This window comes from Lycium barbarum, chromosome 2 (genome assembly GCF_019175385.1).
Source record: "Lycium barbarum isolate Lr01 chromosome 2, ASM1917538v2, whole genome shotgun sequence".
Lineage (NCBI taxonomy): Eukaryota > Viridiplantae > Streptophyta > Magnoliopsida > Solanales > Solanaceae > Lycium > Lycium barbarum.
In genome coordinates, this window is record NC_083338.1 from 10,906,995 (window position 1) to 11,051,173 (window position 144,179).

Below are 144,179 nucleotides of genomic sequence, written 5' to 3' on the forward strand. Positions count from 1 at the left end.
TTTTCGTTGTATTGTTCGATATCGAGTCAAAATCCATATCGCTGTGTTCTGTTCTTCCCTTGACATCTGTTTGGGTTCAGGGGTGTATAAAATTCGGGATTTTAGTATTTCGAAGTATATTTGAAGTGTTCGAGGCTAGATCGAAACCTTCGCCACACTTCGCTGCCCCTGAAGAAGGTCGGTAAATCTTCCTTTAGTTGTTTCTCCTCCTATTTTAGTCTTAATTGCTAATTTCTGTCATGCCGTAGTTGTTGTATGTTTGGTTGCTTGTTTGATTTAATTTCCATTTAGTATTGGTTTAAGCATAATTAATGAGCATTAGTTGCTATTTCTAGTCATCTTCTGTTAACAATGATTTAAGTACGATTAACAGACATTAGCTATTGTTATTAATAGACTTACGAATGTTAGTAGTTCAGCATGAGTAGTTATTTTTAGCTACTGGTTTTTTTTTGGGGGGGGGGGGGGGTTAGTTACTTGTTGATATTAATATCGTCCAGTTTGATATGCTGTTCATATAATGCCTAGCCTATTCCCTGTTACAGCCTGTTATATTAAGTGTAGGATTGGTTGTTGGTCCAGGCCTGTGTTTAGAGATTCATTTCCCTAGGAAGATAATAAATGTGTTATCACAATAGTGATGTTTGGTCTAAGTTGTGTGTGAAGGTTTGTTTTTTTTCTTGAAACTGAAACTGGGATTGTCCAGCTTATTCTTTTCTGAATCAGTGTGTATGTATCAACTTTTCCCTCTTTTCTCAATCATGACTGTAAAACACCTGTGTTTCCTGGGAATCTGAATCTGTATGACCCTGTATGGAACTCTGCATGCTTGCTCTCATCAATTGTATGTTTGCTTGCTTCTGTTTGTTGTCTGTTAAACTAGAAGTTGATAATAAAAGCATGGCACCTATGAACTCACTGGGTAACCTGTGAAACTTGTTGAAATCTCTGATCATCTTTGTCCTTTAATGTCCATGGTTTGATGAATAGCTTAAGCACACTGCACTCAAGTATGTTACGTTTATGGTAAAGGTTAGATTTGTTTTGGAAAGTATGTGATTAAGAAGTCTACACGCCTTGCCCAAATCCCATTGTGATGGTGTAGTCTTGCCATGAATCTTGTTTAAGCTTAAAGTCCAGTCTACTTTAAAGGGTTATTCATGACTTGAAGCCTGAAGCATGCTAGACTTAGTGGATGTACCTCTGTATAAACAACCTGCAAATAAATGAAGTACTTGAATGTGTTAAAAGCTCACCAGAATCCTGTATGTATTCTCATGAAGTGGTCTGTGCCAAGATAAGTTTTAAACTTGATAGTTGCTAATACTCCATGTCCTCTGATAATCTCATATATGTTTGAATGTGCCATCTTTGGCTGAATATTTGTTTAGATGGTGTTTCTTTACACTTGACCATGTCTTTCCCTTTCTATGAATATTGGTGTTTCATCTTGATTGTCCCATGTGGATTGGAAGTGCATTGTTTCCTTTTTGAAATCTGATCTAAACCCATAAAATGTTAGTATCCTATTAGTCTGTTAGCCCCCTTTATGTGGAAAATTCATGCTTATTTTGATTCCTCGTAGTCATAATAAAACTGCAAATAAGTAACAGAATATCTAGTATGCATGCTCACCTGATCAAACACCATGTCTGATGTCTGCATATTATCCTCATGTTCGTAATGCTGTGCCTACTGGTTGTAACACCACATGCTACTGCCCTCTCTATGTGTCTGTTAAGTTTGAGACTGGGATAAATATTGAGTCATATATGCGGTATAAAATTCAGTGTATGAAGCCTAAGCATTGAGTATTTAGCTCACCTAGGCCCTGTTTTTGTCTTGTCGAGCTTTAAATTAGGTACTGAATTGCCTAGAACCCCCTTTGAGTATTAACATGTAAACAGAGATCTGGTATATCATGCATGCAGTTTGGTTTTTGCCTTTGTATGCTGCCCTTCCCTTTACTGCAGTTTGATCGAATCCAAGTGGAAATATAAGTGATAGAGGCTTCTAAATGCTTCTTTTTAGTCTGTTTGAATTGTGGGATTGGTTTAAATCTACACTTGCCGATATATCTGATATGTTCAGCTATTAGTGTTTGTCCTCTTCGGATTTTTCTTCCTAGCTTTATTTTATCTAGAATTAGGATGAACTAGTTTGGTTTTATAAGTTGTGCTCTGAGTCTAGTGGGGAAGGAAAGTATAGGTATCTGCAGTGTCTCCTTCATGCACTCTTATCTGTTTAGATGGCCTAGTTTGATTAAAGTTGCTCATGTAAGATTCTGGACTATTAATTTCTTTATAGAAGATTTATGGTTGCTCCTTCTTTGAAACTATTTTAGAATATGTTTAAGGTGATGTAAAGTGATCAAAATCAGTAGGTCAAGAATGTTGTATGTTTCCTATGCTGATGTGATTCGTCGTGTTGGAGTATGAATTTTATTCGTTTAAAGCATGTCGCATTTTGTTTCCTTTAAACTCTTCTTACTTTGTAACTTTGTCGAGGAAAATCTGGTATGGATAAAGGATTCGTCGAAAGTGATTTAGGTTGTTATCGAAAGAGCTGATTGTTTGGCCTCCCGTTTTCTCACTGTTTTAACTAAAATCAAGAATGAGCATTAATGTAGTTTCAATCTGAAAATATCAATTTGTTGCAAAAATAAGTAATTAAAACTCTCTCTATGCATTCAAATCTTCTATGTCTTAAGTCTGCGTATCAAAACTTCATCTATTACGTGTCATTTTTGGCTAAAGTACTGTTGCGAAGTTATCTAACCAGTCCAAATGATCTCCTAAAAAATATTATTCTTTTTTTTCTAGTTTGCCTTTAAAATTATACTTAGAATACGCATAATCCGCTGATTTGTTTCGAGTCTATATTTCATACGTTTAACATTATTCGTTGAATCGTGTACTAATCCATTTTCTTTCGTTTTATGCATGACCATCGCATACGAGTCCTTCGGACTGGTCTTCTTCCGCATTTGGTGTTGGGCTAAAGGCCCAACACAATCTGCCCGAGTCATCTTCCATGTTCAGCCCAATCCGCAGTCAAAATAAAAAATTCTGCTGGGCCGAGGCCCAATAGACAGTAGCAGTGGCAGTCCAAACTGGGCCCAAGCCCAATCTTGTGCACAGTTCCAGCAGTTGTGCCTTAAAATGGGCCAGATCCATTTCATCTTTTTTTTCTTCTCCCTCTTCCTTATTTTATTGTTGTGTATTTTTATTTTGCCTTGTACGACTAACCTTATCTTATTTTATTAACTTAGATGAATCCTAATGAATTAGTAGATTTAGTTTTAGTAATGGGTAGTTAGTTTAAGAGAGACAAACAATCAATTCCATAAATTCCATGTTTCTTCTTTTTATATCAAAGTTATTTATAGTATCCATAATACTTACTTCTAGAATAATTGATAGTATAAAATTCATATTTTTTTCGAATTAAAGGAGTCACATTCTTATTGTCTTAATTTCAAAGCATCATTAATATGCAAACATAAATTCAAACACTTTTAAATAATTCTTCAAGTTTTGAGTCAATCACGCATATTCTTAATTAAGCATAGTTGATAAAGATAATAAAATGAATAGAGGAAATCTATTAGCTATTTTACATTTTATCCACACTTCTAAACTCAAAATTCAATTAATACCTCATTGCTTAGTTCGTCAAATATTTATTAAAACATTGCATAAATTCGCATCTTCTTCTACTTATATGTAAATTATCATATTTTGTAAACTTCATTTTTATTATGCTACTTCTTTTAAATCTATTAGCAACTATTATAAATTTTATTCAAATAGTATTTTAAGATTTTCTTTTATACAAAGTATTAGTCCTTATTTTAATAACTTTTTTATTTAAAGCCTTAGCATATTTTTAAATCTTATTTTAAATAGCATAATTATGTTTTCCTTTAAAACCTCAATAGTATTTATAACTTTTTTTTTTTTTTTTTTTTTTTTTTCTTAAGAGTTAAGCATTATATTTAATCTCAATTAATTAACCTAAGTTTGGTCGGATAACCGTAAGTTAACGGATTCTAAAGGATGCCTAACCCCTTCCCTTTAGGATAATATAGAGCCCTTACCTAGAATCACATTGGTTAAGCAGACTATTAACGGAGGTTTAGTTTTTAACTTTACCTTAGTTAACCTCTAGGTGTCCTAATTCACCGTTAAATTAATTAGGTGGCGACTCCTTAAAACAAACAAACAGGAATCACCAATATGTCATACTCCCTAAATTGACCCGGTTAAAACGGGGTGTGACAATCTTTAAATTCATTCACAAATGAATATAAAAGGCAGCATCAGTTCTTTCAAAAAAAAAATAGTTACTATATTTTAATATGTACTATTGGTGCCAAAATACTGCAAATATATATAATGTAAAAAGTGTATCTGACTCTGCCATCTTAATAAGTTGCAGATGTATTTGAAATATGCTGATGTTTATGGGTTTGGCGAATTCAAATACATATAACCCATATAGCAAGATATACACATTCATATAAATTGAAAAAACAAAATCACACAATGGTCACTGTATATTAGAATGTGGGCAGATTTACACATTCATCCAAAAAAAAGGTCACCGTATATTAAAATGTAGTATTGATTACAACATACATCAAAAACTTGTAATTTAAACAGTGTATCTGAAAAAGTTGCAGATGTATTTGAAATATGTTAATGTTTATGGGTTTGGCGATTTCAAATACATATAACCCCCTCGTTTCAATATCTTAATACGCATACGTATTTATAGTGTACCTCACTTAGTCGCATCCAAGATATAGGTAGATATACACATCCATCTAAATTCACAAAATAAAATCACACAACTTTGATAAATTAGAATAAGCTTAAATGTTCCAGTTAAAACTTAAGTAAAATGATAACATAGTCTTAAACTAACTCAATCTAAAATATTTTCTATCAAAATAGCCATAGTCTGAAATTACAATTAAATATTCCTACATCAATCCTAAGTAATATCAATTCTGTCAGCTTTGGCGTAATCCACTGCTTGCCTAACTGGTTTTGGTGGCGCCTCAATGTCGCTCATAGCATGTTCATCGATCTTCCGTGCAGCATAGTCCCAAAGGAGTGCGCCATACCTATTGCGGAGCATTGTTGCATCGATTTGTGCTGGGATACCTTCACCAGTGCTTAGATATTCAGCGAACGCTGCTACGTATACACCACAATCCCTGGAAAGGTATAAAAGAAGTAGAATTATTAGAATGAACCCCGTATATGAAAAATTGCAATACATTAAAATATACATACATGCTGGTAGTGTCTTGCTGCGGCAGATTTTCTACATACTCCACTTGAAGGTTCTCATTCTGTGTCATGTCCGTATTAGCTGGGTGATTCTGCCAATTTATGCCATTTTTTTTAGTGTAGAATCCACTTATGTGTAGATAATGTGGAAGGAGGGCAACAAGCTTTTGCACTTCCTTTCTAACAACCGCATTATGGCCTGCGCTGCCTCGGTATGAGTTGTACATATAAAGTCGCCTGTCGTACCGAATAGAAACACATGACAGATTAAAAACTGTGTTGTATTTGAAAAAAAAGGCAACCATAAACATGGAATGTAAATTCCAAAAATATCAATAACTTGAACCAAATACACTGGATAGTTTTACAGATACATAAAGTACACTCTGAATGCCAACAATGATTATCCGAAAAAGAGTATACATAAATATATGATTCATTAAAACACCGTCGAAACTGACAAATACTTAACTAATAAAAGATATATACATAAAATACCTGTCATTGAATGAGAGTACGACCAAAATCCAATGATTGTCCTCTTTGATGTTGACAGGTATAAAAATATTGTCAACTGAATGTCATGGGACATTTGCATGCAATCTGTAGCCCTTAACATATTGACATATATCGTCTTCTTCGTTGGCTACATTGGGTCCAGTTTCCGGGTTATTGTATGCAAGATATGTTTGATCAACCTTTCGCATGAAGAGACAGTCAACTGTTGTGTATTTGAAAGTGCTCCTTCTGTCATACTTTCCTTTCTTTCGCAAGTAGTAGAAAATCACGTCAATGTGCTGAAAATTGAAACACATAAACATTAAAAACATCAAAAAGATAAATCTTAAAAAGATGGAATATTGTATTTTATGTATGATCTTTATTGAACCTCATCATTCCACGGCTGGCCAATTGATAACTGGTAGAACCAGTTTTTGTTCTCTACTACTGTGATGCCAAAATTATAAGTATAATCTGCATCATTCTCCAAAGCTGCCATCTTCTTTCTGTAACGGTCTTCATTGTTCTTTCTACAAAAGAATTATGCAAAATACATACAGTTAGTTGATATGAAACTAAAATGGCTGATATTTATATTAAACAGTAAATGTATCTACAAAAATTACATCAAGAACATACTTATTTTCATGCCGGACAAGCAGTCCCTTGCGAATCCACTCCTAGTATTTATCAAAAAGCTCTGTGTCGATTGGGCTAGTGATAGGATCTTCCGCGAATGGATGCTTCTTCTTAAAAATGCGGACAGTAATGTGTTTTGAACCAGCTGAAAATATTCAAAATACATATGATCAATATAAAATGCTTTGCAATACAAAAAATTAAATGCATTAATGCTTTTTTATATATACTTTCCTGAAGTAGACTCGTAATTCTCCATGAAAGGGGAACCTTGGTATTTACTAGGACGCCTGTTCCGGGCTACCGATGGATGCAAAACCATTCTTCTTTCGGGAGTTTGGCTTGGAAACAGCTCGTCAGGCAAAAGAAACTGAGATAAGGGAATCACATTCTCACCAACATTGGGCTCTTTCTCGCAAATAGGACGATCTTCCTGCAATACAACACTCTTGTCATGAGAGGGACCTGAAGACCAGCCTGTGCGAGAAATATCAGCTAGGACCTCTGCTATGTCAGCAGAGTTTGTCGATACGACTGGCGATTTGACAGATACGGTGTCGTCGGGAAACTCAACTATGTATTCTTATTCAAGAAATGGAAATACATTAAGTACACAATATATATTATGAAACAGTCAGATGTATTTGATCTATGCATATCGTCGATTCTTTTTGTTCTCCAGAATTATCACCACCTTGCTGAAGTTCTTCAGTAGATGCCTTTAATGTTTCCTCACTTTTGTTGCGGTGATCCATTCCAATATCAGGCACATCAAACTGTTGCATGCCAACTCCCTTTGAAAAAAATAGCGAAATTAAATAAATAAATAAGGCAAATACATCAATAAAATTAAAGTATTTTCAATGTACATCCATGTACATGAAATCGTAATTCAAGATACCCAATAAACACATGACACAGTGAAAACTTTGGTGTATTTGAAAAAAAGGCAACCAGATACATGGAATGTAAATTCAAAATATGTCAGAAGAAACTTGAACCAAATACACTGGATAGTTTTACAGATATATAAAATACACTCAGATGTACAACAAAGTATTTTGATGAAAAACAAATACATTCAAAACACACCTCAACATTAAAAAAAAATCCAATTATGTCAATCAGAAAATACATGTACAGTTTCAATACATCGAATTCACCAACAAATTACCTCTGTTGACGCTACATGACCCGTGTCGGTTTGCATTTGTACTCCAGCTTCCCGTGGAATGTATTAGTCGGCTGGCTGAACCGGGGCCGCACTGTCAGCACCCTATAAAAACATTTTTATTGATAACTTTTATTTATCCATTGTATTTCAAAATTTCAAATAATTGTATATGTATGGATCTTTAATACCTTTTCACTAGTTTGATTCACTTTCATGTATTCAAAAATCTTGGAAAAGTTTTCGTTCATGGCTTTGTGAAGATCCTTGAATTCGGCGTAAACCTAAAATTTCAAACAATATAAACATAAAACTGCATACCTTAATAAACAGTAATATAATACAAACACAAAAATATTATAAAGAAGAAATAATAAGTCTTACTTTATACTTAAACTCATTGAGTTCCTCCCTCAGACTAGAGATATCCTCGGATTTGCTGGTGGATGGGACGTCAACAGGAACAGCAGACCGGGGGGGGGGGGGGGGTGGGTATTGGAGCTGATTCCTTTTCCACTGCTGGAGCATGCCCAGTTGATGCAAACCCATGACGTTTGGTCAATCGTCCACCACTCGGATGACTACCAACACGTGTAATTGGAGATGCGGTCTTCTTCAATGGCGATGGTACCATTGGCATCTGTCTAGGCTTCTTGTGAGGTGGAGATTGTGATACTCCTTTATTTTGAGGCTGCTTGGCCGCAGAAACATATGGTGGTGTCGAACTAAAATCATCATAGTCATCCGCCACCTGTTGTTGACCTGTCGAGGCAGAATTACCGGAGAGATATGGACGCAATCCAAGTTCCTCAATCTCACTGATGGTCGACACAATATTCCTATAAGTAAGACGGTCCTGTAAAAATATCGTACTTAAATAAGTCAGATACAAAATACCAAATATTGCAGAATTTTTTTCATGTATTTGAACTTATGTTTATTTTAATATACATAGGCTGAAAATACATAATTATGTTCAGATACATGTGGTTATACATTTGTAAATGACAAGTAATCTGATTGACATAGGTTCAGATACATGTATCTGATTGACATATGTTCAGATACATATGGATATACACTTATTTTCATGTATATTGAGTCTATGAATAATTTCATATACATAGGCTCAAATACATAATTTCATATACATAGTTCAAATACATAATTATGCTCCAGATACATGTGGATATACATTTGAAAAAAAACTCACAATCTGATTGACAGTTCAATGTTTTTTATCAAAATAGATAATTATGATCCAAATACATGTTGAAAAGTACGTTGTCTTAATTTGAACATCCATGTAATTTTTCATTAAAAATAATGAGTGCAAATTACCTCTGACTCGGCGTCATTGAACATGCCAGTCATGAGATCTTTAAAGTGTGGAGTCTCGTCTATAGTTTTCCAGTTGAACATTCTAGGAATACGATCTCCATTTTTTACTGCCAATTTTGGTCCCAAGTTGGAGCAGCACTCGTATAGCCATGCTTGCATAGCAAACGGAAAACCACGAAGGCAATAATACTGTTTTGTCTTATCCATCTTATGGTGAATACTTCTGACCAAATCATCAAACGCTTCCTTTCCCCATGTATAGTCTCCGTACCGCCCACTCTCTACCAAGTCAAAATAGAGCCTTGGAATCACTACATTGTTTTTCTCACCGGATAGGATGTATGTATGGATAAAATACAGTAATGCAATCTTTACAGCATCTCCGTCTGCATCATCGTCAACGCCCCAATTCTGATCCTCAAAGCATTCAAGCAATTCAGCCTTTTTCACACCTTTGTTGGAACCTCCGAAATATGTATCCAACAATCTGTTTTTCTTAGAGTTAAGAACAATTTCCTCCCTAAAACACTTCAACCCAGTCATTAATGCAAAATCGAAAAGCTGGAACGTCAATTCGAAACCATTAACATCAATAACAAAGGCAGTAGGGGTACTCTTTTTCAGCTCTCTAACCATAAAACACCTGAACATCTGTGGTTGAACTTCACAATGCTGCATGTCGAGGTATTTCCCAAATATAGTCTCGGAAAAGAGTTCAAACTGTCTATCCGTAAGCTTGTCCTTCAATTCTTTTTTAACATTCGGGTTCATGTAAGAAGCATATCGTATTGCATGATTGGGAGGATATTGGACAAAGAATTTAACATCCTGTATAAATACAAGTAGTTAGTTAAAATGAAGACACAAAAAATATATGTATACGAATATCATATGAAACTGATGAAGAAAATTAGAGTGAACCATACATAACTACAACAAATATGTACACAAATGATTAAATAACCATGTATACATTCAAAAATATATGATTCTCAGTTCATCACCCTTTTCAGATACACATTAAATTTGCTTAAGTATGTGGTTCTCAATTCATCAATTTTCTAAAATACATCACATACATTGAAAATGGTTCCAGGTTCTTCAATTTTCCAAATTCAAATACATGATTCTCAGTTCACCAACCTTTTCAAATACTCAGCAAATTTCCAAATATGTGATTCCCAGTTCATCAATTTTCCAATTTTACAAATACATAACATAAGATACACAGAACAAAATATGATTCTCAGTTCATCAATTTTCCAAATACATAACATACATTCAAAAAAACATGATTCTCAGTTCACCAACCTTTTCAAATACTCAGCAAATTTCCAAATATGTGATTCCGAGTGCATCAATTTTCCTATTTTCCAAATACATAACATAAGATACACAGAACAAAATATGATTCTTAGTTCATCAATTTTCCAAATACATAACATACATTCAAAAAAATACGATTCTAAGTTCATCAATTTTCCAAATACTCGGCAAATTTCCAAATATGTGATTCCCAGTTCATCAATTTTCCAATTTTCCAAAATACATAACATAAGATAAACAAAACAAAATATGATTCTCAGTTCATCAATTTTCTAAACACACAACATACATTCAAAAATACGAAAAAAACACTCTGCATCAATACATAACATATATCAAATACATTCATCAATACATAACATACACCATTACATATCATACATCAATACATAACATACATAAAAAATATTCCGAATTTCAAAAATACCTGCTTTATCGCTGGGTCAAACTCTTCCTCTTCTCCTGCTTCATGTTGTACGACTTTTTTCCTCTTCATCTCTTTTCCGGTATCTATTTTCTTTGTTGATTTTGTGACTACCGGTTTTTTATGCCTTTGCATGTGGGAAGGATCATTCTTATTTTTTGTCCTTCTTTCAGCAATGATTCTCTCAGCCGAACCTGCAACAACATCATGTTGTTGTTGAGAAATCCCCAAATCAAAAGAAGGATAACCAAAATTTTGAAGAGTAGAATTTATACCTCGAGTAACCATGTTTGATTTTGTTCAGGCTACCATTAATGTATAAGCATTTAACTTGCAATTGCTTGAAACCCTAGCAATTTAATACTTCAATTGACTTGAATTTGGTGGAAAGAAAAAGACTAAAATATGAAAATACACTATTAGAGCAAGAAAAAATCTAAAGAAATATACATTCCCCAAAAATCACGGAAGATTCTTTTGATAATGTTGATCGTGAAGGAGGTAATAGAGAAAAAAACGGTGAAAATTAATGAAGAATGAGAGAGAAATCAAGTTGAATAATGATGTATCCGTTAAACTTGGGATATGGGATTATGGTAGCGTCTAATACGGTTAGTTACTGATGTATTTTACTGTGTATATTTACCAATAACTGTAATTTACTGATGTAGTTATAGATGGTAAATAAAAAAAGCAAATTAGTTACTAAATATAAATAAATAAAATGGTAGTTATTATCATTAAATATGTCTTATAAGAAGCTATAACCAGTAAAAATTCCTTCAAAAAAATACGATTCTAAGTTCATCAATTTTCCAAATACTCAGCAAATTTCCAAATATGTGATTCCCAGTTCATCAATTTTCCAATTTTCCAAAATACATAACATAAGATACACAGAACAAAATATGATTCTCAGTTCATCAATTTTCTAAATACATAACATACATTCAAAAATACGAAAAACAAACACTCTGCATCAATACATAGCATATATCAAATACATTCATCAATACATAACATACACCATTACATATCATACATCAATACATAACATACATAAAAAATATTCCGAAGTTCAAAAATAACTGCTTCATCGCTGGGTCAAACTCTTCCTCTTCTCCTGCTTCATGTTGTACGACTTTTTTCCTCTTCATCTCTTTTCCGGTATCTATTTTCTTTGTTGATTTTGTGACTACTGATTTTTTATGCCTTTGCATGTGGGAAGGATCATGCTTATTTTTTGTCCTTCTTTCAGCAATGATTCTCTCAGCTGAACCTGCAATAACATCATGTTGTTGTTGAGAAATCCCCAAATCAAAAGAAGGATAACCAAAATTTTGAAGAGTAGAATTTATACCTCGAGTAACCATGTTTGATTTTGTTCAGGCTACCATTAATGTATAAGCATTTAACTTGCAATTGCTTGAAACCCTAGCAATTTAATACTTCAATTGACTTGAATTTGGTGGAAAGAAAAAGACTAAAATATGAAAATACACTATTAGAGCAAGAAAAAATCTAAAGAAATATACATTCCCCAAAAATCACGGAAGATTCTTTTGATAATGTTGATCGTGAAGGAGGTAATAGAGAAAAAAACGGTGAAAATTAATGAAGAATGAGAGAGAAATCAAGTTGAATAATGATGTATCCGTTAAACTTGGGATATGGGATTATGGTAGCGTCTAATACGGTTAGTTACTGATGTATTTTACTGTGTATATTTACCAATAACTGTAATTTACTGATGTAGTTATAGATGGTAAATAAAAGAAGTAAATTAGTTACTAAATATAAATAAATAAAATGATAGTTATTATCATTAAATATGTCTTATAAGAAGCTATAACCAGTAAAAATTCCATCAAGTTTCTTCCATCTGCAGTCCGCTCTGCTGATGTGGGGACATCAATGATATGTATCCTTTCTCAGCATTAAACTAATCAATTTACAATCTTGCCAACAAGAAACAAAAAATCCCTATTTTCCCCACTAATTTTCCACTAAAAAAGGTTTAGTGATTATTTCCTCGCTGAATGTCGGTGGAAAAAACCTAAATAGCAATATTTTTACATGAAAAAAATAGGAAGCGTTTCAATGGGAACCTGTTTTTCACCATGCGTTTTTCCAGTGAGCTGGTTCAGTGGTAATGAGGTGAGAAAATCATTGTTTTATAACACAAATTTTTCACTGAATGTTGGGAAAAAACAATTCTCCAGCAAGTGAAAAGGGGAAAGAGTTCACCACTTTTTTTTTTTCCAGCTAGCTGCTTGTCAGTTCTAAAATTGAATTTAAAGACATGCAAGTGGGTCGGGTAGGACCTGTAATGGGAGAGAATAGTGGGTAAATATCCAACACCTTCTATCAAATATTTAGTCACTATTTTCAAAAGAGTTAATGGTTTTTAAAAAAAAATCTAAACTATCACTTTTTTTTTTCCGTGAGTTTCACACTCCAAACCTATTTTCGTGCAAACCCTAAAAACTTAAAATCTCAAACTTGAACCATGGTCATTGGCCAGTCCACCATGGGGGTTGGTCAGCATCACAACATGAAGGGGAAAACGCCCAACCAGCCTCGAACAAGATGAATTATGCCAATATTTTAAATCTTGCAAACATGAATGGGGTCACTAAAGTGAAAAATATAGAGCCTATTCCAATCAAACCAATATCGATGCTACATGGTGTACACTATGTTAAATGGACAGAAGCATAGGTGAAAAGAATGGATATTTTGGAAAATCTACAACATGCAGTAATAGGGAAATTCTCATATGGTTGACCCGATATTGATCAATTGAGAAAAATGATTCCAAATCAATGTGGAGTCAAAGGAGAATGTGCAGTTGGTTTTTTCAAGAGTCGACATGTTCTAATTAGAATATCCCTAATGGAAGATTTTGTGAGTTTGACTTCTAAGTCAGCCTACTAGTTAAATGACAAGGATGGATATTCATATCAAATGAGACCCCTTATATATGACTCGAAGTTTAAGATTGATAAAGAAACTTCTATGGTAATGGCATGGATTTCCTTCCCAAACTTATTACCTACATATTAAGTTAAGGAATCCCTGTTCACGTTAGCTTCGACAGTTGGTAAACCTCTTCAATTGGATATGGAAACAATTAATAAAACTAGACCTAGTTGTGCTAGGGTCAAAGTTTTAGTAGATCTATCGTCAGATTTGCCAAAAACAGTAAGGATGGATATAGAGGATGAAAATACAGGTGCAATAAGAACTGTGAATGTGAAGATTTATGATGATTATTTGCCAAAATATTGTAAAGAATGTAGACTCCAATGTCATAATGAATATGATTGTAGAGTGATCAATCCTGAATTGGCAAAGGTGGAGACTAATGACGATGATTCAACAAAGGAAATGGACCCCCACAATAGTAAAGGTTACTGTTCAAGGTAATGAGGATACAAATGGGAAGACTTTAACAAAGGAACATCAGAGGCAGATAAAGGAAAAGGTTGATCAACCTACTGCAGCATTGAAACAAGGGAATCATAAGGGGAAGGGCAAAGAGAGGGATAAAGGGATAGTACAGAATCACTACAAAGGATACCATAATCCTTTAAAAATATCTGCTAGAATGTTACCCAGCGGAAAAATAGTTGGCAATCAAGGAAACTGGAATCCCAAGAAAAGCAGTAACAACATTACACCAGGGATAGAAACACATACCCAAAGCAAGCAGGTAAATATATCACAACAGGCAGGAAATACAAGTAATGAGGTTCAGATAAGCAATCAATATGCAGCCTTAGCAGAACTTAAGAAGTCAACAGAGGAGAAATCAATCAAGGAGGTGCAGCAGGATGAAGTGGAGGAAGAGCTAGTTTAGGAGCCCACTCATGAAAATGAAAAGAATAGTAAGGAGGAACAGTCAAGTACTAATGCTATAATTAATAGCATGCCACTAACTGAAGTTATTGCAACACAAGGAGGACATACTAAACCTGATCATGTAGTGTCAAATCATAAAGAAAAGGAAGGGAATAAGATAAAGGCACAAGATGGAAACATTATGCAGATCCTTTCACAAATAGAAGAACTTAGGGGAGAGAGTGGAAGTAGTAGAAGAAGTTCAAGATGAAGGAGAGACTAGCCAATATTCTTTGAATTAGAGAGATAATACATATGATTCTACTAAGATTCATAATGATGAGACTTCCTTAGAGTCCACGGAATCAGATAAAGCTAAGCAGATGGAAGAAGTTAGTTCAAAAGGTTCAAATCAAGATACTAATGATGGAAACCATAGGGATAGTGAAGTGGATGTCAAACATAATCTACCTGATGACCAAGTGAGTAAAGAAGCACAGTTGGAAGAAGAGGAAACAGAAGAAGTAATTGCAGAAAACATACGTCAAATAGCAGATAGCACAAAATCTGTTAATGCATCAGAGGCAGGGACCAAGCATATCTCAGAGATTGGTGAGAAATCTTCTGCAAATGCTAAACTGCAGGACATTGTGTCACACAAAGTATCAAAAAAGGAAGTTACAAGTGCATTGCAGGAATTGCAACAACAAGATAAAGATCAAGGGTATGAACATAATGCAAATATCATTCAAAAGGTTTCCAAAGAAGCAGACATTGATCCAAAAGTTTTAGTAAAAAGTGGGAAGAAGAGCAAGAATCAGGAGAAAATAAAGAATCAGGAGAATACATTACCCAAAAGGGTGATACCAAAGAGGGTTGCAACATCAAAACAAAATGATGATTAAATCCCTAATATGGAATATAAGGTCTGTTAACACTCAACAAGCTTTTGAAAGATTGATCATGTTACAAAGACAGTACAAGTGTTTTATTATGGCACTCATGGAACCATTTCAGAACTATAGGCATCTAGACAAATACAAGAGAAAACTGGGCATGAAAGCTGCTATTGCTAATATAAATGGCAAGATTTGGGTGTTTGTAGATTCAACAGTTCAGTGGGAAATCTTGATGTATACAGAACAACAAATCACATTAAAGATATGTTATCAGGACTGTTATACCCCATTTAAATGGGTTAAAGTAGAGTACAACATATTGGTGATTCCTATTTGTTTTATTTTAAGGAGTCGCCACCTAATTAATTTATTGGTGAATTAGGACACTTAAATATTAACTAAGGTAAAGTTACACTAAACCTCTGTTAATGGTATGCTCAATTAGTGTGATTCTAGGTAAGAGTTCTAGATTATCCTAAAGGGAAGGGGTTAGGCATCCTTTAGAATCCATTAATTATGGTTACCGTCCAAACTTAGGTTAATTAAGGCTAAAGATGCAAAATATAGCTTGTAAATATTGCTAAGGTTTTAAAGGAGAATATAATAATGTTATTCAAAATAATACTTAAAAATGTTGTTAAAGCTTTAAATAGAAATACAATAATGCTATATAAAATAAGATTTGTAAAGGTATAATGATTTGCATAAAAGAAGACTTTAAGTGCTATTTAAAATAAGATTTATAAACGTTGCTAAGGCGTTTAATGAAAAAATAATGCTTATTTAAAATAAAACTTGTAGAAAATATAATAGTTTGCATATAAATAATAGCTTTTAAGAGAAGACTTAGCAAATTTGAACTTTGAATAAAATTATGTTATATGAATATGGCAATGTAGAAAAATCTAGACTTATTTTATAAATAGGATGCAAAAGGAAGTGAGTTTTCTTTCTCTTTTTATTAACTCTTTATTAACTATATTCGATTAAAAATATGCATAGTTGGATAAATCTTAAAAAACAATGTTTATAAAATATACTTGAGTTCATATTTGCATATTAGTGACGTTTTTAATTTTTCTAAGATAGTAATAATAAATCATGATTCCTTTAACTCAAAATATGTAGTCATGCTCTTTTGAAAATCAATTGTTCTAACAAAACAAATATTATAGATATTATAAATAATTTTAACATAAAAAGAAGAAAATGAATCTTATGGAATTAATTATTAGTTTCCTTAGATTAACTACCCATCATTCTAAAACTATCCACACTAATTCCCTATAATTCATCTAAGCTAAGAAAACAAACAAAGTAAAGGGTTAGTCGAATAATACAAATTAAATGCACAAAAACAAAGTAGAGGCGTAAATAAAATTAAATGGGCTAGCCCATTTTTAAGGCTGCTGCGATCAGTGACGCTGTTGGGAATGGGCTCAGCCCATTTTTTAAGACTGCTGAGAACTGTTCATGCTATTGGGCTTTGGCCCAGAATGTTTTGTCTTCTATTTTTTGCTGCGGACAGGACTGATGGGGGAATTACTCGAGAAGATTTCGTTGGGCTTTTAGCCCAACACCGAATGCGGAAGAAGAACGAGTCCCTCGCACTCGTATGCGATGGTTATGCAGAAAATGAAAGGAAAAGGATTAGCATCTAATCAATGAATAAGGTTAAACATGTAAAATATAAATTCAAAACAGATCAGTAGACTATGTATATACTATGTATATTTAAGTATACCTCATATATACACACTCATAAGGATGTATAGAAGGTTAATATCGGAAAGCTTTTTCCCCCGTCTTCCCGATGTTGCACAAGTTCCAAGGGATTTCATGAATCTCAGGCATGGCTAAGACCAGGGAGGGTTCAAGCTTGATCCATAATGACCAATCTAACCTCCCTATTAACGTATTTTCATGAATATACTACAAGAATACATAGATATACAACCTCACTGCCTTAACAAAATTGAAACACTTATAAGTATGTTGAGGATATTCCAAACAATCGACTATACAACAGCCAATGAGAAGCACAGAATCAACTCACGTTTTGAAATATTTCAACTAACTATGCTAACATTCGCGAGATTCCCTACAGGACTTCATTCTCAAGATCATGAATAGCAATTTCAACATGCATTGTTTATAAGATAAAAATTATTCCATTCGACATATAAACGAGGTGGAGACTGTTTCCAGATTTCTTCTCTTAAGCAAAACAACTGAATCTGATAATACTTAAATAACTCCCGAAAAGAAGACATCAAACTACGGAATCCCTTAATATAGACAGGTTTGAAGTATCTAAATATGTTTGAATGCATAAAGAGAGACGACCAAACAACAACCAAACAGACTCTCAACAAGCGAAACATAAGCCGAGCTCGAACAAGATATCACAATAAAACTGAATTAGAATTGAAAAGAGGATAAAACAGGTTTGGTTCAACAGGCTCTTTAATATTCATGTCAATCCACTTCCAAGAGTTCAAATACCCAATTTGGAGCACAATAATGACCTAAAAGGACCTAGATAAAGTCATAAACAGAAAAGAAAAATACTCAACCACATTTAATTCATAGAAAAGGGGTTCATGCCATCCTTAGATCTTTCAAGCAAGTATTCAAACAGCAAATTCATTTTTTTTTAAATAGGATGAGGCAAGCATATGAACTAGGATTTACCAGATTTCAAATAAACATGAGAAGATAGAATGCTCATTAAAGAACTAGGATTTATTAACTCAATATGAGACAAATTCTATGCAATGTCTATGTTTGAACTAGGTAAAGAGAGGTATGTTGAAATCCCAAATAGATTTTTACAAGTTCATTTCTTGCATACAAAGATCCCCTTAGACTAGTTTTAAATAAAACCTATTTTAGCGTTTTGTTAAATCCAAAGCCATTATGAACTGCTTAAGAGATGAGAATAGTTTGAACATTCAAGTAAAACAAGGATTAAATATATTTCGAACATGCTAATGATAATATTAAATACAATAACTCATATGAACACTCCTAAATTGCAGTACTAAAACCTTTTAAACGGTCAAGTAAGAATTTCGATTCAAACTCCTATATGCATATCTAAACCCCCAATTTAAGTTAAACGACATCATATAATTAAGCGAGGCAGGCCCTTATTACCAGATTAAACCAAACACTATTAATATAGTCATCCAAATATCATCATACAGACGCTGCTGAAACTAACCTCAATCTAAACTGGGACATGCATATACCAGCATTATCGACTATTAAAACCGCAACCAACTAGACCCAAACATACACCCATACTATTAAGCTGTTAACTGAAGTTATATTAACTGAAACTATAGAACATGCATGAACACACTAAACTGACTGAAACAACACACAAAAAAAAAATACATCGACACACGAAAGAAAAGAACATGCGAGCGAAGTAAAAAGGATAGGATGACTTCGGACCTTTTTCGGGTGCAGCAAAGTGGGGTTCGAGCCTCCGATATACCCTCGAACACTTCAAATCTCCGAGTTTGCGTAGACTCGGATGCGAAACAGTAACAGAAGAAAAAAATGAGAATGAAATAAATGATTCGACGCTTCGGATATCAAGAAAGTAGTGAGTTCATATTTTTAGAGGAAATTGAGGCGGCTAAAAGAATCCAATATTTTCAAGGGATTCCACGCGGCTAAAGACTTATAATTCAGAAGATTCAAGGAGGCTAAAAAGGACTCTTTTTTTTTCTTAGGGGGATTTTGTGCGGCTGACCAGATTTTTTTTTTTTAGGGGTATTCACGGCGGCTCAAAAGACCTCCCTTAATCACTCTAGAAACAATTATTTATAGGGGCTTTTCTCTAAGATTCAAATTTTTGGGCGGGATTCTTGGTCAACGACGCTCCACCCCCCCCCCCCCCCCCCCCGTAAATCAAACGTTCAGATTTCAAATACCCGATCAGAAAAAAGAAGAAAATGGACAAAACCCATTAAAATTTCGTACCCGAAAATAAAAAGGAACTGATAAAAACCGATTTGAAATCACAAGTAGACAAAACTCATCAAAGTTGCTTCAGATCGAAAGCAGAAGAAAACAAAACTTCACCCTCTTCAACGGTTGGAAAACTGACGGGGGGTACAAAGCATTAATCTCCATTCCGAATTTGACCATGCAAGGTTTGTGACCATGAAAGGAGACCTGCGAATTTACTGTTTGCGTCGGTCAGAGAGAGAGAGAGAGAGGGAGGAGAGAGAGAGAAGAGAGAGGGAGGCGGATGAAGGGAAAAGAAAGGGAAACCCTAGTGGTTTCATTATTTGAAACACGCGGGTCGGGTCGGGTCAGACGATGGGTAGCGGGCTAGGCTAATTAAAAACATGGGCCGGCTGGGTTGCTGATTAAAAATATGGGTTGGTCATTAATGGACTGGTCCAAAAAGGTTTGTGGGTTAATTGGACCCGGATTTGGGCTTCTAAATTTAAATAAAAGGCCCATTTTAATAACTATATACTAACGTGTGCTAAATTATCACTTAATAATTATTAGTGCCCAGATAAAAAATAAATTATACGCCGTTGTAATAGTCGTGCGATAATATCGGTAAATAAATGTTATTATTTAATTGCGCGAAAATAAATGCGATGCGTGTGCATAAGGTGGTAAAAAATGCTGAAATGATTATAATGCAAATTATAATAATACTGGTAATAATAATAATAATGAAAAAATGATAATAACAACAATAATAATAATAATAGTAATAATAAGGATAAGGATAATAGTGGTGGTAGTAATAAAAAATAATGACAGCTAGTGACTGCAATGGAATAATGAATCGCCAGTAAAAAGCTAATAATTATAGTAAAGTATAAATAATTATTTTTAAAGTTGCCCAAAAAAAATACTAGAAGCGTAAATAGATATTTTGGAGGAAAGGCGGGACAAAATTGGGTGTCAATAACTTGTCCCTCTTTCACCGGTAATGATGAAAGAATTTTCGAGCAAAGACGTTGACTCAATAGCCTATTTTGTCCCGGCTAAAGGATTTTGGAGGACTAAGGATAAAGAAAATTTGAGAGGATTATGGCCGAACTCCGGTCTCCGAGTTGCCTACATATCTTGGGTTGCATGAGAATCAGGTCGTGTGTAGTTCTGGGATACCTTATAAATAACGAATCCCGATTGGTGCGAAACTTTGCAAAAATATTGTCCCAGTGTCGAATTATGATGACACTGGGTATTATGATAGAACTCGAGAATTCTGAAAATTGAATGTGCTGGAATGCAAGCGGAATATTTGGGGTTGGAGGCGAGTGTTCGAGGTAGATCCTTGACCCTTGTCGAGAAGTCTGGTTATCCTTCCAACAAATTGCCCCAGTTCGCTGCTTAAGATTATGATCCATGAGTTGATATGCAAAGCCATTTTAACCTTGCCATTTTCAAAAAACCACAAGCTAAAAACAATAGTTAGCAATAAAGAAATATATATGTAAATAAGACAGGGTTAAGGAAGTTTATACTTATAACCCATGTTTCGGAAGTTGAATCCACATCGTACTTTGGAGATGTATTGAATTTATGGCTTCCACTTCAAGAAGAAATTAAGTCGACATCCACATTTACATTAACGAAAGCTAAATCCACATCCACGTCTATTTTTTTGAGGAAAGCTAAAACCATGATGACACCACATTTTTAAGGGGAGCTAATTTATGACCATATTCAAGCCCTTATGTACAAAATTCACTGTGCATAAATATAAATCCACGTCCTTATCCACGAAATCCATGCCCGCGTCATAAAACTCATGATGTAGAAAAATGAATTCATGTCCTCATACACAAAAATCCACTATGCACAAATATAAATCCACGTCCACGTCCACGTCCACATTCCACGGTACAAAAATATAAATCCACATCCACTTCCACAAACTTTAAGTGCGAAGAGATAATTCTACTTCCACATCCACAGATCTATAATGTAAAAAATAAATCCACGTCCACGAAATTCACTGTGCTGAAATTTAAATCCACGTCTATGCCCCAAAATCCACAATGCAAAACATAAATCCACGTCCACTTCCACGAACTTTATAATGTAGAAATATAAATCCACATCCACATCCACATCCACATCCACGAAGTCATTAGAGCGAAAATGTAAATCCACGTCTACTTTCACAAAGTTTATAATGCAAGAAAGATAAATACACGTCCACGTCCACAGTGCTCATAATGCAAAAAGATATATCTACGACCACGTCCACAATATCCACAATGTAGAAAATAAATCCACATCCACACAATCCACGATATTGAAATATAAATCCACGTCCATTCTCACAATTTGTAATGTAGAAATGTATATCCACGTTTATGTCCACATCCACAAAACCATTCGTGAAGAGATATAATTCCACATCCTAATCCATGTCCCGTTGTGATGGAAGTTAAATCTACAATTGTCCCCACGATTTGACATATGATGCAAGATTTCGATACTGTCATCTCATTAAATACCACATTCTAAAAAGAACTTGTTAGAAACTTGAAATAACAGGCGACCATGTTCGTATCCACTTCGAAGAAGGTTAAATCCACGATTATGTGCCCTTGATCCATCGAGAAATGCCACGAGTTAAAACAATTGTTAGTGGTAAGAATATGTAAATAGTTGGGTTTGAAAGAATTACGCTCACCGCCCTTGGTTGAGAAGATAAATTCATGTCCACTGTTGTGATCAAAATTTCATGAAGAGTGGAACAACGTCCACCGTTTAGGGCAAGCTAAATTTACATCCACATTGAACAATATTTTCCTTTTGAAGAAAGCTAACTCTTTGATCACGTCCATAATTAAAATTTGAAGAAGAGTCAAATATGCGCCACATCCATGTTAATTGAAACCTGTCTCATCAAAGAAAAATTATGAGTTTAAAAGAAAATTGGTTGACTTGTGCATATCGGGGAACTTGGTCCTTGAATTTATTCTTGTCTCGATCGCCTCCACATTCTTCGATGCCCCACCACATATTTTGCTTTGCCAAGAAGTTTCAGTAATAAGTAATAAAGAACGTCTTCTGAAATTAAGAGTAATGAGATTTGGATGACTTCGAAAGGGGATACTTAGTGGCTCTAATAGATAAAATGATTATGAAGACTCGAATTCAAACTTATCAACATTTTAGAAAGACATGGATGAACTTTATTTAAAGTTGTTGAACATTTAAGACCACTTTCGTGCTACTTCTAAAAAAATTGCCCCAGTTTCCAGTCCTGGAGGCGCTTGGTTCTAAACAATTGAAATGTGAGAAGTTATAATGAAAGTTTTTGGAAGCGATTTGACCGATTTCAAAAATTTGTCCCAGTTTCAAGATACTAGGACACATGAATTTAAACAATGGGAAGACCAAAAATTTATACAAAATCCTTATATATCTTATAGGGACTAAAATGGTTGGACAAACCAAAGACTTTGAAATTTTAAAATAGAAGGGCCGAACCCGCCTTGGGTTGCCTACGTATCCCAAAGGAATCAGGCCAGACGTAGTTCGTGAATAAAAATAAGAACTTTTGAGATTTTTTTTTTTAAAAGGAGGGTTGAACCCGATGTGGGTTTCCTACGTATCCAAAAGGAAATCAGGCCACACGTAGTTCAAACCTACAAAACAAAGACACTGAAATATTTTGAAAAGAGTGGCCAAACCCGATATGGGCTGCCTACGTATCCAAAAGGAAGTCAGGCCAAACGTAGTTCATTACAACAAATGACAAAGTCCTAATTTAGAAAGGCCGTAACAAAACATAGAGGCGACATGACAAAAAAAAACAAAAGGTTCTAGATTATGGCTCCGGCCTATTACAAAAGGAAATTTAAACTTAAATTACTGAAACCCCCAGCGAACCGGGGCTAAGATGCAAATCCAATTCTTCAACTCAGGTCCTGGTTCGGCGGCCCATAAGGCAGGTGTTTCAGCAATGTCTTCAATTACTACAGCATGATCATCTTCATCTTCCATGAACAAGTTCTTGACTCCTTCCACAATATCATCATAGGCAACTTCAACAGTCAAATCTGAAGTTTTGGAGATGGCAGGTCTTGAGAAAGTTTGATCAATGGTAGGAATGGGTTTTGGCAAGAAAATCTCCTTTCCTTTATTCTTTCATGCTTCCTTCACTTCTTCTTCAGTTGGTTCATATCCCAAACCAAATGTAAACTATTGTGCAGGGAGGACTACAGGCTCAACCTGCCCATTTAATGTCTTCCCTAATCCAAATCCAGGTTGGTACCCATTTTTCAGCATTTCCTTTGAAACCATGATTGCGGCGCATGACATTTTTGATTCTTGAGTTTGACTCCCTTCACCCACTCTAGTAACATTCACAACCTCCCAAGCATGGTAAGTTGTTCCATCAAACCCTCCTGTTGCCTCAATGAACGGGATAGATTGCTCTCGATAGATGGACACGTCACATTCTCCTTGTATGCATATTTGTTGTTGATCCCACTCAAATTTGACAGTCTGATGCAAAGTAGATGGCATAGCTCCAGCCAGATGGATCCACGGTCTTCCTAACAACATGTTGTATGTCGTGGAGATATCAAGTACTTGAAAATCCATAATGAACTCAACAGGTCCAATCAGCACGTTTAACTCTATTTCTCCAATAGGACGCCTTTGAGCCCCATCAAATGCTCGAATATTCATATCACTTGTCTTAAGCTCGCTAATATTATATCCGATCTTCCTCAGACTTGTTAGTGGACAAATGTTAAGTCCAGAGCCTCCATCAATCAACACTTTAGACACAAACATGTTACGACACTTGACAATTATATGGAGTGCTTTGTTGTGACTACATCCCTCCGGTGGCAGTTCTTCATTGTCGAAGCTGATTCGATGACTGTCAAACACGCGCCCTGTCACGACCCAACTAGGGGCCGCGACGGGTACCCGGGGCTAACCACCGAGCACCACTTGCTCTATGTCTCATCATACTCATTTCATGCTCTTTTATTACTTTTATACTCAAATCGTAGGAAAATCATATTCCATATAAAAAATAAATACTTATATATATGCCCTTTTGGCCATCAAAATAACATTTATACTAAATAGCATCTCGTGAGACCATCTAACCCACACTGCGCATCTACGAGCCTCTACTGGAGTGCTAGACATATGGACGGGACAAGACCCCGTCATGCCCAAAATACATATACATATATATATATACACAAAAGTATAACCCGACTAGCACCTCCGGAATAATGGAGTGCTCCTGAAAATCTGCTGATAGCTCCTAGAGGTCTGCGCCGTCTCCCTGTCTACCTGTGGGCATGAACACAGCGTCCAAAGAAAACGGACGTCAGTACGAATATTGTACTGAGTATGTAAGGCATAACAATGAAAATACGTCAATGAGATAAAGGAAACATCAATAAGGAGCAACTGTATATGACTGTCACGTATAGAAGAAATAGCACATGCTGACTTACTTCATATCATATATTGCTGCGGAACGTGCAGCCCGATCCATATATCATCATATATAAATATATTGCCGCGGAACAAACAGCCCGATCCATATGTCATCATACATTAATATATTGCCGTGGAACGTACGACCCGATCCATATATAGTATAGTATGTTAGTGCCGAGGAACGTACGGCCCGATCCATCACCCATATATCCCGCGTCCGGGATGAAATCATGATATGCCAGCTGTACAAGTGGCTATGCGTCTATAGCGCCTCACCTTTCCCCACTTCCCCTGAAAACATTTTCATATCATATACATATACATACATAATATACGTAGCATGCATGAAGGCTCAAGGAAAGTTATGTTCCTGCCGGAGTGACGTAAGGTCGAACACCTCCGATTATATTATGGATTAATCATGATCGTCATGTCTCGCCTTGAAGGGACAATCATCATAAGGCGAGAATATCAACGAAAGCTAATATAAAGAGAACAGAGAGTAGGGTCATAATCTTGTAAGAAGTCATTCTATATACTTTTGGAAATATTAAAGGAAATATAGTAGTCATCCATGAATAAAATTGAGAAGTCAAGAAATAGCTCCATATTCTTACATCGTCATTGAAATCATAACTTGGAACCTTTAAACATGAAATCGTCTCATCGTAGTCATCATAGGAAAATATTCTCATCTTTGGCATCATTGTAATCATGATAAAAAAATATGTCCATTATTAACCTCATAAGAGCTTACAAACTCGTAAACCTTCGTTTTGGAACGATGTAGGCATTTGGAAAATATTTACGGGTTATCAAGGAAGGAATCATGCTTTGGAATCATAAACTTCTAACTTTTGAACTTAAGGAAGTCATGGAAGCATTTATGAATTCACAACTTAGGAATCATGCCTTTGAAAGAAAGGGACAAGCCTTAACATACCTTTGTCGTTAACTATGCTATCGTTCGCTTGATTTCCCTTGACGTAACGTCTCTACCTTCAAGAGATAATTCGCACCATCGTGTTAGTCAATCGACGAGAAAAACGCGCTACTATTTCTAGGGAAAATTGGGCAGCGTTTCCTTTGTTTCTACTACTTTTCCCATGTCATATTTCAACTCCCAACACTCACAATATCACAATCCACAATCGTCTTTTATGTACATTTAGTAAAATCCACTATTTTCTTCCAATTAACTCACATTTATGGTTTATGGCCCATCATCATAATTTCGCATAATTCACACCCATGTCTTGGTCTACACGTCATTTATAACGTATTCCTAATTACAACGTTCCAACATTTATGATTCAATTCCGTTATCATTCAATTACGTCACTATTCACTCAATAATGACCCACTTTTTATGTTCTTCTACATTTCAAGTATCTAAGCCCTCTAATACCTCAAACAACATGAAATGGTCATAAAACTTACCTTGGATGATGTTTGAACAAGCCTTGAGTGGAGTTTTCCCTTCTAGCACCAAAACCCTACTTTCTCTCTTTGGATTTCCTTGAGGAAGATGAACTTTACTTGGGTTTCATACACTTTGATTCATGGATTTGATGTTGTAAATCTTGGTTTCCTTTGATTTTTCTTGTGGATGAAATGTTGAGAGGGTTCTAGAAGATTTTCGGACCACAAATGGTGAAAACATGGGTTAAAAACGAAGTTGGGTCTATATATAATGGTCCAGAAGATTCTGGACTGGCACCACATGCGACACCATATGCGAGTCGCATGTCGAACATGCGAGTCGCATGTTGTGTCGCAGGTCTTGCCAGTCGATCGGTTCTCACTGGCACAACATGCGACACCAAGTGCGAGTCGCATGTCGAACATGCGACACCAAGTGCGAATCGCATGTCATGCCAGAACGTGATGAACTGTCTGTCGTAAAATGGCCATAACTTTTGATACCGATATGCTGTGAGGGCCCACGACCTATGGTTAGAAAACGCTTTCAATTATCTACAACTTTAATCCTTTGGTAGTCTTCCCAAATTCCGACTTAAAAATGGAGTTTTGGCCCCTCCAAACCAGATCCTCCGAAAGTGTTTCCTTAACTCGCCCTTTTTGGATGGCTTATGCCCATATTTGGCTTATAGGTCCTTCTTGAAACTTACTTGGCACTTCATTACCAACGTAAGGGGGAATTATAATTCTTCTCCAATAATTCATTAAGACACCATTAATTCGATACTCGTAACTGTCCTTCGCTAGTCAATTCACTGTACACGAACGAAAATTTTCCGAGGTGTAACATTCTTCCCCCCTTTTGGAACATTCGTCCTCGAATGTTAAACACTCGGGAATTATACGAAAATTTCGCCGGAGTTTCCCCTGTAATATGGCACTACTAACCTGTCACAACAACCCATAATACTTAATGCCTCACAGGGCCATAACAATGACAACAATAAGGGCCACACACGACCGCAACATCAGAAATATAAAGCATCACAAACCTCAAAATGTTGATATCTCATGTTGGATTTCTCCCGGGGATTAAAATAAAAGCGGGTACATGGATTTCATTTTCTCTTCTTCTTCCCATGTCATTCCTTCCCAGTGGTCGTCTTGCCACAAGGTCTTGACTGAGGCTGCTTCTTTATGCATTCGTAGGTTGTCACATCCCACGTCACTGTAATCAGCGTATAACATGCACTTATGTCATATTCGAAGTAATTATCCTATTTATCCCTAACACTAACCCCAACTCCACATTTCAACTAATTTTACCATATATTTCCCCTCAACTGTCCCGGGGGTAGCATGACCACGCTATTCTTGTTTACCTCTTTCTAAGCAGCCACTTGGTTTCATGGGCGACGTATAATTACTTGCAAGTTACATAATTGTTCTTGCATGATTTATGTACATACTCATCTATACGTGTACATGTGTCCGTACCTACATCCGTATTCATAATCGTACTCATTTACATATCGTATCCATAGTCATATTCATATTCACATTACTTACATAGCATGTCCGACTACGAAGGTCCGGTGCTTCACGTACCCGACTATGACTAGGCTCGGTGATTATTCGAACTATAAAATCTTTTGTCTATCCGTAGCAACTTACCGCGTCGTGCTCTCTTCTTTCCTTTATTCATCTTATTCAATTTGATTTGATTGATTTTTGATTTTGAATTTTTTTTTCTCTTACACCCTACTATAGAAAACCTTAAGTCCCTTTTATCAATTGTCGCTTATAAATCACAATATCATTACAACGACTCTATCATTAGTGCATTTGTCTCCATTCTAGTATCACATCGCCATCCTTTACAATGTCCCTTGAGTTGTTTGCTCCCAATGTCACGGGGTTCAAGGTCTTCGCGGATGATTTCCAATGTAGCCTCAGATGCCTGCTCAATCCGTATTCGTTTGTTTACCAGTCGTTAAACTTATTTCCGTACAACTCTCACTCTTAGTTCCAAAATTTATATCTATCACATCTTAGGGTCCATCATTCCAATTTCTATACTTGTATTCTTTTTACTCGCTTCCCCTCTTTAAGGGTTTTACTTGTACCATTCTTAATTCCGTTACCTCACCTTCAAATCTTTAATTCACATATCCCTTACTATACTATATCTCATTTGTGTTGTTCCCCATAATTTATAACTATGATAATTCGTGTGGGAGGTCTTAACACACTCACTTTGCAACTTTGTAATCGAGTGATACAATTGGCATAGCAGTCCGAACAATAATGTATTTTACTTAGCTCCTTCGGTAGTTATCACTCAATGTCTAAATTCGCTCCAATTACAAATTTCGTCCCATAGGGGTGCTCACAACAATAGTAGGTCTAGTCATCCACACTATCCATATAATATCACTTGCCCTCTTTTTCAGTGGTCAAAGTTCGCTTGTAATGTCATCTTTGTTCTCGAGGGTCTAAGTCTCATGCGTAACTAATACCCCTTATGTATTATGCTCTTTTACTCTTGACTATACCATTCACAAAATACTACGACTTGCCATATCCCCCTTTTTTTGTCAAGTTGACTTCTTTTTTTTTTTTTTTCCTTGCTTGATATCATTTCTTGTCATTGAAGAACCTCCATGCTAGACTTTCCTTTAACAAGGTTTTATAAGCTTCCTCATCTACTGCCCCATGGTTCGCTTGTTGGCTTCATACTTGCATTCACCCCTTGTTCATATGGAGCATGTCACATCTTTAGTCGTTTCCTTGCTATACCTTACTTACTGTGCATCCCAGTTACCGCTATGTCCTCATTATATCCTGATCATAATCAACTCCATAGAGTGACACTTCCTGGTATCATTTGCAAATCTTGCTCATAAAATAGATTAAACTTTGCAAAGTGAGCATACTTAAACTGTTACTCTTTCTGATTATCCCTATTTCACTTATCACATAAGTCACTTCACAAATGTATTCACATTCATTATAGCCCTTCATATCTGTATCTCTGTCTCCGTGATGCCGTTACTTTATTTTGCTAATAAACTTATCGTATCTTCCTCGTGCTTAATAACATGCTTTAGTACTACCTTATAACTACTGTTACCATCCATCCAATAGTATTTAACCCACCTCGTGTAGTTATTAATGATACTCCTAACTTAATCTCGTCCTGCCGTTACCTTGTCGCGCAACATCTCTTCTCGCTGGAACATGTCACAAGCTTATATTTTATCTCCTTTAGATTCTAGGAAAATTTCGGCAGAGTTTCGCTTGTAGACACAACAATCTCGAACCTGCACATAGCCCAGAAACACGTCCGATTTCTCAATGGGACATATATCGTAACACCTAATACGTAAGCGAACAACACAAGATCACTTACCATTAAAGGGAATAAATAATAGTGCTTGTCTCACAAGTTGTGCCTGCACCCTCGGTTTATGATTCCAACATCCACATACATACACATATTATTTATATTCACTCGCTGCTAATCAACTTACTCGTAAATCATGATTCTGGCAATCACTGGTTCACTAACAAACATAAACATCTCAATCTGCTTGGTTGGCCCAGTCTTTTACTCTAACACAGTCAATAATATCTGAAGTAATAGATGACGTCATAAGGCCCAAATCAATCGATGCATACATATCATAAAAGGATACTGACAATATGCCTGGAACAATGTCAGCGAAGGACTCAAGATCTTGTCGCTCAGTTAATGCATGGATATGACGCCGGGATCTACTCGGACTAAGCGTCCCTCTTTGGTCTCTACCAGCACCTACTAACACATATGGCCCTGGCCTTGGGAGGCGTACCGATGACGAAGAGCCAACTACCACTCTCGTAGTCCGAACCTTATCTTTACCACGTAGCGATGGGCAGTCGCGCTTTACGTGGCCTGGCCGGGCACAGGCATAACAAACATCCGAGCCAAAACGACAGGGTCCCCTATGTAACCTGCGACACTGAGTACATCGTGGTACTGAGAATCTCGTCTGACTAGAACCACTCCGAATTCTGGAATTGGAAATTCTGAGGCCCTGGGATGACCCAGAATAAGTATATCCATCAAACCTGGGTCTCGAGAACTGCGGAGGAGCACCACTTGTCGAATGAACTGAGTGCCTAGAGAATTGTCGCCTTGAATCACCCCTAAACTCATGATCAAACCTTGAAGAATTACCTTCCTTTCTCCAACCCCTGTTACCGTGGCCCATATCTTGCCGCTGGGCATGAGTGGCAACCAATTGAGTCAGTAAAAGAATAGCCTGTCTCATCTCTTGGCCAGAGGCATCTGGGGGAGGAACAGGGGATGCTGGAGCTAAAGTTGAGGCTCCCCTTTGATCCTCGAAAGTGGGTGAAGTATTGGAAAAATGAGGTGGGGCCTTATTCTGGGGTTCGCCCTCCTTCAAATATGTAGACGGCTCTCGATCGAGCCCTTCTTCAACCACCATCTTGCCCTTCTGGGCTGCTGTAGCTTTTCCCTTCATCAGCTTCGCTGAAATTATAACGCACCGTTAGGGAGGGGATAATCTTATAATACAGCTCTATCGCACGATTTCTTATGATGAAAGATGGTCATTTTTCCTAAATGCCCTGTAGCCTCCTGTTTATTAATGTGGCGCGCAATACACCATAAACAGGACTCTACCAGACACGGCTCGTAGACACTTCCTAAAACCGAACTGCTCTGATACCACTTTTGTCACGACCCAACTAGGGGCCGCGACGGGTACCCGGGGCTAACCACCGAGCACCACTCGCTCTATGTCTCATCATACTCATTTCATGCTCTTTTATTACTTTTATACTCAAATCGTAGGAAAATCATATTCCATATAAAACATAAATACTTATATATATGCCCTTTTGGCCATCAAAATAACATTTATACTAAATAGCATCTCGTGAGACCATCTAACCCACACTGCGCATCTACGAGCCTCTACTGGAGTGCTAGACATATGGACGGGACAAGACCCCGTCATGCCCAAAATACATATACATATATATATATACACAAAAGTATAACCCGACTAGCACCTCCGGAATAATGGAGTGCTCCTGAAAATCTGCTGATAGCTCCTAGAGGTCTGCGCCGTCTCCCTGTCTACCTGTGGGCATGAACACAGCGTCCAAAGAAAACGGACGTCAGTACGAATATTGTACTGAGTATGTAAGGCATAACAATGAAAATACGTCAATGAGATAAAGGAAACATCAATAAGGAGCAACTGTATATGACTGTCACGTATAGAAGAAATAGCACATGCTGACTTACTTCATATCATATATTGCTGCGGAACGTGTAGCTCGATCCATATATCATCATATATAAATATATTGTCGCGGAACAAACGGCCCGATCCATATGTCATCATACATTAATATATTGCCGTGGAACGTACGACCCGATCCATATATAGTATAGTATGTTAGTGCCGAGGAACGTACGGCCCGATCCATCACCCATATATCCCGCGTCAGGGCACCCCGCGTCCGGGATGAAATCATGATATGCCAGCTGTACAGGTGGCTATGCGTCTATAGCGCCTCACCTTTCCCCACTTCCCCTGAAAACATTTTCATATCATATACATATACATACATAATATACGTAGCATGCATGAGGGCTCAAGGAAAGTTATGTTCCTGCCGGAGTGACGTAAGGTCGAACACCTCCGATTATATTATGGATTAATCATGATCGTCATGTCTCGCCTTGAAGGGACAATCATCATAAGGCGAGAATATCAACGAAAGCTAATATAAAGAGAACAGAGAGTAGGGTCATAATCTTGTAAGAAGTCATTCTATATACTTTTGGAAATATTAAAGGAAATATAGTAGTCATCCATGAATAAAATTGAGAAGTCAAGAAATAGCTCCATATTCTTACATCGTCATTGAAATCATAACTTGGAACCTTTAAACATGAAATCGTCTCATCGTAGTCATCATAGGAAAATATTCTCATCTTTGGCATCATTGTAATCATGATAAAAAAATATGTCCATTATTGCCCTCATAAGAGCTTACAAACTCGTAAACCTTCGTTTTGGAACGATGTAGGCATTTGGAAAATATTTACGGGTTATCAAGGAAGGAATCATGCTTTGGAATCATAAACTTCTAACTTTTGAAATTAAGGAAGTCATGGAAGCATTTATGAATTCACAACTTAGGAATCATGCCTTTGAAAGAAAGGGACAAGCCTTAACATACCTTTGTCGTTAACTATGCTATCGTTCGCTTGATTTCCCTTGACGTAACGTCTCTACCTTCAAGAGATAATTCGCACCATCGTGTTAGTCAATCGACGAGAAAAACGCGCTACTATTTCTAGGGAAAATTGGGCAGCGTTTCCTTTGTTTCTACTACTTTTCCCATGTCATATTTCAACTCCCAACACTCACAATATCACAATCCACAATCGTCATTTATGTACATTTAGTAAAATCCACCATTTTCTTCCAATTAACTCACATTTATGGTTTATGGCCCATCATCATAATTTCGCATAATTCACACCCATGTCTTGGTCTACACGTCATTTATAACGTATTCCTAATTACAACGTTCCAACATTTATGATTCAATTCCGTTATCATTCAATTACGTCACTATTCACTCAATAATGACCCACTTTCTATGTTCTTCTACATTTCAAGTATCTAAGCCCTCTAATACCTCAAACAACATGAAATGGCCATAAAACTTACCTTGGATGATGGTTGAACAAGCCTTGAGTGGAGTTTTCCCTTCTAGCACCAAAACCCTACTCTCTCTCTTTGGATTTCCTTGAGGAAGATGAACTTTACTTGGGTTTCATACACTTTGATTCATGGATTTGATGTTGTAAATCTTGGTTTCCTTTGATTTTTCTTGTGGATGAAATGTTGAGAGGGTTCTAGAGGATTTTCGGACCAAAAATGGTGAAAAAATGGGTTAAAAACGAAGTTGGGTCTTTATATAATGGTCCAGAAGATTCTGGACTGGCACCACATGCGACACCATGTGCGAGTCGCATGTCGAACATGCGAGTCGCATGTTGTGTCGCAGGTCTTGCCAGTCGATCGGTTCTCACTGGCACAACATGCGACACCAAGTGCGAGTCGCATGTCGAACATGCGAGTCGCATGTCGAACATGCGACACCAAGTGCGAATCGCATGTCATGCCAGAACGTGATGAACTGTCTGTCGTAAAATGGCCATAACTTTTGATACCGATATGCTGTGAGGGCCCACGACCTATGGTTAGAAAGTTCTTTCAATTATCTACAATTTTAATCCTGATGGTTAGAAAGTTCTTTCAATTATCTACAACTTTAATCCTGTGGTATTTTTCCCAAATTCCGACTTAAAAATGGAGTTTTGGCCCCTCCAAACCAGATCCTCCGAAAGTGTTTCCTTAACTCGCCCTTTTTGGATGGCTTATGCCCATATTTGGCTTATGGGTCCTTCTTGAAACTTACTTGGCACTTCATTACCAACGTAAGGGGGAATTATAATTCTTCTCCAATAATTCATTAAGACACCATTAATTCGATACTCGTAACTGTCCTTCGCTAGTCAATTCACTGTACACGAACGAAAATTTTCCGAGGTGTAACACGCCCAACCATTCCAGCTAATGTCTCACTAGTTGTTTCGATTGGAAAATATGCTTCACTCAAAATCTTCAAGAGTGTATTTCTGTGTACATCCGAACTCAAAAGCAAAGAGAGGATAGGAATCTGGGCATTGGTCTTTTTCAACTGCTCTACAACTGAGTATTCGCTGGCCTTAATTTTTCTCAAAATTCTTCTGCCTCGGCTTCTGTCACAACAGTTTTGGGAAACACATTTCTTTCTTTAGTTTGCCTCAATCTAGCTAGCTCTTCTGGGGTATAGCCCCTTCCGGACCTTGTCATTCCTAACGTCTTAGTCTTGTCAGTGATCGTTTCCTTTCCTCGATATTCCATCACAGCTTGTTGATAATTCCATGGTAAGGCTTTGGTATCGAGTACTAGCAACTGATTTGGAGCTTGAACTACCTCCACAGGTGTTGATGAAGCTCCTAATATCTCGACAGGCACAAAACCTCTTACCATTATAGCCGGAGAAACAACGGCTATAAGACCATGATCTTTTACGCTATTCACAGGCACTATAAATTTGGCCGGATCGTCATCATTTTCATCTATTCCAATCATATTTATCGAGGCCCCATCATGGGTCGGGAGTGGATTGTTATCCACGTTTGATGTCGGTTGTTTGACCATGATCTGTTTTGCTTCAATAAGATCTTCAACCTTGTGTTTCAATGCGTAACAATGATCAGTGGAATGGCCTTTTACCCCCGAATGATATGCACACGTTTTAGTGGGATCAAAACTTCTAGGTAGTGGATCTGGAATTCTACCTTCCACAGGATATAATAAGCCTGAAGCTTGCAGTCTTTCAAAAACAACGCTCAATGGCTCTCCTAATGGTGTAAAATTGCGGAAAGGTCTATTTGGGCAAGGTGCGGATGCACTGTTTGGATGATGAGATTGTGATGGTGGAGCTAGGTATATTGGTAGTCCTAGAGCTCGGTATGTTGGCTGTGTGTTGTAGACGGGGCGGGAAATTTGTGGTGATTGAGGCTGGTAAGATGACAAAGCTTGGTTGTATGGATGTGACGAATATTGGAAATATTGTGAGTGGAGAGCGTTAGACTGGTACCGCGGAGGTTGTTGCTGGTGGTATGAGGTGCTTACCAGAGCCATTACCGCTGCCGCTTCCTTTTCTTTTTTCTTTCCATTTTCGGGAGCACGAGTTTGTATGGCCTTACTAGTAGACTGCAATGCCACTAGACTTGTTATTCTCCCTGTCTTAATGCCATCTTCGATCATGTCCCCAACTTTGATCACTTCTGCAAAAGTTTTTCCGCCCATTGTCACCAAACGTTCATAGTACTCCGGTTCTAGTGCCTGAATGAAGAAAGTAACCATTTCTATTTCCTCCATGGGCGGGTGTACCCTAGATGCTTCTTCCCTCCACCGTATAGCATATTCTCGGAATGATTCGGTTGACTTCTTCTTTAATTTTGTAATTGAGATTCTGTCAGGAGCGATCTCAACATGAAACTTGTAATGATCCACAAAAGCATTTGCCAAGTCATCCCAAGTACGCCATTTGGTTGTATCTTGCTTGGAATACCATTCCAAAGCTTTTCCACTCAAACTCTGATTAAATAGTTTGATTCTTATCCCTTCATTCTTCCCCACACCAATCAACTTTTCACAATAGACCTTCAAATGGAAGAAAAGGTTTCCCGACCCATCAAACTTCTCAAATTTTGGAATCTTGTAACCTGGTGGCAATTCTACCTCAGCAAATGCACATAATTCTTCATATCTCACGCTTTGGTTACTACCGAGTCCACGCAAACTTCTCATAGCATCTTCCAAACTTTTGAGCTTTCTATTTATCATTTCATCATTAACTGCCTTTGCCTCCTTTTCGACTTCTACATAATGATCAACATCTGTGTGACATAGTCCTTGGGTTTGTGTCATGGGTGGAGCTGTGGTATAAGTATATACCGACGGAACTTGATGCGCATTGGTAACATCATGTGCCGGCGGTATGTACTGAGCCTTTGAAGAAGCGGCTGTAAACAAAAGAGGAGCATTTTGAGTAACTAGATGGGCGAGGGGTTCGGAATGAACTAGTTGAGAAGTGGTAAAATAGTTTGCTTGGTTAAGTTCATCCAAGTTTGGGAATGGAGGTTGCATGGGCAAAGTCGGACGAACCCCATGAGATGGAGTCATGTGTGGCGGAGTTTGAGAAAATGACCGATTTTGAAGTACCATGCGACTTAGTTCAGAATCTCGTTGCTCCAGACGAGCAATGATCTCCAAATGTATTTCTGGTTCATTAGAGGATGTAGGATCACTCGTGATCGGTAAACTAAGAGATGGCTCAGATGAAGTGGTTGCATTGATCAAACTTTGCTCCATTTTAGAACGAGTCTTTTTAGTTAACCAGGTGATTAGTGATGAGTCAGAGTCTGATTTTGTGGCTTTAAACCGTGTGAAATATGGATGCTCTGCTAGTTCCCCTTTAACACAAGTCAACCTTTTGTTTTGAAAGTAAGTTTAAAAGAAAAAAGATAAGAAAAGAAAAAGAAAACGAGTCAGTATACGGTAAGGACATATTATTGCACATAATACATCGCGTTCTATAATGCAAGGGACCTCTTTATGCCAGAGGTAGGCCTAACGAACATTTGAAGGACAAACATGTCTTTTATGTATCATTCCATAACTCTTCCTAAAACTAATTTACAAGAATAATAAAAATTTATTACATGCCAGTTAATAATACAATTCAAAGTTAATATAAGATATCTAATACTTCATCTCCACTAATTTCCTTTGGTTGTCTTCAATCCTCCGGCATTAATTGGGTGCTCCACGACAACCTGCAACAAAATGTCAGTTTTCCTGAAATATTTATCTATAGAGTACTAGGTCCACATATTCCTCACATTTGTCCTTCAAATAATGCACATAAATAGTGAATAGTGTCACTTAGAGTCATAGACTCATTTGGACATTTGGTAAGGTTGACTAATGAAATTAATACACCAAGGGTATTAAGCCTCCTAGGTTTAAAATGATGCATGTCCTTATAAGGTTTTGATTTTCGCTCTACCCTAGGTAGACTAAGACGGGGTTCACTATGACACAAAGCTCTCCCACGTGGACAACTTGGGAGTGGAAAGTCCGTGGTTGTCGACTGCACCACCGATCGACTAAATCCACAAGATCTATCCAACTAAAGGGTGATTTAATAGTGCACGGCCGCGAACCGCGAAACCCCTTTAAGTGTGTGAATTTTTCAGGAGTGGAGGAACTATGAACGGAATACCAATTAAAGAAAGCAATAACACATTATTACATAGAAAATTTCATTTAAGGAAATAATAAAACAATAATTAAAAGCACTTAAAAGCACATAAGGGAAACAACAAAAGCAACAATAAAGGCAAAAATAAAGAAAAACAACCAAAACATCCAACAAATTAATTATTAACCTAAGTTTGTTATGGTTAGAACCTAAAGTCCCCAGTGGAGTCGCCAAGCTGTTATACCCCATTTAAACGAGTTAAGGTAGAGTACAACATATTGGTGATTCCTATTTGTTTTATTTTAAGGAGTCGCCACCTAATTAATTTATTAGTGAATTAGGACACCTAAATATTAACTAAGGTAAAGTTACACTAAACCTCTGTTAATGGTATGCTCAATTAGTGTGATTCTAGGTAAGCATTCTAGATTATCCTAAAGGGAAGGGGTTAGGCATCCTTTAGAATCCATTAATTATGGTCACCGTCCAAACTTAGGTTAATTAAGGCTAAAGATGCAAAATATAGCTTGTAAATATTGCTAAGGTTTTAAAGGAGAATATAATAATGTTATTCAAACTAATACTTAAAAATGTTGTTAAAGCTTTAAATAGAAATACAATAATGCTATATAAAATAAGATTTGTAAAGGTATAATGATTTGCATAAAAGAAGACTTTAAGTGCTATTTAAAATAAGACTTATAAACGTTGCTAAGACGTTTAATGAAAAAATAATGCTTATTTAAAATAAAACTTGCAGAAAATATAATAGTTTGCATATAAATAATAGCTTTTAAGAGAAGACTTAGCAAATTTGAACTTTGAATAAAATTATGTTATATGAATATGGCAATGTAGAAAAATCTAGACTTATTTTATAAATAGGATGCAAAAGGAAGTGAGTTTTCTTTCTCTTTTTATTAACTCTTTATTAACTATATTCGATTAAAAATATGCATAGTTGGATAAATCTTAAAAAACAATGTTTATAAAATATACTTGAGTTCATATTTGCATATTAGTGACGTTTTTAATTTTTCTAAGATAGTAATAATAAATCATGATTCCTTTAACTCAAAATATGTAGTCATGCTCTTTTGAAAATCAACTGTTCTAACAAAACAAATATTATAGATATTATAAATAATTTTAACATAAAAAGAAGAAAATGAATCTTATGGAATTAATTATTAATTTCCTTAGATTAACTACCCATCATTCTAAAACTATCCACACTAATTCCCTATAATTCATCTAAGCTAAGAAAACAAATAAAGTAAAGGGTTAGTCGAATAATACAAATTAAATGCACAAAAACAAAGTAGAGACGTAAATAAAAATAAATGGGCTCAGCCCATTTTTAAGGCTGCTGCGATCAGTGACGCTGTTGGGAATGGGCTCAGCCCATTTTTTAAGACTGTTGAGAACTGTTCATGCTATTGGGCTTTGGCCCAGAATGTTTTGTCTTCTATTTTTTGCTGCGGACAGGACTGATGGGGGAATTACTCGATAAGATTTCGTTGGGCTTTTAGCCCAACACCGAATGCGGAAGAAGAACGAGTCCCTCGCACTCGTATGCGATGGCCATGCAGAAAATGAAAGGAAAAGGATTAGCATCTAACCAATGAATAAGGTTAAACATGTAAAATATAAATTCAAAACAGATCAGTAGACTATGTATATACTATGTATATTAAGTATACCTCATATATACACACTCATAAGGATGTATAGAAGGTTAATATCGGAAAGCTTTTGCCCCCGTCTTCCCGATGTTGCACAAGTTCCAAGGGATTTCATGAATCCCAGGCATGGCTAAGACCGGGAAGGGTTCAAGTTTGATCCATAATGACCAATCTAACCTCCCTATTAACGTATTTTCATGAATATACTACAAGAATACATAGGTATACAACCTCACTGCCTTAACAAAATTGAAACACTTATAAGTATGTTGAGGATATTCCAAACAATCGACCATACAACAGCCAATGAGAAGCACAGAATCAACTCACGTTTTGAAATATTTCAACTAACTATGCTAACATTCGCGAGATTCCCTACTGGACTTCATTCTCAAGATCATGAATACCAATTTCAACATGCATTGTTTATAAGATAAAAATTATTCCATTCGACATATAAATGAGGTGGAGACTGTTTCCAGATTTCTTCTCTTAAGTAAAACAATTGAATATGAAAATACTTAAATAACTCCCGAAACGAAGACATCAAACTACGGAATCCCTTAATATAGATAGGTTTGAAGTATCTAAATATGTTTGAATGCATAAAGAGAGACGACCAAACAACAACCAAACAGACTCTCAACAAGCGAAACATAAACCGAGCTCGAACAAGATATCGCAATAAAACAGAATTAGAATTGAAAAGAGGATAAAACAGGTTTGGTTCAACAGGCTCTTTAATATTCATGTCAATCCACTTCCAAGAGTTCAAATACCCAATTTGGAGCACAATAATGACCTAAAGGGACCTAGATAAAGTCATTAACAGAAAAGAAAAACACTCAACCACATTTAATTCATAGAAAAGGGGTTCATGCCATCCTCAGATCTTTCAAGCAAGTATTCAAACAGCAAATTCATTTTTTTTAAATAGGATGAGGCAAGCATATGAACTAGGATTTACCAGATTTCAAATAAACATGTTAAAGAACTAGGATTTATTAACTCAATATGAGACAAATTCTATGCAATGTCTATGTTTGAACTAGGTAAAGAGAGGTATGTTGAAATCCCAAATAGATTTTTACAAGTTCATTTCTTGCATACAAAGATCCCCTCCGACCAGTTTTAAATAAAACCTATTTTAGCGTTTTGTTAAATCCAAAGCCCTTATGAACTGCTTAAGAGATGAGAATAGTTTGAACATTCAAGTAAAACAAGGATTAAATATATTTCGAACATGCTAATGATAATATTAAATACAATAACTCATATGAACACTCCTAAATTGCAGTACTAAAACATTTTAAAAGGTCAAGTAAGAATTTCGATTCAAACTCCTATATGCATATCTAAACCCCCAATTTAAGTTAAACGACATCATATAATTAAGCGAGGCATGCCCTTATTACCATATTAAACCAAACACTATTAATATAGTCATCCAAATATCAGCATACAGACGCTGCTGAAACTAACCTCAATCTAAACCGGGACATGCATATACCAGCATTATCGACTATTAAAACCGCAACCAACTAAACCCAAACATACACCCATACTATTAAGCTATTAACTGAAGTTATATTAACTGAAACTACAGAATATGCATGAACACACTAAACTGACTGAAACAACACAAAAAAAAAAAAAAAAAACACATCGACACACGAAAGAAAAGAACATGCGAGCGAAGTAAAAATGATAGGATGACTGCGGACCTTTTTCAGGTGCAGCGAAGTGGGGTTCGAGCCTCCGATATACCCTCGAACACTTCAAATCTCCGAGCTTGCGTAGACTCGAATGCGAAACAGTAATAGAAGCAAAAAATGAGAATAAAATAAATGATTTGACGCTTCGGATATCAAGAAAGTAGTGAGTTCATATTTTTAGAGGAAATTGAGGCGGCTAAAAGAATCCAATATTTTCAAGGGATTCCACGGGGCTAAAGACTTATATTTCAGAAGATTCAAGGAGGCTAAAAAGGACTCTCTTTTTTTCTTAGGGGGATTTTGTGCAGCTAACCAGATTTCTTTTTTTTTTAGGGGTATTCACGGCGGCTCAAAAGACCTCCCTTAATCACTCTAGAAACGATTATTTATAGGGGCTTTTTCTAGGATTTTCTCTAACATTCAAATTTTTGAGCGGGACTCTTGGTCAACGACGCTCCCCCCCCCCCCCCCCCCCCCCCCGCAAATCAAACGTTCAGATTTCAAATACCCGATCAGAAAAAAGAAGAAAATGGACAAAACCCATTAAAATTTCGTACCCGAAAATAAAAAGGAACTGATAAAAACCGATTTGAAATCACAAGTAGACAAAACTCATCAAAGTTTCTTCAGATCGAAAGCAGAAGAAAACAAAACTTCACCCTCTTCAACGGTTGGAAAACTGACGGGGGGTACAATGCATTAATCTCCATTCCGAATTTGACCATGCAAGGTTTGTGACCATGAAAGGGGACCTGCGAATTTGCTGTTTGCGTCGGTCAGAGAGAGAGAGAGAGGGAGGAGAGAGAGAGAAGAGAGAGGGAGGCGGATGAAGGGAAAAGAAAGGGAAACCCTACTGGTTTCATTATTTGAAACACGCGGGTCGGGTCGGGTCGGGTCAGTCGATGGGTAGCGGGCTGGGCTAATTAAAAACATGGGCCGGCCGAGTTGCTGATTAAAAATATGGGCTGGTCATTAATGGACTGGTCCAAAAAGGTTTGTGGGTTAATTGGACCCGGATGTGGGCTTCTAAATTTAAATAAAAGGCCCATTTTAATAACTATATACTAACGTGTGCTAAATATCACTTAATAATTATTAGTGCCCAGATAAAAAATAAATTATACGACGTTGTAATAGTCGTGCGATAATATCGGTAAATAAACGCTATTATTTAATTGCACGAAAATAAATGTGATGCGTGTGCATAAGGTGGTAAACAAATGCTGAAATGATTATAATGAAAATTATAATAATACTGGTAATAATAATAATAACGAAAAAAATGATAATAACAACAATAATAATAATAGTAATAATAAGGATAAGGATAATAGTGGTGGTAGTAATAAAAAATAATGACAGCTAGTGACTGCAATGGAATAATGAAACGCCGGTAAAAAGCTAATAATTATAGTAAAGTATAAATAATTATTTTTAAAGTTTCCCAAAAAAATACTAGAAGCGTAAATAGATATTTTGGAGGAAAGGCGGGACAAAATTGAGTGTCAACAAGGACATTAGTAAAGACATTATTGCCACTTTTGTTTATGCTAAGTGTGATGAAGAAGAGAGGCTAGACCTATGGGATGATATATATCAGCTAGCAAGTAATATGATTTTACCTTGGGTGGTTGGAGGAGACTTCAATGCGATCTTATCAGAGGAGGAAAAGCTGGGAGGATTGCCAGTTACTATGAATGAATGTGAAGATTTTGCTTTTTTCATTAATTCCTGTGAATTATTTGACATGGGATTTAAAGTCAGTCCATTTACTTGGTGGAATGGGAGAGCAGCTGAGGATTGCATATTCAAGAGGCTGGATAGAATAGTGGTGAACACTCAGTTTCAAATAGTATTTCCAAGCATTGAAGTGGAACACCTATCAAAAACAGGATCAGACCATACTCCTATGCTTCTATCTTGTGGAGAAGAGACTGTTAATTTCATAAGACCTTTTAGATTTTTAAACTTCTGGATTCAACATGAGTCATTTAAGGATTTTTTCCTCAGAATTGGAGTGCTGAATTTGAAGGAACTCCTTATTTGAACTTTAAACAGAAGTTGAAAAATCTAAAAACTGCTTTATCTAAATGGAGTAGGGAGACATTTGGGGACATATTCAAGCAATTAGCTATCAGGGAAGAAGTAGTAAAGGTCAAGAAGGCTCTATTTGAAGAAGACCCTAGTATTGTTAATAGAATAATTCTTCAAAAAGCCCAAGCTGAATTGAAGAAGTATTTAAGCTTGGAAGAACAATATTGGAAGCAGAAGGCAGGATTTATTTGGTTCACAGAAGGTGATAGAAATACTGGTTTCTTTCACAATTATGTGACTGTAAAGAGGAAGAAGCTACAGGTTAAAGAAACAGATGATGAGGCTGGAAACAGATTGGAAACAAGGGAGCTTATTACAGAAGAGGCAATCAGGTTTTACAAGAAGCAGTTCACGCAAGAAGGAGATTCTAGTGATTTCACCTTACTAAATCATATTCCCAGTATGGTTAATCATGAACATAATATTTCTTTATGCTTATATCCATCTATAGAGGAGGTAAAATAGGTTGTTTTTGCTCTAAGTGGTGATAGTGCCGGGGGACCTGATGGTTTCACAGGAATTTTCTATCAACATTGCTGGGATATAATTGAAAATGATGTACATGCTGTGGTGCTGTCTTTCTTTGATTGAACTGAGCTTCCTAAATCCATCACCCATACTAATTTGTTTCTCATTCCTAAAAAGTACCATGTTCAAACTTTTTCAGATATGAGACCAATTAGTTTATCCAATTTTATCAATAAGGTGATTTCTAGAGTGATTCATGGAATATTGGAGAAGATTCTACCCTCATTAATCTCAGCAAACTAGTCAGGATTTGTGAAAGGGAGAAGTATTTTTGAAAACATAATACTTACACAGGCAATTGTGTCTGATATAAGAATAAGGGGAAAGCCTGCTAATGTGGTGAGTAAGCTTGATATGGCTAAGGCTTATGACAGAGTCTCTTGGAAGTCTCTGTTACATGTGTTAAGAATGATGGGTTTTGCGGAGCATTTCATTAACCTTATCTATGGGTTGCTATCTAATAATTGGTATTTTGTACTAGTGAATGGAAAAGCAACGGGTTTCTTCAAATCTATTAGAGGGGTAAAACAAGGGGATCCTTTATCCCCCTCACTGTTTTCACTATATGTTGAGGTGCTTTCCAGGGGATTAAATTCATTATTTGAAGAATATAAATATATTGGATATGGTATGCCAAAGTGGTCAGCCCCTTTGAACCACTTAGCATATGCTGATGATACAATCATCTTTGCTTCAACACATCCAGAGTCACTTAAGAGAATCATGGCTGTTTTGAGAGAATATGAGGAGGTTTCTGAGCTGATGATAAACAAGGGAAAGAGCTCTTACTATTTGTATTCTAAAGTTGGCATTGATCTGATATAATCTGTGGGAGATATTATAGGATTTACAAAAGGGGATTTTCCAATTACCTACTTAGGATGTCCTGTTTTTCATTCCACGAAGAAGAAGGTATACTATGCCGATCTTATCCAGAAGATTAAGGAAAGCTACATTCTTGGAAAGGTAAACTACTCTCTTTTGGTGGGAAAGCTATCTTGATTAAAGGTGTTTTACAAACTATGCCAGTTCATCCACTATCAGTTCTGGCCCCTCCTAAATGTGTTCTAAATGAGCTGCACAAGATTTTTGCTAAATTTCTTTGGAGCAACAAGGAGAAGGTAAAGAGTAAGCACTGGGTATCCTGGAAGGATGTATGTTTGCCAATTCTGGAAGGTGGACTAGGTTTTAAATCTTTATTTGATGTTTCTAATGCTATATTTGCTAAGCTTTGGTGGAGATTCAAAACCAATCCCTCTTTATGGTCAAACTATATGTGTAATAAATATTGTAAGAAGGTTATTCCTACTCTAATCCAATGGAAGGGAGGGACACAGGTGTAGAAAAATATGTTAAAAGCAAGAGAAAGTATAGAACATGAAATTTGGTGGGCAATAAAGGGGGGCACCACCAATGTATGTTATGATAATTGGACAAAACTGGGGGCTTTACATTTTATTGTTCCAATTGATTATCCACTCAATGAGAACTTAGAAGATATTGTTGATCTAATAGAGGAGGGGCAATGGAATGAAATACTTCTACAACAATCCTTCCCTGTTGATATTGTAGAGCATATTCAGACTGAAGTGCACATAGAGGAGTTACAAGAAACATGGGATAGGCCTTGGTCGATACCCACAAGTACAGGTAATTTTACAGTAAATAGTGCTTGGGAATTATTAAGATACAAGATTCAAGGTAATGAAGATTTCTAGCAAATATGGATTAAGAGGATCCCATTTAAGATATCTTTTTTCTTATGGAGGTTATGGAAACTAAAAATTCCTACAGATGACATATTAATGGGGTTGAGGATAGCAATAGTTTCAAGATGTTATTGCTGCAGTATCCCTCAGGAAGAGACTATGCAGCATTTGTTTTTGACTAGGAACTTTGTCCAAGAAATGTGGAAAGTTTTTATGGGAGTAGCAGGCATTCAAATACCTTTGGTCCAACTACATCAGGTGATTAAGGTAGTGTGGAATTTTAATTACGGTGAGAAACTAAAGCATATTATCCAAGCTATTCCAGCTATGATAACTTGGGAAATTTGGAAGAGGAGAAACAAAATTAGGCATAGGGGTAAGGTTAGTTTCAGGAGAGTTGTGCATGAAATTAACAATCTTTTCTATTTTACAAAACAAAGATATCCTTGGTTGCAAAACATGCCTTTTCTTTGGCCTGAATTGGTGGATTTCTTAGAAAAATATCAACCATTACTAATCACAAAGGTAGTATGTTGGCAGTTTCCTCAGGACAGATGGTTCAAGTGCAACACTGATGGGGCTTCTAGGGGTAATCCAGGGCCTAGCTCCTATGGTTTTTCTATGAGGAACTGGCAAGGGGATATGGTTTATGCACAATGTGAAGAAATAGGTATTAATACTAATGTGGTAATTGAGACTAGGGGAATGCTAGAGGGACTGATTTCTTGTGTGGAGAAGGAATTACACCCTCTAATGCTAGAGACTGATTCATTACTGTTAAAGAAAGTGATTGATGGAGTGTGGAAACCACCATGGTGTATCATTTCAATGGTGGAACGGATTTGGAAGATAAAGGAGAATTTCAATGTGGTGTTTCAACACGTCTACAAGGAAGGCAATGGGCTTGCCGATTATTTAAATAACCTAGCTTTTGATTTTGCAAAAACAAATCAATTTCAAGAATTTTATGAACTACCTTGTGTAGGGAGGAAACTATTGAATTTGGACAAGATGCAGACCCCTAACCTCAGATTCATAAGGGGAAAGAATAGAGGAACAAATGGGGTGTAGTTTGGTACTGTGACTTAGGTATGAACAAATCTTCAAGGTGTGGTATTAGATTAGGCTCAATCTATTGAAGAAATATTCATATCTGAGAAACAAGTATCAAAACACTTTCAAAGTCTCCTCTACACCTACTTTGATTTCTTTTGGCATCCTATGCTTAAAGTTTCCTAACCGAGTTTCTAAACAATCAAGAATAGAATTTTATGTGATATTTAGTTCATTCTAAAGCTTGGAGAAATAATCCATTGGGTGCTAGCCATGTCCCTGGTGAGAGCTTGAGAGGCAAAATAGTGGTGAAAACCAAAGGCGAATGAATGCTACTTACACAAAACAATCTAAGCTGGTTGATTAGAGATTTGGGAGTCTGGTGCAGTTAAAGCGCAAACAGATCGAGAATAGGAACAATTAATAACAAGCAGAAATAAGGGGATGGTTCATTTTTCAGTGGAAACAACATCTTCACAAATTCTTCAGCACCATATAGCATAAGGAAACATAGATCCTCTATGAGCAATGGAAGAAAATGAAGATAATCTTACCTCGGATATCAATGAACATCATAACTGAAATCAGGCCTGCTTTTAGCTGAAATCAAGCTTGTACTGCTATTGAGAAGGAATTTCAGCTAGATCTTTCAATCGAGCTAAGATCGGTGGGTGTGAATTTTGGTTAGATGAATCACTGGTTTCTGGTTTCAAGATGCTTCTGTACTGTTTCTTTTGTCTTGTTTTGTTTGTGGACCAAAATTATTTTATTTAATAAATACCTCCACTAACTATTCAGTTAGTGATTTGCTTTATAAAAAAAAACTATCAACTGTTTCCTTTTCCTACCTGAACTATCGTCATCTATGTATTAAAGCGCACCTCGAAGTTAATTAGGTCAACTATTAGTTGTTCTCTTTTTCTCCTTGAACTATCACTATCTACTCAACTAGGTGTGTTTTAATACATAGATGGTGATAGTTTAAGTAGTAAAAGGGAACAGTTGATAGTTGGGGTATGAAACTCGCGAAAAAGTGATAGTTCAGGTGTATTTTTGACCATTATCTCTTTTAAAAATTATTAATATTTGACCACTCTTTTGATACCAAAAAAAAATTGAAAAATAATACCTCCAACTTAAACACGAAACAACTTCAGCAGAAACTGCTAGAATTCAAAAGATTGACAAGGAAATCTCAAGGAACAATTTATGGAGTTCAAATTTTTTCTGATATTTCAAACCTTACGAGCGTTCCCTTGTTTTGAACTTTTGATGCATGGTTCAAAATTTTGTTGGAGTTTCAAGCCCATGAATTGTTCCTTGGTTTTAAACCTTTATATAAGTTCAAAACCAAGGAACAATTCAAGGGATTCAAACCTTTATAAGTTCTTTCGTGTTTTAAGTAGTAATATTTTTCTTCAATTTTTTTTTAATTAACATGTGGTTATTTCTGTATTACTTTTCAAACACCGGCTAAAAATTCATAAATAACATAATGAAAACTGATTATTCAACCTAATTTTTAGAGAATTTATATCGATAAGCTATTTTTAAGTCTTAACTAGACCTGTTTAGGGTTCTTACAGTAAATTACAAAATATAACAACACATTATCAGTTATAGCAAAATAGTAGAAAAAGTAAGGGATTATGCTCCCATCTTTCCCATTATAGGCTCTAGTCTTTCCCATTTCTAGTATTTAGCTAGCTCGAATTTATCAGCATGGCACAAATATAATACTCAAGTCACCACAACGCAAAAATATGGGAATTAGAGCAAAAATCTAGCATTTCAAGTACTCCGTTCTTACCCCTGATAGTCGTATATATGCTTGTCATATCAAATATATGCTATCCCTATACATTACAATTCAAGCACAACACATAAGTTGGGGAAAATATTTCCTATTGAATTCAAAGTCTGTAAGTGTTTGGCTATAAAAAACAAATATTTTTGCACTATTTGAAATACAATAAAAGAATTTGGCAAAATAAAAATACATTGTATTTAAACTCAAAATGGAGAATACATACAATAATACATTGTATTTACACTCAACGTATTTTCTGGTGCTTCGCGGGAAAATTTTCTGTTGAATTTTTGGACTAAAAAATAGTGTCAAAAGATAGATCTGCCCAAGATCTATCCATTCATGTATGTTTCATGGGGTGAAAGTGGTCGAAACTCAACGAATCTGAGAAGTAGGTTTTCAGTTTTCCTTGATTTTCTCAGATCTACGGAGTTCTATGAGGAATTGAAAGAAATGGTTCGTGGATTCATGTAGATGAGGATGAGAACAAGATATAGTGAAAATTTGCATACCATTTGGAGACTGCTGGCCGGCGGCGGCAATTCTCGTCAGTGCTAGCGCATCGGCGGTTTGGCCGCGATCTAGTGGTAGCGGCAGAGAGGTTTTGAGAGACAAGATGGTTCTTAGGGTTGTGAGGAGGAGGGAGATATCTAAATTGTGTGGATGGTTAATTTGCTATAAAATACAAACATTAACTATGTATTCTAACTATTGGATGTTAATTAGACCTGGTAATATTTTCATCTTAAAAACAAGGCAAGTTACCTACTACATAAGTTAAAATGATAAAGTAGAAATTATTTACAACATCGGTATATATAGGTTAATAGATTTTTTATTTAAACAATATAAAGCATTATTCAGGACTATGAGAAATAATTCCATCGCTCATTGTCGCAATCTCAAATTCATTAACAGAGAAGAGTTTATTTTATTAGGATGACATGGGAAAAAAGGAAAAAAAAAATACCAAAACACAACGAACCTTCTACCCATAGTTTAAGACCATGGAGAAATGAAAGGTTACGACTCGACAAAAGATAATTAAACACCTTAAAAAGATAACAATCGATCAGAAATAGGACTCACATACTAAAATTAAAAACAAACGGACTTCACTAAGAATCCCAATAAAGTAAATGACAAAACAAAATAAACTAGATAAACTCTTCCCTACGACTAACTTCTCATTAATTATATAAATTAACTGCAGAAGTCTCCCCGTCATCTGGGTTGCCAACAACCTACAAATCATTCACAACACAGCTTTCTTCGGATGAAGATGGACTTTGGGTCATGGAATTGGCGGTTGCAGCATGTTCCTGAAGTTCATCACATGACTTCAAGTTTAGGAACCTATCTATGACTGTGTCAAAATCAGGGTATCCATAAACATATGATTTTCCACTTGGAGAGAAGATAACAATAGCAACATGTGCCCCTGTCGTAATTGCAAGTTCACGTGCTTCTTTGAAAAGGATCAACACCTTTTCTGAAAAAGTAGATAAACGTGCCGCCTCAGACTCTAGAGTCTGAATGTCTATCTTTTGTTGGGCCATATTTTTGTTTCTGGCAACTGCAAAAGCGTCAAAATGAAGGAAAAGAAGATTTAACTAATTAATCAGACATAGGAAATTTTACGGAGAAAACCGCTTAATTTATAGGCGATAATGTTCTCTTTCCTTCCGTTTAGTTTTGCTTTATTAATGAATTTCTTATTATGTGATTTATTTCGAGATTTACAATCCAAATATTATAATATGACTAATATTGATTTGAAAGAAGTTAAAGTTACGTCTTGTTTTTATTCAAATTAATAAAATTTTTATTTATTTTATTGCAATGTCAAAGAATATGTAACACTTTAATCAGTTTAATAGAAAGAATGTGAAATTAATAGTATAATTTTTTTTAAATCTTAACTAACATATGTTGTGCAAATATGTAAGAAATTAATTTGCTTACCATGTCGAGTTAGATCTTATAATGTTTTCTCAATGTTACTCATAAATTACTTTTCAAATAGTTTTATTAATACATCTTTAGATTTATGAATATATACAATTATAGTGTTTCCATATTTGTACCATTTTAGTGTTATTTCCAAGATTTATGTACTATAGTTTTATATGGCAATGATGCTACAATCAATTAAAGGGAAAATTTTAATTATGCCCTTAAAGTATTCAAAATTGAGCAATTATGCCCTTCGTTAATAGTTTAGCTCAACATGCCCTCATTGTTCAATAGTTGGCCCAAAAATGCCCTAAATTTAACAGGAGCCTCCAATTAACCTAATTAGCTAGTTAATAAACAAAAAAAGTAAAATGTGCCTTTAAATAATGCAAAATTGAGAAGATATGCTCGTCATCAATAATACACATGAATGATACTCAACCAAACTCGTAAAATGCATATTTTAGGACTTTTGATTCACTAAAATCAATGTCTTTCAAACAAAATAAAAAACATAAGAGCCACTAGGCAAGAGAAAAGGTGAATATAGTTAATCCACTAATTTATCGAAATTTTCTGACTAGTCATTCAATTTTTGGAAGAACGACTCCATCTACTAATAAGTAGAATTCTACATTCAGAGGCTTAAAACTGCCACAAAAGATATCCCCCAATTACAAACAACGAAATAAGAAATGATTGATTGGGTGTTAGTAGTAAATAGGTGGTTTAACTTCTTTATACCGATCACGATAGGATAAAAAAAATTCTTACATCATCAGGTTACCCAAATGTTATAAAGTAACCCTCCGTACAACAATAGAACTTGCAATTTGTTGTGCTGCACGTAGTGGTGGGCATAAACACCGAAAATCGAGAAACTGACTGAACCGAATTAATTCGGTTTTTCGGTTTTGGTGCTTCGGTATTTCTGTTCGATTCCGATATTTTTTTAATAACAAATTCGGTGTTCGGTTTCAGATCTTCGATTTTTCGGTTTAACCGAATATTTAATACATGAATGCAATATTTTTTTACAGTTTTCTTAAATTATCAGTGGGTTAGGGAACTTAGGTTTACAGTTTTTATACATGAATGCAATATGTTGACAAGAATTCTCTTCCACTCATATATCAGACATGAGTCGACTGGACTAGTTTGCGAACTGGTCTGTGGACTGGTTTTTTGTTGCTGCTGTTACGCATTTGTTGCTGCTGTTGCTGTTAAGCTTATGTTTATTTATGTTAAGTTGAAACTTGAAAGCACATAGTACAGTAGTAGTCTCTAATGTCCAGTTCCAATCCAGTTAGTTGGGACACACTTATACCGCTGCCCCGAACTGAAGTACAAGTAATGGTCCAGTGTTGGACTGTTGGTTGGTGGATAGGTCACACTATTCTTCGATTAGTTAGAAAAGTTTAAATATTATTAACGCGTGACTATTGCTTAACCCATGCCAAAAAACCGAATTAGAAAACCGAAACCGAACCGAACTAATTCGGTGCGGTGTTCGGTGTCCACTTTCAAAAAACCGAAACCGAAACACCGAACCAAATTTTGAAAAAACCGAACCGAAGAACCGAACGCCCACCCCTAGTTGCACGACGAGGGTGTCAAGTAGGCGGGGCCAGCCCGGACCCGTCCCGGTAAACCCGGCCCACCACCGGCCCGGCCCAAGCCCACTAAGAGATGTAAGGGGCTGGGCTAGGTGGGTTTTATTAGGGGGTTGGGCCGGACAAGGTGGACAGCCCACCAGCCCGGCCCACCAGCAGCCCGGGTGATGGCCCACCGGGGCACCGGCCCGGCCCACTTCAAATAAAAAAAAAAGATAAGTACTACATTTATTACTAATAATAAGTATTTTAAAAACATTGTATCCCAATAAAATAGCTGTAGCTATAATTGTGGGATTCTTAAAATTTTGGAAGCAAATATATGAAATATTTATTAATTATTCAAACCATAGTTAGAATCTTACTTTAGTTAATTAAAACTTAACCATTAATTTTAACTCATGTAATGTGTCTCTTATTCAAGTAAGAACTTGGGAAAAATGGAGAAGAGTCGGATCCGTTAATATTTAATTGCTACTAAATGAAAACTAATTAGCTCTCCTTTTAAAAAAAAATAGTAAATGGAAGAATTGAATAAAATGGTGGAAAATATGTAGATTTAAATTTGAAGAGTTGTCAAATTGAATTTTCTTTTTCTAGTTTAAGTTTACGAAATCAAAGAAAAGTAAATGTAAGTTTGTAAGCTCTAAAGTTTAAATTCGACTTTGCAATTATCGATTAATAAAACTAAAGGGTCACTGAGCCTTTGAATTTCTTTTCAAATTTGTGTTATAATTTTATTTATAATTTTATTTACAAGAATAATAATATGTACGCAGTCAAAATAGAACTATAAATGTAATTGTGTAAAACTAATCCTACACAAGCAGCAACTCCAAGATAAATTTCTGCAAGGAGGGACAAACATTGATCAGTGCCCAAAAGCAACAAGACATTATAAGAGGCTGACAAAATCAGTGAAATGACAAGCCTCTGAAATTGCTGATGCGTGAAATAAATCAAATACCCCTTTTAAGTTACTATCTTGTTGGCTTTCACAAGTTCAAAAATATTTCAGTAGGTTATACAGTATATATAATATAAACTATTAGTTATATATATATATATATATATATATATATAATATATTAATAAAATCTTATTAGTTTCAAATATTTTATATATAATAATAATTAAATATTTTTTAGCGTATTGAAATGTCTCCGCCGATGATAGAGGTGTGACAATCTGCACATGACATTAGGACTTAGGATCAGATGAGATAATTAAATTAAGAACTTTGGTTTAGTATCAAAACTCATGTGCATTGTTCCCATTTAGATGAGTAAGAAATTTAGAGAAAGAGGAGAGTAGGGAATTGTGAGATAATATGGAGAGGAATGAATGGTATTTATAGATTGAAAATACGGCCAAAGTATAATTTAAGGAACTTGATGGTTAAAATAAAGTAGACAACAACTAGATTTTAAAGTATCAAACTTAATAAATTTTAGTATTAGAATTTTTTTTTAAAATAATTAAAATCCGGCCCGGCCCACTAACTAAAACCCCGGCCCGGCCCACTAACTAAAATCCGGCCCGTCCCACTAACGGGCCTAGTTAGCCCAAGGTGTAGCCCCTATCTGAGGTGGGCTGGGCCGGACACCCTTTCCCTCTCCAAGCCCGGCCCCCGGCCCGACCCCGACCCGGCCCCTTGTGGCCCACGATAAAATGGCCCGGCCCGGCCTACTTGACACCCACTACTTCTATCCTAATCAATACTAGATTGTCACCAAAGGGATAGAACATGTTAATCTGTCTAGCGTTTGCGTAATAGGATAGAGCAATAAAATAATAACACAACAATTTTTACGTGGAGACCACCCCGCTCGCAAGGGTGAAAAAATCACGATCTACACTTCTGTAGGATTTTTTCCAAATGCCACTACAACTATAAGCCTGTACAAATTCACATTACAAACTCTGTAATCTAGGAACAAAACTCTAATTCCTGTATTACTAATCTCCGTAGACTAGTAAGCCCATTTCAAATTATCCTATTAAAGTTGAATTTGACTAAAAATTTATACCTACAGTATTTGCTTCTATGAAAGTGGATAAGATACAACTCGATAAACAGCCTAATACAAAAGTCTAGACTCAAGAACTGTAGAACATATTAAACTCTGTAAAATAGATTCTTTAATCTTCTTCGTAGAATCATGGTCGCACTACTGTAATAAGAACTCTATCAATTGTAGCATTGACAACTTTTGCTCGACTTCTGATATTCTCTCTTTATAGGTGTGCAAACTTTTTTTATGGTTTGACTTGAATATTTATAGCTCTAGGTTTGCTCCCATGTCGGCTGAACTCAATCCCTACTAGGTTAGGCCCATAATTAGAGTTAGGGTTTGAGTTGACGTGAGATTCTGCCTTTCAACGTGGCTTCAGTGTCCTTGTAAAAGTCTGATGTATCTTTGATAAATATGGCAAGAAATCCTGCAAACCTGTCCGCTAAGTCTTTACCATAAAACGCAAATCCTACTTGCAGTAGGATTCTGATCTGAAACATGTTTCTTGAACCTAGTCCAAGCACGTGGTTCTGTCTTCTCTGAATCTTTACCCAGTCTAAGATGGAATATGTCCATAAACTTGTTTTGTTCCCCATTGTCCAGCAACTGTCTTTGACTTATTCTCTCCTAGCTCATCCTCCTATCTCTGAGGTGAGCATATTCATGAACTTGATTCAATCAGCTCCATATTCATCAGGATAAGCTTAATCACACATTTTGCTTGCATCTAGACCTTCTTTCTCTTACTAACTTTTTTCCTAGTCCTCATTATTTGCTCACCTCAGCATATGGTATGGAACATCTTTAGAGACTTGGTCCATTTGTCCTTGTCTTTCTCTGATCTATTTGTTTCACTTGGCTCTGTGTTGGAATAAATTTGTAGACCTGGTTCATCTGTTCATGTGTTTTTCTTATCTGCAACTCTTTTATTCAGGACCTCATAGAATATATCCCCAGACCTGGTTCACCAACCTTGTTCAGCAATCCTTTGTTCATTTTCTTTGTCAATCATCAAAACATACATGCTTATTTCAACAGTGTTTATGTAAACAAATTCTCCCTTTTTGATGATGACAAATACATGTCTTTGAAGCAAGTAATACAACCTATTCCAAACATCTCACAGCCCAAAAAAGGATTTTAAAATGGATAGTTGTTAAAATCGAGATAGGAACAAGAATTTAGAGAGACAAGAATAATGGGAAATTCTTTCTACCTTTCATTCATCATATTGTCCTCCTTATATACAAGTAAGGTCCTCCTTGCCTTAGTCTAATAAGGTAACCCTATTCCAATAGAACTACAAATCATACATTACCATAATTACTAATTCACCATAAATAGACCAAACTATTACAATAAGACTAGAATAGGGTTCCCACCGGCATAGGGATTCACTGACTTAACCTACATAACCTGACAAACTGGTCCGGTCACACCCGATCTCAATAGCCCCCTCAAGTTGGAGCATGAGGATCATGAATGCCCAACTTTCCAAGCAAATACTGATGCTGAGATTTGCCCAAAGCCTTTGTAAACTCATTTTCCAATTGCTCACAGGTAGACACATGATTGGGAAGTATGATTCCGAACTGCAGCGCGTCCCTGACATAGTGACAGTTGACTTCAATGTGTTTAGGCCGTTCATGGAACACTGGATTTCATGCAATATACAGCGCCGCTTGACTATCGCAGCACATCTTCACCGGAGACTTATGTTCAACTCCCAGACTATGCAAAATTCCCTTTAACCATTTTAATTCACAGACTTTCATTGCCATTGACCAGTATTCTGCCTCCACTGACGAGCGAGAGACAATGTGTTGTTTCTTTGTTTTCCATGATATGGGTGAATGTTTTAGGGAGATAAACCAACTGGTAAGTGATTTTAGAGTCAACCGGCCCAGTCTGAATCACACCATCCGTACAATTAGAGATCACAATCTTTTCTCATCACACTACCTTGTCTTCGGTTCTTCTTTAAGTAGCACACCACAAGGAGAGTTGTGTTCCAGTATGCTTCCTTTAGTTGCTACATGAATTAGGACAGAACATGCACGCAATTTGACAACTCAGATCTCATAAAATTGAGGTATATGAGTCTACCGACCAGACGTTGGTATGGTTCCGAATCTCCCAAAGGGGCTCATTTGGCCAACGCCAAACCGTGATTTTGCTCCATAGGAGTATTGATTGGTTTAGCTCCCAGTAAACCGGACTTACAGATTATATCCAAGGCATATTTTCGTTAACATAGAAATAACCCAATTGGTCTGCGTGCAACTTCAACTCCTAGAAAATACTTCATAAGGCCCATATCCTGAGATAGCCTTTGAATCGTTCAATGGCACTATGATCATTTTCGGAGATAATCAATTCATCCACATAGGTTAAGACGTTAAGCTACATACCTCCCCGGTGCATAGTGAATAGAGAATAATCTGAGTACGACTGTTTGAACTTATATTTCATAAAAGCACTTGACAATTTCGCAAACCAACTTTGGAGCTTGCTTCAAACCATACAAAAATTTCCGAAGTCGACATACTTGCCCCGAATTACGAACACGAAATCCCCGAATCCCTATGGCAATTTCATATAAACCTCCTCTGTTAGGTCACCGTGTACAAGGTATTATACATGTTGACACCTGATTTTTGACCTTCCATGATTTATTTTAATTACTCAGGGTCCTTGGATAATAAATAAAATAATTTGCACCACACACAGAGTATCTGAATGATTTTACATAATTATTCAGGCCAATATTTTACTCCTATAAATTAATAGAGAACAATTTGAAGCTCTATTAATTATTCAGCAATTTATCAGCATTTTTACGGCATTTCTTACAGTATTTTACAATTTATCAAATAGCAGAGAAATTTTAAACAATTGTTCATTTAATTCAGCAACATTAGATAAAATTAAATAAAAGGGCAATTTATATTATTTTTTATCCAAGAAATTTGAATAATTAAAGGAATTTACAATTCTACCCCTCAGGACTTTGATTGTTGCCATATATGCATGTTTGTGCCATTTTGGAAAAATTATTTTAAAATTATGTTTTTAGTTTAATATTCTTGCACAAATGACCACCTCATAATTAACCAATTCATGGTTCAATATAGCTGGGGTCAATTTTGCAAATGATGGACTTCAACGGCCTCAATTGAAATGTCCAAATCATGGGCAAATTAATTAGGGACATTTAGGCAAATTAGTTTTAATTGGTTAAATTAATTACCAAAATAAGGCTATATCTGCAAATGGTCAATTGCAAGGGTATTTCTGCAATTTGATTCCAAAGGTTGGTCATAATTGCAAACCTTATTTAATTGAGGGTCAATTTGAGGCTATTTCTGCAAAATGAGTTTAAAACGTTTTGTTAATTTTATTACGTCTTCATTTGACCTCGTTTTAATTATTTCTCTGTACGACTGCGTGCCTCAAATGATGACCTATTTTACTAAAATTCCTATTCTACCCTTACGAGCCTATATTCACTAGATATACGCGTATATACACCCATGATATACAAATACATTTCAAAAATTTTTTAAAAAAAGGCCAGGACCAGCCCACAAAGGGTCCAGACCCGGCCCAACGATACATATACTTCCTGAGCATAATATAATATAGGGGAGGGTGTCATTTGCAAATTCGTTTGAGGGGGCTAGGGTAAAACCCTAAGCCGCCTCTTACACCCCTACACCCACCTTTCCACCTCCTCTTCTGCAATATCCACCACGTCGCCGTGCGGACATCACCACCGTGATGTCCGCAGCGTGACAAGCACAGAAAAAGGACGAGGAACCCCATGCTTTTTTCAAATTAATGCTTGTTTAGTTAGTTAAAGTTTGGTACTGTTAGTATAAATTTAAATGATGTAGATTAGTATTGTTATCTTATGATCTTGGACTAGAATGTGCTTTGTTTGGAATAACAATGACCATCTAATGAGCTAGTTGTTTTAATTATTGATCCAGTAGTATAACATTTTATGTACATTGTAAAATGGTGATGTTTTTAACTTTGATTAGAGTTAGATTGTATTGCTAATGTTGATGCTCTGTGCCATACTTGCTTGATCTATTTTTCTTTGAATTTAGGCCAAAATGAATCATGTTAGAACAAAAGGGATTAGTGATGATTGCTTGGTAGTGGTCTAGGGCTGTTAGTGTGATATAAGTGGTGAAATGGACTGGTTGGTTTGCCTGATGGTCTGTTAAAGAGGAAATGGGCTGATCATTCAAGTTTGTCTTGTCTCTAATGCCATATTTTGTATTGTCTGTGTTGTTCATGACATGTTCTGGGAGTGTAGGCTGTTGAAATGGTTGTATATTCTTAAAAAATGATTACTTTGGTTCTTATGTTAATCTGTTCTTGTCTAGGGTGTGAGTTTTACCTATTGGCTGTTAGTAAGAGGTTCATTTTGATTGAAAGCAACTTTTTAAAGTTGTGAGGGGTGGCAATTCTCATTTGGTTTTCTGCTTTAAGATTCATGTGAAACATCCCATTTAAGCTTGACCTTTGCATCTGCATATTAGCCTCTTGTCTCCACTTGCTTGTTTAAAGTTATCCTTATCTGGTGTTTTATGGTTACTTGTTTTGAGTTTTATGGGAACATTGACCTCTGCTGAGGAAAAGTGAGGTTGTTTTAGTGTTGATCTTGTAAGCATGAATTTCTGTGTCACTCCATGATCATGTGAACTAGCCTATTTGCTTCTATGTCATATACTTAGATGATGGTGCTCAACTTGTACTCTATAAGCCCTGTTCTGTGTCTTTGTTTAATTTTCTTGGACTGCTTCTATATTCCCAGGCATATGTATCACCTGAACCTGATATTGAGCATGTTGTTCTCTCCCATTGCACCTGCATTTTAGTTAGCATTGTCTTGGCATAGTAAATCTTACATTTCACTTAGTTAGCCTACATGATTCTGTGGCTTGAGACTCCAAAATCCTACTTTGCTTTTGCTTGCTACATCACTAGTTAAAACACTATTGTTCAATGTCAAATTAACCATGCTATGCCTACTTTTATCAGAATGCCATACTGTTATACTTGTTTTGTCCATTCTTGTCAAAATCCTGCATGGTTTTTTCTAAATATGTGTCCCCTTTTACCATGTTTGTCTTGTTTTGAGAGTTTCAAATGCTGTAAGTTGACTTATTCATGGCTATCTGCTTTCAAGGTTCATTTGAGTGTTTAAGATGTCTTCCTTCATTTGTGTCAAGGCCTTAGGCCACATCTTTGCCCTATCTTGCCTTGTTTGTCATGTTCATTATTTAATTTAGGGTATCTTGCTTCTCTTGCAATGGTAAACCTTGTGTACCTTTCCTCCCCTTCCCTTCTCTTCCTACATGACTGTTGACATGTAAATTCATGCCTGCCATCCTGCATCCCACTTAGGTACATTGTACAACCTCTCTAAGTGTTACTCTAAGCTATAGCAGTCCATTATAATCATATGCATTAACCATGACTATTTTGCTGTCTTCTGCTTTAGTATACTAGTGTACATGGCACTTACCCCATCATGATATGTATGAAATGTGTCTCTTGTGTGATCATGACCATGCCTCCTCCTGTCTGAACTTGTTGGCCTTGATATCAATGTGCTGCACCATCTGCTTTTACTTGTGCCCTGGCTGACCTGATTCATCTTGCATCACCTAGGATCTGGATCTTCTTATTTCATCTCTGTACTATCCATGTCTGCTGCTTGGGTTGCCCATTGAATCTTGTTTTTGCATCATACTAGGAACACCATATGGCCTGACTAAACTGATATTTGTGACCAACATTGAGTAGTTTTTCCCTGCTACTACTCACATTGGCCTTACTATCCCATGCACCCTTTACATGCTGGAGTGAGACCTGCAACACCTTATATGAACCTTGAAGTTTCTTGATTGTTTGCCTAAGACATAAGTTGAACACATCCATGCTTTGTGGTATATGTACCTTGACACTTCTATAACTGTTGCCTCCTACATGGTTCACCATGGCTTATCTCAGCCATACTTCCATTAGTGTACTGCTTCTATGCTCACAAGCTTTGTTTGTGTTCATTTCAGTGCTACCTGTTCCCTTTGTATTTGTTGTGATCTTATATACTTTGTGCTCTCTTTGTTCCTTCTTAAATGGTGTTTATTAATTCGAGGCCAAGTATGGTAATTCAGGGATGTTCTAATCTCCCCGGTGTTAGCCATGCCTGGGGTCCTTCAAGGCCCCTTAGAACTTGTGCGACATCGGGAATACGGGGTTAGGACCCAGTCCCCAGGTCATATTAAGTCTTAAAATGAACCATTACCACAGTTTAGGATACGGAGGGACAAGTATAAGATCTTTGCATGACTTGTTTTGTTTATATATGTACATATGTGTGCCTTAGTTATTTTAGTAATAAGGACGGTTAAATATAAACTAACCGAGTTTTTTTTCTTTTCTTCTTTTCCTCCTCCACTTGTATGACCATTCGGGTCAAGACCAGGACCACCATTCAAATTAGGATCGAGTCCGCGAAGAAAAAACAATAGCGAGGCGCGCAGAAGGCCCAACCATGGGTGAAAATGGCTAACTAGGGGCTTGGTACACCCCTATTCTATCTCTACTCTATTATTCATTTCATGATTAATTATTTTAAGTTGATGTATTTGTAAAGGTTGTATTAAATTCATATTATAGAGGAACCTTATGTTTCAAACTAGCCGTCTTAGAATAACGGTTCTTATGTCGTTTAGATGACTTTAGGTCCCCGAACGAATTTACAAAGCCACGATCAAATTCGGCATTTTAAAAACTAAATACAAATTGGACTTAAAAAAAAATTGTTTTTCCTAAGTATAATAAGCAAAAATCAGTTTTCTTTCAAAAAAAAAACAAAAACCTTAAAATGGCAGAACCCTGTTTGGTATTAATAATTGAATAGTGCAAATTCATAACCCGTACTAGGTAATACGAGTGCGGTAACTCCCCAGAAGTGACTAGCTGCGTTTTCATTCACTTTCCTTCTTTCAAATCAAATTCCCCCAATTTGGCATATGTTGAGTTCTATAAAGTTTTATCTAATTTCTCTAACCCTATGTTTGGATGGTTGTTTCCCGTGGTTCATTAATGTATAGTATGGTATGGTACAGTATGGTGTTGTATTATATTGTATTGTATTAATGAACATAATGTTTGGATAGACTGTATCGTTTATTGTGGTCTAATAACATTTGTATTGTTTGGTTTGATTGTATGGTACTGTATAATAACTTGTAAGTTTACTAAAATACCCTTAACTCTTAATTAGAAATTAATTTTTATATATATATATATATATATATATATATATATATATATATATATATATATATTAATAAAACTCAGGTAAAGAATAAAATAGGAACTTTAAAAAATAAGTAGGTAGTGGGTGGGGGTGGTGGAGGGGTGTGTGGTGTGAGGTAGGTGGTTGTGGTGAGGGTGAGTGGTAGCGTGGGGGTAGGGTGGGGTGGGGCTGAGTGGTAGCGTGGAGGTGGGGTGGAGTGGATGGTAGAGGGTGGGGTATAATGGAGAAATGAAATACATAACCACGGAAAAACCACCAAATTCTTGGTTTCAAAATTTGAAACTTTTCATGGTTATATAACCATGGAATGAACTATGGGTTTACAACAGCATACCACATAATTTAAAGAACAATGGAAACAAACATGATTTCATAGAAACCATACATTAATGAACCATGGGAAACCACCATCCAAACAGGGGGTAAATGGATTTCTTACATGCATGTCGATACTGGTATCTTTGATTTTGAAAATAGAGACATACACAACACATGCATTTTTTGAGATATGAAATTTCCATAAAGTATGTGTGGTCTTTCATTATTGTATTTTTTAATTGTAAACATTGAGTTTGAAGAATGTGATATTGCAGTGGAAGAGGAGCATGTTTTCTTTTATTGGATTTGGTGTTTGGAGAGTTATTGTTTATATAGCTACAACATATGCTATGCACCAGTAATTCTCACATCATAATCTTTGAATCTATAACAGTTTTTGATCTTCTTCGATTGGTTTTTCTCACAAAATCCTCTGCTTTTTCTTCTTCAGCTTTGGCATAATTGAGCCCTAGGAGCTTCATATATGGCCTTTCATGTATTAATATGGATGTGTGCTAATTCTGAAATTTATAGATATTGAAGTGTGTAGAAATGGGAGCTTGGAAGCTCACAAAAGGGAGATGCAGCTCTTCAGAATTCCCTGAAGGACCGGAGTGTAACCGGGTTCTTAACTCTGCACGTCAAAGGAAAACGTAAGCTCTCAATAATGTATTTTCCACTTTATCTAGATATGTAGTTAAGACCAACTATATATCTTGTACCCAAATTGTATTCTCTTTTTACTTTTGATTAATGTACAGTTTCAGTGCTCTGTCTTTTCTCAATTTGTCCCTTAGATAATGACTAATGTTAATGAGATATAACTTATAAGTACGATATTAAGCTTAAATTAAGGGGGTTGATTATCAAAGCTCTTTTAAAGATCTGAAACTATATAGAAGAATCCTACAACTATGCTCAAAGTCTGGGCGATTCTAACTTCTCAACTAATGATGACTCCTGAAAAAAGGTGTTGATCTCTTTGATAAAGTTAGACTAACAAAGTTTTAACATACTATGTGCTTTTAACAGTTACCAGTTTCAAAAAAAACATATTATGTGCTTTTCTGGGGCAATTTAGAGAAAAATTCCAAGGAATGTCGTGATTGTAACTCTTCCATTTTCCAAAAAAACAAAACAATTTTTGTTCTGGGTTTGAGAAAAGTTTTTTCAGATTCCGTACTGCAAATCAAAGCCAAATAGAAATATAGAATAGATCTTTGGTTCTAGAAAAAGGTCAGACAAAAGAAAAAATTCAACATCTTATTTTCCCGCTATGTCATATTTCTGCTAAACCATCACTTTTTTCAGTATTTTCAAGTCAAGAGACCATAGCTTAAGAATAAAAAATTGATATTAGTAGAATCTCAATTTTGATTCAACTTTGTCTCTAAAGTTCTTGTGTTTCTGACTAACGTGCAAGCATTCCTGCTTTGAGACGGATTGTAGTTGGCAAAGTGAGTTACTTTACCTTTTCTAAGAACCAGCACAAGGTAATTTTTTCTAATTTTTAGGAGTTAACCGAACACAAGAAACAATTGGACTTACATGGGTTTGACCCATAAAAACCCCCGAGTTGTATCTTGCATACTTGCAAGCGTGCAAGATTGGCAGATAAAAGAGATGCCTGTTTATGTTTATATTTTATGCAGGAATATTATGAGGTTATTTCTGTTGTGCATCATGGTTATTATCTGGTTGATCTTTACGGCCTTGCTAACCACATAGGTGAAGTTCTAACCTTGCAGGTGGCATGACACCTTTTTAGAAATACGTCCATGCATATTGCTGGTGAACTCATACTGTGAGGTGATTTATCGCACAGTAAACTTGGCGCCAATAATTGCACAAAGCTTTCCACATTTTGGCAATATTTAATGTGGAGCATGGAGGCTATCAGGAAGTTCTGATGTAAGGATGACGATGAAGAACATTAGTGGGCAAAATCAATTTAGTGTTAGCAGTGCATTGTAGAATGATGAATTTCGTGTGATGTTTCATGTCATGTCCTTTTAAGGCATTTAACCTTTTGGCTTTGAAGTTGTACTATTAAAAAAAAGTTTTGTTCTTTCAAGATATTTTTATGTGGCATGTATAGTCAGCAACTATGTATAATCCGTAGGGCTCTTTAAAACTTCTCTTGCTTAAGAAGATATGACAGTATGTTTGGGTTATTAAACAATAAATCCCATTTTTTCTGGAGAATTCCAAAGTAAGGACATCTGATGTTTACCCATAAGCTAAATTATAATTTCCTTGACTGCACAACCATTGGTGAACAAGTTTGAAACTTAACTGAATATTACACTAATACTTGAACCTTAGCTAACATTACACTTTGTACGCTAGCAAATTATATACCAAAACGGCATACGCTATTACGAAGTGTTGGGCCTGTGCTTGCACGGGCTAATTTCATCTAGTACTATATATAAGCATGAGTTTGGAGGTGATTTCGTTGTCCATCTCCTACTCATGTTATATTATAACTATATATAAGAGGGGATGAGAATTTTTTGGAGTCCTCACAGGGCTATTTTTGTCATTTACTAGCTCTGAAGGAGTTACACGTGTCATCCAACTTTTACACTTTGAATCCCTCTTTTATTAATTTGCCTCTTTTTTAGTTCTATATTGCTTCAGTTGCCACAGTCTAATTTAGTAAATAAAGGCACATTTTGAGACGTTTCGCAAGGCCCAAATTCAAGGGCATTCCCACCTGGCCAAATGCTCATTGACTATTGTGTCTTCAATTTGACAGATAGTCAACTTTTTAGGGAATGGAGAGGAAAAGTCATTGAAAAATTCAGATTTTAAAAAATGACGTAGATTTTAATCCCTTTAAAATATTTTTGATCTTAGTAATTGGTACTCCCTTCGTCTCAAATTATTTGTCGTGATTAGTAAAATAGTTATTTTAAATTACTTGTCATTTTCAACTTTATGACAACTTCTTTTTAATTTTACGCTTAATAGTAATTGTTCTTGAAGACCACAAAACTCCTCAATTGTGGAGATATAACACATAAATAGAGTAAATATTCATCGAAGAGGTATTATAACTTAAAAAAAAAACAAGTGTAAAACTCCTCATACTCCTCCAAATTAATAGTTTATTAATGGGTGTGTAAAAATAACGCGACAGAGAATTTGAGACGCATATAATGTAGCCGTAACTTTTTGTGGTTGGTATAATTTAGATAACTTTGGGGCCACATTTAAAAATCTTTTACTTTATATATGTGCTTGAATTATCATTTAATAATATTCTTATAAGATTATTAAGTTGATTTGGGTAAAGATACTACACTAAAATTATATCAATATGTTGTTATTATACACTTCAACTAAAATTGTTATTTTACTTTTTTGAGGTAAGCCCGGGGAGTTCTCATCTTCCTACCAGCCCTTTTGTTTTCCATCTTCTCATTTTCCATGAATAAACCCAATTGTTTTATCTGCAGTCTAATCCTTGGTTGTTCTTGTTTTTGTCCTGCAACCAGTTGGCCCTTTTCTCTGGTTGCTTCTCCATTTTGCTTCACAAGTTCTTCTTTTTCTGGTAAGTTTTATTATTGTATTGGAAATGTTTCACATGCTGAGCTATTTTTTTTTTCTATTCACTGGGTCATAGCAGCTCTGACAAATTTTTCCTCACTCTGATTAGCATATGCATGTTTGGAAACGTGCATATATGTACACGCTCTCGGCATTTGGATTTCTGTTCAGAACATAAATAGTGAAGAAAAAAAGAAAGATTTGATGCAACCAAGTTGTTTGACAATATGCCTTAACCAACTCAAGTATGATATTCATGGCAATGAAATGCCAGCTACTTACCAAATTACATTTTTAAGAAGCATAGTACATTAAAATTTTAATGAACAACAAACATTATCAACTAATAGGAAAATAAAGAGAAAAGTTGTCCCTTCTAAGTGTAAGAACAATTTTATAAGTATGCGGATAATATGTGAACAGATTAAGATACCAAATCACCGACACCTTAAAACATCAAAACAGAAGTTTCTTCCTCTGTATAGATTAATTTGGATAGACTACGAGCACCATTGAACTTTTATTTTTAGATAACCGTGATGTCCTGGTTAGCTTTGGCTCACCTCGACTAATTTCAACATTTTGTAAGATTGATTTGGCCTTTTATGCAGGTGCCCTGGGAAAATTCTTACAATCCCAACTTTGAAGCTCTAACTCAATTAGGAACACCTACAATTACAACAAAAAATATAGGTAAGGTGGAAGCGTCCTACAGCCTCACGGTAGACATCTACTTTATGTTGGGACAGATAGAGCATGTGTTTTATCTTCGTATTCACATCCCAGAATTAAGTTGCCAAACTGAGGTGGCATAGTTGGTAAGGATTTGAATCTTGAAAGTGTCTTTGTGTTGAGGCATTTTTTCTTGACGTATTTTGCCAAGACGACATGGAACTTTACTCGCATCCTACTTTGTTTACACTATCAACATTCATTTTAGAGGCACACGAATATTCGGTGCAGTAATTGAGGATTGTAGCAAAAGGATTAAAGGAAGCAAAAATGTATGTAACTTTACATTATTAGTTGAAATATATCTTGAGTATATTTAGATTTAAGAAAATTATGCAAAAGCTAAGGTATTTAAGAGAAATTAGTCGTTGCAGGCATTCTCACTGGCAGTTCTCTTAATGGATATCCAACAATGCTTGAATGATCTCTTCAACCATTTATTGCTTTATGCTATATTCATGTTACTTTTCAAATTAGCTAAATATTAGTATCGACAACCAAAAGCTTATAACATGAGAAACTTCATATCATAGTAAGTTGGTTATCTAGCTATGAATTAGTGTTTGAATACTTGAAGCAATAGAGGTGAATGTTATACATATAGCTGATTGTTTCCATTCCGTGTTTTACAGACTGAAGGACGTGAGAAATGTCTCATAGGAAGTTCTAGCCTCCAAGACAGGGGTCTTTGGGCTTTCTGCCCAGAAAGAGAGTTGCTTGACACAAGGGAAAGGGTATGCTATATTCTTTTCGGTACTACATATAATGGTTGGAATCTTGATCCACTGTTCTGTTTTCATTAAATTGACCAGTTACCAGAAGGTAATAGTTGGGATATGATGGTCTAAAATGTCCAGAAGCAAGATTCTTATCACGGAAGTGTGTTTAGGTGTCTCTCCCTCTTTTTGGTAGATAAGCAAAATAAATTAATGCACCCAATCCCAGGATAGCTCAGTGAAAAAAAAGAGTTATTTCTCTGATTTTTGTCTGTTTTCATTTGCTTTCTTCTTTTTCAGTGAAGGCACCCTCTACTAAGAACTGGTGCAAGTCCAAGAAGTAGGTCTTTACGAAGTACTCCAAGAAATATGAGACTGATGAAGGTAAAAAAGATATCCAGGCACAGTGGGAGAAGCTGAAGAAATATGCTTATGTCACCCGTGTGTTACCTTACACTCAGGTACTAAATCTGAATGTCATCCCTCTGAGTGTTTTTTTTTTTTTTTTTTGTGAGCACCCTGACCTGTAATCTTTATCTGCTACTGCTTTATATATAAAATGTATTCTAATTTTTCCCCATTTTCACCGAAATCTTGTTTAGACTACTTAGAGGTGCTGTAAGAATTAGTATTTCTAATTGATATTGAACCTCTTAAAGTTAAATAAGTTCAGTTAAGATAACTTTAGTGATACTTGCATGTTATCCTCTTTTGCTAAGCAACAGTTTTGTATTCTGTCTAATTCACAAATATTGAATATCTATGCAATGAATATGTTGATCTTATAGGCATCGAGAACGTGAACAAGTCAGCAAGATATCACCTACAGGACATTTAGGTTGGACCCGTGCTGAATATTTTGGTTGAAGGATAGCGTTGAGTATTACTGGTCTATGCCAAAGTGCAGAGAAAATCTAATAGCACATTCTATGATATGTGGTTCATATATGACTATATAATGTTAGATTCATGGGTGGTCTCATGCACTTACTGTAACAAAACAATTACCCAATTATGCACATTTTGTACATAGACTATTGGTTATTAGTATCTATTTAAACTTCAGTACGACTTCGTGCTTGGCCTTATTTATCTTGAAACACGTAAGACTGGAACAATACGATCAATATTATTCGAAGGCATATGAGCTTCTCTCTTTCGCACTTGTACATGAAAATGTCATGTTTTATCCATGTTAGTACAGAGACATTTGGCTAAATGTGTTAAATTGTGTAAGTTGTATTGTTATAATAAAAAATAGATTATAAGCATGTTGGGCTCGTGCTGACTTCTCTAGTTTATTACTACTATATAGAAGTATGGGTTAAACCAATGCTGCGTCGTCAGTCATCATTAAAAAAATAAAAAATTAAGTGGGCCTCATACTAAAAACACTAAGCAATATTAAAAAAAAAAAAAAAAAAAAAAAGTGGATCCCACCATCTCCAAACTCATGTTTTAAAAAAAAAAAAAAGTGAACCTCATATTAAAAAAAATCAAGCAATATTAAAAAAAAAAAAGTGGACCCCATATTAAAAAAGCAAGCAATGTCAAAAAAATAAAAAATCGTACATCCCATATTAAAAAATCAAACAATATTCATGTAATTTCTAAAGTATCCTCATTAAGTCAATAATGGTGTATTCATTGCTACATGTGTATTAACCTATTAGTGGGAGCAAATGAAATTATTGTACAATAAAAAACATGGACCCCATATTATTGTTTTTCTTCAAAAGGTTAAGTAGTCAAACCATATAATTTCCTTTCTTTTCATATATTAGCCTGAGATCTAATCTAGATATTTAACTGTTGTATTTGCTATTCCGCGATGTCATTTATTTGTTATGTTTGCTAAAACAAATATACTTAAATATTTATATTGTAAAATAAGATAGAATTTAATTACTTTTTTATTTTTAGTCTTACTCCAATAAATGTGAAAAGAGATTAATGTCATAAAAGAAAAAATAATATTAAATGGAGATCAAATAATTAATAAGGTAAATTAGTGAAATTATAATTCTAATTGACGTTTCCTTAAAAAAATCGTGCAAAAGACAACATGACAAGTAAAATGAGTTAAACCAAAAATATTTACCAAAAATTAAAAAATAGTAGTTCTTCATTTAAATAGAAAATCAAATTTATACTTTGTTTCATTTTAAGCATGTAAAATTAATATAATAATTAGTATTAGAATTATCCAAATCAAAATTTGATAAAAAAATAGTAGGTATTATTTAGGCCCAATATACATACATTAACAATAGAATATTTTATACCTTCAAATTAATCGAATTAAAATTCAAAGTATCAACTAATGCTTAAATATTGCTATTGTTTTATCTCAAAGAGACGAAAATAGTTTCCTTCTAAATAAGTCTTCTCTTTTAAAAAGTATTAATAAATTTTTGCCGACTTTGTATTCGTAGCAAACACTAATATAATAAAGTTTTGGATACGGAGCACAAACTACAATGTTATATTAAACGTGTTTTGAACATAGTGTGTGTGTGTCTATATATATATATATATATATATATATATATATATATATATATATATACGCATAAAAACAGTGCAAACTTATGTATGTTTATTAGCAATATAAAATATATATATTATCACTACTCAAACATAACTACGTACACATACATACAATATAATCTAAAGTGTTGCACACGCGGTCTAATTTTCCACTATATAGAAGCATGATTTTGAGATCCGGATCGTCAACATGCTAGCTTCGTATCAACGGCATTTTAGACATTCACCATATGGCTATTGTAGGTTTGCCTTACTTGTTAATTGCAGCTTTACTCCAGGTGGCTTTTGCTCCATATCGACAGCGTAGATCTAGAAATTTGCCTTGGTTTTTTTCACCTCTTCTTTTGATCGGATATCTCTGTCAATTTGTAAAAAAAAAAAATCTACAATACCATAAGCTTTGAGAAATTTGAACCACTTGAAGTCGAGGTAGGAATTTTTGGTCTGTTGTCAGCTTCATTGGGAAGCGTTTTGGCATTGTCTTTATCAGTTGATTTGCTCTGACCCGAACCACTTGAACCATCGTTTGACGCAGACATGTTGAAATCACTGGTTATCGATTGGAATTAGTCGAATTTCAGATTACAAAAGAAAATTGCACATGCAAACGCTTTAATTTACAGTTATTTTTCCCGTCATTGATGAAGAATGGAGTATTAATTTTTGGGTATTTCCAGAAAGAGTAATCACATTCACTTTGACTAATATTTCTTTAATTTCTATGATGAAAGAGCTCCCAGTTTTCATCGTAAAGAGTTCAAAGCCTCCCATCTTTTAATTTTTTTGCTAATTCTTCTCTCTACAATGCTATTTCTTCAGCTATTATTTTAGAGGGGTTTGTTTTTGTTTTGGGGTTAGATAGTATTCTGTTTCTTGACAACTGAAAATTCCTACTTGCAGATGAAAAATCTCTACTAAATGGCAACATAATCTTAACCATCTCAAAGCTATCTAAATACCTTCATTCAGATTAGAAACTTAATACAATGTAGTCAAATTTGATGCAAGAAAACTCACTCGAGGGTCGATATTTTGTGCATAAAATTGAGAGAATAGGATAGGAAGATATGTTCTAGATTTAGTGAATTAGTCTTGACACTAACATCTTCCTCCTGATAGAAGAGGAGCAAAGGTAAGTGATATTATGAACTCGATACTAAGAAGTGAATGATGGCATATCTTTGGCATCTATTTCTTAAATTACTGATTGTGGAATACATGTCAGCTTTTGGTCTTGCAATCTTGGCCACACAAGCCTGAAGTTTGAATTCCAAGTTCAAACTGAGGACAAACAGACTTGAAATTTTGACTCAACAATTCAACATGCCTTAAGGTTCAATTACACATTTTAAACTTTAGGATATATATCCTGCTTATTGTAGGTATTTGAAGTTCAATTCTGTGTCAAAAATGACTTAAAATTCTGTGATATATAATTATGACGTAAGGACAAAATCTCTTAATCTTGATAACTATTTAATTATCTTCGAAGCAGCAATAGAAAGGAATATAAGAATATAACATTGGTTTGTGAATTGTGACAGATTGATAGATTATATTGTGACAGAAAGGAGTATATTGCATATTTACATGGCTTGAAGGTGCTGTAGTGATGTTTCCCCAATAAAGTAAGTTTGCTTAACAATCCCAACAATTTATGCATTGTTGATAAATAAAACAAAGATTGGAAAGATTTTTAATTTGTTAGTCTTCAATCCGTTATAGTAAATATTAAGATGGCATGTATACTTTTAACTATGGAGCTCAAGCTTTAGGAAATAGAGTTCGAATTTCAGGATTCGAGCTTGAAATTTGTATCTGTCCAGGGCAATGATAAAAATTTTTGGGGTAAATTTTAACTATATACAAGAGTCAAGTTTAGACAACGGATCGACATGTCTGCTATCAGTCTATACAAATCAAGTTAAGGGTATTTTAGACTTTTAATAGCATTAACAAGAAGAAGTCGATTGATACTTACAAGAAGTCACGGGTATGGCTTTATAGGTCTATTTATGTGTCTAACTTCAGCTAACTAATGATAGGCTTTTGTTATGGAGTAGCAAAGAGCCATAATTTGAGAACCACCGTATGGTTTACTAAAGCAATAATTGAGAAAGAGCGGCACCATAATCATAGCACCTGGAAAGAGTGAATTGATGAATAAGGTATATATTCCCTTCTAATGTTAAAATTTGACTTTTGATCCTAAGAGCCTGTTTGGATGGGCTCATGCCTATAAGCTGCAAACAACTTATAAGCTAAAAAAAATAAGTTGGGTAGGTCAATTTATTTTTTTTGGCTTATAAGCTGTTTTCAGCTTATAAGTTGTTTTAGATAAGTTAAGTTAAATTGACCCAATTATTTTTTTGAGCTTATTTTAAGCACAAAATGACTTTAAGCTGGCCAGCCAAACACTCAAAAAAACTGAAAACAGCTTATAAGCAACTTATAAGCCAATCCAAACGGGCTCTAAGTCCTTTTGTTCGATTAGTGCCGTGTCTCAGCTTTCTTCTTAGTTTCTTTGGTCTTTAGCTATTATTTTATTTCTGGATTTCTCCATTTGCTCTTTGATTTTTGCTTTTGTTAAACCTATGGGTTTTGCTGAGTTTGCTTATATATGGTGCTATGAAAAACATGTGTAGTACCAGTATATAGATGATGCAAGAAAGTGTTTGGTTTGGTGATCTGTTGAAGCTTAAGGGAAAAGAGATTTGAGCTTTCATGTTACCTTATTTTATTAAAAAAAAAAAAAAAAAAAGAGATTTGAGCATATTATTTTAAAGTTCGATTTTAACTAATGATATAGTATGTTGAATTTCTTTTCTCCCAGCTGAGTGGAAAATATGGTATTGAATGAGATTTCGTTTATCTTGCCAAACAAAATTGGCTTACTGAAGGAGATAAATGAAGGGCTTATTAATGACTATGAGTTTCAGAAATGGTTCATAACACATTACACCATTATCAATGAATAAGTTGGGCGGATGCTTTTGAAGTTCTTGAACCACAAGTAACGGCTGACCTCACTTTTGTAAAACAATTTGCTTTCACTATTAAAATGAAGTGTAAAGTTTGTTTGAAATACTTTACAGAGACGAAAATTAAAAATGTCATATAAAGTAGTGGAACCAAAGCTGTAGAAGTGCTTATATGAAAATCTATATCTATATATTATAATTATATAAAGCTGGGACTTGGGCCTTTGACGTGGCACGCTAATATGCCTGGATTGTCATTTGTCTATTTTCGCATAGCTCTGCCTTGCCCTTTTTCATCTTCTGTTTTTGAATTCCTTCCCCACCCCCAGACACACAAAAATAAATATATTTCCTCTATCTGTTCATTTTTCTTACAATTTTAGAGGTAAATCTCTTTTTATCTACTATTTTTTTATATCTCTCTTCCCTTCATATTTAATAGGTGTTTCATCTTTCTTCTGATTCCAACATCTGCGTTCTGTCAGCAATCAGTTTTCCAGGTAAATGCTTTTTTAATTATTTTCATAATGTAGTTCTTTCCTTCAAAAAGATTCCAATCTCTGCGTTCTGCCTGCAATATGAAGATATATTTGATGATTATCTATTCCCAATTAAATATTTAAGACTTTGTCTTTTCAGTGAATCCCCTTCCGGCATATTTCACATCATTTTAAACTTTTTCATTGTTTCCGGATGTGCTTTCTCTTAATTAACGTTGTAGTGGTTGATTGGCTTTTCTTTTGAGTAGTGCTAATATGTGTTTCGATACTTAATACTGTCGGGCATTCTATATACGTTTGATTAGTGCTAATTGTCTGCTTGGAGATGAAGGCAAGTTAATATATGAAAATTAAAAGACACTTATAGGCAGGTAGAATTTTATCTAACTAATTTCCTATTTTTTTTTTTTTTTTTTGGATTTTTGGATGCAAGGGAACCCGCAACCGCTACCCTTCGAGTGCACCCACGGTAAACCCTGCTATATTTATCATAGACAAGTTAATATGTGTAGCAGAGATGGAAATATAGAAGTGCAAAAACATTGACTTGTAAAAGAAGAGAGTCAAAAAACATTTGGATTTATAGTACAATCACTTGTAATATGCCTATACGGGGTATCATAATTGAGATGATACATAGTTATGTGATATCATATTCTGTTTCAATATGTATACATATACTTCTGTATGTGAGATATGTACTGGCATAAATAAAAGCTATTTAATTTTGTGAAGCTTACAATAGGTAATATAAGTCTTATGTTATTTATAGAAAACCTGCATTATGTAGACCTGTCCGATCCCGGAATAAAATTTCGTATGTTTCCACATTTTCCCCCTTTTCTCTATTATTATTATTCTTGCAATATCCTTATTCTAAGATTAAAAGTCTTAAATTACATCCAAAAGATTAATTTGCAAGGTGGTGATTGACACATTATATCTGATTCTTCTTAAACGCTAATTCAAAATTTTGAATTTACTTGGTTTTAGCCCCTTGGATGCTAATCATGTGTGGACGATATCTAAATAAGCTACTTGATGCTTATCTACCAAATCTGTAGAGTACAATGATGAATTCAAAAACATGTAGCTCGACCGATCTTAAAGCATATCACGTTCCTTTTTTAAAGATTTTTGGGCTTCTGATTTTTCTGTTTGTGGTGTTTTAGGATTTGATTATAATCGCAGGACATAGCCCGGTGACCTGGCTCTCTCTAGGATCAGAATGGCTATTTATCTTTTCCCCCTGTTTTTTGCCATTTAAAATATTATCAAAAACAATTGTTTAATTAAGTAAAACTCAGGAAACCCTTTGGCCTTCGGTTAAAGCAATCCCAAAAGACACTAATGTTTCCGGTTAATCAGAACTCTAACAGGCTCTTCTTTGTCCACAGGCCTCCTGTTCTTTCTTCCCAATCCCTTACAGCAAGTCTCCGATTTTTCAGATGATGTATATGTAAAAAGTAATCTGCATGCGTCCTTTATTTACTTCGTTGCCAGGTGAGTACACTGTCTCTTACTTATGTTGAAAAGTTGGAATTTATTCCCAACCCATGAACGATTTCTTTTATTTAATTATACTTTTTTTGAGTTAATCAAAATGTGTAAGTTTTCTCAATATATTTTGGACTCTGGCTTGCGGCTGTAAAATACTTGAAAGCCATTTATGAATGAACAACTCGGACTACTATGTATTACGTGCAACACATTTATAATAAAGCAGTTAACGCCCGTAGACAATTCAATTTGATTAGGCTTAATCGACTAGATATTTATTATAATACGGGATGGAGGAGAGTCATCTAATATCCTTAAACCTTTGCGTGTTCAGTTTCAATACATGGAGTTTTCAGTTCTGCAACGGAGAAGAATCACACGACTGGTATATATCTCAATATGTTACTGATGTTTACTTACAATTTGTTTCTGCATTAGTTGTGTTTGCCTCCATATATATCAAACACCAATTAACTTGAAATTTATTTGACAGTTCATCATATTTGGTGTTGCCAAAAACTGCGATTATAAGGATAAGAATGACTCCAAGTCAATTATTATTTCATCACTTGCCTTCAGTGTGCTTCTTTGCTTGTATGCTTTACTCTGTGACATAAATAATTTGGATTGGACTTTATCCATTATCTCAATTTATTATGAATGCAGCATTGCAGGAATAAAGTTCACCTAGAGGATATGACCATCAAGCTAATCAGTGCAAGGTTAGTTCATTGTCAGTTCTATGTACGAATACAAATCTCAGCAATTGGTTCAATTTTCTCAAGGTGTCTCCTTATTAAATACTCTTTTGCTTTTCTTTTCTCTCCATTTCATAATACACAATATAAAATTTTCAATTGGTATGTTGTACACATAGCTATTGTTTAGCAGGGAAATGTTTATTTGTCAAATTCTAAATTCATGATACTTCATAGAGTTGAAATGTCAGTTTTTAGAACTGTTTACATAGCTGGTTATAAAACTGGTGACTAGAGTTCAAAATGATATTTGACTCATTTAAAGAAATATGATTAGAGCAAGAAATACGATACAAGAGAAACAGATCATGTTAGTCTTAGCACTTCAAATATGTTAAAACTTAGTTATATAGGTGAATAGTGCCTATCATCTCCTGCGTTAGAAGTTGTGGGCTTTAGATCTTTTTACCAGTTTGAAGGTACGATCAAGATTGAGGAAAACTTTAACTACTGTTTAAGAAAAAGATGGGTGCAATGTGTAATTGTTGATCGTGATGAAGAGGAACATGAGTTCCGCAATGTAATTCTGCAGTTTTTTAAGGCTGATTTGTTGAAACTTTATGTGATTACTGGACGAATGGTTAAATTATGACAGCTATAGATTTGCACTTTTGAACTAAGACGTGCATTCTTTGGCATGATTCTAAAAATTTGAATGTAAGAGGGATATCAATATGCTCTAAGTTGAACTAATTCCTTTACAATAGCAAAATCAGTTTAAAGAAATTTGAGATGATTCATCATAAAGATTATATTCTCTAAGTTTCAAATGATATTGAATCAATTATAGAGTTTCTAATGTTATTCAAATGAATAATGTGATGGTATCTGGCTCTACCATCACAATTTTCTATCAGCTTCTTACACACACATTAACATCATTTGTCAACATTCTACTTTTATTAAGAGGTGTTTGGATTGACTTTTTAAAAGTAGCTTATAAGTTAAAAGCTAAAAGTCATAAGTCGGGAATACCCAACTTTTGGCTTTTGACTTATTGTTGTACTTTTTTTGGCCTAAAAGTAAGTGCTTAAGCATTTTTTATATTTCCCAGACACAAAAAAATTGAAAAAACTTAAAAGCCAATAAGCAGTTAAATAAGCCAATCCAAACACCGGCTAAGTACTGAAAATATATTCAGTTTGTTTTCCTTTCTGTTCCGCATAAGCAAACAGCTGCAAGGTATTGGTAATTCCCTTTTTGGAGAGTATAGACGGGTTAGTCTTGTGTTGATGAGAGAATTTAGTAAGGTTGGAGAGTTAGGATATGTCACCTTTCACAATATACACGACAAGGTAGTATTTGAGTACTTCTTGATAGAGTTGGAGGTGACATTTTGAGGTGTAGTTCATGCATCTGATTCCTTTGTTTGATGTAAGATGTCTATGGCACCAAGAGGAAAGAAAATTGCTACTACAAATGGTTATCACCAAGTATGGAGATATATATAAATCTTTGTACATTGGTTCCAAGAAGAAATTAAGGTACATATAACAATGTCATAATTTAAATATTCTCTTGAGTGAACAACATAGCATGAGGAAAAGAAAAGAAGAAATGTTAAAAAGTCATCTATCGCAGTGCAAAGCAGATCGTTGATAATTGAACTTATTCCTTTATGTGGAATGACTACTAAACCAAATTCCATTAGCTCTGAATGTTGAAAGGCGTGTGTGTCATAATATATGCTTCTGAAATCTTAATTTTACTTTTCCTTGTAGGAGCAGGATGAGCTAATTGCTGCGGAACAATGACCACGTTATGCAAGGGTAGAGATTAACCAGGCTGTATCAGGTGAGAGAAGTCGCCAACATACATTCAAGTATGTAGCACTCTCTATTCTGGACATTCTTAGCCTTGAGGTAATCTTTCACAACATAAACTCTGCAACTTGAAAGGTCTTACCAAGGCAATAAGGACATTAAAACAGTCACCAAGATACTGCTCTTAAAAGGGTGCAAAGGATGTTCCAACTGGAAATTTTGAGAACAAGGAGTTGAAAAGAAAAATAATATTAGAAATTACGTGTGTAGAAAGCAGTTAACTCTTGAAGTTAGGACATTGTCCTGAAGTTGTGGTTGGGTATGAAAGACGCGCTCAGTTCTTCTCTAATTTTTTTCCTGAGTCGCCGAGTGCTTGAACATATAGTATCATTTTCCCATTGGTTTTGTTTAAAGGGTTTGAGATTCTTTTCTTGCAGGATAAATGGTTAGATTTGCTTGCAGGTACGTGAATTTTCGCTGTTGTAAGTGGAATAACGAAACTGAAATAGCGTCAAATAAGTTCTAAAGTAGGTGCTATAACATATTGATATTTGGTTTGTAGGGCAGATGGTAATTGTTTGGGCCAGTAGGTGGTCTTGGTATGAGGAGGCAATTGATATGATGTGTGAATTTGTAGTTTGAGAATTATTTCAGATATTGCGACCAGTGGCGTATGTAGCGTTCGAGGTGGGGGTTCAATTGAACCCCTAACTTTCAACGGGGAGCATAGATTTGTGTGTAAAAATTTATTAAAATTACAATAAATAGTAGACATAAACCCATAACTTTTAAAATACCAACTAAGAATACTGAAAGACTGAACCCATAAAGTTTAAATCTTGAATCCGCCTCTAATTACGACTTATTATCAATTACACATACAGCTGCCCTCTACTAAATAGTTCAACTATATGTGATATATAAGAAGCTACATAAAAGACCATCAATTCTTGGCAACTTCCTGATAACTGGTTCTAGAACATTGTTACTGCTTTGTTTTGCAGTAACCAATAAACATGTGGTAGGATTTGAACTTTGGAGTTGACCTTTTGGCCAGTTGTGTTGTTGTATGGTAACTTTGTGAAAACTAGAGTAGTACTAACTGTACTGTAGATGAAACAAGGAGGTAAGATCATCTTCAAAGTCAATGTTAGCTTTAGTGGTCATGAGTTCTTGACTGAACTAATCAAACAATGTACACTTTTCTATTGTTTTTATCCTTGAATATTTTATTTGCTTTTATATTTATGCAGCTTTGACAGTAAAGTTTCATTTTAATTTTTCAACGGTTAAATTTATATCCTATTTATGAATATTAGAATTCTTTCCCCTCCGCGAAGAGCATTTTTTCATTTCTATGTTTTTCTTCATCCTCCTCCCAGGTTATTATGCAGAATCTCTATAGATTATAGCACTCGAAACTTAAAATATGAGTTATTGTTGTTTATTTATATAATATGACATCTGTTTGTGTCATTTCGTTATCATGAATTCTTGATTGTGCTAATTGATTCTGCAGTTGATTGATCTGGTTGTAATTATATCGACTTTGTGGTGTTTTCTGGATGATGATTAAAGAAGAAAGAGAGCAAAAAAAGAGCCACGAGAAAAGAACCATGAACACTTTGAAAGTTATGCTATGGAATAAGCAGAAGAACGACAAAGAGTACTGCAATGAACAATCTGAAAACAGTAGTGGATAAACACTTCATTGACAGGCGAGTGAGACACAAAATGAGGAATGCCAGAATAGTGGTGATATGCATTCTTCTACTGATAGGATAAGAGAGCAAAGGCACAAGAGAATACTGGGAAACAAGATATGTTGCTCCCGACTAGCCTCAATACTGCTAACGGACAAAATAAAGGTGGCATGATTATGGTAGACTTGGGTTCCATATAAGTTATACTTAACACCGGACTGAACCAAAGGCATGACCCTGACATCCAAAATGTCATTGAACAACTGGTGGAGGAGAGTGATGAGGTCAGTGTTTCAATGGAGCATATTACATATACAGATGAAGATGAAAAGGTAGCAGACAGTGTGGTATAAACATTTGCACTCACCTCCATTGAAGATGATTTAAGGTGCAGTTCGGTTCATTGAAGTCTATTTTTATCATCACCTATTGGGGGATAAGAATTTTGGATGTTTAAAATACAGGAATAACCACTGTCTAATCCCTTACATGATTTGGGACATCATGTTATTCGAAAACATCAAAGTAAATCCAAAATGAACTTACCATATGATATCTTTTGCGGCAACGCTACATTTGCTAAAATAAATCGAGAAGAGACATGCTTGTGATAATAGTTTGGTATAAACATTTGCACTCACCTCCATTGAAGATGATTTAAGGTGTAGTTCGGTTCATCGAAGTATATTTTTATCATTACCTATTGGGGGATAAGAATTTTGGATGTTTAAAATACAGGAATAACCACTGTCTAATCCCTTACATGATTTGGGACACCCATTGTATATTTTTATGTTAATTCGAAAACATCAAAGTAAATTCAAAATGAACTTACCCGGTGTTGGATATGATATCTTTTGCGGCAACGCTACATTTGCTACAATAAATCAAGAAGAGACATGCTTGTGATAATAGTTACTTATGGCGGTCGAAATATCAAAATAGCAAGAAGCAAACTTTTCGGGGGATATGACATAAATTTTAAAAAAAATACTAACAGTTGTGACCTAAAAATTGGCTAAGCACCGCGCGAAGTGTGGATAGATTTACTAGTTACTAAATAAATATAGGAGGCCTTTTGAGTGATTATTTTCTTCTATACAAACTGGGTTAGTCATAGCAGATTGTTTCCTCCTTGTGGTTACACTATCTCTCTTTATATCCCTAACACATATTTCACTCTAAAACAGTTAGAAACTTAAACTATTAGGGCTTCCAAAATTCTTGCTTTTCAGTGTGTGAATGTCAATGAGGTTTTGGGTACAACAGCTTGGGGAGAGAGGGTGGGGGGGGGGGGGGGGGGGGGAGGGAGCGCGCTTATATTTAGGGTATGCTTTTTGACAATCAATTGCGTACTGCATTGGCCGATATAGTTAGGTGTATGTCAGTCTGGAATATGAATCTTGCGGTATATATTTAAAAAAAATGGAGATCTTCAGAGTGTGTATGCTTCATCTTGATTAGGTACAAAGCTTTTAAGTTCGTTTAATAATATCTTTATAATTGTTTTGGTGCTAATTCTCAGCTCCTATATATCCTGACTCTAAAATTCATCTTTTGGTTTCCTTATTATGAACATCTTTTCTGAAAGTGTCATCTGGTGAAAACAGGAGAAGTATATGAATGAAAATGGCAAAGGAACAGTAGTAGGAAGAAGATTAGATTAGGCGAAACAAATTAAATTTGTTTGGTTATATAGGGGAACCATTGAATATTGTGCTATGAAGAGAACCAACAAATTTAATTGCAAAGCTGTAGTACTAACAATTTGTCTTTGCAAATCAAGGTCTTCATCCTGAATAATGAAAATGCATGAATTAGTTGCATCTCATTAAGATATGTGCTTCCACAGTTACTCTTCCATTCCAAATAATCTATACTTTCCATGGAAACTAATTAGTTTTTTTTTTTTTTTTGGGAGTGTTGGTGCCAATGGACAAAATAAAGGGATGGCTAAACCTGTTAACCGGTTCGGTTTAACCGGTAACCGGACCGGTTCCGGTTAACCATTTAAAAATTACCGGTCTGGTTCCAATATTTTTGAAACCGGAACCGGTTAAACCGGTAAAACCGGAACCGGACCGGTTAAACCGGTGAAATTAAAAAAAAAAAAAAAAGAGTATATATATATATATACTTATATACATATATATAAGTATATAGTATTTAAGTATATATAGTTATACATATATATAAGTATATATATACTTAAATTCATATATAGTATATATATTAAGTTATACATATATATAAGTATATATAGTATATATATTAAGTTATAATATACTAATAAATACTATAATATATATATATATATATATATATAATACAAAAAAAAAGAAGGTTTTAACCACTTTGAACCGGACCGGTTCCGGTTTGGGATTTCAAACCGGTAAACCGGAACCGGTTAAGCGGTTCCGGTTTTTAACCGGAAACCGACCGGTTCCCTAACCGGTTACCGGTCCGGTTCCGGTTGCAACCGGTTGCCACCTTTAGGGATGGCGTGAAAGAAGAGGGAGGTAAAAGAAGTTATATAGTGAGGAAAGGTGACATATAAATTGTGTACAAAGATATACGACAGATGCATGACAGAGCTGAATTATTTTTACTTGCTTGAGCTTATCCATGGTGAGTCTCCTGTCACTTTTTTGTTTAACACATCTATCGAATGCTAATTAGGTTATAATACAATTTTTGAAGCGCAAGATCTTGCAGAACTTATCTTTGTTGCTAAGTTTCTTCAAGTTTCCTCCTTTGGCCTAACATATGTCTTCCTTAAATTATTAGATCATTTGAAGATGCAACTCCTCCACAAATAGCGTCCACAGCTTAAGTGTACTCATGAATTCATGTTGTATGGATATAGTTGGAGTATGAGCAGAGTTCTAACATGTTAAGTGCATAGAGTGGTTTTTTTTTTTTTTTGGGATCTGTATAATAATTTAAATTATTTTTTGGGTCTGTATATTAACAAATTTGAATTATACATCATTTATGTGCTCATGAAATCGTAACAAAAAATTATAAAAATCAAAGTATTACTTCTGTTCAAATTGTTGGCCCGTGCACAGCACGGGCATCGCACATCTAGTACTATATATAAGCATGAGTTTGGAGGTGGTTTAGTCGTCCACCTACAAATCATGTTAAAAAAAAAAAAAAAAAACGTGGACCCCATGTTTTAAAAAATCAAGCAATATCAAAAAAAAAATGTGGATCCCATATTAAAAATTAAGCAATATCAAAAAAAAAAAAAAAAATTCAAGCAATATCCATATAATTCTCAAAGTATCCCTCATTAAGTCAATAATAGTGGATTCATTCAGTTGAATTTCTATATCACGCGCTGCATCTGCAGCATTTTTGAATGACTGTCTAAAAAAGTAGCTCCCATTAAACTTTAATGTGGCAGTCTCTTACTTATCTCTCCCTCCAATCTCCATAGTTTTTTGGTACTCCTGTAGTACTAATATTCAATAGACAGAGAAAGTACAGGTAAGAATTAATTTTTTAAATGGCAAAGGCTCAAATATGCCCCTGAACTATACGAAATTGCACATATTTGCCCGTCGTTAAAAGGTTGGTGCAAAGATGCCCCTAACGTTTTTTTTTGCTGTATATGACCTTGAGTTAACGGAAAATATTGGAGGGCATATTTGTTCAGTTTCGCATAGTATATAGGGGCATATTTGATCCATTGAAATTCGTGAATATTATGACATAAAATATCATTGCATTCCAAAACATAAAAAAACATTTGTAATTACAATCTATCCACCATTGCATTACATCAAAATTATACAACTAAAAGAGCAGATGCAATTACAACCATCTTTTAAAGACTGTTTTCACAAACAAGAGCACCATTTCCTCTTTTCAAAAGATTTTTTTACTAATGATAATACCATTTTTATTTTTCAATTTGTTGATGATCTGGATAGTTCTTTCTAGATATTTTTCGTCTTCTCAGTCCCAATATCTACACGATAATGGATGCAACAATTGTCGCAATAAAACATAAACATAAAATAGGAGATAACTTACATTAGACTTATGACGCATGAAAAAATGTCTCCCGCAGTGCTAAATTTTTTTATAATATTAATAGAAAGAGTATCACATTTTAAGCATTTATACGGTTTCTTACATAACATTCAATGTGGTTTGGCCCTTTAGCGAATTTCACGCATAATCGAAATTTAGTAGAATTATTTGAAGTCCATAAGTGAGATGGAGTGCAGTAACTCCACGTCCACAAACCCTTCCACAACTCCACATCCACAAACCCTTCCACAACTATTTAAAGGACTCGAAGCTTCCGATATTTCATAAACAAGTGAAAGAATAAGAGAGAAAAGTGAGGGGTTGTACGATAAGTGTGGAGTTTCAAAATGAAGTTGCAATAAATCATTGGCTAGCATAAAGTGCACTACAAAAAATCTGAGAACTATTTGTGCCATAATATTCACGAATTTCAATGGATCAAATATGCCCCTATACTATGCGAAACTGAACAAATATGCCCTCCAATATTTTTCGTTAACTCAAGGGCATATACAGCAAAAAAAAAAAAAAAAACGTTAGGGACATCTTTGCACCAACCTTTTAACGACGGGCAAATATGTGCAATTTAGTATAGTTCAGGGGCATATTTGAGCCTTTGCCGTTTTTTAAAAGTAGTTTTGAATATATTATTATCAAGCTTCATTTTTTAAAAGTTACTATTACAATTGATTACTTTTTGTAGTTTTATGGGTGATATCTTACCTCACCAACTGTAATTCTATAATCAAATTAATTGAATATTGTTACAATTGATAAAATAAATTACTCGGCTGGTTATTGCAGTACTGTTTAATATCCTAAAAAGAAACTAAGATGGGCATTATATTCTCAAAAAGCATTTTCCAATGTCTTAAGTTTCTAGTTATATACGGAGCACCATAATAGCCAAAATAATTTATTAGTACATACTTATGATAGGTTAAGTAAAAAAAAAAAAGGATAGAAATCTTATACCGCATCTTTGCCCATGTTATATGACACAATATACATAAACGCCATATGTATAAAAAGTTTCCCGTTTTAGCCTAGGGAATGGTAGTTCAAATAATGTTTTCGTATTTAGAATTAGTTAAAAATTCAATAAGTTTTGAAATTCTGGTTCAAATTTGATTAACGCGTAGTTTAAAAAGTGTCTATTAGCCTTTTTCTTAAATAAAGTCATATAAACTGAAACAAAGAAATAACATCATGGCACAAATTATTGAACCCGTGCTCCCAAAATTTCTATCTTTACATACGTGACTTTCAAGAAATGTTGTAGAATAAATATATCAATTCTTTTTATAATTGCATAAAAATAAAATTATAAATATATGTTAGGCCCGTGCTGGCACGGGCTCGGGTATCCAGTCTATATATAAAAACATAGTTCGTGTTTAGGTTAATGGGTGCTTGAGCACCGTACCACAACAAGTGGATCCGCCCCTAAACCAGAGTAAAGTGTACACAGATCTTCTCCCTATCTTATATTATTTATTCTCCACATAATAATTCACGTATTATTAATCTTCGTACAAACAAACCATGCATAATGATCCTTGTATACCAAATACGCAAACCAAACGACCTCTTAATGAGTAAAAGATAAATTTTTAAAGTGTTAATTTAAATTTTAGTTTTTGAAATATTTGAGTAAGCAAATTATTAAATAAAATATATATTTTTAATTCTTTTGCTTATGAATATCTGTAAATTCACCATAATTACTCATGTGTTATGTTAGCCTTGTATTATCACACTATATTAATCGTAATATCATTTTAAAATTAATCAAAATATAATAGAATTTTTACGAAAAGCATAAAAATATGCATTTAAATTAATTATTGATTAAATATATTTAATTAAATACCATAAAGATTAAAATTAAAGTGACCAACCATCGAAGGATCAAATTTCGGTGACATATCATAAAATCTGATTTGAGTGATCGCATTTTTTATTTTATTTATGAGCGATTACAACTTATAAGAGACATTGATTGGCAACTAAATGACTTGTCAGTTCCAAATTGAATGAATAGATTCGAGTATTGTCTTTTTTCATCGGTTCTTATTTGAACATCGACGATCCCCGTCTATGGAAAAAAGAAATACTTCCTTGTCCCCATTTTAAGTGTTTTAGTTTGACTGGGCACAAATTTAAGGAATAAAAGAAAACTTTTGAATCTTGTTATTTTAAACTTATCATGCGGGATGTTTGAATTGTCAACTTACATTTATAAAAAGAGATAATCTTTTTGGAACAGACTAAAAAGAAAAGTAAGACACTTAAATTGAGCGAAGGGAGTAAATGTTATGGTAAGACGTCTAAGTTACATAAAATAAATATAATTAGTTAATTTTTAAACTTAAAAATATTTGAGAAAGCTATCGTCACATATAATATTGTTTGACTCTTTAATTAATAACAAGATATATATTTAGTCAAAAGGAATACAATATTAGCAATATAAATTTAGAGGTAGTTTGTTAACGTTAATACTCCTTTCGTCTGTTAACGTTAATGCTCCTTTCGTCTCCACCTATGTTGTTTACTTAATTCTGAAAGAACAAAATTTAAATTCATGCGTTATAATTATAAAACTATTGAATTATCTTATTACCGTTAAATGAGATATTAAAAGTTAAATTATGAAGTACTACAAACTATAAAAAAAGAAGTTAGACAGACTAAATAATATATATCACACAAATGAGGACAAAAAAAGTACTCCTTCCGTTCACTTTAACTTGTCCACAAAGGACTTTGCACACCCCTTAAAAAATAATAAATGAAGTGATAATTTACTATAATACTCTAATTGGTGCATCTTTTTAATGAATTTGAAAAATGATTTGAAATGAGTGATTAACAACACTATAGGTGAAACAGGAAAAAAAGAAATTGTCTTTTCTTTATATGCTAAAAGTGACAAGTAAGAATAAAAATGTATTTTTAAAATACGAGATACGTAAAAATAAATTGAGCGAGTACTTTAATAAGGGAGTAATTGCTTGTATGATGGTTCGTGACTTAAAATGCACTTGGGACCGAGAAAATTAGAGTGAAGTTCCTTCGATTAACCTTCTTCGTGAAAGCAAATTAATGATGGAACGTAATCATTACTTGTTGGCTATCAAATTAAATCATTTTTTGTCACTATGTTACATTCATTCACATCTTTGGCTTGGCCATCTTCCCCACTTTCTCACGCTTCTTCAACTTGGACCTAATACTACTTGACATTTGACACCTCTATTTGGAAGTTCAATGGCGAGCAATTTACCTTTGCCTTTTTGTTTTTCTAATTTTCCTGATTAATTCAATTTTTTATAGAGAATACGAATAAAACTGTTTACATTTTTAAAACTTTTGAATTTTCTTTATACATAATTCACTTCACAAAAGAGTATGAGTCTGTTTAGATTGACTTATTTTAGGTGCTTTTAAGTATTTTTATAGTGTTTGAGTAAAATAAAAAAGTGTTTTTAAGTACTTATTTTTAAGCTAAAGTGACAAAAATAAGCCAAAAGTCACTAGCTAAGATTTCTAACTTATGACTTTTGGCTTATAAGTCATTAGTCAAGAGCCATAAGTCCATTCTAACTAAACGGCCACACCAATTTGGCCCAAATATATCCACACCCGAAAAGACTATTTTTCATGTATTGGGAAAAAACAAAAATTGGCTTGATGAGAGAGATTTCATGACGAATTTTGGGAAGGAAAGGTAGCAATGGCATCGTATAAATAATTAAGATATCCATGTAAATTTGCTGTTCCAACCCATTTGGGCGATTGTGATGAAAATCAGTGTGGTAGAAATACCTTCCACCAATAAAAATACCTTCAACAAAATAAATTTCTTTTTAGTCGCAAATACGCCTCACTTTTTTGTGGACGCTAAAATGTTTTTCGTACAACAACACGAGGGAAGACTCCTATTTGTATGTGTAGTTATTATTCCTTGAAATAAATTGGAAGAAGGGAGGGTCAGAAATTAATACAACATGGGAAACTAGGTGGAGTTTAAATAATTGTGAGAATGCAATAAACATTCCTATCAATATAATTATATGGACTAGAGCTCTGGCTAAAGAAAATGAACAATAATCATATTGAGTGAAGCACCAAACTGACAGAAACTAATATAGGCTCTTCCTAACAGCTTACATCCTAATTCTGCTTGCAATTAACAAACTGATTCCCTTTCAAAACTGATATTTTAACAGTTAACACAATGTTATAGATAGTTGACTGATGCAATAAGAGAATTTCATAGTGTTTTGAAAAGATTAATATTACTAGCATGGAACATCAACCAATTAAGAAAACGGAAAAGGTCCAAAAATACCCCTGAACTATTGAAAAAGGCTCATAAATACCCTCCTTCCACCTTTTGGTCTAAAAATACCCTTCCATCCACCTTTTAGGTCTAAAAATACCCTTAAGGTTTGTTTTTGGCTCAAATATACCCCTCAAACTAACAAGTTAAAATTAACTCTTTAAAAAGCCAAATGACAATTTGTAATTGGTCAATAATAAAATTCCGTAATTTAAAAAAAAAATCCAAATTCTAAAAAAAAAATTGCCAATAATAAATTTCCAGTAATTTTAAATTCCAGATTTAAAAAAAAATTGCCAATAATAAAATTCCGTAATTTACATATTTTTTTAAAAAAAAAATTGTGTGGAAACTTAAAAATTAAAAACTAAAAAATTTAAAAATATGAACGAAACTGTTTTTTTTTTTTTTTTTTTTTTTTGCATTTCGTGAATTAATCAACGAAATATGTTTTTTTTTGCATTTCGTGAATAAAAAAACGAAATAGGAAATTATAATGTTTTTTGCATTTCGTGTATTAAAAAACGAAATAGGATAAAAAAAATTATTTTCGTTCATATAAAAACGAAATTGGAAAATTGGACAAAATATATTTTCCAATTTTGTTTTTATATGAACAAAATTAATTTTTTTATCCTATTTCATTTTTCAATACACGAAATGCAAAAAAGAATTATAATTTCCTATTTCGTTTTTTTATTCACGAAATGCAAAAAAAAAACATATTTCGTTGATTAATTCACAAAATGCAAAAAAAAAAATCAGTTTTGTTCATATTTTTTAATTTTTAAATTAAATAATATATGTGTCCAATCACAAAATGTCATTTGGCTTTTTAAAAGAGTTAACTTTAACTTTGTTAGTTTGAGGGGTATATTTGAGCCAAAAACAAACCTTAAGGGTATTTTTAGACCAAAAGGTGGAAGGAGGGTATTTATGAGCCTTTTTCAATAGTTCAGAGGTATTTTTGGACGTTTTCCGTTAAGAAAAACATGAGATCCTGTTCAAGCTCAGCACCACGCTGGAACGATCAGGCTTAAATTTCAACGACTAATGCAAGATTGCACCAGTCGATGGTAGTCCATCACGCAGTCCTGATGAATGGCTTTCTAGTCCTCTGCATAAGATTGTAACAACCCCAAGAAACTTTACGGCATACAGCCATGGTAGAGAAAGCTACCAAAGTGAATTTTCCACATACAAGGAAATAATATCTCCAATCCAGCTTCAGGCTAATTCAAATGAGTTTACGAAATGCAATTTCCCTTGCCAATCATGACATTGAAACGCATCTAGCAGAAATCTTTTCCAACCTAGCATTTCGACAAGGTCCATGTCCGTGCTTCAAACATGAATCTGAAACACAGGAAACAGTCAAAAGTCAGTTTTGGCAGACATTTCCTTCTTCGAGGAAAGAGAAGAAGGTCATTACGAGAAACCACTAGAAAATAGAGAAATTTAGGAGAAATCGATACCTATAAAGATGAACATGTATTCGTAAGGACATTTTGAGAGCCAAGATAGAACAACAAAGACTTAAGACACAACAATCTTTTGTAACTTTCTTTGTTGAAGTCCTTCAATTGCGAAAACTTAAATGAACAGAAAAATTATCCTATGAAGCGGAAGTAACGAGAAGTGTGTCATATATTCATAAAGTTCTACTGTCTAAAGAAAGAAGAGAAAACCAGCATTGCAGAGACATAAAAATTAACTTTATGAGTATATTAGGAAACTTCTACGGATTTCTACAACAGACAAGACTTGGAATTGTTACTTGAGAATTTCCAATTTACAGAGAACAATAAAAGAGATAAAGGTAAATAGGATGATTTAAAAGCAGCATTTAGAGAAAGGGGGGGGGGGGGGGGGGTGTGTGTGTGGAAGAAATATCATTGCATAACAAAATCTAAAGCCACCATTTACAATCTTTCTATGGACAAAAACTAACCTACCTTGAATTTTCAGCTTTGAGCAATCACAATCTCCAAAAGTACCATTGCGCAAAATGTTCCAATCTGTCCTCTGGAAGTAAACTAGGTAAAATAAATACTGTTAAAGACAATCAACAAAAATTGGAGATGGTTCTACTATCAATAGAAGTCACATTTCAGTCCAAAATGAATGTCTCGCATCTAAGAGTATCATGTAAGTGGCTTCTGTAAAATTGCTTACCCTTTTTTTATTTTTATAACAATGCTGTTTGGGTGAGCTTGCGCACCTCAATTATTCTACTGGGTACCTGGTATATCCCACCAGCATAGGTAATGGACATAATGTAATGGCACCGCCCATGGATACCCTTTATTATCTTCATCAAAGTACCTTAGCAGATATGATAGATACTGTGTTTATTCTTCTTTTGTACAGGTCGGAAGAGGGGAGGAGTCAGATATTAATACAACAAAAGAAATGGGGAAACTAGGTGGAATTTAAACACAATATTGAGAATGCAATAAACACTCCTATCATCAAGTTAAAAAAGTTAATTATATTGGCTGAAGCTCTGGGAAAAGAAAAAAAGAATTCTATGGAGTGACACACCAAACTGACAGAAAACAACTTAGGATCTTCCGGACTGCTTATAAATCTCCTTGCAATTAATAAAACTGGTTACTTTCAAACTGAAATTTTAACAGCAATAGTTGAGTGATGTAATATGATCAGAATAGGGAAAACTAAAAGATTCTTAGAAAGTACGGATGATCATATTATAGGAAGTCACACACATGTAACTTGAATAAGCAAATAATTTCTTAGGTCCAAACGCCGAAACTCGATCATAAGTTATATAATGCACTAGAGTTATCTCAACATTAAAATTAGTTAAACAACCTATATTATTTTGATGTTTCTTGTATGTAGAGTTTGCTATTTGTTTCGACAAAAGGTTATTCAGTACCTGATGGACAAGGCCTGAATGCGGATAAATGAGAGATTAGAGCTGCAAAAGAAAATGCCAAACATTAGAGCCACCTTCGGAAATGCATTCAAGTCATTGTAATGCACCGGTCGAAGAGAATGAGACCAAAAAAGAAAGAAGAAAAATAGGTTTCAAGTGAAAAATCCAAAAGGAATGTCTAGAACAGTATATAAATTTACATATGCAGTTGAAGTATCATAAAAGGACAAGGTACATGTTGGTTGAATTACACATTCATTATTTAACAAAAATACTTTAAAATGAGTCAATTGATTTTTGTTTACATTAAATTGTAGAAAAAGGTTTATTTTATCAAAAGAAACCACATAAAAGAATATAGAAAAATAGTTTCACTTGGGCAGATGAGCAACTTTGTGTACTCAGTAATTGTTATTACTTAATAGTTGTTGGTATACCCGTTATGAAGAGTAAAATGTTGAGAGATTATGTAGTCTTTACCAAATTCTCATGAAAGAGTCTGATCTTCAACAAAATAAACGTGGTGTTTCTCTGTGGAACATAACCAACCCTGTTAAAGAGTAAAATTGTGTCATGAGAAAAAGGGTGCAAAAAAGAGGAAATGAGATATCTTGCCCGCAAACAATTTGAATAGAAGAAAATGACATTTTTAGATTCTCTTATGTGTTTTTTTCAGATCTCTTGTGTGTAAAAAAGAAGACCTCTCGTAAAAAGGTCATAAAACTTTAAAAAAAAAAATGGGCTAAAAACCCATTTCTCCCTAAAAAAGAACTTGACAAACTTTTTATAGCATTCCTCTAACAAGTCTAAATGAAAAGTTACCCGACGTAATTGCCGCCAACAGATTTTGACTTGATATACCGCAGCAACGTTCTAGCGTGGCCTTCGATCTAGTAACCCATGAGAAAAAAAATGAGGAAAGTCATTACAAAAAGAGTATATGACCCTCTATATCAATGAAGAAAATAAGATTTATTGGCCTTTTACAATTTGAATAGAATAAAATATCTTTTTCAGATCACTTATGTATTTTTTTTCCAGATCTCTTATGTATAAAAAATGAAAACTTCTTGCAAAAAGATCATAAAACTAAAAAAAAGTTTGTAAAGTGTCAAATACTCAATTCTCTCATATACATGGGCATTTCTGAAATAATATATAGGTGATCTGTTATATTTTGCAAGGGATCATTTAATCAATTCACCCGAAAAAAACCATAAATCTCATGGTTAAACCAATCTTAAAAGGAATATAGATATCACTTACTTGATGAAGAATTAAAAGAATAACAAATCGTTTCAAGTGGGACAGCAAAATGCTGAAAGCATAGATGCAATTCACTGATAATTTTGCATTTTTATGTCAAAATAATCGCATGAAAAAGGATTAAATTAATATAAAACTTCTTTTGAAACTCGTGGAAAATCATATAATTAAAAAATAGACTCAAAAATTGAAAGAGAAACAGAGCCTTACTTAAGTTCTGAATTCTCCTCCAACCGACTTTAATTTCTGGAATATGGGAAATCTTTGACCACTGGGAGCTTGGGCCACTCCGATTGCTGCAACTTTCATCTAACTCTGGGCAGCCTCTAATATCCAGGTACCGTAATTTGGTGAGGCGTCGCATGGCATCTCTGGATGGAAGATGCTGTAATTTTTCGCAGTTCCGTATATATATATATATATATATGTAGAAACTATACAATCTTGACTTGTTCCATTCATTCACCAAGAGAGAATGTATATAGCATACAATCTTGAACCCTAGTGAAACAAGGAAACTAAGATCCTAGTGAAACAAGGAAACTAACCAATATATGGTAATTAGTGAAACAAGGAAACTAACCAATATATGGTAATTAGTGAAACAAGAAAACTAACTAATAAATGGTAATTATCTCCCTACAAATATGCTACCAAATAATATCAAGATATTATACCGCAATACCCCCCTCTCAAGTTGGAGCATGGGAATAAAAAATGCCTAACTTGGAAAGCAAGAAGTCAAACTGAGTTTTGCTGAGAGCTTTGGTAAAAATATCTGCCAATTGTGAAGATGTTGAAACGTGTGACGGAGCAACAAGTACAAGAAATTAGGGGCTCATGATGATCCAATTCTTGCCATAGAGCATGTAATTTTCCATAATATACGGACACTGACATGGTTTTGGTCTGTTCACATTTAGCCAGGGAAGACTGAAGTTGTTGAACTCGTGGTCCATTAGTCTGCGCGAACCTCCTTTTAAGGTGATCCCAAAAGGGTTTGACCTCCCTAAATTTTGACAAGGAAGATTTGACATCAGCATCAATGGTATTTGTGATCCAAGAGATTAACATTGCGTTAATTGCAGTCCAATCGGACTTTGTACAAGGAGGCTGCGGTTCAGTGATAGTGTCGTCCAACAACTCAAATTTACGTCGTGCCTCCAACGCCGTTTGTATGTCGGCTGCCCATTCATCAAAATTGTCGCCCTTGAAATGAGTAGGCGTGATATAGTCCCCGGGTCGGTCTTGAGGACCGAGAAAATAAGGAGAATTAGACTCAATTTTGGGTGATGGTGGAGGAGGTACGGCGTCACCGACCATGGAAATTTACGATGAAGAGAAGAAAAACCGTGTGGCTCTGATACCATATAGAAACTATACAATCTTGACTTGTTCCATTCATTCACCAAGAGAGAATATATATAGGATACAATCTTGAACCCTAGTGAAACAAGGAAACTAAGATCCTAGTGAAACAAGGAAACTAACCAATATATGGTAATTAGTGAAACAAGAAAACTAACTAATATATGATAATTATCTCCCTACAAATATGCTACCAAATAATATCAAATAATATCAAGATATTATACCACAATAATATAACACTTCCAAAGAAACAAGGTTCACGAGCCCATCCGACAGAGCTTCTAACAATGGACAATCATTGATCTCCAGACGCCGTAATTTGGGCATAGCATCTAAGAAGTCCACATGTTGTAGCCGTTTGCACCCCCATAGCATTAATCTTTCAAGAGAAGTAAGATTGCCAAGACTATGAGAAAGAGCCTCGATTCCGAAATCACTTATATTGATCTCTGTTAGGGCAGAGAGTTGCATAAGCTGATGGGGCAGAGAAGAATCCAAGTTCGCACGTCCGTACACCGACAATGTAAGAAGGGATAGCTGTTGAATGCCATTAAATGTCAATTGGATTGCCTCAAAATCCACCAACTCTGAGAAAGGGCCAATATGCAATTCCCGTAACCCAGTGAGACGGCGAAAGCCCCCTGTGGGTACACTATTCATTTGGGGGCATTTTGATATATTCATATATGAAAGTGAAGGTATTTCCCCAAAATGTAAAGGGAAGGAAACTAAGTTGTTATAGCACCAGACCACCAAAGATTCCAGAGACCAACAATGCTCTAGCAGTCCCCTTGGTAAACTGGTCAGTCCATCACAATTGGACAACTCAAGACTTTGAAGGGAAGTCAAATGATTCTCTCCACTGGGAACAAGAATGGAACTGAAATTGGTGCAGCTGTTAATCTCTAAGCTCTTAAGAGAACGGAGATTGTACAAGCTTTGTGGCAATGCACGAAACTCTCTACAATTTGAGAACGAAAGATGTTCAAGAGAAAAATTGTTGCGCAGCATCTCATCTGGAAGACAAGTGAGCTCTTTCACATCCTCAACAATAAGCGTTACGAGAGATGTCAAGTTACTGCACAAGTTCAACAATGGCATTTCACTGTCAACTCCTTCAATCTCTAATTCACATAGGACTTCAAATTGATTCGGAGTACTTTTTAACAGTGGACAGTTACTAATGATCAATTTCTCAAGCATAGGAAATATTCTCACTCCAAATCCGTCTCTACCACCAGTTCCTGTTGGTAACAATTCCACTCCCTTCCACTCAGTAAGACTAGGCATATCCTCCAATACTAGTTCTTTGAGTAATGGGAACACTTGGATGTTGGCGTAATTGCTGCTTGATCCAATATTGTTAACCTCAACGCCATAAAATTTAGGTCCAACACATTCCACCTCATGGAATCCTCTCAGTTCAAGATGCCGTAGGAATTTCAGTTGACCAAGTGAAGGAATTTCCTTGCACGTTTTGCATCCACTTAATTTCAGCTTGACCAAATTTGGTAGCAATTCTTCACTGAACCATGAAGGAAATCTAGTTCCCAAATAGTCCTCCACCTCTAAGGTTTTCAAGTTAGGATGCGGTTGAAGACCATCCAAAACATACTCGTCATTGATCTCACAGTCTTCTGATTCATCATGGGACCATAAATATGCCAGCTTGAAGATATTTGGTTTATCCTGTAGACATGCTCTTACAGCTCCTTCTCTACTATGGACCAATTGCAGGCTATTGATCGTTAATTCGCCTCTAAGGTTCATCAAAGGACCTAATTCTTTTATTTGACGACCTTCCTCTAAACCGGCCTTGAAAAACTGTAGGGTTTGAAGACAAGTCAATTGTCCCATCTTAAGTGGCATCTGAAAGTGCTCATTACTAATAAACCATTTTCCCCAACTCGGACAATACGTAGAGTTGTAATATAGGTGTCTCAAACTTATCATATTTGCCATCTCTTCTAGAAGATCCTTGAGTGAAAAGCAGTTACTGACTCTAAACGTTTGCAAATTGTAGAGCTTGCAAATGGAGTTGGGCAAGGTTTTGATCGTAGTGTTGGAGAGATCGATATATCTCAAGTATATTAGCTTGGCGACTGCGGCAGACAACTCCTCGATGCTGGACTCGGACAAATTTAAAACTCTCAAGAACTTAAAGCTCAATAGCATATCTTTAGATATATCGCTTCTCCAGAACAATGTGCACAAATGCCTTGGCTCCTTTACCTTATCTATTTGATCACTTGGTGTGTCCCATCCAAAATATCGAACTTGTTGACACCCAATTTTGTCCCGCCTTTCTTCCGAAATAGTTATTTGCGCTTCTAATATTTTTGATAACTTAAGAACAATTATTTATATTTTTATTACAATTTAGCTTTTATTAATATCGTTGTTTTCATTATCCAACTATAGTCATTGGCTATTATCATTTTATTACCGTTATTATTATTATTATTATTATTATTATTATTATTACCACTACTACTACTACTACTATTGTTATTATTATTATTTTCATTATATTGCCATCACTTAATATTATAATCGTCATGATCACTTTAACATTTCTATTTATCGTCTTATGCAAAAAACGCATTGCATTTATTTTACTACTTACTTTTGGACTTTATAAATGTTATCGCGCAACTATTACGATATCTTGTAATAAATATATTTTAAACATTTTAGCACGCGTTAATTTATAATTAACTAAGAGGGTATTTCATCTTAATTTAGGAGCCCAAATAAATATAAGGGAAGAAAGCATATTAAATAGACTTCATACTAGCCCAATTCATATAAAATATGATCCTAATTTGGTCAATAATGGCCCAAAATGAGTAGCCCATTCGGCCAAATAAATGGCCCATCTGAACATTTCTTTAAAATAGGCCCAATATCCAGCCCACTACCCTTTTAAACTAACCCGACCCGTTAAGCTCAAAATCAGCTAGGGTTGCATTATCCCCTTCAACCGTGCCTCTTCTCCTTCTCTCTCTCTTCAACGAAAATGGCAAAATTGCAGGAGCCTTTCGCTCCTACAGACCGTGCGTGGTTGTTTGGGGGAAGGGAAATTAATGCCTCGTTCCTTCCTCCGTCAGGTTTCAACCGTTGAAGAGGTGATTTTTCCCTCTTTTTTGCTTTTCATCTGAAACTCCTTAATGGGTTTTGTCCATTTGCTAGTTTGAATACTTGTTTGTGATTGGCTGTTCAACATTGGAGGGATTTCCCCCTCAATTTCTACTCGCCTCACACTAAAACGGGGATGAAATCTAGGGTTTTCGGGTTCTATATAAAGAACTCCATCCCCAGTGTTGAGATATCTTTTCGGGATACTGAAATTCTTAATTGAGAGTTTTTAGCTTAGTCCTGTTTAATTAGGGATTCAACTTTAAGTAGAATTTCCACCGAGTCTAATTTGGTTTCTTTTAGTTTTAAATTCTCTTCTTTTTTTCGTTGTGGTTGAGTGTATCGAGGGTCTTGGAAGGGATTCTCAATTCCATTCTCGACAAGGGTTGCACTCGAAAAGATCTGAGCGTCGTTCGTGTTCGAGCTATTATATCCCGTATTTTGTACATTCAGATATTTCAAGATAACCGCGATAAGTTAAGGGCAAGGCTATAATTTTGATCTTGTTTAACACACAAGTTGTTTATGAAAATTTTTGATGTGGAAATATTAAGAAAGGTTAGGGGTAAAAAGGGAAATTCACAAGGTGGCTCATGGAAATATTAAGGAAAATTTGGGGTTAAAAGTGAATTATGGGAAGTTAATAATTCTTGAAAAAAAAAGGGCCAAGTGGCCGTGTAGTGTGGTGTGGGCCTTGGCCCACATGGATGCATAATATAATTAAGATAAAAGATGATAAGTTTATCATATTCTTCATCTTCATCACTTAGAAAATTCAAGAACCTTGGAGAAAAAGAAGAAGAGCTATTCGGCCATGGTAGCCAAAATTGAAGCCCTCAAATCTTGATCACAAAAAATATTTTCTTCTAGCAATTCAACCAATTGGAAGGTCCTCTTTAAAGTGGAGTAGTTGTTGGAGCAAGCAAAACACTTATTTGTGCACTTTACCATCCTAGCCAAGTTGAGAAGTGTAGTGAAGAAAGGTAAGGTTTAATCTCCTTTCTCATATGTTATGGGTGGTTTGTGCATGTTGTAGTATGTAGAAATGAATGAAATTCATGAAACCCTATGTGTTGGTGTTGGCTGTGTATGTGTTGTGTTGTGTAGGAGTGATGAACCAATTTTTACTTAGTACTTTGGTTGTTGTTGTTATGGATTCTATGATGAAAATGAAAGTTCAATAATTCTAGTTGAAGTTGTAATTGTCTGAGAGTTGTTTTAGAAGCTAATGCGACATTAATACCACTTCTTGTATTTATGGAAAATAATGTTGTTAGTGTGTGAATTATTGGTGTAGTTCATGAATTTGAAAGAAGGAAATGTGTTGTTATTGCTATTGTTGCATTTTGGAGGTTTTGGGTGGAGTGGCATATTGGTTAGATTATTTTGAATATTGTGCGGATTGTTTGAAGTGTTCTTGAGTTTTGTTTGAATGGTTTCGGATTAGTAATTGAGTGTGCGAGCATTGGTGTTAGCTTGATTGTATGTAGTTGAGGTGAATGTAAATGGAATGTCGTCGAATTATGTAAAAGGGAGTTGCTAATGTTAGAATGTGTTTTGGATTAATTGTTGATGTTGTTAATATGGTTGTTGGTATTGTTGTTGATGATTTGGCCGAGTTGAATTCTCGGGGTTGTTGAATTTACAGGGGATATGCTGCCCAAATTTCTGTAGACAAGTGCTAGCTTAGGATTGAATTCCTAAGTACTTGTAGCTAACGTTTGGTATTTAATGACGTTATTGTAGATCTTGGAGAGCCCGAGACTTGAGTTGGGATTAGCTTAGGAAGTGGACAAGGTATGTAAAGCTTACCCTTTCTTTCTTTTGGCATGCCTTAGATGTGAATAAGATGTGATACAAACCTCGGGGTAACTCCTTCCATAAGATCCGAGCATGTCGACGATTCTTATTCACTTCTTGATGTTGCACTCCTAATATAGTCGAACTATGGTCCTTAGGTCTTTTGCATAATTGGATAATGAACGCGTATACAGAATTTTTGTTCTTAAAGATCTTATGTCGAATAATGTCTCTAACTTTCATAGACGAGCTCGGATCGCTCCGATACGTTCTTAGAGAGTTCTAAAGCGAATAATGTCTGTAACTTTCGTAGGCGGTCTCGGATTGCTTTGAATCGTTCGTAAAGGTTCCTATAGTAAAATGCCCATAACTTTCTTATACTAAATCGGATTGACGCAAAACGTGTTTATGATCCTTCAGGTGTCGGTAAGTGTACTGGTCCATCGAGTCTTAAAAATTGATTTATGTGCATATAGTTTCTCACTACTCTGCTCGTGCATACTATTATTATATCTTTCGCCGAGTCCCGGGCCGGTTTTGTCATCGTGCGCACTATGTTATATTCGGCAGTATGATGTGTTACGGTTCCCCGAGTCCCCCACTAGCGGGTCGGGTACCGTTTATGTATGTTATGGTGTTATGATGTGTTATGTTGCTATGATGTGTTACGGAGATGTTACGGGGATATGAAATCTTCTGGAGTATGATGTGCTGTGGCGCCAGTGACGGGGTGGCGACCACGTTCCCGATCCCTATACATGATTTTGATATGCATTATTTGTGTTTCAAAAATAAGTATTTTGGTATATTGATTCTTGTACTCGTTTTCCATACTTCTTATTTCAGTTATGATCCTGATCATTGTATTTCACGCTTTATATACTCAGTACCTATTTCGTACTGACCCCCTTCTTTCGGGGGCTGCGTTTCATGCCCGCAGGTACAGACGCTCGTTCTGGTGACCCGTCAGCTTAGTACACTTATTCTGCTATTTTGGACTGCTCCTCTTGTTCCGGAGCCTACATTCTGGTATAGACTCTTCCGTTGTATATATGTGTGTATATTCAGGGGTACGGCGGGGCCCTGTCCCGTCATATGGTTCTGTTGTCACTCTTAAAGGCCTGTAGACATACATGTGGGTTGTGAATAGTTACTGTTCAGTTATGTCTGTGTGATTTATGTCTTAAGCGGTTCCATTTGCTGTGACAGCCTTATCGGCTTGTATGTATATCCATATATATATTTTTGGGGCGATGTGTTTTACGACCGCCTTGCCAGCTTCTGTGTGATACATTTGTTTATATGTGACTGCTTGAGACAACGTCTGACCTTCGTATCTGGATAAGCCATTTGTATGACGATTTTGGTAAGTGAGTGTGTACGGGTGTCCAGCTCGGGCACTAGTCACGGCCCACGGGGTTGGGTCGTGACACGAGCGTAGATCGGAGATTCAAAGCCCCACTTCGCTGCACCCGAAAAAGGTCCGTAATTCCCTGTCCCTTTTATTTTTCTTGCATTTTTTTTTCTAGTTTAAATTATCTGTGCCTATGTGTTGATATTAATTTTAGCTTAGTTAAGCATGTTATGTGTTAATTTAGTTAGCCTATGTGGTTAAGCATGTTCCTGTTTTAAGTTGGTTTAATTTGTTTCAATAAGTATGTTTAGTAGTTTAATTTAGTGAAACATGTTTGTATATCAGTCTTAGTTCAATTTAATTTTTAGTTAAATATGCCTGATAGATTAGTTTAGCCTAATATGCTTTAACTAAGCATGTTGTGTTAGTTTGGTTAAGTTTGATCTTGTTGCTTATCCTGCTAAGCTTAACTATGTTCTAAGTTGCTTAAACCTTGTTTGATATCCTTGTTGTTTGGTTCATATCTCATCCAGTTGTGGGAAAAAGCTATGCCTATTTATTGTGACTTTGTACATTATATAGCCTTTGTATATCATCTGAAACTTGAATCCATGCGGTTCATCGTTAGAATGTTTGTCAAGTGCAATGTTTGATCTAAAAGCCTGCTAAGCATGTTGATATAGTTAAGTCCCCTGTGGCTGATTATCTTGCTGTTTGATTATGCTAAATCTTCACTCATGTTGGTCAACTACCTATGATCTAAATATATGATAAGTAGATTCCTAAATTTCTCTGTGACAGTATAATTAGCACACTTAACTCCCTTTTCAAATCAGAGTAGCATGTTAGACTGATGTGATATTTGAAGCATGCCTATATATTTGTTCAAGTGTTTGAGTTTAAAATCACTTATGATCGCTATCTAGATACAGTATGATTATTTTCTTTGTGGTGTGTTGTTTGAGTTCAATACTGTCTTCATAGTGTTCTATTGATGATAAGTAGAACCCTTAAGCCTATGAGATTGAAAAATAAGTTTGCTAAGACTAAAATGGCTTTTGCTTGACTTGAAAGTGACCAAGTTCTATGTGTCTCTTTTTATGACCCTGTTTCAAACTATGGGATTTGTGCTTTTGTCTGTGACCTATCACTTGATAAAATGAGTGACCACTGTTATGAGCTGATCTAGGTATGTACTAGTATATTGTGTATACTTGTCTTGTATGCCTTGCTTTTGGTACCGTTTATATGTGGTTTCCAAGTGTTAATTCCCTCTTAGCATGATTCATTTAGTTGTTTCCGCCCTTTACTGTTTGATGTTCTCTAAAGACTGCCCAATGATATAGCTAAATATACAGGGTATACGCATTCTGTACACTCATAAGTTTATAGGAAATAGGTATACTTAGTATAAGATAGATATATCATTTATGTAATATGTTAGTACCTGTTATCAATCGAACCTAAGCGGATAGTTGGGCTTACCTTTGTTATTGGGCCTTTTTCCTCTTTTTTGGTCGTCTGATCTGAATTTGGGCCTGCTGCCCCTTGATGTTTAAGTTTTTTTTTTTTTGCATTTATAATCCGGATTGGGCTTTTTGTGTCACGTGAATTAACTAAGGATAAATTAGTATATATGCGGTTATGTTAAATTCATCTTAAGTATGCGTTTAAGACCATGATATCCTCGTGTAAATTCCCTTGTCACTAATCTTTATCTCCTTTTTTTTTACATGTACACATCGGAGTAAATGGAGTCTTAATTCGGGACTCACTCATCAAAAAAGTCTCAAAATGAGACTCGGCGTTATTGCTATACCCGTGCATGGAGTCGATACACCTCATATTCTTTAACTACATTAGCCAGCGAGAAAGAAAGCGAAATCGCTTGAGGCCGCCTATAACATCTTTTTTTTTTCCTCTTTTCCCTTTTCCCTTTTCCTTCACATTCAGTTTGCTTCATCTTGCTTTTATGATTGCTAATTTACATGTGTTTGAGACATATCCTTGGTTTAAATTAGGCGTGGAACTTATGGTTTATAGGTAATAGTTTTATCATTAGGATTACCCCTCTAAACATCAAATGTTTATTTTACCATATAGAATGCAAAACCTATCCCCAAAATGACTCCTAAATTAGAGAATAGTTTATTGGGATAATTACTAACTTAGCCATTTGCTAAAATCGGAAGCAACTGTTTTTGCTTACTAGATTAAGTGCACTACTTAGACTTGTATATTTTCTTAAATCTTATTTTACTGCTAAAAGTTCATGTTTTAAGACAACAACTTCATTTCAAACAAATTATGTTAATTTCATAATATTTTAAATAATGAAGGCTCGGATCATTTTTTTTTTCTATTTAGCCGTCATCAAAACCCCCTCGGAATTCTAACGATTTCTTCACATTTTTAACCGCCACAGAACTTTAAATTTTGCTTATATTAATCTTGTAATGATTTTTTCAAAATTGTTAATTGGTATAATTTATTTTCCTCAAATATTTATAAAGTATCCAAAGTTTTTTTCTTAAATTTTGGACCTTAGAAATAATTAACCTAAGTTTGATCGGTAACCGTAATTAACGGATTCTAATGGATGCCTAAGACCTTCCCATTAGGATATTTAGAACCCTTACCTAGAATTTATTAGGTTAGTAAAACCTTTAAAATTAGAGTTTATTTTAGGCATTTACTTAGGCAAAATAGGTGTCCTAATTCACCGTTAAAATAATTAGGTGGCGACTCCTTAAGTTAAATAATTAGGAATCACCAATATGTTGTACTCCGCTTTTGACCCGGTTAAAATGGGGTATAACAGCTTGGCGACTCCACTGGGGATATTTAGGCTCTTAACCATAGCAAACTTAGGTTAATTAAGTTATTGTGCTTCAGTTGTTCCTCTTCTGTCATTTTTTTTAAATGTTATGTGATATTTTTGTTATTTGCTTTAACTATTTCTTTTATGTGAATTTTTTTAATTATGTGTTACCGCTTTCTTTAACTGTCATTCCGTTCATATTTTCTCCACTTCTGGAAACTCACACTATCACACGTACACGCGAGGTGTGTTTTGCGCACCCGCAAATTTTTTTCAAAAATCCCAAAATTTAGGAGAGTTGGCATATGTGCGGGGTGTCCGAATTTTCGGTGACCGCGTAGTCTTCTCACTCGAGTAGTCCGCTCGGGAACCTTGTGTCTAGTAAGCTAAATCTTAGAAAACTTAAGATAGAGCTATGCCACCAATTCTATTTAAGTCATGCATGCATAAACCGTAGGTGGGTCGGTACTTGGTATCGACTCCACAATTAGGAAACCCACCAAATTGTCGACGAGTTTCATAACCCAACGACCAACAAGCATATTATGTGTAACGTGATAATGACAGAAAGATCCAAGCCTAACCATGACATGTCGAGTTTGGGAATCATTTCTTTTTCTTTTTTTTTGTAGGATGGATTTCGTCCCCCAAATTCTCGAGATTAAGATGATCAGTGGCGTTCCAGGCAAGTTAGGATATGGGAAATGCGGGAGCAGGGCCTAGCAATGACGGAGCATCATCTTCATTTCCGCCGCCAACGTGATCAAGTGCGAAGGATCTAGGCCAAGTCTTAGGATTGTTCTACATTATGTCATCTTTTATGTATTTTGGTTTATTGTCTCATCAATGTACTCGCTTTTGTTATTTCAATGAAACTTGGCCTTTTATTTCCAAACTCAAGTGTCTCAATTAAATGGCTTGGATCACTCTATTATAATCTCGAATATTTGGTGTTAGGCCTACCTCTGGCACAAAAGAGGTCCCGTGCATAATAGGTCGCGCTATGATTGCTAGATTTCTCTTTTACTATGTGATTTGTTTGCTATGTAATATATGTTTCTTTCAACATTATTTGTCAAATGTTCACATTATTTTATTTAAAGCAGCAATCATTCACACTATACTAACGTAGTTTTCTTCATTTTTGAAGGTTTTCTTTTATTTTGATTATTTCCCCAAAGGTTGATTCGTGTTGACTGCGAACTGCCGGATCATCCATACTTCACAAGATCAAAGGCACGAGCATCTAACAATATGAATGATTCAGGTGCATCTGAACAGACTGGCTTGGGACTTATCACCGTTCCGAGAGACGAACCTGAGGCTTCGGAGGGAAGGAATGCTGATGAACTCATCGCGCAATTGATGCAACAAATGGCCAACATGCAAAGTGAAATTGAGCGACTGCGAAATCTCACCAACCTATCTATTACCCTCAACACTCCTTATCATGAACAGAGAACAAGTGTAATAATCCCACCATCATTTTCTCCTGTTGACTCGCCCGCCCCTCAGCCCTTTCCCTCAAACCCTCCACTTCACACAATCAATCCAAGCACTACTAATTCGCCCCCCATCCCACAACAAACTAACCTACAACAAACCATTTCATAACAATCTAATCCACAACAAGCCATCCCACAACCGACTAAATCACAACAAGCCATCCCGCAACAAAATAACCCGCAACAAGCCAATCCACAACAAGTTAACTTTCAACAAGCCAATCCGTTACCTTTCACCACTCCATATATTCCTCAGCCTTCAGTTATCCAAACTACCCCACTTACCCAAAGCTACCAAGCAACCCAACACATACCGTTGGCACACACCGCTAACCATAACACGTAGTATGTGCCACCGGTATAAGTAGCGGAAGCTCAACCCTTCACTACCCAATTACAGGCCGTGCAACATCCAGAGGCTGATCCTTATGAGGAGATGGAAAGGGAAGCTAGGGCGAAAGCAAACAAGGATGTTGCAAAGGAGATTCGTAGTCTGAAGGAAGCATTTAGAAGCATCCAAACCCACAAGGGATGTGAAGGACTGAATACGAGGATCTGTGTATTCATCCCGATATTGAGTTGCCTGCCGGATATAAGGTGCCAAAATTTGATATATTTGATGGAAAAGGAAATCCTCGGGCTCACTTGAGATCGTACTGTGATAAGCTTGTAGGAGTAGGGAATGATCAAGCCATTATGATGAAACTGTTTATAAGGAGCTTGACAAGAGAAGCACTTGATTGGTACACATGACAAGATCCGCAGAAATGGCATAGTTGGGGAGAGATGGCGCAAAAATTCATGGATAGGTTCAGGTTTAACACTGAGACTGTCCCAGACAGATTCCATTTGAAGAAGTTGGAAAGAAAGTCAACAGAAACTTTCAGAGAATATGCTATGCGTTGGAGAGAAGAAGCCGCGAAAGTCCAGCCCCCAATGGTGGAAAGTGAGATGACGACGCTCTTTGTTCAATCTCTAAAAGATGCAACATACTATGAAAGACTGATAAGTGTCATTGGGCAAAAGTTTTCTGAAGTTATTAGGATTGGAGATTTCATAGAAGAAGGTATCAAGACGGGAATAATCACAAATTTGGCAGCCTTGCAAGCAACAAATAAGGCAATTCAATCATATTCAATTTGGGAGCAGCTACGAAGAAGAGGGACGGAGTGTCCGCGGTCATGACCATCCAGGAACGTAGACTAAACCAGATGTTAACCTACCAATACCCTTCATCCCAGCCTTCATGTTACAACCAATATGCCCAAGCCCCTCAGCCTTATTATAGTGATGCAAATGTGAACATGATTACCATTGATGAAGATTGTAACTTGGAAGAGACTATTCTATCGGTCAAAAAAGAGGAAAAGGTTAAATCATCAGTTTTATTGCTCCCGTAATCACAGTCCAAATAAGGGCAGCAATTGAAGTGGAAGTGCTTACTCCAAGACCTAGGATCACAACCTTAGTTGTTCAGGCACCTTCTTTCAACACCAAAGCAGTTCCTTGGAATTATCCGTCTGATGAAAAGAACAAAGAAAAGGAAAAATTAGTTGTAGAAACTGTTGCTGCTGGATTAACAAGATCTGGGCGGTGTTATGCCCCCGAAGAGGTAGCACGAGGAGTACCAAGTAAGGAAAACAACCAAAAGAAGGCTGTGACCGAGGCTGAAGTCGAAGAATTCTGGAGGAAGATGCCAACTAAAGAATATTCTGTTGTGGAACAACTAAAGAAAACACCAACCCAAATTTCTTTATTGTCATTGTTGATGAATTCCGAAACTCATAGGAGCGCTTTAGTGAAGGTACTGAATGAAGCTTGTGTTCCAGCTGAGACCTCTAGCGAGAAATTTTCAGCCATGGTTGGAAAAATCCTCGAAGCCCACAAAGTCTCTTTCTATGACGATGAGTTGCCACCTGAAGGTTTGGGACACAACAAGGCATTGAACATTTTCAAATCCGGGGATAAATTCATTTCTAAAGTGTTGATTGATGGGGGTTTAGCTGTTAACATATGTCCTGTCATTACTCTCCGAGCTTTAGGAATTGATAGCGGGAAACTTCGCGATAGTCACGTGAGAGTTAAAGGTTTTTATGGAGCTCAAAGAGGTGTCGTAAGGGAAATCGATTTAGCATTGGAAATTGGACCCATGGAGTTCACGGTGGAATTTCAAGTGATGGATATATCCGCCAGTTACAACTTGCCGATAGGAAGGCTATGGATCCTTATGGCTGGTGCAGTCCCTTCTACCCTGTATCAAAATTTGAAATTTGTCTGGAATCATCAGGAAATTGTGATCTATGGAGAAGGCGACAATTCGATCTATCTCGAAAACTCAATTCCTGTTATTGAAAGTGTAGAAAGGCTAGATGGATTTGTTTTCCATATCAAGGAAACAATGTGTACTACTCAAGCTGAAAGGGTAAAATTGTCACGTGTGCTTATGATGGTGGCTTGGGAAATGTTGAAAAATGGTTTTAAGCCTAGTCGAGGTCTCGGAGTGAACTTGGATGGAATAGTGGAACCAATTCAATTACCCAGTCAGAAGGATACTTTTGGTCTTTGATACGAACCCACTCTTGAAGAAATATCATTGGCTAGTCTCAAAAGAAAAGGTGATATTCTCTTGCCAAAGCCTGTCCCTCTCCTAAATCAGTCATTTTTCAAGGCGTTCGAGGAAGCTGCTGAAGACGACCTCGTGGAAGGTCTCAAGAATCTATTCATTGCCGAGGTAGAAGCTGAATGCAACGTGATTCTGGATGATTGCCCTGAAACTCCAACTATCTGGGATGCTGAGCCTGGAGATGCTTTAAACAATTGGACTTGTACCCCGCTCCCGGTTTTCCGGGAGTCTTGGTAGATGATTTGTATTAGTATTTGATGAAACAACGCGATTCAAAATTGAGGCCTGAATTGTGTTTATGCTTTTGTTGTGTTTTTCCTCCACCTTTTGAAAGCTTAAATGCCAAATCCAAACTATGCCTTTCTATTTCTTATTCCGTCTTTATTTAATTAATTTCTGTTTTATTTTTCAGCAATCAAACTAGTAAATCTGCTGATACTGTGAATGTGACACGTAATGAAACAAGCGAGCCCATAGTAAATTCCGAACAAGACTCTAAATAATATGAAGAAGACATGCAACCGGAAGAGTTAACTAAAGATTTTGAACATTTTGAGGATAAGCCAAAACCAAATTTGGATGAAACAGAGGCCTTAAACTTGGGAGATTTAGAAACAGTGAGGGAAACAAGAATTAGCGTCCATTTAACTCCGCCACAAATGGAAGAATTGATCAACCTTTTGAGACAATATATAGACGTATTCGCTTGGTCTTATAATGATATGCCGGGTCTAAGCACAGACATTGTTTCGCATAAGTTGCCTATTGATCCATCTTGTCCTCCGGTGAAACAAAAGAAGAGAAATATTAAACCGGATTTGAGTTTAAAAGTCAAGGAAGAAGTATCCAAGCAATTTAACGCAAAGGTCATTCGAGCTACAAGGTATCCCACTTGGCTAGCCAATATCGTGCTTGTACCAAAGAAAGATGGAAAAGTCAGGGTGTGCGTGGATTATCGGGATCTCAACAAGGCTAACCCGAAAGATGATTTCCCCCTCCCAAATATTCACATACTTATTGATAACTGTGTGAAGTATGAGTTATAGTCATTCGTTGATTGCTTCGCAGGATATCACCAAATTCTGATGGATGAGGAAGATGCTGAGAAAACGGCATTCATCACACCTTGGGGAGTATACTATTATCGAGTGATGCCTTTTGGACTCAAGAACGCAGGTGCCACATATATGAGAGCCATGACTACCATTTTTCATGGACAATATCATCATCCAGTCACGAAAGAGTTCAGATCACTTGATGGATTTGAAGAAGTTCTTTGACAGGTTGAGGCGATACAATTTGAAATTAAATCCCGCAAAGTGTGCATTTGGTGTTCCTGCTGGGAAGCTATTAGGTTTTATTGTGAGCAGGAGGGGTATAGAATTGGATCCTTCGAAGATAAAGGCTATTCAAGACTTGCCTGCCCCAAAGAGTCGAAAAGGACGTGATGAGTTTCCTTGGTCGTCTCAACTACATTAATCGGTTCATAGCGCAATTGACAGTAATATGTGAGCCAATAATCAAGTTATTGAAGAAAGATGCTGCTACCAAATGGACGGAAGATTGCCAACGAGCTTTTGATAGAATCAAAGAGTATTTGTCCAATCCGCCTGTTTTGGTGCCTCCAGAAGCCGGAAGACCTTTGTTATTATATTTGTCTATGTCCGCGAATGCATTGGAATGTGTGTTGGGACAATATGATGAAACGGGAAAGAAGGAGAAAGCAATATACTACTTGAGCAAGAAGTTCACGCCTTACGAGGCCCGATATACTTTGTTGGAACGCACCTGTTGTGCCTTGACTTGGGTTGCACAAAAGTTGAGGCATTACCTGTCTGCATATACTACTTATCTCATCTCAAGGATGGATCCACTCAAGTATATCTTTCAGAAGCCTATTCCTACTGGGAAGTTAGCCAAATGGAAAATTTTTGCTAAGTGAGTTTGATTTTGTATATGTTACCCAAAAGGCTGTCAAAGGGCAGGCAATAGCTGATCATCTTGCTGAAAATCCCATAGATGAAGAATACATGCCCCTTAAGACTTATTTCCCGGATGAAGAGGTGTTGTTTGTCGGAGAAGATATCTCAGAGGAATATCCAAGTTGGAGAATGTTCTTTGATGGGCTGCAAACTCCAAAGGAGTTGGCGTTGGAGCAGTCTTAGTTTCGAAGTCAAGCCAGCATTATCCAATTTCAGCAAAGCTCAGGTTTCCGTGCACCAACAATATAGCAGAATATGAGGCTTGTATTCTTGGACTCAGAATGGCTGTTGATATGAACATACAAGAATTATTGGTTATAGGTGATTCTTACTTATTGGTTCATCAAGTACAAGGCGAATGGACCACTAAGAACGTGAAGATACTTCCGTACCTGCATTGCGTGAAAGATTTGTGTAAGAGGTTTATCAAGGTGGAATTCAAACATGTCCCAAGGGCTCAAAATGAGTTCGCTGATGCTTTGGCAACCTTGTCCTCTATGATTCAGCACCCGGACAAGAATTACATAGATCCTATCAAGGTGAATGTGCAAGATCAGCAAACTTATTGTTTCCATGTAGATGAAGAACCTGATGGAGAACCTTGGTACTATAACATTAAGAAGTATCTCAACGCAGGAGACTATCCAGAAGACATAACCAGTGTTCAGAAGAGAACACTTCGAAGGTTAGCAAACCACTTTTTCCTAAATGGAGAAATCCTTTATAGGAGGACTCCAGATTTAGGATTGTTAAGGTGTGTTAATGCCAAAGAAGCGGTCAAGTTGATTGAAGAAGTGCATGGCGGTACATGTGGGCCTCATATGAATGGTTTTACTCTGGCTAAGAAAATTCTACGGGCTGGATATTTCTGGATGACTATGGAAGCAGACTGCATTCGTTTTGTGCAAAAGTGTCACCAATGTCAGATTCATGGCGACTTGATTTCGAGTCCCACCAAATGAGTTAAACGTGACAAGTTCTCCTTGGCCGTTTGCAGCTTGGGGCATGGATGTCATTGGTCCTATCGAGCCGGCCGCGTCAAATGGACATAGGTTCATTTTGGTAGCCATCGACTACTTCACAAAATGGGTAGAAGCATCTTCGTACAAGTCAGTGACGAAGAAGGTAGTGGTAGACTTTGTTCGCAATAACATCATTTCTCGATTCGGAATCCCTGAGTTAATTATAACAGATAATGGAGCTAATCTTAACAGTGGTTTGATGCGTGAGATATGCGAAACATTTAAGATTACTCACCGCAACTCCACCCCTTATCGACCTCAGATGAATGGAGTAGTTGAAGCAGCCAACAAAAACATCAAAAGAATATTACAGAAGATGATTGATAATTACAGACATTGGCACGAAAAATTGCCATTGGCCCTTCTCGGTTATCGCACCACTTTTAGGACTTCAACTGGGGCAACAACTTATCTTTTGGTCTATGGGACAGAGGTTGTGTTACCTGCAAAGGTAGAGATACCATCTTTGAGAATTATCCAAGAAGCTGAGTTGAGTGATGCCAAGTGGATACAAAATCGATATGAACAATTGATGCTCATTAATGAAAAGAGAATGAATGCAGTTTGTCATGGACAATTTTATCAGAACAGAATGGCCAAAGCTTTCAACAAGAAGGTAAGACCGAGACAATTCAAACCGGGGCAATTGGTGTTGAAGCGCATATTCCCACACCAAAATGAAGCAAAGGGGAAATTTGCACCTAACTGGCAAGGGCCTTACATGGTTCACCGAGTACTGACTGGAGGAGCACTAATTCTAGCAGAAATGGATGGCGAAATATGGCCGAAAGCTATCAATGCAGATGTCGTCAAGAGATACTACATTTAGGAGCTTTTTGTTTATTTTATATGTAATATCCTGTAATGTCTTTCTATGTAATGAGAACTACGTTTCCTCTTTAAGATAGAAATTTAAAAAAAAAAATCCATTTGCTTGTAACATGAACTACGCCTAACCTGATTCCCGTGTTGGGATACGTAGGCGGCCTACATAGGCTTCGGTCACATTATTAGAAACCTCAATTTTATTTTTCCTTGTATGTTTTGAACTACGCTTGACCTGATTCCCTTGGTGGGATACGTAGGCAGCCTATATAAGGCTCGGTCTCGTCATGATGAAAGTTCAATATCCTCCTATGCCAGAAACTGGGACAATTTTAAGGGCATAATTGCCAAAATGACATTGAGACATGGAAGAGTATGTGGTCAACAGAGTCATCAGACAAAGGAAAGACTTTGGAGAAAGGACGGTCGCTTTGTTTCACAACGTGTCACAGTTTCAAGTTCGGCAGAAATTATTTATCACTATCTACATATTTACCCTAATTTATGCATATTTCCTTTTGAAATAATATAATTTTTAATCAAATAGTTTTATTAGTTGGCCAAGACTTAGAAATAGGCGGAGGTTACAAGTCCAGACAAAAGCATCAAGAACTGGATCCTCAAAGTCAACGCGAATCAACCTCCCCCGAAACTTACAAATTTTCTTTGAGTGCAGGTTTTTAAATTGCGAAAGTTGAAAATATGTAATGTTTACAGCCTTGCAAGGACTATGTGTTGAACGGTTTGAGTTTTCTTATAACATTTAGGAGAAATTATGCCCCTCAAGTGTCAATGATTCTTGAAATTTACGATAAATTAATGCTTAAGTCTTACAAATGATTTTTCAAATGTATCGACCCACAAATATTTTCTACTCCTTTGAAATGCTCCGCATAAATGCTTTCAAATGTACTGCACATGCACTATTGCTTTCAAATGCCCTGCATAAATGCTTTCAAACGCACTGCACATACATTGCACTACTACTTTCAAATGACTCTGCAAACGCACTGCATAAATGCTTTCGAACGCACCACACATGAATCGCACTACTGTTTTCAATGCACCGCACACGCATAGCACTACCGCTTTCAAATGCTCTGCATAAATGCTTTCAAATGCACTGCACATGCATTGCACCACTGCTTTCAAATGCTCTGCATACATGCTTTCAAATACACTGCACATATATTGCAATACTGCTTTCAAATGCACTGCACATGCATAACTGCCTTCAAAAATGCTTTGCATGCCTGATTTAAGAAACGCTGCACAAATGCTTTCAGCCGCTTCACATAAATTCTTTCAAACGCATATGCACCACACAAATGCTTTAAAATTCACTGCATAAATACTTTACACCATGAATCATGTTGGTTTTTAAAACCTCATTTTCATCGATCATTGGGTTTTAAAGAAAAACCTCATTATGTCGGCTAAGAAAGCCTCATTTTCATAAATCATTCGGTTTAAATAGCCTCATCTTCATATCTGGTTTAAGGCCTCATTTTCATTAATCATCGCCAAAGGCATCATTCTCATGAATCATCGGCCTAAAACCTCATTTGCATTAGCCTTAGCTACGACTATTTTACATCGCTTTACTTCCAATATTTATTTACTAACTATTTTTTATCTAGTTTAAGTTTCACAAGAGCTTTAGCGCAACGTGGAACTATTTCTTCGGCTGTGAACTGGGGCAATTTGTTGGGAAGGGTAATCAAACTTCCCGACAAAGGTCAAGGGTCTACCTCGAACGCTCGTCGCTACCCCCCACATGTTCCGCTTACATCCATAACCCGATCATCGAGTTCACACATATTCATATTCCAAAATTCTCAAGTTCGATATATTTCCTCAATCATAATACTCAATGTCATCATAATTCAACACTGGGGCAATATTTTTAAAAGATTTGCATCAGTCATGATTGCTCATTCGCAAGTGTCGTAGCTTCCCAGAACTACACACGGCCTGATTCTCGTGCAGCCCGGAATATGTAGGCAACTCGGAGACCGAAGTTCGGCCACAATTCTCTCAAATTTTCTATATCCTTAAGGTTTCCCAAATTATTTTAGTCGGGACAAAATGGGCTACCAAGTCAACGTCTTTGCCCGAAAATTCTTTCATCATTACCGGTCAAAGAGGGATAAGTTGTTGACACCCAATTTTGTTCCGCCTATCTTCCGAAATAGTTATTTACGCTTCTAATATTTTTGATAACTTAAGAACAATTATTTATATTTTTATTACAATTTAGGTTTTATTAATATCGTTGTTTTCATTATCCAACTATAGTCATTGGCTATCATCATCATCATCATCATCATAATCATCATCATCATCATCATTATTATTATATTGCCATCACTTAGTATTATAATCGTCATGATCACTTTAACATTTCTATTTATCGTCTTACGCAAACAACGCATCGCATTTATTTTACTACTTACTTTTGGACTTTATAAATGTTATCGCGCAACTATTACGATATCTTGTAATAAATATATTTTTAACATTTTAGCACGCGTTAATTTATAATTAACTAAGAGGGTCTTTCATCTTAATTTAGGAGCCCAAATAAATATAAGGGAAGAAAGCATATTAAATAGACTTCATACTAGCCCAATTCATATAAAATATGATCCTAATTTGGTCAATAATGGCCCAAAATGAGTAGCCCATTCGGCCAAATAAATGGCCCATCTGAACATTTCTTTAAAATAGGCCCAATATCCAGCCCACTACCCTTTTAAACTAACCCCACCCGTTAAGCTCAAAATCAGCTAGGGTTGCATTATCCCCTTCAACCGCGCCTCTTCTCCTTCTCTCTCTCTTCAACGAAAATGACAAAATTGCAGGAGCCTTTCGCTCCTACAGACCGTGTGTGGTTGTTTGGGGGAAGGGAAATTAATGCCTCGTTCCTTCCTCCGTCAGGTTTCAACCGTTGAAGAGGTGATTTTTCCCTCTTTTTTGCTTTTCATCTGAAACTCCTTAATGGGTTTTGTCCATTTGCTAGTTTGAATACTTGTTTGTGATTGGCTGTTCAACATTGGAGAGATTTTTCCCTCCATTTCTACTCGGCTCACACTAAAACGGGGATGAAATCTAGGGTTTTTCGGGTTCTATATAAAGAACTCCATCCCCAATGTTGAGATATCTTTTCGGAATACTGAAATTCTTAATTGAGAGTTTTTAGCTTAGTCCTGTTTAATTAGGGATTCAACTTTAAGTAGAATTTCCACCGAGTCTAATTTGGTTTCTTTTAGTTTTAAATTCTCTTCTTTTTTTTCGTTGTGGTTGAGTGTATCGAGGGTCTTGGAATCGGAAGGGATTCTCAATTCCATTCTCGACAAGGGTTGCACTCGAAAAGATCTGAGCGTCGTTCGTGTTCGAGCGTAGATCAGAGATTCAAAGCCCCACTTCGCTACACCCGAAAAAGGTCCGTAATTCCTTGTCCCTTTTATTTTTCTTGCATTTTTTTCTAGTTTAAATTATCTATGCCTATGTGTTGATATTAATTTTAGCTTAGTTAAGCATGTTATGTGTTAATTTAGTTAGCCTATGTGGTTAAGCATGTTCCTGTGTTAAGTTGGTTTAATTTGTTTCAATAAGTATGTTTAGTAGTTTAATGTAGTGAAACATTTTTGTATATCAGTCTTAGTTCAGTTTAATTTTTAGTTAAATATGCCTAATAGGTTAGTTTAGCCTAATATGCTTTAACTAAGCATGTTGTGTTAGTTTGGTTAAGTTTGATCTTGTTGCTTATCCTGCTAAGCTTAACTATGTTCTAAGTTGCTTAAACCTTGTTTGATATCCTTCTTGTTTGGTTCATATCTCATCTAGTTGTGGGAAAAAGCTATGCCTATTTATTGTGACTTTGTACATTATATAGCCTTTGTATATCATCTGAAACTTGAATCCATGTGGTTCACCGCTAGAATGTTTGTCAAGTGCAATGTTTGATCTAAAAGCCTGCTAAGCATGTTGATATAGTTAAGTCCCCTGTGGTTGATTATCTTGCTGTTTGATTATGCTAAATCTCCACTCATGTTGGTCAGCTACCTATGATCTAAATATATGATAAGTAGATTCCTAAATTTCTCTGTGATAGTATAATTAGCACACTTAACTCCCTTTTCAAATCAGAGTAGCATGTTAGACTGATGTGATATTTGAAGCATGCCTATATATTTGTTCAAGTGGTTGAGTTTAAAATCACTTATGATCCCTATCTGGATACAATATGATTATTTTCTCTATGGTGTGTCGTTTGAGTTCAATACTGTCTTCATAGTGTTCTATTGATGATAAGTAGAACCCTTAAGCCTATGAGATTGAAAAATGAGTTTGCTAAGACTAAAATGGCATTTGCTTGACTTGAAAGTGACCAAGTTCTATGTGTCTCTTTTTATGACCCTGTTTCAAACTATGGGATTTGTGCTTTGGTCTGTGACCTATCACTTGATAAAATGAGTGACCAAGACTTCTGTATGTTCCCTATTGGTTCTGTTTCAGATTATGAAGTCCATGATATGAGTTTAGGTTGATTGGTTTGGCACTCTAAAGTCTCAGAATGTGTGTAGAAGGATTTAAAGGATTTTTAAATGCAACTTGTAGAATCTGTGAATCCATTTAGTATTCTGGGAAGCTTATTATACATGTTTGATGTCCTATTTTGGTCAAATATAATGAATACATGTTGTGTGACCCTCTGAACCTGTCTACCCCCTTTTTTTCTTAGTGTCCTACCAACCCCCATCTACCCCTCATTTCTTTTTCCCTCTTTTTCCAATGGAAGATTTTTGATTGATTATCGGAGATCCGAGCTTTGAAATTTGGATGAACTCTTCTGATATTTTGCTCTAAAAAGGGGACGGATCTCTCATATCAAAGAAGAAAAAAAACACTCCCTCCGTTCATTTTTAATTGTTCACTATTCTAAAAATAAATTTACATATTTACTTATCCACTTTCGCATATGCATATAAATATTTTTTTTATTTTTTATTTTACCCTTAACATTAATTACTCTTTTCAAGTCATTTTTCAAATCCAATAAGATTATACATTAATTCATCTGAGTATTATTGTAAATTATACACTTTATTTATTAGCCTTTTTTTTTTTTTAAAGAGTGTACAAAGTCCATAGTGTATAAGTAAAAGTGAATGGAGGGAGTAAGACTTTCACTTTCTCACTCTCACTCTCTCACTTTCTCATTCTTCCACTTTCTCAATCTTAGATACTCTCTCATCTCTTTGATTTTGTGAATTAAAAAAAAAAATCTCCTCTTCATTTGCTCACCAGTGCAGCTCCCTTTGCTTTCAAGCTCCTAATCTAGTTATCGCTCTTTTGCAAAGTCGTTTTGGGGGTTTTTTTTTTTATGGTCTTTGAATATTAAGAACAAGTATAAACAATTTATTAAAAAATGTAATTTGAATGTGCTACCTGTTAATTGTAAATGTAATACCCATATTTGTAATGTCTGTAAGGTATATGGCTTAGTAAAAGAACAATTGATCACATGCTCTTTTGATGTTCTAAAGCACAATTTGTTTGGTGTCCCATTAATCGGCCAAATTTACAAAATACTACTTATTGACTTTGTTGGATGGCGGAATGAATTTTTTCATAATATTTGTAAACATCCTCATTCGCCTGAACTTATTAAAATAAGTGTTTCTATCAATTGGCAAAATTTTGAAGATTAGGAACTTGTTGACTACCGCATCATTTTCTACCTATTGGTTATGCACCAAGCTAATTGAGTGAAGCCCACTTTACCCCCTTAATATATTGGTTTTGGGAAACAATATTCGTTCGTATCTTGAATGGGACAATAAACTCCTCTGATCTTAAATTAATGGCTAGAAATGAGTTGAAATATTTCATATATTTTTAAAATGTCAAAAACGACCTTCAATTAATATGAACTATAACATGTACTCTTTTAAATCAATAAAAAATTTAAGCAATAACATTTTATAAAAAATAAAAATCATACCTCTTTTTTTTTTTTTTTGTTAATCTTTTATCTTTTGATATTTAAAGTCTCATTTTGTTGCATGATTTTTTTTAGAGCTCCAATTTATCTTGACCATTTTATTTAATGTCACTAGTATTGAAAGCTTTGTTTCATCTGACAAAAAAGAAAGGAAACTTTATATCAAGTATTCAAGTTATATAAAAAGTTACTCTATTTCCATATCGTAACCCTAAAAGTTTCCAACAAAAATATAATATCAAAAATAATTTTCAATTTATGAAAGACTTTTTTACGTTTTTCAGATCAAGAATGAAAAATTACCAAAATCAATATAGTATATAAGTGTGTAAATTTTATTTAACAATCCTAAAAATTTGAGATTAGAAAATAATACCTCGTTCATCTCTGGTTTATGAAATAAAAACCTTATTTGAGTTAACATTTTCAAGTAATTATAAAAAAAGTTAAGTATAAAATGCCCTACCAATGAATAGATTAGTCTACTAACGTCAACAATCTCTTGAGATCGGTTCTTACGTCGAGCGGGTTACAGGCTTTAAGGAAGCCAATCCAGAGGCCGATAAAGATCGAAGGAATCGCTAATCAAACAAAAGGGGTCACGTTTTTGTATGAGGGTAAGGAGTTCGGGTTGGTGTTCAACTGAACTCGTTGGTTCCGCGCTCTATTTGGTCGTAACCCGGTTCGAGAACCTTCTCTCATATATTCCCTTCACCAAGTCATCGCCAGCAATCACCTCTTATCCGTTGGTGTCAAAGGGCAAGTTCCTTGGTAAAAACTCGTCCCACGTACGGTTCGGAGGCCGAGCCCCACCCCAGCAGTAAGGGTGCGGCTTTATATCTTTCTTTTCATTTTCTTTTATTTATCTAAATAATTAGAACTAGGGGTGGGCGTTCGGTTTTTCGGTTCGGTTTGGCTATTTCGGGTTCGGTTTTTTGAAGGTGGACACCGAACACCGAATCAAACTAGTTCGGTTCGGTTCTTTCGGTTTCGGTTTTTTAAAGTTCGGTTCGCTTCGGTTTCGGTTTTTTCAATTCGGTTTTTTGGATATAATATTAGAAGCGATTCCATTGACACTAATTCATATTCTCAAAAGCAATAAAACATAAAACTGATAAATTGAAATCCAAATCAAACAAACAGGATACACAAGAACAGAAAACTATAATCATGATATAGGATTACTAGGTGTTATATACATACCGTAAGAATAATTAAGAAAACACATGAACGACATATATTAATCCTAAAGACACATCCTAGTTACCTTTCTTTGTTAAGGATATTTGATTTTCTCAATTGAAGTGGAAAATTAGGCATACAAATGCAAAAGAGGACTTATTACAATTGGGTTTTTTTTTGCTTTAAACTTAATGGGCCTGAACTATTTTAATTTTTTTGGGTAATGTATTAAATTTCGGTGCGCGTTTGGTTTTTTGGTTCGGTTTTATCAAACTTCGGTTCGGCTATTTCGGTTTCGGTTTTTTTACAGTGGAAACCAAACACCGAACCAAACTAGTTCGGTTCGGTTTGTTGAAGTTTCGGTTCGGTTCGGTTTGGTTCGGTTTTTCGATTTTCGGTATTTATACCTAGCCCTAATTAAAACTTATTGTTGAAGGAGCAGAAGAACTCCGTAATGGTGGAGAAGGGTTAAAAGCCACTTGACTCTAAGGAGAGGGGTTTCGCCTCGAATCCAAATGATTTCTGTTCTTCTCTTAAGATATTTCTAGTTAGGACTGGTCTGCCTTCAATCAGTTTATCAGCCTAAGGCTTCGTTCTAATTAGGCGCATCCCTTTTCTTGCTCCTGCGCATTAAGGACTATACCACTATATACGCTCAGAAAAAGCGTGAGTCAACCTACGAGCACGGAAGAGCGTGGTACCGTATCTCTTGAAGAAAGCCCTTAGCCATCATTACATTACTTATGCGCCAGCTTTCATCTCCTTCCACCTATACCTAATCCATTCATATGGGAAAGGTCATCCTATTACTGTCCTACCCCTGCTTTTCAACCTTTCCGTATCTCTGGAATCCATCGGGACTGACGGGGCTCGAACCCGCAGCTTCCGCCTTGACAGGGCGGATCCCGCTGGAGGGGGAGACCCCATATTATACCAGCATCTCTTTTGGTTCTTCGGTCATCCAGAGGTGTATATTCCCATTCTGTCTGGATCCGGTATCAGCTATTAATTATATTTATATTAGAGATTATTATTTTTTATTCAAAGTATACCAATAAAATAGTTTACAAAATAATTAGACTTTGACTATGTAAATATAACATGAAAATAGAAAAATGCCTTACAAAAATTTAGTTGTTGTAGTGAAATTTAAATATTGATAATAATGTAAATAATGAGATATATCAAGACATTTTTAAAATTTGAGCTCTAAAATAAATAAATATACGATGAAGCCCAGTGATCTAGTTTTAAAAACCAAAAGACAAAAAATGTATAAATTTAATTATAAAATACCATTACTTAAATATTTTAATTACTGAAAAATAATTCACAATTTATACTACTGAGGGTCGTTTTTTGATACCTTAAAAATATATGAAATAGTTCAATTTTTTCTAGCCATTTTTTTAAGAGCAAGGGGGTTTATTGACCTATACAAGATGCGAAGGGGGTATTGTTTCCCAAACTCAATATGTTAAGGGAATAAAGTGGGCTTCACCCAAGCTAATTGCACAAATGATAAAATAATTAATGTGGCATAAGATGATATTGTTATATTTACGGTTGCTGGCTTACAATTGGATAGTGTTGACACCTTCCAAAAATTCAAATTAACTAGTCAAGCTTCTTGAATCGCAAACAGAGTAAAATAATTACTCAAAAATCAGAAAAATACTTTCTCCGCTAGTTTGGGCATTATTTTGCATTCCATCTGACAAAATACCCTAATATATATTATGTATATTTCACGTATGATTTTAAGTTAATTATATCTATTTTATCAATTTGAAGGGGAAAATCCCTTTTCCTTTCTGATTTTCACAAAATGAACCAAAACAGAACCCTAACCCTTGGATACCTTTCTCGTTGAAGCCTCAACCAACGTAAACCCCGCTGTCTTCCTTCGTTTTTTGACAAAAACGCAGAAAGGCTTTTCTTTTGACAAAATCCCATTTGTTTAGTTTCTTTTAATGCTGTTAGAATTAGATAAGTAATTTTCCTCTCTTGTTTTGCTATTTTTTAGTTCTGTCCTGTTTGCTCCAAGTTTGTATTAGGATTGATATTTGGTTTTGTGTTGATGTTAAGGGTTCACTATTAGCATTTTCCTTTCTTACCCAGATTCTGCTTCAGGCTATTGAAGATAAATCTTAAGTTATTAGTGTCATAGTGTGTTGCTCAGTTTCCTTTATTTAAATACATAAGTATTTCTTCCTTAGTCATTGTTATACTTAGGAGTCTTGTAAATCTGCGAGCCTGCTACTTTAGTTTGTTACCTAAAAGATGTGAAATAGGTCTTATATACTTCGGTGTCCTTGGAATATGCGGTCTTGAAGAGTCCGGAGCCTAAAAGGTATAAAAATACACGATATAAATCAAAAGGGGTAGCCTTTTAGTTACAGACCAAAACGACCTTTTAGTTACAGACCAAAACGGGTATAACGTGGAGCAGCCCACGTTATACCCCAAATTGTTTTCCATTGTTAGACTGATCACGGAAAAATTAAAAGGTATAATGTGGACTGATCCACATTTTACAAATATATGTTGTAAACGTGGATCAGTCCACGTTTTACAATATATATTTGTAAAACGTGGTACTGTCCACGACTCACATTGTTGCCCTAATTTTTCTCAGCTTTCTCCTCCGCCTCTTCCTCCATCTTTTGAAGTTACAGAACTTCCTCTCCATCTCCTTCTCCTCCATTTATTTTCTTTTTAAACCCTGCATTACAGTCTAATTTTTGGAGCAACTTCTTCATTTTTATCTTTTGTTGCTATTTAAATTAAGGTATTTTTTCTAACTCATATAATATTGTATATTTATAGTAGATGTAGATATCTATTTGTCTTATATATCTTAATTGTTATTTTTTATTTGTGTTATTTTAATACGTATAAAATATATGTTTGTGTTATTTGTGTTATTTTAATTTGAACTTAAGATATGATTGTTAGAAGCATTATTATATAAAAGGTCTGATTTGTTTAGTAGCACTTTTGAAGAAATTTGTTGTTATGTTACTGTTATTTTTGTAAATATATTTTTTCAACATCAGCATTATGACATTCAAAGGTCCATGAATCATTTGTTTTATATACCAGTTAAGATTTGTATTCTGCATATCTCCCTGAATTCTCCACTTCTCTCTTGTAGACTTCATTTTTCACGAATTCTCAACTTCTCTCTTGCATTCTCCATTAATTTTTACTTTTGTATTCTGTTGAAAATAATATGGCGGAAAATTATATAAGAGTTAATTTATATTGGGGTAGTGAAGTTGTGTACGAAGAAGGTTCAGTGAGATATAACCGTCGTCCGGGAGCCGTACAAAGGTTTCCAATTTCCCTCAAATACGATCGTCTACAACGTGTTTTCATAAGCAAAATGACCATAACTGATCCTAACCTTTCAGTGGTTATCACTGGACGATATCCAGCATCAATTACGGCTAGGGGATTTTCCATTTACAAGGAAACTCTTATTTCGGACGATGACTCCTTATCGTTATTTCTTCGAAGTCCTGATATATTTAGTAATCATATCAGTATAGCGACACTTGACATGTATGCAACTGTTGAACGCTCTACTAATGTTGAAGCACCCACTGACAATGAGTTTGATATTCGGGGTACTACGTATCTTCCCGCTATGAATATTGGGCTTCAAAGAGGTACACTTCAACAAGAAACAATGGTAGGAGTTGGTAGCCAGTCACATAACTTTGGTTGGACTATGCAGAGCTGTGATATTCCTGGACCGAGTAGTGCTTTAGTGCTTCAGATACAAGTGAATTAGATGGCGGGAGTATAGTTCGATATCGCCCTACTCAAGTGGAGTCATTTACAGAAAGGTAAATATAACAATGTTTTTTTCGCTTAAACTAGGAGACTTCTAACTAATTATTTCTGAGATTTGAACCCCTTGAATTTTCCTATGTTTGTAGGTGTAACGATTTTGAAGAAAACCCCGTATTAACTCAGCTCACACAAATTGTGAGCAATAATGATGTAGTTAATGATCACTCCGATGAGTCAGATAGTGATATCCCATTAGATCACACAGAAACAGACGATGATCACTCATCTGATAATGATGGTCATTCTTATGAAGGCATTACTACTCTAAGTGATGGTAACGTTAGCTACCATTCTAATGCGATTCCGTATTTGGTAGCACAGAAGAAGGCCCGGATGATTTTGCCTTCATGAGAGATGACGGTCCAGTTCGATTTGCACTTTGGGATTGTAAAAAACCTGAATTTATCAGATCAGGTTAGTATGGTGGCAATGAATATTCTTTTTATTTGTTGGCCCGTTTTTAGGGGATTGATAATTTTCCTTGTATTATGCAATTAGGTATGTTATTTCAGAACAAGCAGGAAATGAAAGGCGCAGTGAGACAATATTGTCTCAAAGAAAAGAAAGAGTTCACTTGTGATCAGTCCAAAGGTAAATTTTGGAGGGTTATTTACAAGTGTCATATGTTTGGATGTGAGTGGATGATTCGTTTTAGAGAAATTTCAAGTGGTATGTGGAAGGCAGGCAAAGCGGTTCTCCACCACAGTTGTCTCACGGATGATTACAGAAAGGATCATTCCAATTTGAACAGTCACCTAATTGCTACTACGTTGATACCATATATTATGGTCGATCCATACATCAGTATTAAGTCAGTTCTACAAAAATAAAAGGATTGCATACGTTTACTCCTAGTTATAGAAAAGCACAAAAGGGGCGTAAGAAAGCTATTGAAATGGTATTTGGTGATTTTGAAACCTCTTTCAAGACATTGCCCGATACATGGCTGCCTTAAAATATTTCAATCCAGGGACCGTTGTTGAGTGGGAGCACCAATCAACTACAATGCAAGGTGAACACATCTTCAAGTTTCTTTTCTGGGCTTATAAACCAAGCATCGATGGATTCAAAAGTTGCAGGCCTGTCATCTCAATAGATGGTACTCATCTGTACGGTAAGTATGAGATGAAACTGCTAATTGTTGTTGGAATTGATGCGAACAATAACATTTTTCCACTTGCATATGCTATTGTTGCACGTGAGAGCTTTGAGTCCTGGACGTGGTTCCTTGTGTTGTTGTGGAGACATATTGTTCGTGAGAGACAAGGAATTGGACTTATTTTTTACCGTCATCAGGGCATCTTGCAATGTGTCCAAACACATGAGTGGTCACAACCACCATCCACACACCATAGGTTTTGCGTTCGGCATTTGAAAAGCAACTTTAATAAAAAGTTCCTCAGCAGTGACCTTGAGAAGCTAATGTGGTTGGCAGCTACAGAGCACCAGAAGAAGAAGTATAAAATGAGGATGGAACAAATCAAAACAATGTCACCTCCAGCGCATCTGTGGTTAAAAGCTCTTCCGGAGGAGAAATGGACATTGCATAAGGACAACGGTCATAGGTGGGGGGCTATGACAACGAATGTATCCGAGTCTTACAACGGTTTATTGAAGAAAGCTCGTGGATTGCCCGTTACTGCCATGGTCCGTTATACATTTAAAAATCTTGTTGATCGGTTTGTTGAGAGAAGCACCCTTGCTGATTTGTTGATTGCGAATAAAAAGTTTTGGTCGCGCGCTGTTGAAAAGAAGTTTGATGAATACTGGGAGAGGTCCCTAAAGCATACTGACATGCAGGAATACAGTGCAACTGAAGGGGTCTTTGAGATTCTGACATTTGCACACGAAGGTAAAGGCGGAAATATCCATAAAGTATCTGCCGAAGGGAAAAAGTGTTCGTGTGGGAAGTGGAGAAACTACCATATGCCATGTTCACATGCAATTAAATTTTGTGATATCCGCGGAATTCAACCAAAGACCTATGTTAGCAAGTACTACAGTTGCAGGTTTTACAAGCAAATGTACAGTGGAAATTTTTCACCATTGAGTGATGAGGCATATTGGCCACCTTCTCCCTTCAGTTTAATTGCAAACACTGAATACGAGCGAACTTCAAGAGCGCGGACTACAACTAGAAGGAGGAATGAAATGGATATAGCTCCTGCTTGCATGGCTAGAAAGTGTAGTACGTGCAAGCAAACAGGTCATAACAAGAATCGCTGCCCCGACAGAAATCAGTAGTTGTTGTTGCTTGTTGGTTTTTATGTTTTTTCTTAAGTTGTACGATTGTTGTTTCCTTATGTAATCTTCCAAGAATATATAACATGTCTTGTGTCGTTTAATAGTTAGTATGTAATTTAGCATTTACTACTCAGTTAATGTGTGACGTTTATTTAACTTATATTTTATTTTTTATTTCTGTTCGCATATATAACACATATTTAATTATTGCATGTGTTAAAATATTTATTTGAGTTAATCACTTAAATCAACTATATGCTTCAAAAATTAAAAAAATTAATAATTTTTTTTTATTAAAAACACAGCCGAATATGATTTAAATAGAGGCAACGTCTTACAAACTATTTGTAAAACGTTGGGGAAAAAATTAATGAAAGGTACAACGTGGATCAGTCCACGTTATACCTTTTAATTTTTATTTTTTTTAATTTTTCTGTGATCAGTCTGACAATGGAAAAAACAATTGGGGTATAACGTGGACTGCTCCACGTTATACCCGTTTTGGTCTGTAACTAAAAAGGCTGCCCCTTTTGGTTTATACCGTGTATTTCTATACCCTTTAGGCTCCGGACTTCGGTCTTGAATGTGCTAGTGCAAGTTATGTTAATTGAATTCAAGTTTGCTAGTTTCAGTGGATCGAATATTTACTAAATGTAGACTAAATTAGTATTTTCAATCACGTCTTGGTCTCATCTATTGATCTTTCCTTTTGACTATAATCTTTGTAAATAAAGTAATCCATTGAAAAATCAAGATATGTACAAAATTGCTGATGAAAAGAATTATTTCATTAATAAACTTAAGGCCTCTTATTATAGTTTAGCTTTAGGGCACGAATTACGTTGAGCCTGTTGGGTGTGGAATTGGCCAAACAAGTCAATTCTTTTGTTCACATAGTTGTGATGTAAGCGCTTACCTCATGATAGTCGTGATGTAAGCGCTTACCTCATCATAGGAAATTCATTCCTATAAATAGGTAGCTTATGGTTCATTTGTAAAACACACCAAATTGAAGAAGACAACACATCCCAAAGAGAGAGAAAAATCTAAGAGAAATACTCTTAGTGAAAGGCCTAAGTAAGAGAAGGTCTTTGAGAGAATTTTCTGTGGTAAAATTCTTGAGTGCAATTGGGATTGGGGTTGTGAGGTTGAGTGTTGTAAACACTTGTAATATTTCTTCTTTAATAAGATCTGCAGCAGCAACGTGGATGTAGCTCTCACATTGAGGGTGAACCACTATAAATCTGTGTGTGTGCTATTTATTCTTCGCTTACATCACGGCGTAAGTAGGTTCTGTCTAAGGAGGTTGGTATTTAAGTGGTCCAGCTGTGACCCTCCAATCTTTCCTGCGAACCTGCTTACAAAGGTCGGATTTGGGATTCAAATCCTAACAACTGGTATCAGAGCAACAGGTTGTGTTGTGATTTAGAAACGATGGGAGGCGAAGATGGTACGACGCACGGCCTCGGTAAATTCGATGGTACAGACTTTGCGTTCTGGAGAATGCAAATTGAAGATTATTTATATGGCAGAAAGCTTCATGAACCTCTGAGTCCGAAACCATAGGAGATGAAGCAAGCAGATTGGAATCTCCTCGACAGACAAGTTCTGGGAGTCATTCGGCTGACGCTGTCGAAGAACGTTGCTCACAACGTGGCAAAGGAGAAGACCACCACTGATATGATGAAGGTATTGTCTGACATGTATGAGAAACCTTCGGCAAATAATAAGGTATTTCTCATGAAGAAACTATTTCATCTAAAGATGATGGAAAATGCTCATGTTGCTGCACACGTAAATGAATTCAATACCATAGTAAATCAATTGTCATCGGTAAAAATTGACTTCGATGATGAAGTGCAAGCTCTAATTTTGTTGGCATCCCTACCAAATAGCTGGGAGCCAATGAGAGCAGCGGTTAGTAATTCTGTCGGTAGTGAAAAACTAAAGTTCAACGACGTTAGGGATTGTATCCTTGCTGAGGAAGTGCGCAGGACAGATTCTGGAGAGGCATCGACGAGTTCTGCTTTTAATGTTGAAAACAGAAGCAGAAATTATGACAGAAACTACAACCGAAATAGGGGCAGATCGAAGTCAAGGAATGGCAGGGGTCAATCCAGACCAGGACGAACATTTGAGTGTTGGAACTGTGAAAAACTAGGTCACTTCAAGAAGAACTGCAGGGCACCAAAGAAGGAGGACAACAAGGGGGCTGGAATCAACGCTGCTACGGAAGACATTGGCGATGCGTTGTTGCTATCGGTTGACAGCCCGATAGACTCTTGGGTGCTTGACTCAGGAGCGTCCTTTCATACCACCCCACATCATGATATAATGACAAACTACGTGGCTGGGAATCTCGGCAAAGTTTATTTAGCCGATGGAAAGCCGCTAGATGTTGTTGGCACGGGAGACATTAATTTGAAGATGTCAAATGGATCCTCGTGGAAGATTACAAAAGTTAGACATGTTCCAAAGCTGATGCGAAACCTGATCTCAGTAGGTCAGCTTGATGATGAGGGATATGATCTCAATTTTGGTAATGGGTCTTGGAAGGTGGCGAAAGGTGCTATGGTAGTTGGCCGAGGAAAGAAGATTGGCACTCTCTACATGACGACTAGCTGTCGTGATACTGTTGTTGTGGTTGACAACACAAAGAAGACAGATTTGTGGCATTGTCGGCTGGGGCATATCAGCCAGAAGGGGATGAAGCTGTTGGTGACAAATGGCTTAATTCCGGAGCTAAAGACGGTGGACCTTCATACGTGTGAGAGCTGCATTCTCGGAAAACAAAAGCGAGTAAGCTTCTCAAATGCAGGCAGGGAGTTGAAGGTCGAGAAGCTGGAATTGGTGCACACAGACGTGTGGGGACCTACCACTGTCCCCTCTCTTGGAGGATCACACTACTACGTGACCTTCATTGATGATTCAACCAGGAAGGTATGGGTTTATTTTATGAAAAATAAATCCGATGTGTTTAGTGTATTCAAAAGATGGAAAGCCATGGTTGAGAATGAAACAAACCTCAAGTTGAAGTGTTTGAGGTCCGACAACGGCGGAGAATACACTGATGGTGATTTCAAACGGTACTGTGCTGATAATGGGATCAAGATGATGAAGACTATTCCTGGAACGCCGCAACAAAATGGAATAGCCGAAAGAATGAACCGAACGTTGAACGAGCGTGCTCGGAGTATGAGAATACACTCTGGACTGCCTAAGACATTCTGGGCAGATGCAGTCAATACCGCGGCCTTCTTAATTAACCGAGGACCGTCAGTTCCCTTGGATTTCAGAATTCCAGAAGAAGTCTGGAGTGGCAAGAAGGTAAATCTTTCATTTCTGAAAGTGTTCGGTTGCTTATCATATGTTCATAATGATGATACGGCTAGAAGCAAGCTTGATCCAAAATCAAAGAAGTGTTACTTTATTGGCTATGGTGACACCGAGCTTGGGTACCGATTTTGGGATGAACAAAATCGGAAGATCATCCGAAGCAGGAATGTTGTCTTTAACGAAGAGGTACTGTACAAAGACAAGCTGCAAAAGAATTCAGAATGTCAGGACAAGGAATCGGAAATAGTCGATTTGAGGGACTTTCCGGCACCTGAGCCGCAGCCAGGTACAACCGAGGCAGAGGAACAAACAATCCGAGAAGGTGCTGATGAAAGTGCTGATTCTGAAACAAATGAACAAACGCCAATCACAGAGCTGCGTAGATCATCCAGGATCAGGAAGCCGCTTCACAGGTACTCTCCATCCCTCAACTACATTCTACTCACTGATAGAGGGGAGCCGGAATGTTATGAAGAAGCAATGCAAGTCGATGAATCGACTAAGTGGGAGCTGGCAATGAAGGATGAAATGGATTCACTATCGGCAAATCATACATGGGAATTATCCGAGTTGCCAAAGGATAAAAAGGCATTGCAAAACAAATGGGTTTATCGGATAAAGGAAGAACCCAATGGAAGCAAGCGTTATAAAGCAAGGCTGGTTGCAAAGGGATTTCAACAGAAAGAAGGCATTGACTATACGGAGATCTTCTCTCCCGTAGTCAAGATGGTGACTATCAGAACTGTTCTTGGGCTGGTAGCAAAGGAAAATCTACATCTGCAACAGATGGACGTGAAAACTGCATTTCTTCACGGTGATCTAGACGAGGAAATCTACATGCGACAGCCGGAGGGATTCAAAATCAAAGGAAAGGAGAATCTGGTGTGCAAACTTCAAAAGAGTCTGTACGGACTAAAACAGGCTCCAAGACAGTGGTATTTAAAGTTTGACAGCTTTATGAAGAAAGCTGATTTTTCAAGGTGCGAGGCAGATCACTGCTGTTACTTCAAAAAATTTGAAGACTCGTACATGATACTGCTACTCTATGTCGACGACATGCTAATCGTAGGAGCAAACCTACAGGAGATTGATCGGTTGAAAAAGGGGTTATCGGAAGAGTTTGCAATGAAGGATTTGGGAGCTGCAAAGCAAATCCTTGGGATGAGAATCGACCGAAGCAAGGAGGGCATCAAACTCTCACAAGAAGAATATGTGAGGAAAGTTATCAAAAGGTTTAACATGCATGATGCCAAGCCAGTCAGCACTCCCTTGGCTAGACACTTTCGGTTGTCAAAGGATCAGTCGCCGACAACTGAGGATGAGAAGAAGCAGATGGACAAGATACCTTATGCATCTGCAATCGGTAGTCTTATGTATGCAATGATATGTACAAGGCCAGACATTGCACATGCAGTGGGAGTTGTCAGCCGATTTATGAGCAATCCGGGAAAGCAACACTGGGAGGCTGTGAAGTGGATATTCAGATATCTGAAAGGCAGCTCGAGTTCAGCTCTGTATTTCCGAAAATCAAAAACAGGATTGCAAGGGTATGTTGATGCTGACAACGGTGGTGATATTGATAGCAGAAAGAGCACATCCGGGTATGTTTACACCTTCGGAGGTACTGCAATCTCTTGGGTTTCCAAGTTGCAAAAGATAGTAGCTCTCTCTAGTTGTGAGGCTGAGTACGTTGCTGTGACGGAGGCCACAAAGGAAATGATGTGGCTACAATCTTTTCTGCGGGAATTGGATCAGGACCACAAGGGAAGTGTGCTATATTGTGATAGCCAAAGCGCCATTCATTTGGCAAAGAACCCGGTTTACCATGCTCGAACGAAGCACATACAACTCCGGTACCATTTCATTAGATCAGCTTTGGAAGATGGAGCGCTAGTGCTTGAGAAGATCGCAGGGAGTCAGAATCCAGCAGACATGCTGACAAAGGCAGTGACGATAGACAAACTGAAGCTATGCTCAACTTCAGTTGGCCTGCACGAAGTATGAAACTAGGAAAGAGCTGCTGCATCGATCAAAGTGTGAAGACAAATTAAAATTAGTCTTCAAGTGGGAGATTTGTTGGGTGTGGAATTGGCCAAACAAGTCAATTCTTTTGTTCACATAGTCGTGATGTAAGCGCTTACCTCATGATAGTCGTGATGTAAGCGCTTACCTCATCATAGGAAATTCATTCCTATAAATAGGTAGCTTATGGTTCATTTGTAAAACACACCAAATTGAAGAAGACAACACATCCCAAAGAGAGAGAAAAATCTAAGAGAAATACTCTTAGTGAAAGGCCTAAATAAGAGAAGGTCTTTGAGAGAATTTTCTGTGGTAAAATTCTTGAGTGTAATTGGGATTGGGGTTGTGAGGTTGAGTGTTGTAAACACTTGTAATATTTCTTCTTTAATAAGATCTGCAGCAGCAACGTGGACGTAGCTCTCACATTGAGGGTGAACCACTATAAATCTGTGTGTGTGCTATTTATTCTTCGCTTACATCACGGCGTAAGTAGGTTCTGTCTAAGGAGGTTGGTATTTAAGTGGTCCAGCTGTGACCCTCCAATCTTTCCTGGGAACCTGCTTACAAAGGTCGGATTTGGGATTCAAATCCTAACAGAGCCTCCATTCTCCCCTCCCCTCCCCCCCCCCCCCCCCCCCCCCCAAATATATGATTCAAATATTCAATATTAACATTGACATTGTAAAAGCTTACTCCAATATTGACATTGACATAGTAAAAGCTTGCTCACATTCGATTTTTACAGACATATGAACATGTCTTTACCTTCTATAATTTATTAAAATCAAATTTGACTTTAATTGATGACTTAACTATGGTAAATTACTATAGTTTGGTATAAACACTGGGGATTTTACCATTAAAATTATTTCATGTTTCACTACTCATATTCACTTTTCAAAGTAACTTGATTTTCACTCTACAACAAATTTTGTACCTGCTTTGAGCTAATTAGCTTCATATTGATGTTTTAGACTTTTGAATGAAAAGTTCCAGAAGAAATTATATAATTAGAAAATAATACTATGTTCAATATATTCTATCATATAAAAATATTATAAGAAGTTGATTATAACAAAATATTAATTGGAATCTTTCTATAAGCTAAAAGCAAAAAAAAATAAAAAAAAATCTGTGAGATATCATAGAATCATATTTGAGTTATCACAACTTGTAAGAGACATTGATTGGGCGACTAAATGACCTGTCAGTTCCAAATTGAATGAATAGATTTCGAGTATTGACTTTTTTCAGCTGTTCTTATTTGAACATCGACTGTCCCCATCTTTAGAAAAAAGAAATACTCCTTAGCTCAGTCCAATTTATTAAAAATGAATGGTCCAAAATAATTGTTATTTTAGAAAATCATGGGATAATTAAGTATTTGTTTCCATCTTTACCCTTAATAAATATGGAAAGAGATTAATGTGATGAAAAAAGATAATAGAATTTAATTGAGATCAAAGAATAAGCAGGAATAATATAGTCAAATTACCTTTTTTGTTAATGTCTTCTTAAGGGGCGTGCAAAACGAAAATGTGACAAGTAGAATGTACCGGAGGGAGTAAATGTTATACAACGTATAAGTTACCTAAAATAAATATTAGTCATTAAGTTTATTAACTTCAAAAATATTTGAGAAAGCTATCATCACATATAATATTGTTTGACTCTTTAATTACTAAATAAGATATATATATATATATATATATGATTAGTCAAAAAGAATACAATATTAGCAGCATCTTAATTTAGAGGCGACTAAGTTTGTTACCATTAATACTATAACAACCCGTTATTTTTTCGAGTGAATTTTAGAGTTAACCCCTTTATTATGATTTACTTAGTTTCAACCATTCACCTTCCGAAGTAGGTAAGTAAGACATAAATATTTATGTATACAGTTTAGATATTTATAGGTATTATAAGGTATGAGATGTATTATTATATTTTATTTTTATGATCAGTGGGTTAAAGGAGTTGTTAGTTAAGTGCAATTGTTTAGTTAATAAATAAAAATAAAGGGCACGAGAAAAATAATAAGAAGAAGAAGTAACTGCTACTTTATTTTACTTGAGGGGAAAGCAGGGAACACTAAAAGAGTAGAATTCCCAACAATTTCAAGTACTACACTTAGTTCTTTCCATAGCTTCACCTTTGTGATAATTGGTTTATAGTACTCATGGTGATAGTTGATAATTAAGTAATGAACTTAGGGTATATTTAAGTAATGAATAGTTATTGTCAAATATATTTATCACATTACACTAAAAGTGGAAAGCCCCATAGTTGAAAGTTGTATTACGATAATACCCTTCACAAGTTAAGTGACCATTATATTATATCCTGAATAGTTAAAACATTATTTTGGAGCTTTAAATTTCATTGCGTGTTTTGCCCCATCTCCCACGCCCTAATTAATAGTTGGATATGAATTTGTCTTTAATTTACATTTCAGTTTTTCCCCCTTACATCTTCCATATAATAATAGTCAGCTATGTATTTGTTAATAATTAGTGTTAATTGTTTTCAGTTACAACCTTTTACATGCTTTATTTTACCTTAAAAGTGCACGCCAATATCAAAGAACTGTATCATATTTCTTTTCCCAAAAGATCTACTCATATGTTTTCCCACTTCTGCGTACCACATTTTGCAACAACAGGTATATCTTTTGCCTTTTCCTCTGCCACTCCTCTTTATTCACTCATGTCTTGGTCCTATGCTTGTGTATGGGATACTGTATTTGGAAACTTCTTGTTCCATGGCTCACACTGCTGATAGTGTTACTTTTAGAAAAGTGCCTTTTTTATGTTCACCTTTGTTCCATATCTTACACTACTAATGCTGTCATTTAGTGCTTCAGGAAAAGTTTTACAATTATAGCTTTTCAAATCAGGGCTTGGAGGTTACGTTTTTTTTTTTTTTTTGGTTTGAATTTGAGGGCTAACTTTATCTCAAGAATTTAAGAACTACTTAAAAAGTAGTGATTACTTACTAAGGCAATAAACCAGTAAAACCATCCAAAATGGAACAAAACGAAACAAAAATCACATCAAAATAAAAGGAGAAAAGGAATGAAGTGAAGAAGAATGAATAAAGAAAGTAGGTGGGTTATGGTGGGGGGAAAGTATTTTAAGATCATTCGGGTTTAAACATTAAGTAGGCGTTTGGCTATGGAAACCAAGTATTTTTCACTTTATGTACTTGTAATCTATAATTTGTATACATCAACTACTTTAACTTTTTGATGTTAGTAATTTTTAAATATCTTTATCACAAATAACTACTATTCACTTTTGGAGATGTATACTATAAAGTTCACAATGATTTACGGGTCATCGTAAGGAAGACATATGTCGATCAAATCGCTATACAACTTATATGAAAATAAGTTATGATAAGGATGACATATGTCGGTCGAATATTGTTGTATAACTTATACAAAATCCCACTTTCATTCAACAACAATAACTTGAATATGAATGATTTGGATCAAATTTCTAGCTAAATTATTGTCCAACTTTGCAGGTTGAGATGCTATCTAATCATTTCAAGAATCAAGTCATTTGATTAGGTTGATTATACATCAATTTCAGCTTGCACTTTTCCCCTTCAGATTTTTAATTTTCATTAAACATATATTTCAAAATTGTATATACTGTTTTACAAAGTTCGTGATGATTTATATGGGACACACGTGCGTTCACATGTAGAGAACTAGTCAAGTTAAAATACATGAGAACAAACAAAATAAAGACATCAAAATTTTGCACCAACTGTAATGCTGAGTTGATGCATTACACGATAGGCTTGCCGAGATACAACTAGTTTATATATATATATAGGGAGGATATGTTTCATGAATGAACTAGGATGAGTAGTACAATTAATTCATTATAGAATAATGCCAAGAATTCTTCTTTGGGGGGACAAAATGATTATGGCGACATGATTGTGCTTATTAGGCTTTGGGAATAGAAATATCATTTAATAGTGGGCAATACATTCCTAGATTATATTTCCACTTTGCACAGTGAATTCATTTGACAGTAGTACCTATCGTTGAGTTGTATTATAGACTTGGACTTCATTATTCATGTGTTATCTATCATATCTTGGTGAGTATCGTTTTTGAGGTTTTTATTTTATGTCAGTAAAAAAGGGATTAGTTTACTAATACCAGGACAGTTAACAGACTTTGAATTCGAGGTGATTTAATGGGATTAGTTTTTTTAGACTAATTTGGACCCATTATTTATGTTATTAAATAAATTGAGGCTATTGGAGATCGTTTGAAGAGATTTTGGCATTTCAAGAGAGTTTGAATTTCGGTAAAAAAAACAAGTGAGACTTAAACTCTTAGTTTACTTGCTTTTCATAAAAAGCATATGGTTTGTGTTGTGTGTATGCAGTTAAACCATTTAGTTCGTGCAAGTGGGCAAGCATGATCTAAATTGAATAATTTTCAAGTATCTAAAGTAATGATCGTATGAATCCTTTAGCGTAATTTCGCTTAAATATATACTTGCTATATATGTAAAATTTTGAATTGGTATTGATTGGATGTTTGTTCCACTTTATTATATCTTCAGAGGGGCATACTCCGGAAGACTGGGTAAGATATGGACAAATACGTATCGTGTCCCGTGAGCATAGATTCAGATTCAGTCTACTTCAAGGTAGATGCCAGAATTATAAATGACTTGGGTAAGATGTGGGTAAATAATGCCCACTTCGGAAGACAGGGTAAGACTGGACAAATACGTACCGTGTCTCGTGAGCTTAGATTCAGATTCAGTTTATTTCATGTCTTGCTTGTTTATGCTTCATGATTTCAGCTTCATATTCAGTGTTTGTATATATTTAATATACTTGTACTGTTTAAGTGCTTTTGTATCATCAGGGATTTCAAAGACTTGCCCCAGGGGTAAGCTAAGAGTGTCGATAATCTTGCTGAGTCTTTTAGACTCACGCTTATTGATGTTTGTATGTGTGCAGGGGTGGTCAACGGTGACTAGATAGCCAATACCTGATTATTCCAGCTTTCTTCATTCCAGTTCAGTCGAGGTGAGCTACCATTAGATCATGGCGACCTCTTCTTCTTTAGCTAACTTAGTAGTATTCTGAGCTGCGTCTCGTATTCTTGTATTCAGACTAGTAGTTTCATGACTTAGACATATTACGGGGTTTATGCGCAGACTCATTCTTCTTTAGCTAACTTAGTAGTATTCTGAGCTGCGTCTCGTATTCTTGTATTCAGACTAGTAGTTTCATGACTTAGACATATTACGGGGTTTATGCGCAGACTCAGTATTTGTATTTCACTTCCGCACTCTTCTTTGTATTATGAGACATTGGGTATTATTCATTTTATTCATTAATATTTTTGCATGATTAGCTTGGAGGGTTTGCCTTATGGGTAGAAGCTCGTCAGGTGCCCTGTCACGGCCTGAGTGTCAGATTGAGACGTGACAAATACGCCTTTCGTCTCACTTATGTTATTTACTTAATTGTGCAAAAACAAATTTATATTTATGCTTTGAGTCATAAATATTTTTGGAACTGCGCATTATCTTATTAACGATAAAATAAAGATGTTAAAAGTTCTAAATTATTATAAACTATAAAAAATAATTAAACAAACTAAAGAATACATATTACATAAATGAGGACAAAAAAAGTACTCCAGCTCAAAATAAGTGAATTTTTGCTGTGTGATACACTGCTTATGAAAATTAATTAATTATATTAATTAAAGGGTCATTTAATAATATTATTCTTTTACGTTCTCCAATTTTTTCTGAAAAGTAGAAATAGTTAATGTTGGAATTTGTAGAATCCATTTGAGAGAAGAATAAACTTTGGAAAAAAAAATTAATTAATAGCTCTTTAGGCTTTAAAATCATTTATTTTGGATCAAAGAAAAAGTGCTAGAAATTATTAGTTAATACCTCTTTAGGCTTTAAAATCATTTATATTGGATCAAAGAAAAAGTGCTTGAAATTTATTTATTTTGGACTAAAAAGAGTATTGTAATTAGGTAGTAATTATTTGTATGATAGTTCATGATCTAAAATGCACTTGGGACCTCGAAATTGGAGTGGGTTTCATGGACTAACCTTCTTCGTGAAAGCAAATAATGATGACACGTAATTAATAATTATTGGCTATCTAATCAAATCATCTTTCTTCATTACTTATTGCATTCATTCACATCTATGACTTGGCCATCTTCCCACTTTCTCACGCTTTTTCAACTTGGACTTAATACTACTTGACATTTGACACCTCTATTTGAAAGTCCAATGACGAGCAATTCACCTTTGCTTTTTTGTTTTTCTAATTTTTCTCCGACATTCAAAGTTTGATTAATTCAATTTATTACAAAGAATAGATCTGTTGAATAAAGTACTCATTATTAAAAGTGATTTCATTCCTTTAAACTGAGGCAAGCGATTGAACTTGGATCACCCACGTGGATCAACTTGGATATATATATATATATATATATATATATATATATATATATATATATATATATATATATATATATATATATATAGTGTATTACGAATAAAACACTCTTTAAATTTTCGAAAAAGGGCTAAATATATCCCTTACTATACTTTGGTTCAAATATACCCCTGCCGTTATACTATGGGTTCAAATATACCCCTCATCCGTTAAGTTTGTCCAAGATGGACATCCAATACTATATGACACTAACATTTGATGAGGTGCATGTCACGTGGCATGCCACCTCAGCACCCTGACACATTTTGCCCTTCCCCTCGTCAAATTGGCGCACTTTTCTAACGAACCCCATTGTTCTCTGCTGATTTGAAAAAAATGAGCTATCTGAAAAGGGGTTGTGAAATGAGAAAGCCTCCTGTTTTTCTTTCTATTGGGTTCCTCATAGATCCTGCAAATTTCGTAGCAGAAGCAATAATGCTCTTTGTTTTTACAGCAATTGCCTTCTCCCTCTAACAAAGGACTTCCCCTCATTATCTCTGTGTGTTCAGTTTTTACTTTCCTAAATAGAAATTGATGGGCCTTTTTTGATTAAAAAAAATTGTATCAAAGCTGAATCAAGTGTAAGTGTGTGATTGTAACTCCATCTACATCATCACCCCAATTATCAGATTCAAACATAGTATAACGAGGACAAATAGAGGGGATATAGAAGGAATTCGTTAACGATAAAGAAGAGAAAAGAGACACAGATGGCGGTAACGGTGATTAAGGGGAAGGAAATTTTAGTGGTGAAAGAACAAATAGAGGAGAGGAGCAAAATGGGTTAAGGGTATTGAGGTGGTATGGCACGTGGCGTCCACCTCATCAAATGTTAGTGCCACGTAGAATTGGAAGTCCACTTTGGAGAAACTTAATGGAGGGGTATAATTGAATCAATAGTACAACGGCAGGAGTATATTTGGACCTGAAGTATAAAAAGGGTATATTTGGCCCTTTTCCGTTAAATTTTTAAAACTTTTGAATTTTCTTTACACATAACACACTTCAGAAAAGAGTGTATCCACGTTTCTTTCTTTTATCAAAAATATATAAAGAAAGTTTGAAAAGAAAAACAAAATAGTTGCTAAACAGCCATACCAATTTGGCCCAAATATGTCATCACCTATGAAAAGACTATTTTTCATGTATTGGGAAAAAATAAAAATTGACTTGATGGGAAAGATTTCATGCAAATTTTTAAGATGAATTTTGGGAAGGAAGGGTAGAAACGACATCGTATAAATAATTTAGATAACCGTGTGAATTTGCCATGCTACCCCATTTGGGTCATTGTGGTCAAAATCAGGGTGGTAGAAATACTTTCCACCTTCAATAATATAAATTTCTTTTTTGTCGCAAATACGCCTCGCTTTTTTGTGCATGCTACAATGTTTTCCATACACCTACACGAGGGAAGACCCCTATTTATATGTGTAGTTGGTTCTTCTTCCATTTTTTATTTTTATTTTTAAATGTGCAGTTGTTCACTTGTTCTTCCTTGAAATAAATTGGGAGAGGGGAGGGTCAGACATTAATACAACATGGGAAACTAGAAACTAGGTAAAGTTTAAATATTTGTGAGAATGCAATAAACGTTCCTATGAATATAATTACATGGACTGAAGTTCTGGCAAAAGAAAAAATGAAGAAGAATTATAAGGAGTGAAAGCACCAAATTGACTGAAACTAATGTAGACTCGTCCTAACAGCTTACATCCTAAATCTGCTTGCAAACCAACATATTCCCTTAGAAAACTGATATTTTAACAGTTACACAATTTCATACATAGTTGAGTAATGCAATAAATGAATTTCATCGTATTTTGAAAGGAATATTATTAGCATACAACATCAATCCATTAAGACAAATACGGGATTACGTTCAAGCTCAGCACCACGTTGGAACGATCAAGCTTAGGTTTCAAGGACTAATGCACGATTGCACTAGTCGATGGTAGTCCATTACGTACTTCGGATGAATGGCTTTCTAGTCCTTCGGCATAAAATTGTAACAACCTCAATAAACTTTATAGCATACAGCCATGGCAGAGAAATGTACCAGTGAATTTTCCACATACAAAGAAATAATATCTCCAATCCAGTTTCAGCCAAATGCAAACGAGTTTACGAAATGCAATTTCCTTTGCCAATCATGACACTGAAACACATCTAACGGAAGTCTTTTCCAGCCTAGCATTTTGACAAGGTCCGTGCTGGTGTTTCAAGCATGAATCTGAAACACGGGAAACGGTAAAAAGTCAGTTTTGGCAGACATTTCCTTCTTCGAGAGCAGAGAAGCAGGTCATTTATAAGCAACCACTAGGAAAGAAAAAAAGAGATATTTAGGAGAAGTCAAGACCTATAAAGATGAATATGTATTGCTAAGGACATTTTGAGAGCCAGGACACAATAGCCAAGACTCAAGACACTAGAATCTTTTGTAACTTTGTTTGTTGAAGTCCCTTCAATGGTGAAATTTTAATGAACAGAGAAATTATCCCGTGAAGTAGAAGTAAGGAGAAGTGTGTCGTATATTCATAAAGTTCTACTGTCTAAAGCATGAAAAGAAAACCAGCATTGCAGAGACATAAAGATTAACTTGTATGAGTGTATTGAGAAACTTCTATGGATTTCTACAATGTCTGGGACTTGGAATTGTTCCTTCAGAGTTTTCAATTTACCAAGAACAGTAAAAGAGATAAAGGTAAATAGGATGAATAAAAAGCAGCATTTAGGGAGGAAAGAAAAATCATTGCAGAACAAAATCTAAAGCCACCATTTGCAATCTCTATGGACAAAAACTAACTTAACTTGAATTTTCCAGCTGTGAGCAATCACAGTCTCCAAAAGCACCACTGTGCAAAATGTTCCAATCTGTCTCCTGGAAATTAAATAGGTAAAATAAATATTGTTAAAGACACTCCACAAACTTGAGATGCCTCCACTATCACTAAAAGTCACATTTTGGTCCAAAATGAATGTGTCTCGCATCTAAGAGTACCATGTAAGTGGATTATGTGAAATTGCTTAGCTTTTTCTTTTTTAATAACAGTGGTGTCCGAGCCAGCTTGCGCACCTCGATTATTCATAGGTACCGGTTAGCTCTGCCACTAAGGGTCTGTTGAGAGCGTGAGACTATGAAATGTCTTAGTTACCTCTACCGTTTCACCAATCCATCAATAATATACCACAGAATATGTTCCATTCACATGCCAAAGGGTCAGTTTTCCCCTCTCTACATTTTTCCAATCATGACAAGCCAATGTCATGCCGACCAAATACTTCACTTTCCTATCCCAAGGAAGACTGCTAGAGACGCATCCCTGTTAAACAGTACAGCAATCTCCTAAGAAAAAGGAGCTGAAAAGTAAAATCGACGAAATTGTTCTTGGGCGTACCACATACTTCCGCACAAATTTAAGTATTGGCTGGCATGAAAGCAAGGTGAAACTAGTAGTGGACATACATTTTCTCTTTGTATCACAGCACTCCTAGCTTTATATCATGAATAGCTCATCAACAAAATTCAATGGCACCGTCTGTGGATACCCTTTATTATCTTCACCATAGTACCTGAGCAGATATTTTAGATACTGAGTTTATTCTTCTTTTGTACAGGTAGGGAGAGGGGAGGAGTCAGATGCTATACAACAAAGGAAATGGGGAAACTCGGTGGAATTTAAACAGAATCATGAGAATGCAATAAACACTGCTGTCATCAAGATAAAACAGTAAATTATATGGACTGAAGCTCCGAAGAAAAGAAAAGGAATTATATGGAGTGAAGCACAACTGACAGAAACAAACGTAGGCTCTTCCTAACAGCTTACGACATTCTAAATCTCCTTGCAATTAATTTAAACTGGTTATTTCCAAAACTGAAATTTTAACAGCAATAGTTGAGTGATGTAATAAGAAGATCAGAATAGGGGAAACTAGAACATTCTTAGAAAACATGGATGATCATATTATAGGAAGTCCCTCGCGTGGTAACTTGAATAGACAAATAATTTCTTTGGTCCAAGCGCCGAAACTCAATTATAACTTATATAGTGCTACTAGTCTAGAGACATCTTAATATTAAAATAAGTTAAATACCCTATAAGCTTTTATTTTTTGATGTTTCTTGTATGTAGAGTTTGCTATTTGTTTCAACAAAAGGTTGTTCAGTACCCAAACTTTAAAGAGACCTTCGGCAATGCATTCAAGTCATTGTAGTGCGTCAGTCAAAGAGAATGAGATCAAAAAGGAAAGAAGAAAAATACGTTTCAACTTTCAAGTGAAAAATCCAAAAGGAAAGTCTAGAACAGTACATAAATTTGCAACAAGCAGTTGAAGCATCATAAGAGAAGGACATGGTACTTGTTGGTTGAACTACTCATTCATTATTCAGCAAAAATACTTAAAATGAGTTAATTGTTTTTTATTTTCATTAAATCTGGAAAAAGTTTATATTTTATCAAAAGAGACAATGGAAAAGAATATAGAAAAATAGTTTCACCTGGGCAAATGAGCAACTTTGTATACTCAATAATCATCACTTAGTTATTTGTTGGTATCCAACCATTATGAAGAGTAAAATGTTGAGAGATTATGTAGTCTTTACCAAATGCTCATGAAAGAGTCAGTTCTTCAACAAAACAAACGTGGTGGTTCTTCTGTGGAACATAACCAACCCTGTTAAACAGTAAAATTGTGTCATGAGAAAAAAGGAGTGCCAAAAAAAAACTTGACAAACTTGTTATAGCATTACTCTATCGAGTCTTAATGAAAATTTACCTAAAGTGCAGCCTGTGGATTTTGACTTGATATACCACAGCAACGTTCTAGCATGACCCAGATGTAGCAACCAATGAGAAAAAAGACATAAATCTCATGATTAAACCATATCTTAAAAGGAAAATAGATATTCCATATTTGATTAAGAATTAGAAAAACAACAATTCGTTTCAAGTGGACAAGCAAAATGCTGAAAGCGTAGCACAGATACAATTAACTGATAATTTTGCATTTTCTTATGTCAAAATAATTGCAAGAAAAAGGATTAAATTAATAGAGAGCCTTCTTTCTGGAACTCCGAAAACTATACTCCCTCCGGTCCAAACAAATTGAGAATTTAGCCTCTAAAAGTTGGTCCAAAATAATTGAGGTTTTAGTCTATCAAGAAGGTATTTTATTCTTTTTCCAAATTTACCCTTGACACATTCTTAATTCAATGAACAAATTCAATGCTTGTTGTATTTTCAAAGCTCCTACTATTAACTAAGGGTATTTTAGTTAGTACACCTCTTACTTTTTAGGAGTAAGTGAATTACTTAATCCATGTGACCAAGTCTAAAACCTCAATTATTTTGGACCGGAGGGAGTAGTAATATGTACTTGTATGGGAAATGAAAAGTTTGGAAAACAATAAACCGGAGATGGAGAACGGAGGAGAGTAACTCATGGAAAATAACAATTACAAGATCAGACTCAGAAAGTGAAAGAGAAACTGAGACTTAAGTACCTAAGTTCCGAATTCTCCTCCCACCTACTTCAATTTTTGGAATATGGGAAATGTTGGACCACTGGGAGTTTGGGCCACTCCGATTGCTGCAACTTTCTTCTAACTCTGGGCAGCCATCAATATCCAGGCGCCGTAATTTGCTGAGGCGCATGGCATCTCTGGATGGCTGATGCAGACAAGTGTAAGAAGTTTGAAGTGGTTAAAGGTACTTTCTCTTACTTTCCGGGACATTGTTCCTAGAAGCTCCATCATTAGTGCTAGGTGATCCTGCCAACACAAGAAATCTTTCAGTAAGTCTATGTTAATTTAAGTAGTAAATCACAATAACAATTCTCGGCAAACGACAGCAACCGAAAAGAACCATAGAGAGCTTATATCCAGGATTAGGAAACTAGAAATTCATCATAAAAAGGAAATGAATTATGAGTCGGACCAATAAAGGTCATCTCAGCAGCTGGTCAAGTTCTTATTTTGATCCCAAGTATTGCAATTTGAAGAAACAGTCTATTAAGAGCTAACATACTCTATTTGTTGAGCGAGTTAAGAGATAACATGGTTACCCCTTTAAAATGATAAATTCAGGCAGCAAGTTAAGAGATAACACAGTATATTTGTTGATCTCACCTGTAGCCCTCAATATTTATTGAATTTTCTAAACATTGATGAAAATATGAATCCAATATTATCAAGCTTCTCTGTATTCATTTGCTACATTTCAAATAAACGTCCACTTAAAGAAAATGAAAGAGAGAGATGGAACAAAAGTGATGATTATCTACATCTTCAATAAAAATAGATAAGACAAGTCAAAAGAGGAGAGCTACTCAAAGCAGTGCAGAAAAAAGTAAAAGCAGAACTTTGACATATTGCTCATGATAGTATGTAACTTTATGTAATGAGATATTATATGTAATCATTCAAACGAATAGCAAAGGCATAATTTCTCTACATTTTGCTCTTATTTATCAATTTGTTACCCAAAAATTGAATATCCAAAAGATTAAATTGTCTAAGTAATTTGAACTTGACGTGAATTTGTGCAGAGAAAAAGGAACTGGTTGTTCTATATACTGAATTCCAGAAAAACGATGAGGGATGCAATAAGATCACCAGATGATCGCTAGAACTCTAGATATTAAAATCACTTTTGACAAGGCTCCGAGAGGTATTGTAAAGCACAGACAAACAGAACACTGTTGAACCCAACATATCTTCCTCACCCGTACCTCCACTAATGCAGCTATCAGAACAAAGATTCATCTTGTTCCAATAATAATAGAACCACCATCAGATTTTCTTAAAGCATATTAATTTTCACATCAACTTTTATTACTTGAACTTCTGAGTTGACCTGACTAGATGCATAAAAGTGATCATATATTTGACAGGACATCACAAACAAAACAAAACAAAAAAAACTAGAAAACGCATCAAATGCATATTAGACCACCTTGTTCATACAAACAATTACTGGCTTGTGCAAACACCTAATCAAATGTGTTAGTCAAATGTGTAAAGCTTAAACTGCCATAGATCATATTGATTTACGCACTTATGCTGCTTTTGTGATAGAACCATGTGAAAAAATTAATATAAATGAGCAGCTCAGTAAAACTCACAGAACTGCTATATGCCTTATCCAACTCAAAAAGGGACATAAAAGTGAATATGTAAGTCCATAGCAAATTATCTTCAACAAGAAGGATTAAGCAAATCTGTATGGGCAGTGCCTGTAAGCTAAAGTAGCTGAACAGTTTTTAACCCATTTTTAGCCATAAGATAGTTAATCTGCCATTTCTTTTCAAAATAATCAGATGAACTACATGCAAACAAGTATCTCTAGACTAGACTGCAAGTACATCCTTCCTTATCAAAAAAAGTTTTTTTATTCACAAGAAACTTCAAAAAGGGTTAAATGAAATTCGCAAAAACTTGAGCTTCTTCTTTGGGCTTTTTTCTGATCTTCTTCCTTTGGTTATTAGTTAAATTCCGTAGAACTTTACATGGCTCTTCACAGTCCCGAAGTCGAGTGAAGCCATGTCCGTATCACTAGGAAGAATAAGAGATGCTCCTGATTTTCTGGGATCTTTAGACGGATCGATCGTGGAACAGAGTAGCATATTTTCGGGTTTCAGATCAGTATGATGGAAAGCTGTCTATGCAAATAATCCAAACCCACTAGAACATGGAAACAAAGCTCTTTAACCATGTGAATAGGCAGTCCTCGATAATCAGTATACTTAATAAGTGACAAGAGATTGTCACCTAAATACTCGAAAACCGTACACACATGTTGACCGTTTGGACCTGAGTGCTTAAAATGATCCAGTAACTTCACTACACTTTTTAACCTTCCGCAATCTGCTTTAAAATTGTGATTTCGTCCAATGCTGCCTCCGTGTAGTGCTGAGCGCTATTTTGTACTTTTAATGCTACAAATTGCTGCATTATTGCAAAGACGTATAAACAAAAATGTTAGTACTTGCCACGACAGAAATGAATATTGAACATCGAAGTTGAAAACCTTAGTCCTTTTAATGAAAACTTTGCAGAGGTATAAGCTAGTATTCATGCTTATGCATTATTAAGTGAGCTAGGCCAATTCAAACATAACAAACCAAATGATAGACAACTATTACTCCCTTTGTTTCAATTTGTTTGTCTTAAATTCCTTTTTAGTCTTTTTCAAAAATCTTTTTTTTATTTTCTTAACTCCATGCCCAGTTTAGGGAGTAATAGATTGAAGAGCTAGAAGTAGAAGCTCAATTGATATTAATAACTGCTAGGAAATGTAGCTGATAATCCTCCAGAATCTTCCATCCAAACTATGTACAACAACAAAAACTACTACAACTACTATGCCCCACTTCCAAAAATGTAGCTAAAACTATTTTCAAAATTCTCGTATACTATGCCCACATGGATGTAGTGATACTCCACACTGAGTAATTTTATCTTAAACCCTATATTTATATTTTAAAAAATCATTTAATACGTACAAATAATCTATCCAGAATCCATTAAACAAAAAGAGAATTACAGTCCACAACCCGTAAACCAAAAATTCTAACATTTCAGCAGCACCTAAACAACAACAACAACATACTCAGTATAATCCCAACAGATGGGGGTCTGGGGAGGGTAACAAACCTTTTACCAGGTAGAGAGATTGTTTCCGATAAACCCGCTCAGAATAAAGCAATAACACATAGGTAAAAAAGACATATAAAAAAAATAGAAGGGTGAAGGAAATAACATACGGACATGAATAACCCAATTTGCTATGTACAATATATCTTCCACCTTTGAAAGTATCGCCTAATCGAACGGCCTGATAACCTCCACGTCGATAATCATTTGTACCTTCATCTTCTGAAGCACAAGCATCACTGCTTACTTCAATCATCTCTTCCTTCTTCAATCTTTAATCATCCGTTTATTTCCAATTAAACACTCAATTGATTATCTGGGTCAATAAATAAATTGGATTGTGAAGTTAGTGGAGAACTTTTTTGTTTAACTTCAATCTTCAATATATGATCCTCCACTTACTTCTAATCAACTACTCAATCTGATTATTATCTGGGTTAATATATAAAGTGGATTTACTACTCCTTCAATCTCAAATTATTTTGTTTTACGGGCTCCTTCAGAAATATTAATTAGGAGAAAGTTTACACTATTTTAATTACTCTTTATTAAATATTTACTCAATTTATGTGTGTCATCTTTAATAATAATAAAATTTTACTAAAAATAAAATAGAAGATATTAATTAATTTTGCTTTCAAATTTTAAAATGACAACTAATTTTAAAAAATTATTTTGATTAACCATGACAAATAATTTAAAACAGCATAGGTAAGGATTCTTGTAATTTGTGAAGTTGGTGAAGGGAAAAAAGAAAAAGAGGTTCCTCTGTGTTTGTGCTAGTACTTTGTTTGGAAGTGTTCTTAAAATTGCATAATTAATTGCTTTCTTTATCTTAATTTATGTGATATAATTTTTGTTTTAGCATGTTTCAAAAATAACGAGAAATAATTTAACATTAAACTTTCTCTTTTACCCTTAAAAAAATATTTACAACCACATAGATATACGTGGCATGTTTTAGACCATAAGTTTCATAAGTCTTTTTTCATTTCTTAAAATTCATGTTCAGTCAAACTATGTAACATAAATTGAGTCAGAGGAAGTATTCTATCGTATGGTCATTGGAACTTTCGAAGTAAAGGGGAAAAGGTGCATTCACATATGAAAACGCATTGTATTATTAGTGTGTGAAGCTCTGAAACTGGATGAAGATGATGAAGCAAAAGTGGCTAAGGCTTCATTTGTTTGCACTTACTGGAAGTCTGAATCTGAATGGTTCAGACCTTAAGTTATTAAGTGCATTTGTTTGCATTAAGATTTAAGCACTTATTGGGTCTGAATAGGTCTTAATCATTAAGATCTTGAACCAAGTCTTAATATCATTAAAAGGTATTTTTGTATGGAAATTTTTTATCACTAGCTCCAACCCTAACCCTTCACCTCAACCCCAACCCTACCCACCCTCCACTCCAACCCCACCCATCCACCTCAACCCTACCCCTACACACTCTCCACTCCAACCCCACCTATCAACCTTAATCCCACCCCA

At 35.5% G+C, this 144,179-nt stretch overlaps 2 protein-coding genes and 5 long non-coding RNA genes across 46 annotated transcripts; 3 read left to right on the forward strand and 4 right to left on the reverse strand.

Moving 5' to 3' along the window:
- Positions 1-36,555: 36,555 nt before the first annotated feature.
- LOC132626159 (uncharacterized) lies at positions 36,556-49,100 on the reverse strand. Its single transcript, XR_009577147.1, has 3 exons — positions 48,367-49,100; positions 46,599-47,900; positions 36,556-36,832 (listed from the first exon to the last, which is right to left on the reverse strand). It is a non-coding gene; the product is annotated as an uncharacterized LOC132626159 (long non-coding RNA).
- Positions 49,101-57,101: 8,001 nt separating this feature from the next.
- On the forward strand, positions 57,102-63,244 carry LOC132626161 (uncharacterized). Of its 6 annotated transcripts, XR_009577150.1 has the most exons (4): positions 57,102-60,041; positions 61,377-61,459; positions 61,553-61,754; positions 62,850-63,244. It is a non-coding gene; the product is annotated as an uncharacterized LOC132626161 (long non-coding RNA). The 6 variants fall into 6 exon arrangements; XR_009577153.1 differs by having other exon boundaries at positions 61,377-61,754; positions 62,836-63,244; XR_009577149.1 differs by having other exon boundaries at positions 61,377-61,754.
- Positions 63,245-64,379: 1,135 nt separating this feature from the next.
- On the forward strand, positions 64,380-67,180 carry LOC132626162 (uncharacterized). Of its 3 annotated transcripts, XR_009577157.1 has the most exons (6): positions 64,380-64,475; positions 64,605-64,660; positions 65,268-65,349; positions 66,021-66,122; positions 66,405-66,565; positions 66,893-67,180. It is a non-coding gene; the product is annotated as an uncharacterized LOC132626162 (long non-coding RNA). The 3 variants fall into 3 exon arrangements; XR_009577155.1 differs by lacking the exon at positions 64,380-64,475 and having other exon boundaries at positions 64,488-64,660; positions 65,268-65,474; XR_009577154.1 differs by lacking the exon at positions 64,380-64,475 and having other exon boundaries at positions 64,488-64,660.
- Positions 67,181-68,834: 1,654 nt separating this feature from the next.
- Positions 68,835-78,515, forward strand: LOC132626163 (uncharacterized). Of its 19 annotated transcripts, XR_009577162.1 has the most exons (9): positions 70,386-70,822; positions 72,078-72,135; positions 72,569-72,604; positions 73,533-73,638; positions 73,970-74,020; positions 74,310-74,357; positions 76,115-76,255; positions 76,594-76,618; positions 77,676-78,515. XR_009577162.1 is itself a non-coding variant. In XM_060340923.1 (7 exons), the coding sequence occupies exons 1-7, from the start codon at positions 70,814-70,816 to the stop codon at positions 76,128-76,130; spliced, it is 318 nt and encodes a 105-aa protein (XP_060196906.1). In that variant the 5' UTR covers positions 70,385-70,813; the 3' UTR covers positions 76,131-78,515. The 19 variants fall into 19 exon arrangements, 6 of the variants coding, with proteins under 6 accessions (XP_060196907.1, XP_060196906.1, XP_060196905.1 ...); XR_009577160.1 differs by having other exon boundaries at positions 76,594-78,515; XR_009577163.1 differs by lacking the exon at positions 76,594-76,618 and having other exon boundaries at positions 76,121-76,187.
- An 8,452-nt stretch (positions 78,516-86,967) lies between these two features.
- On the reverse strand, positions 86,968-90,838 carry LOC132626165 (uncharacterized). 2 transcript variants are annotated; one of them, XR_009577172.1, is made up of 7 exons: positions 90,630-90,838; positions 89,976-90,043; positions 89,634-89,703; positions 89,154-89,195; positions 88,207-88,287; positions 87,727-87,866; positions 86,968-87,607 (listed from the first exon to the last, which is right to left on the reverse strand). It is a non-coding gene; the product is annotated as an uncharacterized LOC132626165 (long non-coding RNA). The 2 variants fall into 2 exon arrangements; XR_009577171.1 differs by lacking the exon at positions 87,727-87,866 and having other exon boundaries at positions 86,979-87,607; positions 90,630-90,830.
- Positions 90,839-92,000: 1,162 nt separating this feature from the next.
- LOC132628343 (putative disease resistance protein At3g14460) lies at positions 92,001-93,965 on the reverse strand. The gene has a single exon (XM_060344128.1). It carries the CDS (start codon positions 93,963-93,965, stop codon positions 92,001-92,003), a length of 1,965 nt encoding a protein of 654 aa, XP_060200111.1.
- Positions 93,966-135,580: 41,615 nt separating this feature from the next.
- On the reverse strand, positions 135,581-143,401 carry LOC132626166 (uncharacterized). Of its 14 annotated transcripts, none has more exons than XR_009577183.1 (8): positions 142,802-143,390; positions 141,803-141,979; positions 139,538-139,804; positions 138,811-138,857; positions 138,638-138,708; positions 137,498-137,604; positions 136,843-137,354; positions 135,581-136,264 (listed from the first exon to the last, which is right to left on the reverse strand). It is a non-coding gene; the product is annotated as an uncharacterized LOC132626166 (long non-coding RNA). The 14 variants fall into 14 exon arrangements; XR_009577180.1 differs by having other exon boundaries at positions 136,843-136,912; positions 137,033-137,604; XR_009577176.1 differs by having other exon boundaries at positions 137,437-137,604; positions 142,802-143,389.
- Positions 143,402-144,179: the final 778 nt, after the last annotated feature.

What these genes read in the sequence shown, in the direction of transcription:
- LOC132626163 (XM_060340922.1), top strand. An exon ending in GTCAGCAATCAGTTTTCCAG is followed by an intron (nt 72,136 to 72,568) that starts GTAAATGCTTTT and finishes TTTGGATGCAAG; the next exon opens with GGAACCCGCAACCGCTACCC. An exon ending in GGAGAAGAATCACACGACTG is followed by an intron (nt 74,021 to 74,309) that starts GTATATATCTCA and finishes GCAGCATTGCAG; the next exon opens with GAATAAAGTTCACCTAGAGG.
- LOC132628343 (XM_060344128.1), bottom strand. Translation starts at nt 93,965, where the DNA reads ATGCTATTGAGCTTTAAGTTCTTGAGAGTTTTAAATTTGTCCGAGTCC.